Source organism: Pinus tabuliformis, chromosome 7, assembly GCF_031772625.1.
Source record: "Pinus tabuliformis cultivar Carrire ecotype Pingquan chromosome 7, CPIR1, whole genome shotgun sequence".
In the NCBI taxonomy this organism is placed as follows: domain Eukaryota; kingdom Viridiplantae; phylum Streptophyta; class Pinopsida; order Pinales; family Pinaceae; genus Pinus; species Pinus tabuliformis.
The window spans coordinates 1,575,723,701-1,575,867,879 of record NC_142293.1 but is presented as its reverse complement, the minus strand read 5'-3'; the positions used below and the strand labels follow the sequence as shown (position 1 = coordinate 1,575,867,879).

Genomic DNA, 144,179 nt, shown 5'->3' with positions numbered 1-144,179 from the left:
TATTCATCAAATAATATGTTTAGACCAAAAATATCAAATAATATGTTTAGACCAAAAATGAGAACGGATCAATGGAGAAGTATGAACTTAAGCCAAGATTTTCTGAAAAAATCATATAGAAATTTTAGGGTCGATAAGTTTCGAATCTCTATCGAGGTTCATTATAGGACATGGTGGAGATTTATTATATGATGGTGATAAACCTTGATAAAGGTTCGAAACGCGTCACCCTAAAATTATCCATGTGATTTCAAATTTTGACAAATCAGAAATCAGAAATATGAACTTATTTGTTCAGTAAAATTACATTACACATAAATCTTGTCGCATTAAGCAAGATATTTTAATTATCTACAGAGACAGGGACTAACTGCCTCGCAGCTATCCACCTTGTTCATTTTGGTTAAGATTACAAATCTGTGAAGGTTGTATTCGGCGAGCAGTGAACACTGTGGCCACTGGACCACGATTGTGATTATTAAATGCTGTTATATTTACTACTCACTTTCTTCACTGAAGCTTTCTCCCAAGTTTTCTTCACTAAAACCTTCTCCCAGTCGTTGGCGCAGCTGCTCGAATACTCCCACACTACATTGTAGTTTGGGACATCCAGACACATCAAGCTTCACCAACGATCTCAAGTGCTCAACTTTGGGCAGCACCTGTAAATTGGAACACCGACGCAGCTGAAGAATTTGGAAGCCCTTTATATCCCCAACTGAGTCTGGGAGCATTTGCAAAGCATGGCACCCTTCCAGGTCAAGACTTTGGAAAACCGTCAACTTCCCAACCGAGTCTGGCAGCGTCTGTAGAGCGCGACACTCGCCCAGGACAAGACTTCGAAGGCCCGCCAGATTCCCAACTGAGTCTGGGAGAATTTGCAGAGCACGACACCTACTAAACATGGCCATTGAATTTCAGCCCTTGACCATTACAGACAAACCATCCACATTTTTTCAAATATCAATGAAAACCATGGCACAGTAGAAAATCCAAAAATTCAAATTGCAGATCTGTTTTATATATTAATATGAATATGAAAATCTTGGAGCCCTAAATCAAACCCAGATACATGAACCATACACTGAAAGTGGCAAATATATTAAAAACAGGCAAGGTCATCATATATATTCCCATGATTGAAAATTAAAAATTTCTCAAATAGAAGTACTGTAAAAGCCACCAAGCTAAACTTTACCTTCTGAGCATCTTTGAAAAGTTTCCTGATAAACAAAATCAAAAGTGTATCAATTTCAGATCTCTCACATGTTTCTGCAGTTTCTTCTCAGAACCCTCACCTAATCATAGAGTACAAATTCCAGCAGCTGTGTGAGAATCCAGTTGCTCAAGACATGCATAGAATGAACAATGTCCAAAGTATTTTCAAAGAATGGCAGCGTCTGTGTTATAGTGATATACATGACGAAAGTTCCTATTCCTCCCTCATTCTCACGGCAAAAGTTCCTATTCCTCCTCCGATGTCCAACCCAATTCGAATTGTCTTCTTCTTCAGATTCAATACCTCGTCGACAGAGTAATCCATGGAGCCACCGCCATTTACCCACCTGGTTTTCTCCCGGCCTTGAAGATCGAAGCAGTCTTTGCAGTCATCGAAGCCCTTCTGGTATTTTCTCTGAATGAGGTAGGAGTAATTCTTGCAAGAATATACAGTCCAGACGACACTGTAAAATCAGGGGGGCTTTTCGCATGCTCTCAGGAAGTTGCAACTTCTTCCTTAAGCTCAGCCGTGAGCCCACAGATGTCAAGTGAAAGGTGAAACGTTTTTTCAAGGTTTTTAATATTTTAAAACATTTTTTATTTATTAAATCAGACAGCTAATCAAACGGTTGATTTTTGTTCAATCGTCTAACAAAAAATCTAACAGCTACGATTAGGATAGAAAGGCATTTGGGGGAGTTCACTTCAGAGGGAAACGCCTTACGGCGTAAATATGGATACAGGAAGTATACGAAGTTTTGCATACATACACAGAGCGCCCCTGTGACTCCGCAGCTTGATCGAATTCAACCACAACAGATAAAGCACGCAACTGATAACAAATTAAGAATACACTACACAGGAATCACAGAAGTAACACAGATTGCTCTGCAATATTTTCATTCATACACAAATTCCTCTCGCTCGATTGTCTTTTATTAAATCAAAACACAAATAAATACATTGTGGAGATCATTCCAGCTCCACGAGAGCAGGACCATAAGATCTAATTTAGCACAATCAAACTAACTCAGTATAAAATATGTTTTATATCCTGCTTTCTACAGTATAATGAAGACAGCGGTGACCTTCCTAAAGTAAAGCAAAAGAAAAATATTTACTGAAGCATCCTCTGAAAGTTAATGTTAATTACTTGAATCACCAAGTGAAAGACATCATGAGACCATTCCATAACGTAATGCCTTATCTCTATTAACATATGAGATACACACCTCGAACTAGATAATCCTTACTACAATGCCGCTCATAAGGCCAATTCATGCACTCCTACAGAAGTGCTTTCTCCGATGAGAGGCCAGCACTCTCTCCAATACCAAAAAGAGAGTGCTAAAAGGATCAATTAAATGATGAAATGCACAGCCACATGAGACCTGCATACTCTACATACCCCACACCATAACAATATAAATGCAGCGATGGTAAATTCTGGAATAAAACAAGATATTTCCGCAAACTATTCCTGCTACTTTATCTGACCAGGAAAATAAGTGTAGAATCACATATACATGGAAAGCACATTGCTTCTATGCAGATGTGATGTGTAAACAGTGATATACCATTTTCTGGATCTTATGCAAGAGATTTGCGATTCAAAAATGACTAGTTTTTTCTCACATATGAGATCCAAAATGCACACCTGATATCCCAATTGGCGTAGCAGAAACAGAACTGACTTAATGACAAGATGTTAAGAGGCCTGCACCTGATGTCCCAATTGACGTAGGAGAAACAGAACTGACTTAATGACAAGATGCTAAGAGGCCTGCACTTTGCAATCTACAATACAAAAAATATATTTGCAGTTGAATGATGGAATGCATCAACAAATGAGGCCTGCGTGCTGTAGATAGACCATGCCATAAAGATACATAAGCAGCAAGATTAAATTGTAGAAGGAACCACAAGATATTTCTAGATATTCTCTGTGACTTTATCTGACCAGGCCAACAAGTGCAGTTAAGTGACAACCACATTGCTTCTATGTGGATGTGATGTCAAAAAATTGTACAAACATTGTAGTCTATGTCAACTATCATTGATGCTAAAGAAAAGCATTTTTGAAGCTTGCAAGAAGATACTTATGCCATCCAAAGAACCCATAACTGATATAAAATCAGAACCACAAGAATACTTGGTAAAATATGTACATTGTGCTGAATAGCTTTCCTAGATTGGTCATAATCTTCTATTCATTGATGCTAAAAGAAAAGCCGTTCTGAAGTTTGCCGTAAAAGGCACTAATGATACAACTGTTTTGAAATCAGATTCACCAGAATACCAAGTAAAAGATGCACATTCTTCATTGAGAACCTTTCCTACTTTAGTCATCATCTTCTACAAAATCTGAATCACTGATCTCAACTTCATCTTCATCACTGCTCTCACTCAAGGCATACTGCACAGGAGCTCGAGTCGCTCTCTGTGGCCTGCTTCGCCCAACTGGCTTTGGAGCTTCGTTGACTTCTTCAGGACTATTGGACGAAGATCCAGCAGAGCCATTTGCACTAGGAGGACTTGTATCACTCTCCTACATCAGCTTTGACATTACTGATCCACTTTTCTTGTTGAAAGGAGATGGTCTCATTTTTCTCACTTTTTTCTCAGGGGATTTCTTGTAAGGTGATGGTTGTACAGCATCAACAGCGGCATCAACAGAAGTAGGCTTTAGCATTTCATCAATCAGCTTTTGTCCCTGGGTTGGCCTTTTGGGTCCTCTCTTTCTAGGTACAGGGGCAGTAGTTGTAGAATTAGACTTGTTAGGGTTTGTTTTCGAGGGTTTGGAGGCCTTAGCAACAGCACGCTTCTTTGACCCCTTCCTAGGAATGGCTTCCTCATAATCAGTGTCGTCATCTTCATCAATTCCAAAATCAGAATCACCATCACTGGCAATAGTGGCCTTCTTTGTTCTCCCATTGGCAGCCTTCCCTTTTGCACCAGCCTTCCTTGGTTGTTTCTCTCCCTCTTCATTTTCTTCTTCTTCTGGAATGGTTTCCATTGTACCATCTTCATCTGACATCTCAACGTAGACAGGGGCAGCCTTTTTTGCCCGTCTAGTGGTCTCTTTCTGGTTTGGTTTAAAATCTTCAGTTGGTGAATTTTGTTTGCTTCCCTGATCCTCAACAACTGCAAATTGAAAAAAATACAAGTACTCAGATTACAGAATGCAAATTTATATTAGAAGAGACTGAAGTGCCCAAATAACAAAAGTTTTATATTCATGCATTGTATTTTTTATAGGAGACTGTTTGGTTCTCCCACAATTTATGGACATCATTATACTCAATAGTCCCTTTGACCTACTTTGTGGTCATTAGTTGGACATAGATATAATTATCTTATCTTATCTCATCTCTTGAGTAAATATCAATTGCTGCAGAAAAAATATGATGAGGAACCTGATTGATCTGTTGATAAGCCATTGTTATAAGATGCCAACCGATCCTGCAGGCTGGTATCTAATTCATCGTCCTCATCGCTTTCCACTTCCTGAAAAGATCCAATTCACATCATCCATGTTAAACAACAACATAAATTGGATCCTACGGAAATAAATAGAAAGCAACTTAAACAAACCATTTGTTTTTTCGCAGCCCCTTTCTTGCCGCCTCCACGCTTGGGTTTCGCAATTTCTGCAGATAGATGCCAGGCATACGTCAAAGCTTTTACAACCACTGGGATGACATTTATAACAGTGAATTTCAATCGCAGTTGATTAAAAACAGCATTACCATTCTGTGCATTAGCTGTAGTAAGAGAGGCAGTCGATGCCTGATTGTTGGTGGTTGATTGAGAATCAGTTTTTTCAGCAGTTACAGTTTTTTTGGTATTTTTTCTCTGGTTTTTGCCTACTTGTCTGAAGATTCTGGTAGCATCATTTCCCATGTTGCTCAATTCATATTCATCATCCTTGGGCTCCTGTAGTTCTTGAGCCTACAAAAATTACAGACAAGTGAGAAACCAAATATACCAAAAGCCATAAGAGTGGATGAAGCAACTCGTTTATCAGACAGGATGAATCACACAAATCTCGATCTACCAAAGGTGTCAAAAGATGAGGAACATACATCCAACTCCTTTGTAAAGGCATCCAAGTCTTTCCACCATAGAGATTTGGGTGTTGCCTTTTTAAGCTCCTCAACGTCATCCTCAAGCTTGTCTCGTTTAGCACATAATTGCTGCACCTTTTCTAAAGTCAATGTTCCTATTGCCAAGGATAGAAGATACTCATAATCTCCAGCACGAACACCCTTTACTGTCTCAATGTTGTCTTCAGGAGACTCTTCAGCATCTTCTATTGCCCCAACAATAGCTGCCTCAACAGGTTTTCCCTTCTTGGGGAATGGGGTGAAGCCTTCGTTCTTCAATTCAAGCAGCAACTCTGCACGTTTCTTGTTGCTCACTATGATTTCTCCATTTACAACCCCCAGTATGAATCTAACTTTATTGTCCAATTTCAGCAAATCAAGCTGAAGGTTGTCCAATTGGACTTTCTAGATTCACAATTTCAATTCAATGTTAAAAGCGTTCATTCCAAAATTTTGTTGTTCATTATATGAAACAAAAACACAATTTGTTGGGCTTTCAAAATTTCAATCCATGGCATCTTTTGACGAGGCATTGCCAAAACAAGTTCTTGGAGACAAAGTAAGACAAAGAGGGCAGGCACAGAAATGGCAGAAAACAAATGTGTTGGTAATGCTAAGCCAGAAAGAAGGCTCTGGCTAAAGAGGATAGCACAGAAAAACCCTACCTTTCTCTTTTCATAGAATTACAGTCGGATATGATAGAAGTCCTCCAGAACTGCAAGTTTATGAGGTAATCCCATTTAGAACCGTTCTTCAACTCATGCATTTAAATACAAGATTGAAGCCTACCAGAAAACCAAATAATGATGAATTTAAGGAATGTACCTTGCTCAGGGGTCTCATATTTATGAATGATTCCCTTTGAGTCAAAAAGATGCATGTTACTTGTATTGACTGTAGTAGTCAGTTTGAATTTCTTTAAAAGACCCTCTTGAAGTGCAATCTTCATATTCTCTTCAGAAAGTGACACCTCAAAATGGACCCTGGTATCAGTATTGTATTCCTTGTAGTCCTGGAAGACAAATATTTTCATTAAAAATCATTTCACGATATTTAAAAATTCTTAGGTGTAACCTATTTGTATGAATGACAGCAACCCACCCTTATGAATGGATCTTTAATCTTATCATTCCCAGTCATCAACGCTTCCAAAAATTCCTTGTAATCCTGAGTCCACTTGCGAACGGGCAACTCTGTAATTCTCAGTGTGGTCTCATTAATTTCCTCTATGATGCCACTAATCGTGTAACTCACACAATTATCCTTTACAGCTGTTTGTTCAATTGTACCCTGAACACACCCAAGATTAAGAGTGAAAACAACGGTTGAATCAAATTTGTAAAATATTCTGCAAATCTCTATATTGAATAATGGACAGAATATTACCTTAAAACCCTTGTACCAAGGTGTCATTGGCTGCAAGGGTTCATCATTAAGCATGCGCTTTATATTTGCGGCAATATCCCTTAGGTTGTAGTTAGGTACAAAGGAACTCCAACCAGTTCCAATTCCTTCACTTCCATTCACAAGGACCATCAGAATAATTGGCACATATCTAAGCCACATACAGAAAACCAATGAAAACCCATGCTTGCAATAAAACATATATATAACACAAATTCCTGGTGTACAAGACTCCCCAGGGTTATACGAAATTTCTGAATCCCACAATTCGCCATCCTTCTGTACCTGCCTATCAACTTATACACAATTTTGAATACAACAATTTATCACTCTTCTATACCGAACTACTTACCACGTTGGCTCAATTTTCTGGCCATCTTCATTCAAGTAATCCAAGAGTACATCATCGTCTTTTGGGAACAAGAAGCGTGTTATTGGTGACAGGCATGTGAAAACATATCGAGCGCTTGCATGGTCTTTTCCACCGTCATAAACGACCCACATAGGCAGGAGGTTTCATTTAGATGTAAGAATAAATAGCAGTGGTAAAGATCATTAAGATTCAAAAGCAACTACCTCCCTGAATTTCTCACCTGGGCTCTGGTACCAAATTGTCCAAGCGGGGCAAGAAGGTTAATGTTGTTACTTCCAACAAAATCTTGTGCCATTCCAATAATTGTGCTAGCAAGACTCTGCTCACCGTGATGGTAAGCAGAATGCTCTGAGACATAACCCGAGAATTGAGCCACCTGTTTAAGGAAACAACATTATTATTGTAAATTCCAAGAGTCCGATAAGCACTGCCGATAAGGGAGTAAATAATTTCATGGTAAGATGAGACAACCTTTGCTTGCGTAACAAAATTTCTCTTGAAAGAACAAAACAATATTTTTCTTTGCCCTGGTTTCAAACCATCAACCATGGATGGGATGGATCTTTGCAAATCAGCCATGGAAAATAGGATCAGTTCCTTGTTTACAAAGTCGTTGTACTTGATAAGCTTGTCAGTCTGGTCCAAACATGTCCCCGGCTGCCATTAGATTCATTAATGTTAGAATTGTGAGCAAATTAGCAGTCTTCCATTCAACAACATTTACTCATTATGGAAACTAATTTCATTACCTCAAAAATGTCTTAGCCAGTTCTTTCTGGCCTCTATTTTCTTCTTGCTGACGGCTAATTCAATTGCATCTCCATCGTCATCGTTAATCCACATGAAGTCTTTTTTATGTTTTTGCAAATTTTTAAAATATTCTTTCCCCTCTTTAGAAGTACTTGTACCGAGACCCTGCATAATTTCAGGAATGAATGGCAAAACAAAAAATAGCTGACCCTAGTAAAAATAGAGCTCGGACTACAAAATATACAAAGAAAAAATAATATAGCATTACTTTATAGTACTTTATGGTCCATCCTGATGCTGATCCACCCAGAGATTCTCTCCATGATTCATACTCAGGCATGGTATAGAAAGACAATACCCGTCCATCTTTATGGGTTGCCTGGATCAAAAAAGCAAATAGCACAAGCACAGCTTCATACTCGATGGGAAATAAAAATATATGCATCTTCATAATGTTAAGGAGTTGAAGATTTAATGAGAACATGTACCTTGACAATAGGAGTGATGAATTCAACAAGAAATGAAGGAATCTTGAGTAGAGATGGCCAGAAAGAATGTATGAAGTTGATCAACAATCCTTTTATGTGTGAACCATCATGATCCTACAACAAGCAAAGGATAAACTAATTTTCAATCATCATATCTTCCAAACTTACATAGAAACTACAGTTATCAATATACTAAAAACTACAATTATCGATATACAACATTTACCTGATCTGTCATAATCATAAGATGTCCATATCTCAGAGATTTGACACTGTCATATTTCTTTCCATGTTGCAGGCCAAGGATTTGCTTGATATGTTGAATCTCAGCATTTTCCATGATCTGTTTATGGCTGGCTTCCCTTACATTCAGCAACTTACCTCTGAGAGGAAACACGCCATAATGGTTTCGACCAACAACAGCCAACCCTGCCATCTGAAGCACAAAGAAAGCCAAAAAACAAGCTCAGATTGGCAATGACTTTGAAAACCTACAACAACACTAACCCCATTGTATATCAGTTTACTTTGTTATGATGCAAATGCATTTACCGCAAGGGCCTTGGCTGAATCTCCCTCAGTTAAAATCAGAGTACATTTATTAGAATTCTGGCTCCCTGCATCATTTGCATCATCAAGCTTGGTGATACCAGTTAACCTTTGTCTCTTGGTTCCATCAGTTTTCTTAAGATCCTTGCTTTGTTTGAAGTCTGCCCATGATAATGTGTTCTCGACAACTCCACATTTAGCAACTGCAAGCACCAAATCAAGCATTACCCTTGGGCACTAGATATGACAGGACTGACCTTTGATTAAAAAATTCACTTAAACACAAACAGATGAATAAACTTTGATAGATAATAAGTACCTTTCTTCAAAAACTCTTGAGAGAGTTCACACTTTGAACCAAAGCTGTTCTGACGAGTTGTCCAATTCGAATTGTCTTCTTCTTCAGATTCAATACCTTGTCGACAGAGTAATTCATGGAGCCACCGCCATTTACCCACCTGGTTTTCTCCCGGCCTTGAAGATCGAAGCAGTCTTTGCAGTCATCGAAGCCCTTCTGGTATTTTCTCTGAATGAGGCAGGAGTAATTCTTGCAAGAATATGCAGTCCAGACGACACTGTAAAATCAGGGGGCTTTTCGCATGCTGTCAGGAAGTTGCAACTTCTTCCTGAAGCTCAACCGTGACCCCACAGATGTCAAGTGAAAGGTGAAATGTTTTTTCAAAGGTTTTTAATATTTTAAAACATTTTTTTATTTATTAAATCAGAGAGGTAATCAGACGGTTGATTTTTGTTCAATCATCTAACAAAAGATCTAACGGTTATGATTAGGACAGAAAGGCATTTGGGGGAGTTCACTTCAGAGGGAAACGCCTTACGGCGTAACAATCTTGTATTGGTGCATACTTTAATGAGTACGTAGGCTCCTACCTTCAAAAGGCTGCAACCTTCTCTCATTTTCCATATCCTACTGGAAGGGAGCTACAACACTTGTTCTGAAGACTACTATTCTTAGCTCTTTATGGATCACTTTCCAGAATGTTTCAAACTGGATCCACTTTCAACTATTATGAAATCAATTACTCAAATATTGAACCAACTGAATCATCAAATCAATTGTTGCAACTAGAGAAAACTAGAACAGATCATGCCAATGCATAGCCACTCATCAATATACCAAGCCAAACAGTGTTACCCATTACAAAAACCAATTGTTGCCGCTGCAAACCCTGATCAAGAATACATTAGATTGTATATGATATTGTTCTTAATCATACCTGCTTATGTAATGCTTCTCCTGAAGAATACTTGTATATAGATCTCAAAAATATTGATACCTAAATCAGAATCATTGATACACTAAAACAATCATTATACCACATACTAAACCCATCACAGAGCACAGAACGAAATACATATCATTATACAGTAGCATCACCACTTAGTTAACATTTCATTCCATAATCAGTTCAACCCAACCAATATTGTCAAACACATATCATTATGAGAGAGACATCATTGACAGACAACAACAAGAATTTATGAACTGATCGACCATCATTAACAGTCCATGCTTCAAAACCCTAAGAGTTTTACACGAATTTTATAAAGAACACCCACGTATGTACGTGATTTTAATATTTCACACCTGCGTACAAATCCTAAAATTTTACAGAATATATATGCAACCCCCCTAAAGTAGATTCGCGTATGTACACGACCTTTCTGAAGAAAACCTACATACAGATCTAAAATTACTAAATCATTCCCTCACTGTAACCACAAAACATATTTCGCAACCCTTACTATCACATGTTCATGTCATAATATCATTACCATCACATATTTATCATTGTTAGTCATAATCATAAAGGATCAAGAAAGCATGTTTATTAGTCACTACAATGCTTTCAGATCTATCAAATTTGAACCTCCTTCATTCTCCTTGGTGCACACTTGTTTTAGATCAAACCATTCATTAATAACCCATAACTTGCACACCTAACACTTTGATCTCAATCTGCTTATATAAATTAGGCCTTAGCCAATACCTTAGGAAATCCCATAGTATTGTCGATGGTATTCGTTGACGGGATCAAATATCCATTGTCATGCTCATTACTATGGGCCAATACCATGGTAAAGACCCCTGGTATTAAGAATACTATGGTGTGGAAACTGTACGTGACTTTGCTTCACCATACCCGCGTATGTATGTGGTGTTTTTTCACACCGCATATATTTCCCTACACTTTAACTTTATCATTCCTCTATCTCTAAACTGATATTCCAATCTATTTGTCACATCTGTACTAGCTTGTATACTCATCCTGCTACCATCATGTTGACATTTTTATCAAGTAGGTTTCCATCAAGGACAACACATTAGTCATAATGCCAACAATCTCCCCCTTTGGACTTGATGGCAACCACTTTGGTGTTTGGTTACCACCACCTGTAAATACATGTAAACACATTTGTAGACATGCCAAGCTTCTTTCCCAAGTCACCAAACATTCTCCAAACACCAAGCTTCTCTCCCCCTTTGACATCAAGGGCAAAGGGTTGACCAATGTTGAATGAAGACTTTATTCTCCTTTTGGAGAGATGAGCACTATAGATCTGATGTTGTTGAATATGAGCACTGACCATGCTCCCCCTGAGCATATGTTGAAACTTATAGAAGATATACAAATAAGTACATGATGTTATGACTCAACCAAATATGGATTTTCCTATCATCAAGGACTCATGCTGACATCAATCACCCAACATAGTGGGGTTACATATTTGACTCAATATTACATCAAGTTCCCAAAACAATGGGATTACATACATAATTGACTTGACTCCAATAGTCCAAACATGACTAAATATTAAAATTTTACATCATGAGTCTTTATATGACCTTTACATCAAGAGACAAATATGACATTTATAATCAAAACCAAAGACCTCAATAGAGAGGTAGCAAGACCATGATAGTCATCAACAACCATCATTCACCATATAATAATTTGTACTATGAGCATCTGATAGAAGCAATATGATCATCATTATGCAACAAGGAATGCTCAAGAAGTCATAATGACAGCAATGCACTATTAGAAATATAGCAAATGCTCCCCCTAAACCTGTGTCATATGTTCACTATCAGGATTGATCATATTCACAGTAAAGTCATCAAAGAAACTTCATCAATCAGTAAGACCATCAAAGCAGCAATGTCATATAGCAACCATCATAAGCCAATATTACTTCTAAGTTTCATTTGAGCAACAACAGATTGTAACCAGTCAACATCAGAAGTAGAGGGCCATAGAACCACTAACTAAAATATACTAGAACTTCTCCTCGAGTTTTTCCCATAGTTTCTTCTTCATAGAGAAACATACACTACTTTCTAGAACCAAAATCATGTATATATGCGATTGTCTCTCATGTAATCCACATACAGAAAGTAAGTTGTAGTAATTTCAGTCTCACCTCCCCCTGAACATGAAAGCTTTGTCGGAATAATTAACAAAGTGATGAGCTAGAGACCACTCCTAGTTTATGTCTGAGATATTCAAAGGAAACACATGGAAGTGGCTTTGTAAATATATCCACAACTTGTTCCTTTGAGGGAACATATTCCAGTTTGACCTTTTGTTCAAGCACTTGTTCTCTCAGAAAGTAATATTTGATTCGAATATGCTTTTTTTTTAGTGCATGATAGGATTTTTAGAAATAATTATGGCACTAGTATTATCACACATAATAGGTATACGTTGAGGACAGGTGACTTGAATGTCTTTCAATGTTTGCATCTGTTGGGCCGAGGAAAAGGTATGTTTTCTCCTCGTAAATAGCCTAATTAAGCATTTGCCTTCACATGTTTATCTTTGTTTTATGGATAAAAATAGAGGAAACAACAGCAGAAGCTAGGTAAAATTGATTAGTAGCAAAGATAAATATGGGCACGGAAAACTGACTTTCACTATCTTTATATGCAGGGATGCAGATTGGATGATTAATGTTCAATCAACAGAACAACAGCAGCCAGTAAAAGAAAGAAGACAACATCCTGAGCATGGAAGACAGCAGAAGACCAGGGGGACCAATGTTATTTTATGATGAAATTAGATCGAGTGTTGTGAAATCCTAAGGATTCTCTTCTATTTATTTACTTTCCAAATGTTATATAAAGTCATAAGGCGAACTGAACAACTAGTTTAGAAATTCGTAGATTGTAACTATTATTTGTGGACATATAATACTTTCATCTCAGTGATGTTGTAACTTTGTTATTGATTTTAGTGAAGATGACTGCGTTTAATTCATAATCGTATTCTGAATACCTAATAGCGGGGACTTCTGGAGACTTTAGGCCCAGCCAATAGAAGATCTACTGCTTCAATTGCGTTATAATAATTTTTGTTTATTCTTCAATGTTTATTATTGTTAGTTTGCAAAGCTAGTATCATTCTGATTACTGTGAGGATTGATCATTCTTATTTGCGTTTCCTGTTCAATCAAGATTCTAGATTTAGTTGTGTGATTATATATGTGTGATGCTCTTTATTGAATTGGTTATGTTAATTCCATATTGTTGTTCATTATAAGGTAATGCTATCATAGATTTCAATTATAGAGTGATTTCTTTCCATGATATGTTTATATGGTTATTTGTTGTTCAATAATCATAGCTTTCCTTCATGTTAAATGAGTTAGTTTCAATACCAGTTAGATTGTCAAGTGTGATTCTTTCTATTTGCATTATGATTCAGTTTCTTGCAAAATAGATTAAGTAGCTTTGAGGTGTGTTATGAATTCCTTTCAGAAGTGTTTGGATTGAATTTAGAGAAATGTACATTAGCAATTGCAATGATTCCAACATAAATTGACCTCTGAATTCACTACATATATAGTTCTAACAATCTTGAAATAAAAAGACTTGCCCTGGGTTGATAATTAATATAGGTATTAAGATTGCTTGTAATAAGACATCTTAGTGCACCAACATTTTGGCGCTATTGCCGGGGAGAGTGTTTTAAATTGATTTCATTTTATCTTGTTGTAAGAGAATTGGGTTTTAAAAATGAGAGGTAAGAACCTACATGACCAGCAAGTAAAGTGTTTGCTCATCAGCCCGCTTTTCAGAAAAATAATAGAGGTTAAATAGGAATAGTTTTTTTATGAATTACTAGGAATAAAAAGATAAGAAAATACCAAAACCCCCCACCTAAATCCACGAAACCCAAGGGATCGGTGAGCCTTTGGAGAACAATTGTTATAGATGAAATCATAAGAAAATAAAAGTCTCAAGCATCAGTAGGATTCTGGACTGTCTCTGGAAAAATCCCTACTGTAATCCCTTAGGCAACAGGCTCACCATCTGCAGCCTACACTGAGATTCATAGCCAAATTGGAGGATCTGAACAGAGTTTTCAAGTTACAGAAAATTTACATTATGATCCTCTACAAGAGGGAAAATCATGCAACTTAAGAGAAGGAGAGGGAGAAACCAGTGGAATTGTTAAGGCAGGACCTCAGCTGTTTGAACAAGGATCTCCTATGATCCTAGATCTAAGAAGTGTTGCAAAACCAACTCGGATTGTGAATCCTCCACTTACTCAAATAGCACCCCTAAAATCCCTGAAGGATATTGGCACATTTTTTACCAAACGACGAATCTACCACCTCAAGGTCAGACCTCGACATTGAAATACCCCATAGTCGACCAAGTGGCCAATGCCCCAATGAAAGTTGTTCCCTTGCAAAGCATCCCAACTTTTCATGGGATGATCATAGAGGAACTGGATGCCTTATTATTCAACTTTGATGTCCTCTGTAGAGGATATGACTATACCACCGACCCTCAAAAACTAAAATTTCTCCCTTCTACTCTAAAAGGAGCAACTTTGAGGTGGTTCATGGGTCTAGGCAGACGTACTATTAACTCTTGGGATGACATGAAAACTTCTTTCCTCACAAGATACCAGGACTTTTGCAAGACTAGGGAATTAAAAGATGAAATATTTAAGATGGTTGCAAAGGATAATGAAACTCTAGAAGAATATGTCGAATGGTTTCACTATAATTTGCAGAGATCCCCTCACACCACTTTACCAAAAGAAGTCCTGAGAGCTATCTTAATTAAGGGAATGAAAGAAGAGTGGATAGAAACTCTAAATTTGATGGGGAAAGGAGATATTTCTCAAGAATATTATGACGAAATAGTTCGCTTGTGTATCAGGTGTTTGTGAGGGAGCACACACACAAGGTCAAGAAGATGAGATCCTATAACCAGAGGAAGAAAACCACACATTGGGGTCATAACAAGAATGGAAATCAGTAACCTCCTAGAAGACTTCAAGATGGACATCATGGGTACCCTCACAACGCAACTAGACTTCCTGCAGGCTAAACAGAAAGAAGCCTTAGTAGAATATAATTTGGTTGTTTTCTGCCCATACTGTCGGAAGAAGCACAACCAATAGGAATTTCCATTGGACATGGTCCAGACATGCACCATCTGCACCAAGGATCACACCATTGAACAATGTCCATCACTTCTAGGGATGAAAGAAGTTTTCAAAGAAGTAGAAGAAGAGACAAAGCCAATATACTTAATGAACCAACGTCGATAGTGGTAGGCCAAACATACAGGTATGTCACAAGACACATCCCCGTTCTTTACTTCTTCACCATTTAATCAGCAACAGAACCCCAAGGCAGCATGGCAAGGCCAGTCACCTTACTCGATTTGTAAATCCCAGCCATTCCCTATGACACCTTGGCCAACTCAGTCCTTTCTGGGTAATGGCTGGCCAAATTCTCCTTTTACTCCTGTTTGGCAAGGTAATCCATATCCATCCCAGTGGCCTGCCTCTACTTCTCAAAATCCAAATTGGTCTCTGAATTGGTAGTGACCTTTGGGGATATCCAATACACCTATGGGGATAAGTCCTCAACCTCAACCTACATTATCAACCCCATATCCATTACAAAAAAATCCTCAGCCCCTTTTGCGTCCTCAATTGCCAGCTCAACTGAATCTAAATCCCAATAATAGACTGGTTCAGCTGGTGCAAATTGTTGAAAGCTCAGACTATGAGATTGAACAAAAAGAATGTAATGAACTTAGATTGAGGTTGGGACATATCATCAGCCCTAAGGAAAACATAGACCAACCATCAATTGAGTTGGAAACCCCACCTGTACATATACCATCAACTATAATTGACACAAAAATAAAACAAGGAGAAGATACAGATCAACATAAAGATCTTGAGAAACTCATAGTCACTTCTCCCCCATTCCCCAAAAGGTTAACAATACCTAAACCAATTATTTATCTATATTTTGATCTTGTAATGGAACTAAAAAATCTTTGTATTAAAATTCCTCTCCTCCGGACCATCCAAGATATTCCTATTTATGCTAAAACGATTAAAGAGATATGTGTAAGGAATCCTATGAGGAAAGCAAAAACTTCACCCACCATTCATGTTGTAGGGACCTCATCTAATTCACTCTTGGGAGGGGGAACTCCAGTAGAGTATGAAGATCCTGGGAATCCCATGGTTACAGTTTAAATATATGGCCGCTCCTTTCCAAACACACTAGTTGATTTGGGTGCATCCATTAACATCTTAACAGCAAAAACCTGACAGACACTCAGTGTTACATCTCTGGAACCAACCACCACCCTATCAGAACTTGTTGATCGTTCAGTGGTAATGCCAGAGGTAACTTTACAGGATATTACATTTTCTGTTGATTCATGGGATTACCTAATAAATTTTCTTGTTATAAACCCGAAGAGTCGATTGGATGGGCACCCTATGATTTTGGGCAGACCTTGGCTGGCAACAGTCGATGCTTACATAGGCTGCTGAGAGGGAAACATGATCATTGCTAAAGGGGATGCTATAAAAAGTCTTGTTTTATATCCTCCTACCAAACCAAGTCTGCCCATTGTAAAAATATGTAAACAACCACCCGCATACCTGGAAGAAAGCATTCGTTCACCACTTACAGTAGAAAAGGCACTTGAATTCAAGAATCATACTGAAGATGATGTTTTCAACAAATTTATCAATTAGCCAGCTAATATGAACAATGTAAAAGTCAAATGTTAAAAGAAATTCTTGATAATGAAGCCTTGGAAGACCTGTTCAAAGATACTGATGATTAGCATATCTAGACAACTGTTGTTCATAACAGCAAGCCTGTTGAAATTGAACCAAACAAGGTTTTAAACATTAATGATAGCTTGGACAGTGACCAACAACAAAAACTCATTCAGGTCCTACAAAAATATAAAGGGTCTTTTGCTTGGGACTATCCTGACATGAAGGGCATAGACCCACAGTTATGTACGCATCATATCTACACCGAAAAGGATGCTCATCCTATCTGAAAGCCTCAGTGGAGATTGAATCCACATCTCAAGGACATTGTAAAAGAAGAGCTACAGAAGTTGTGGACATCAATTTCATTTATCCCATTTTGAATAGAAAATGGGTCTCTCCATTGGTAGTTGTCCCCAAGAAAAATCGTAAGTGGTGTATCTGTGTGGATTATTGGGAATTGAACAAGGCAACACAGAAAGATCTCTTTCATCTTCCATTTATTGATCAAGTCTTTGATACTCTGGCAGGGAAGCATTTATTTTCCTTTCTAGATGGCTTAAGTGGCTACAATCAGATTCAAATCGCCCCTGAAGAGAAAGACAAAATAACCTTCACCTATCTGTGGGGTACATTTGCTTACAGAGCATTACGATTTGACTTATCCAATGCCCCAGCTATGTTTCAAAGAGCTATGCTCAACATTTTTTCTGATCTGATAAATGAAGGACTTGAAGTTTACATGGATGACTTTGATCAAGTGCTATAAACATTAGAGAAGGTTTTGTAACGATGCATCACTACCAGGTTGTGTTTAAGCAATGTCAAGTGTCACATGATGATGACAAAAGGCGTAATCCTAGGACATTACATTTCTGCAGCAGGGATACAAGTAGATCCAACAAAGATATAGGTAATTCTTTTACTACCTACACTCTGTACTCAGATAGAGGTCCGTATCTTCCTTAGATATACAGGCTATTATCGCAGGTTTATCAAAAAAAATTCACAAATTGTTGTGCCTTTATATGCCTTAACTAGAAATGTTGACTTTAAATGGTTTAACAAATGTGACACAACTTTTACAGATTTAAAGAAACTAGTTTCGACGGCACCAGTATTACGTGGACCTAACTGGGAGCTGCCCTTTCACATATCCATGGATGCATCAGATGCAACAATAGGTGTTGTCCTCGACCAAGAGGAGGACAAAAAACCTTATGCTATATATTATATCAACAAAAATCTTACTGCTACTGAACTTAATTATACAGTAACAGAAAAGGAATTCTTAGCTGTCATTTATGCCATAAACAAATTTAGACATTATATAACTGGCTATCAAGTTTTTTTGTATACTGATCATTCTGCCATCAGGTACTTAGCTAACAAACCTATTACAAATGGTCGAGTGACTTGGTGGTTGTTGCTTTTGTAGGAGTTTGATATCACCATCAAAGATCATCTGGGGAAAGAAAACCCAGTCACTGATTTTATGTCTCGAGTTCCAAAGATAAATGATCTATTAGCAGTGGATGACCAATTTCCAAAAGAACATTTATTTGTCGTAGCAGTAAAAATGCCCTAGTATGTAGATGTAGCAAACTATCTGGTAATAGGAAATCTGCACAGGCACTTGACAATGAGGGAAAGGAAACAAATTGTCCAGCATAGTGCCCGGTTTTCTTGGATTGGTGGATACCTTTTTCACACAGGCTCTAATATGTGTATAAGCAGGTGATTCGTGAGGATCAGATTTATGACATCCTAAAGGCTTTCCATGATAAGCCCTGCAGATGACACTTCGCAGATCGTAGAACAGGGCATAAGGTACTACAGATGGGCTATTATTGGCCCACTATTTTTAAATATGCTAAGAAATATGCCCAGGCTTGTGATAGTTGCCAAAGGATGGGCTGACCTGGTCAATCTGATGAAATGCCACGTAGCCCCAACTAGTAATAGAACCCTTTGAACGATGGACATTAAATTTTGTTGGCCCATTTCATCAGCCATCAAACCAAAATGCCTACATACTGGTTCCTACAGATTATGTAATGAAGTGGGTAGAAACAGTAGATTTTCCAAGAGATACAGAAAAAGTTGTAATTAATTTCCTTTTTGGGCTATTTGTGAGGTATGGTTTACCTCGGGAGGTGATAATGGATGGAGGGAGGCAATTTGTAGGACACAAGATTACAGATACTCTAAGGAACCACCACATTACACATAGATTCACTTCCCCGTATCACCTGCAGGTGAACGGGCAGGTAGAAAGCACCAATAAGGTCATCGAAGCAATTCTGACCAAGACAGTCTCAACACATCAGCAAGACTGGGCTGCTAGACTGCTAGAGGTCTTGTGGGCCTATCGCATAACTTGGCGAAATACCACTAGATATTCTCCATACCAACTTGTATTTCGAAAAGAACCTATCTTTCCTATTGAATTTGAAATAAAGACTATACAAACATCTCAGGAAGTGGGATTAGATCTGGCATAAGCCCAAAACAAGTGACTTCAACAAATAAACGAATTGGACGAGGCTCAACTACTTTCTCTACAATGCACCACAATTATTCAGCAGCAAAGAGAAAAGTGGCATGACAGTCTTATTAAAAAGAAGATGTTTCAAAAAGGATATTGGGCACTTCTCTATGACTCCAGATTCCAAGACTTTCCGGGCAAGTTACAGACAAGGTGGCTTGGCCCTTATGAAATTCAAGAAGTACATAACAATGGTACTCTCACTTTGACTACCATTGACGGGTCTGGTCATTATTTCAAGGTGAACGGGCATCGGGTGCATCTTTATCACAAACCACTCACCAAGGAGTCTTTTTCTCAATAGGTACGTGATGACCCCACTATGCAAATTTTAGCTGCAGGGAGTAATGACCTGACAGCTTTTCTCTCGTGAAATTTCATCTTTCTTTAGTTGTAAATAATGTATATATTATTTTACGGTTAATTGCAATCTAGTTAGGCATCACCATGTAAATATGAGGATTTCTCTTGTCTTTGGGTGTGTTTAGTAAGTGTTGTTCAATTGATTAAATGATTGTTGTTCAATCAATTGAACAACACTTATTTTTGTGTGTATTGTTGTTCAATCAATTGAACAGCACTTATTTTTTTGTATTTTGTTGTTCAATCAATTGAACAACACTTATTTTTGTGTGTGTTGTTGTTCAATCGATTGAATGATTGTTGTTAAATCAATTGAAAAACACCTATTTTTGTGTGTGTTGTTGTTCAATCAATTTAATAGCACTTATTTTTGTGTGTGTTTTGTTGTTCATATCAATTGAACGGTTGTTTTTCAATCAACTGAACAACACTTTTTGTTTTCTACTGTTCAAGCATTTAAACAATTGTTATTCAATCAATTGAATAGCACTTTTTGTGCTTTGTTGTTCAATCATTTGAATGATTGTTGTTCAATCAATTGAACATCACTTTGCGTGTTTCGTTGTTCAATTGACAGAATGATTGTTGTTCAATCAATTGAACAACACGTTTTCGTGTGCTTTGTTGTTCAATCGACTGAACGATTGTTGTTCAATCAATTGAATAGCACGTTTCATGTGTTTTGTTGTTCAATCGATTGAACGATTGTTGTTCAATCAATTGAACAACACTTATTTGTTTGTGTATTTTTTGTTGTTCAATCGATTGAACAATTGTTGTTCAATCAATTGAACCACATGATGAACCCTAGAAATGGGTAATTATATGGGCTCATTTTGCCTCTTAATTCAACTTAATCCACCATTCTCATTAGTTTATTGCATGTTTTTTATTATATTTATGCTAATAGAGTGAATTGGGTTAGTCATTATGCCATGAAGTCTAATGTGTGCTCTATGCAAATTTTTGGGCAAATTTTTGGACAAATTCAAAGGATTAATGAGCATTTGGCAGCCAATATTCGAGGGAAACAAGGGAGAGGATTTGTAGGAGGGTGTCCCCTTCATTTATGAGCCCTTACCTCAAATTCTCCATTAAAAACTCAGAGCACAAGTAGCCACATTAGTGCATCCAAGGGGCAGTCGAGCAAGTAAAGAAGGACTGTTGTTTATCTGCAGTTTTGGGAAGCTGAGTTCCTTGATTTTAGGAGAGTTTTTGGAGGCTCGAGTTGTATAAATAGCAGGGCTTAGGTGCTCAGTTTTTTTTAGTGGGATTTTATCCATTCGTTAATAGAATTTTCACACTTTTGTGTAGCACATTGTTCAACTTATTTTCGAGTTCCCTTTTGAGAACAGTTTATGTAATGTGACTGATATTTTTGATAATGAAGATGAAACAGTTTTTGAGCCAACACTAATCTCTTTCAGAGGGTTGAAGCTCTTGGGTTAGGGCTCAACCTAAATTTCCCAGCACCTCTTACTTTGTACTTATATGTTTTTGTTTTCATTCATAAGTTAATTTCTGTTACATAGATTCATTTTACTTCATTAGATTAGGTTGCTTTAGACGGTTTGCATAGTTGTTTTGTGTTTCAGTTGCTTAAGTAGGTTACTACAGTGAAAAAATAAGATTCAAAAATGCCAACAACAGGCCCTGATCTCCTTTCTCCCTTCCTGGGACTATGATTTGAGGTCAAGGCACTACTACTGCCGCCAAAAACACAGTTTTGTTGTTCCATGCAATTGCTAGTGTGATGAGTTGATTTGGAAAGATTGATATGTTGATTCAGATTCAGTTGCCTAGATCATTTCTTTTTCTTTTCCAATATATCTCTTTGCATGCTTTTCTATTCACAAGTTACTATCCAGTATTTTCTGTTGTAGGTCAAAAACTAGGTCAAGCTAGAGAAAGTTTTGTTTTCATGGCATAGTTAGTTCTTTCTTGGATCAGTTTTTGTAAGTAGATGTGCAAATCTCTTATAGGACACCTCAGCTCACCACACATCCATAAAACAGCCAACACCATCTCACTTCTCATAGATTTCCTAAGTCACTCGCAACATTTCGCCAATCTGCCCTAATTTCTGTGTTCTTCTCCATCAGCTTCTTTCTTGCCATTTGAACAAATCCAACTATCCTGTTATTTCTTGATTTTCCATGACCAACTCCAGACACTTCAATGCCTTCATATAGCCTTCAGTTACCCTTTCCCATCATTTTTCCACCTTCAAACCTCCAAAAATAGCTCTCGGCCTCCTCTTGTAGATCCTCCTGTAGCCTCCTGTAGAATTTCCTGTGAGTGATTTTTCGAAGTCTGATAGCTATGGAAGTCTTCAGAAGGGTACTAGGGGAATCTTAGGACCTCTCCAAACCTTCCTCCACCTCTACAAAAACCAACTCCACCTTCCTTCACCACCAAACCTCTGCACAATCACCACCAGATAAATCACAAGCATAATAACTTCACATAAAAACACTCAAAAACACAAAAAGATGTTTTCTTCTCATTTCTCTTCAGAAGTATCTTGAATAAATGAAATTTACCTTTTTAGTAGTCAATGGCACTCATTCCATCAGTTTTCATCTCTTTTTCTGCAAAAGTAGGGTTAGTAGGTAAATTAGGGTTTGTTAGGGTTTGATAGGGTTTGCGTTACATTTCAGTTTTCCTTCTCTTTCTGCAAATAGAATAGCCTCTGTAGAGTTAGCTTTCTTTCATCACAGTTAAAAGCTTCTTCTGAGAATTCATAGAAGTTGGCTTAAGCTCCTAGTGAACTTGCGCTAGCTGACCAAGTGACAGCATGCAGTAAAAGCTAGTACTTGTGCATACAGCATCGTCGCTTCCAAGTTTGTTACGAACTACCGGGTTGATAAAAGTAAAGTAGGAAGCCTCAGGAGTTGCAGCATTATTGCTGCAATACTGGTGCTCACCACTTTTTGGCGCCGTTGCCGGGGAAGCGTCAGAGTACTTTGTGATTACTGTTTTTCTTCTATGTTCTACTGCAACATTCTGCTAAGTAGTTTATTTCAAAAAAAGTAGAGTAGTTGTTCCTTTCAGTTTCTGCATTTACTTTTAAATTCCTGCAGTTTCCATTTCAACAAAAGTATATTAGTCATTTCCCTGCTTTCATTTCAATTCTGCAATTTTCATTTCAGCAAAAGTAGATTAGTCATTTCCCTGCTTTCATTTCAATTCGGAAATTTCCATTCCAGCAAAAGTAGATTAGTCATTTCCCTGCTTTCATTTCAATTCCGCAATTTCCATTTTAGAAAAAGTAGATTAGTCATTTCCATGCTTTCATTTCAATTCCACAATTTCCATTTCAGCAAAAGTAGATTAGTCATTTCCTTGCTTTCATTTCAATTCTGCAATTTCCATTTGAGCAAAAGTAGATTAGTCATTTCCTTACTTTCATTTCAATTCTACAATTCCATTTTAGCAAGTTCATTTCAATTAGTTGCAATTTGTTTGTTCAATCAATTTCAGTTTTGCAGGTACAAGCAGAAAAAACAAAAATCACCAAAAAGATTTCCTTTCATGCCTCGTAGGAGTATAGATAATTCAAGAAAATGTTTGCCCAACACCCCCACTATTTCACACAGCCAACCTTCTCTCTTCTTTGATGGTTGCAATCAAGAAACACCCTTAGGTAACAACCAAACATATTTGAAAAACCTATAGGAAAAGAAGAAGAAGAAAACATTCCTTTAGAGCCAATGGCTGAAAACAAAAATGTTGGGAGCAGTACCTTTTCTTCCAATTCATCCATTAAAGGTGAAATTGGAGGCATGCTAGAAGACCTCAAGAGTGAGATGCTGCAAATTCTTGCCATGAAAATGGATGCCTTACATATCAAAAGGAAACAAGAGGAAGTAGAGAAGGCTTTGGCCATATTTTTTCCTAGATGCACTAGGAGACATCCTAGGAACAAATGTCCATTGAACTCTATAGAGGTTTGTTCAATCTATGAAGAAAATCATTTTACAGATAAGTGTCCTTCCTTGCTCAGACTTAAAGTTGTATACCAAATGACCGAAGGAGCCACTGAACAAATATATTTCATAAACCAAAGGAGGTCGCATGGACCTAGACCATATCAACAGGGGATGCAAGAGACATCTCAAGCATATTACAACCCCAACCAAGTCACTTCCATACCTTTTGGGACCCTCCTGCTCATCCTTCCTGGTCCACACCTCCTCCTTGGTCCTTCACATCTCCATATCATGCCCAACCAGCCAGCCATTCATTTCAACCCTATACTCAGCTGCAACCCTAGTGGAATACATCTCATCAGGGGTGGAGGCCCCAGTACAACTCTCCTCCCGCTCTTTTTCCTCCACCACCTGTTCAACCACAACCATTGCCTCCTGCTCCTCCAAGGCAACCCCAAATGCCTTCTTAACCGAACCTGAACCCAAATAATATACAAGCTTGGCAAGTATATAGTGGGGAACCACCATTTCCAAACCCACACATTGGAGTAGCTCAACCCAATTACAATGTTGAGGTACAACACTTCCAAACAACTCCTCTTGAGCTCAATGATATTCACCATAGATCAGGAAGAGTATTGCAAAAAAGAGATTATATTGATATCATTGAACGACCACATCCAGCAGAAGAAGATGTAAAATAGAAGATCAAAGAACCATGGGCTGCACTTCATGAAGAGAAGACATCAGAATCATAGATCGAGAGAGCTCCCTCATGGTTACCATCAAATCCTCCATATATTCAAGAGAAAAATCAGCAAAAAGAGGAATATGTGAAGGTCATGATAGAAGAAGACATGAAGAATGATCCAGATCAGAAAAAGTACCAAGGACATCACAACTATAGTCAAATATGGTTTCAGACATTCCTTAAGTTGCAGCAGTACTCTCTTCCTCAACTATGCTTGATCCCTTCAAAGTCAAATCATTTGGTCTCTGAAATCTGGATACCTGTCAAAGCATGCATTTCAAGCCTCCACATCATTTTGTCTATCATCTCGATGTGCACATGGCTCCATTGGAATTATTATTATACTTGAAAATGATTTTGTTTTTCAAGTAGGGTAGGGTAGAGAAAAAAAAGGAAAAAGAAAAAATGAAAAATAAGAGAAAAATAAAAATCTAAGGTGAAAACCTCCTCGGAGGCGCCTCAGATTGGCTCATTGATTGAAAACCTCCATGAGGCGGTCAATGGGTTGGAAAGAAGAGAAAAGAAAAAGAGAATAAGATCCCTGGGTGAAAACCTCCCTTGGAGGCGCCCAGGGCAGGAAATTAGGGTGAAAACCTCCTTGAGGCGCCCTAGTTGTTTTCAAAAAAAAAAAGAGAGAGAGAAAAAGAAAAAAAGAATTTCTAGTTGTATTGCAGGTTTACAGGAGAACTTCAGGAAGCAGCAGCAAGTGCCAAGAAAGCTTTGAAACCAATAATAGCACATATCCTACCTTCCCTCACCCTTCTCCATCATTCTTGACATTCTTTCCACCTCACTGTGCTTCTTTTCTAAAAACTGTGTTTTCTACAGGAGACTCCTGTAGAAATTACAGAGAGCTAGAAATGGATTTTAAAAGAAGTTTGGGGAACGTGGAAGCTTCATAAAGGGTTTATAAATCCTCTTGTTGTCTTCAAACCTCTCTTCCAATCATCTCCAAGCTTGCATCACACCCCAAGCTCATTTTTCTTACTGTCCAAAAACTGCAGGATGCTCTGATACAAAAATACATAGAGCAAAAATTTGTTTTTCCCTAACTTGAAATCCATGCATCCATTTAAAAAACTATTTCATGGGGAGTTGCATGGGGATGATGGCAACATGCCCAAGTAATTCCAGTAAATTCTAGTGCACGGTTTCCAAGAAATCGACCTCCATCACCTTCAGCCATTTTTTCATTTTCTCCATATCCATGCATCCATTTAAAAACATGTTTCATGGGGAGATGCATATGGGTGATAGTAACATGCCCAAGAATTCCATCCAATTCCAGTGCACGGTTCCAAGAAATCGACTTCCATCACCTTCATCCATTTTCAATTTTTCTTGAAATCTGTGCATCCATTAACCACAATTTTTCTATGGAAGGTGCATAATGATGATGGAAACATGTTCAAAAAATTTCAAGTCAATCCAGTCTACCATTTGGAAGATATGGACAAAACAAGTCACTGTCTCATTAAAATCTAACATCAGCAGCATGAAGGTGCAAATCTGAAGGCTGAAGCAGACTCTTGTAGCTTAGATCTAGCCAAAGGATACCTACACAAGAAAAATATCCACACATTAGAAAGCAGAAAGCATGCCACAAAGGAAATACAAGCATGCAGCAGTCAAAGGAGCCATAGCACCTCACAGCAAACGCATTCAGATCTCAGGTAAGTGACTAACCCACTCCTCTGTTTGCATTGGTATAATTAAAAAATTGCTTGAACGAATGAAATGGTTGGGATTAAACCAGAAAGGTGGCCAGTTAATTGGCCACCCTCATCTAGTTCAACTGCGCTCATCCGGAGTTCACTCTGCACATGTGTCCAGTCAACTCATGAGAATCTAAAAACTGGTAGTGGCAGATGTTTTTAACTCCAACACGAATGGTGAAAGTGATTGTGGGCAGGTAGCATAAAGTTTCATGATAGCACTGCAACCAATGATCTGAATGGGACCAACGTACACTTGACCTGCTCACCCTCCATCACCGAAAGTCTCCATAAACAGCCATAATAAATCCTCCTTTAAACACTCTCACCACCTTCGCTTTCATTTGTATCATTGTGTTCTCGACTGCAGCAAGATACCTACTACCTTCAGAGCCTCAACATAGTCGCTCTCTGCCATTTTCAGAACCCTTCTTCTTATCATATTCTATAGGAAATTATCGGGATCTACAGGAGCAGAAACAAGTCCTATAGGAGCCCTTTCTACAGGAGGGCCAGTGAGCAGTCTCGCAGAGAAAAAACCAAGGTTTTTCTGGCAAATTCGAGCTCGAAGAGGTAGGCTCTATGTAAACCCACTCTGCATATTCATATACACAAAGGGTGATGTGATTTCCAGCAAATATTGAGTTGAAAAGGAAGGAGAATTGAAATCAAAATTCTGCCTGTTTCTTTAAAAAAAATAAAAACACAATCTTTTTATCTGCTCTCTGTGCTGAAGTATTATTTCCTTCTCCACCGTGGTATTCACATATATGAATAGGAGTGGTGCAGCTATAGAGAAATTAAGCCTGTAAAAGAGGAAATTGCATTCAAAATTCTGCTTGTTTCTTAAAAAAAAACAGTTTTATCTGCTCTCTGTTTTGAGATATTGACTCCTTCACCACCTTCATACTCACATATACAAAGGAGTAATGCAATTTTAGAAAGGAGAAACAAGACAACAAGGAAGATAAGGCTAAAACAAAAAAGAAGAAGGAACCAAGAACAGAGAAGAACAAGACCACAACAAAGAAAAAGAAGAGGCTTGGAACAAAAAGGAAAAAGCCTAAGACAGTACAGAAAAGGCTACCATAGAGAAGGCAGAAACTAAGCAGGAAGAGGAACAAACTAAAACAAGGATAGAAGAAACAAAGCCAGTAGAGACAAGAAAGACCACAAATGAAGAAACAAAGGGAACCCCAAGCAGAAAATGAGGTATTAATCTTAAGAAGGTAGCTACAGAAAAGGGAAGCCCAATTAGCCTACATGGCTAGCTGGGCTATGGAGGAACTACAGTGTGGGCAACCATCTAAAACATATATAGTGTACCTCAAAGATCAATGGCTCCAATTTCAAATCAAGACTCTGGCCCAGAGAGGCACCATACCTTTTGAGGATTATGGCCAATTCAAGGATCTATGTGATCACAATTCAAGTGAGGACAAAGCGAAGCTGGCCGAGTTTTATCTACATAACATGGCCCTTTCTGATACGAACCTATGGGACCCTAATGCAAAGTTGGGTGAATTACAGTTGATGGCCATGGCATCCTGGAGGAGTCATAAGGACAAGAGAGTAGCAAAAATCTAGAAAATGATGGCAAAAGAGTAGAATGAACCTCTGATGATTAGAGCAGAACCATCAGACCCTATGGATCTCATTAGCACCCACTAACAACTTGCAGTTGATCCTCAAAGTTCCCCTACGTACATCAATGAGCAAGCTCAAGTTATTTCACATTTTGAAGACATGGAAAGAGTGTTTGTGGAAGATTGCATCCATGCCTGCATGAGAAGGTGGAACACACTACCCCACGGCCTACAGATCAGGGAGTACCACTCCCCAAATGGAATGAGAGAAGCACTAAGGAGAGTGCCCCTATATAAGCACTCTATGCAAAGTCTGAAGGTCCATTGGATTGGTCTGAAGCTGAGTCCTCCACTACTGCTAGGACTGCTAGAAGGCACAAAGGAAGAAGAAGAAAAAAAGTAGTGGGAAAAGTTGGATGCAAAAGCTGGAATCCATGATAGGGAAGAGGATCTCATATCTAAGCCATGGAATTTCAGGGAGGCCATCAAGGCCATCAAGGATGAGGAGATGGATTAGTTGCTCAAAGGATGAGCAACACCTTCAGTAGGGGGGTAATGATGAGCCCCAGAAATTGGTGATTATATGGGCTCATTTTGCCTCTTAATTTGACTTAATCCACCATTCTCAATAGTTTTTTGCATGTTTTTTATTATATTTATGCTAATAGAGTGAATTGGGTTAGTCATTATGCCATGAAGTCTAATGTGTGCTTTATGCAAATTTTTGGGAAAATTTTTGGACAAATTCAAAGGATTAATAAGCATTTGGCAGCCAATATTCGATGGAAACAAGGGAGAGGTTTTGTCGGAGGGTGTCCCCTTCATTTATGAACCCTTACCTCAAATTCTCCATCAGAAACTCGGAGCACAAGTAGCCACATTAGTGCATCCAAGGGGCAGCCGAGCAAGTAAAGAAGGATTGTTTTTATCTGCAGTTTTGGGAAGCTGAGCTCCTTGATTTTAGGAGAGTTGTTGGAGACTCGAGTTTTATAAATAGTAGGGTTTTGGTGCTCATTTTTTCTAGTTGGATTTTAGCTAGTCATTAGTAGAATTTTCGCATTTTTGTGCAGCACATTGTTCAGCTTATTTTCGAGTTCCTTTTTTAGAACAGTTTATGTAATGTGACTGCTATTTTTGATAATGAAGATGAAACAGTTTCTGAGCCAGCACTGATCTCTTTCAGAGGGCTTAAGCTCTTGGGTTAGGGCCCAACCCAAGATGCCCAGCACCTCTTACTTTGTACTTATATTTTTTTTCTTTCATTCATGAGTTAATTTCTGTTACATAGATTCATTTTACTTCATTAGATTAGGTTGCTTTAGATGGTTTGCATAGTTGTTTTGTGTTTCATTTGCTTAAGCAGGTTACTGCAGTGACAAAATAAGATTCAAAAAGGCCAACAGTAGGCCCTAATCTCCTTTCTACCTTCCTAGGACTATGATTTGAGGTCAAGGCACTACTGCTGCCACCAAAAACACAGTTTTGATCTTCCATGCAATTGCTAGTGTGATGAATTAAATTGGAAAGATTGATATGTTGATTCAGATTCATTTGCCTAGATCATTCCTTGTTCTTTTCCAATACATCTCTTTGCATGCTTTTCTGTTCATAGGTTACTATCCAACCATTTTTTTTTGTAGGTCAGAAACTAGGTCAAGCTAGAGAAAGTTTTGTTTTCATGGCATTGTTAGTTCTTTCTTGGATCAATATTTGTAAGTAGATGTGCAGATCTCTTGCAGGATACCTCAGCTCACCACACATTCATAAAGCAGCTAGCACTAGCTCACTTCTCATAGATTTCCCAAGTCATTCGCAACATTTCGTCAATCTACCCTAATTTCTGTGTTTTTCTCCATAAGCTTCTTTCTTGCCATTTGAACAAATCCAACCATCCTGTTCTTTCTTGATCTTCCTTGACCAGCTCCAAACACCTCAACACCTTCATCTAGCCTTCAATTACCCTTTCCCATCATTTTTCCACCTTCAAACCTCCAAAAAAGAGGATAAGGGGTCTCAGTACGAGCCAGCCTACAATAATCATAAGGATGTAACAGGTGACATTCCATTATGGCCACCACACCAAGGTAATGACCTTCTTGATAATTAAAACTGTCAAAAGGACAAGAGGTCTCATCACGAGCTAGCCTGATCACTTTGTTATATCCTGGTGAATGGCACTATGATTACCTGGTGACCATGCCAGCATAGTGGTTTCTTTATAGAAAATAAAAAGAGAAGATCATCTAACTACTAAAAGGAGGACTCTTGCTCATTTGTGGGGTTAAAAAGAAACCCTGTCGAGGCTATGGATGCTTGCTGGTAGCAGTGGCTCTACTTGTGGTATTGAAGTACTATGTGACACTGCCAAATGCTCTCTATTCTATTACCACCTATGGATTCATTTCTAAAGGAAAATTTCCATTTGAATAGCATTCCTAAAAATCCAACATGCATGGTAACTTATATCTTATATCCATTATATCATATTTTTCCAATCACTTTATTGCCAGTCATTAATATTTATCGTCGGTTGTATGTTTGCCACTTTGCCACCTAAGGTAAAAATCTATTGACATAATGGTATAAATCTTTGTTTTATTTTACGGGCATTTCAAATCTTTTGACGTGTATTGCTTTGATTGTCGTTGTCATATATTACACCACTTTTATTGATTGGTTGCCTACATTTATAATTTACTGACGCTTTCTCCTTTATTTCCCATGCTTGGAAGGTGTGGACACCCTTTTCTAATTGGAGGGGGGATGGTCTGCGTATGAACAGCATGTGTGACAATTTATGGATAGTTTTCAGATGATTATTAAACTAATTTCGGGTTAAAGGACTGCATGATGATTGTGTGTGTGTAATAATCATAAAACCATTTTTTATTGGAGGAAATAAGGCAACCATTATGGATAACATGTGAATTGATTATGATCCTATGCCAAATATTGTTGCCGAGACAAATAACTTAATTGTCTATTATATTAATTCTGAAAACAATGTCATTTTCTTATCAATAGCTTTAATGTTCTCTGTTGTTGTTCCAAACTATGAAAGTGTGAGAGAAGTGCATGCAATTGAATCAGCCACAGAAAAAAAAAGTAGCCATGGGAGGAAACACCATTCGAAATGAATCCACAATGCTCAGGGTATCAGACCAGGCTCATGTGATTCTTGAGCGCGCCAGCTGGCTACAATATTTGACCAGATTACAGGGATTTCATGAGGAGATGACACTTGAATTTCTGTAGAATTTACAGAATGGCCACACCATGGTGAAAGGAAGTAACATAATGGTCTCTGAAGCAGTCATAGCCGAAGTCACTGTACTTCTAACAAAAGGAACAAGATGGACAGACAAACATGTTCTTCTGCAGGAAGCAGTCACAGTATTTCAGGACCTGAACGAGCAATTGGTGCAAAAAGGAAAAGGGGTTGACCCTACAACTTTGAGACAACCATGGCAGGAATTGGCAGCCATTGTGTAGAGGTATATCACATGTGATGGACAACAAGACATGTTGAAACCTCGCCAACTTAAAATTTTAGCTATTTTGAAACGAAAAATTACAGTTAACTTGCCATTTTATTTAAATTTTTTATTGCGTGATGTTGCTCGTCGGGTCAGAAAGGCAAAGGACCCACATACAATCATCACCCATCATGGGCTAATCAAATTAATCATCATTCATGGACTAGTCTAGCAGCAGCTAACCTAGGATAACCTTGTGAATCCTACTTTGGCCCCACCTATAGAAAACCCAACAATTGAACAGCAAGGGCCAAGAGTGACAGGTCCAAAAAGGACATAGAAAAGGAAGAATCCCTCTTTGGCCTCAAGCCCAACAAAGTGAAGACGCTCTGCAAGGATAAAGTTGCAGCAACACACCCTAATTCAAATAGATGAGGTAGGGCCATCTCACATACCCCCTCCATGTCCACAAGATGACTCTATCCAAGACTATGAGGAAGAGGTTGCCTGAGTCCTGGAGAATATGGGAATATTTGGTGAAGGAAGAAATCTGGGAATTTTGAAGGGAAGAATTATTCCCCCAACCAGTTTGCCCCTGTTGGCAGTCTTGGTCATGATGAAACCCTACCATTTACTGATAATCTGGAGGAACATAGGGAATCTGTTCCTTCTATGGAAAAGCCTCTTGAAGCAAAAGTGAATGTTGAGGAAACCATTAGGGAAGGAAATCAAGAAGAAGCTATTGGTCCACTGGAACCCCCACCTAAGGAAAACCCTAGAAGTCCCCAGAGGACGAGGCCCATCTTGAAGAAGACCCTGAAAATGATAATTTCTCAGGAGACACCATTCCATTAGGGTCTCTTGAGAGGGAAGCTAATGAAGATAGAGACCTGGAAGGTGAAAATCTATCAGGAGACACGGTCCCATTAGAACCCCATCCTGATGTTGACATGATTCCACCTAAACATGAACCTGAAGTAAATACAGTTGTACCACCACCGGTCAAAAGCCTCACAACAAAGAAAACGTACAAGGACAGACTCAAGAAGATGCTTAAAAAGTATAGGAAGCAAAAGAAAACAATTAAGAAGCTAAGATAGTGGTTGAAGGAAGCTGTCGGGGTTAGGAAAGTGAAAGTAGAATTGGAGACCACGAGGACCCAAACTGAACATTTCTATGGGGAAGAAGTTGAAACCCAGACTGATGCCCTTTTGGTTTATTCAAAAGAAACCCAAACCGAGCCATGTATTTTAGAAGACAATGAAATGCATACAGAAGATCCTTGTGTATGCCCATAGGAAACCCAAACAGACTTCCCTACTATTGATGTTGTCGTTCAAACTAATACTAAAGAAAACACCCAAGCTAATTGTTGCATGATTCAAGAAGCTACCGACGCTATTTTTCAGACTGACCCAATGGAAACACAAGACGTTGAGGTCCAGACATAAGAGAATCCTGCCTACATTCCCTTGGTAAGGGAAGTGGTCATTAGGAAATTGTAGAATGAACTAGTCAAGACTCAGTAGGAATTGACTCGGCATAAAGAGGAAGTAGTGCCCCTGCGAGTACACCAAGAGTTACGAAAGAAATTTGAGGCACTCATGGTCATAGAGGATGAGACTTTTGCTAATTACAAGGATGAACAGAAGAAAGTCGAAAAAGCATAGGTCAAGTTGTAGAAAGCTAAAGAGCAATTGGAGACTGTTTTCTCTCTTTATTCAGATGCCTTGTCATGTTGAGCTCCTGCCACCAACTATGCATTGTTCCTACTAGAAAGATACCTCTTATTGAAGATCAAAGCCATTAAAGTTGGCAAGTCAATGGAAATTAAGACAACCCTAGACTTTGTCAAGTGTTTCAGAGAGCAGAATGAACAGGTACAACGCCTCTTGTGTGAATTGAACATGCATAATTTCGTTTTAGAAGATGACTTAAACAGAAATCCTGGCCCCTTCATAGGGGATATCCAATTCCAAGCTTTTATTTCTTTTTCCACTAACTAGATAAAATGGGCTAAAGCCCATAATACTTTTAGAAAGTGAGAATATGGCATAGACTTATGGGTTAGGGGAGAACCTACAAAACCCCTACACCTCTCTGTCCAGCACAAACAGTTCATGAAATGAACGGGTGTTGTGGGCCAATTAGGACTGCTGCACACAGACATCATACAGGCAGGGAAGGAGTACTTCCAGGAAATGAAAGAAGAATCTTTATCTGCAGCCAGACAGAGATAGGAAGCCTCCAGCAATAATATTAGGAACAAAGATCCATTTGAATTCAGGGATTTCAAAGCTACCTCCACTCGCTTACACAAATACAGCAACATGGTCTTGAGCATGGGCCCTAAGTGGATAGGGTGTCGATATAGAAGTCCAATTATCCTGTATCCTCTAGATGGGTACTGCAGTGATACTAACTTGTTAGACCAACAAGTGAACCAAGCTTTTGTAGTGCTCAAAAAGAAAAATGGTTTCAGGTTGTATAAGGAGGAAGTGTATCCTGCCTATTCCCTAACACAACTACACCTTAACCATCTGATTGCATGAGGACATGTAAGCAAGGGAGTATGTTTGGCAAAGGAAAAGATATGTTTTCTCCTCATAAATAACCTAATTAAGAATTTGTCTTCACATGTTTATCTTCGTTTTATGGATAAAAATAGAGGAAACAACAGCAGAAGCTGGGTAAAATTGATTAGTAACAAATTAGATAAATTTGGGCACGGAAAATTGACTTTCACTAAGTTTATATGTAGGGACGTGGATTAGACTATTGTTGTTCAATCGACAGAACAGCAACAATTGGTAAAGGAAAGAAGACATCGTCCTGATCATGGAAGACAACGGAAAACCAAGAGGACCAATGATATTTTATGATGAAATTAGATCAAGTGTTGCGAAATCCTCAGGATCCTCTGATCTTGAGGATTTGCTTCTATCTATTTACTTTTCCAAATGTTATATAAATTCGTAAGGCGAACTGAATAGCTAGTTTAGAAATTCGCAGATTGTAACTAGTCTTTTTGGACATATAATACTTTCATCTCGGTGATGTTGTAACTATGTTATTGATTTTAATGAAGAAGGTTGCCTTTAGTTCATAATCGTATTCTAAATATCTAACAGAGGGGACTTCTAGAGACTTTGGGCCCAGTCAATAGAAGATCTACTTCTTCAATTGTGTTATAATCATTTATGTTTATTCTTCAATGTTTATTATTGTTAGTTTGCAAAGTTAGTATCATTCTGATTACTGTAATGATTGATTATTCTGATTTGTGTTTCATGTTCAGTCAAGATTCTAGATTTAGTTGTTTGATTATATATGTGTGATGTTGTTTATCGAATTGGTTATGTTAATTCCATATTTTTGTTCATTCTAAGGTAATGCTATCATAGATTTCGAAGCTACAGTGATTTCTTTCCATGAGATGTTTATATGGTTTTTTTTGTTCAATTGTCATAGCTTTCCTTCATGTTAAATGAGTTAGTTTCAATGCCAATTAGATTGTCAAGTGTGATTCTTTCTATTTTCATTCTGATTCAGTTGTTTGCAGAATAGATTAAGTAGCTTTGAAGGTGTGTTATGAATTCCTTTCAGAAGTGTTTGGATTGAATTTAGAGAAATATAAATTAGCAATTGCAACGATTCCAACATAAATTGACCACTAAATTCACTGCATATATAGTGTTGACACTCTTGAAATAAAAAGACTTGCCCTGGGTTGATAATTAATATAGGTATTAAGATTGCTTGTAATAAGACATCTTAGTGCACCAACAACATCGTCCATAGAATTTGAGTGTAGCAAGATGCAGTAGCAACATATTCTGCCTCAGCAATAGATAAAGCAATGGAGCTTTGTTTTTTTTGGAACCATGATACTAAGCCAGGTCCCAAATGTAGGTTTTAACCCTGTACAGAAATTACCTACATACGAATTCTAAAACACATAAAATAAACGGTTATGAAACCAGCTCAAGAAAAGATAGAAAAGATAGATCAACGCCTTAGAATTCAGCCTCTTCGAGGGGGAAACCTCCTTTACATTACATAAATGAACAATTCTTGGATGATTCAAATGACAAAACCTCCTTTCTATATATAGGAGTCTAAGGAGTCACAATATAATCCAGCCGACCTAACAATAATAATATAAAGCCACAAAAATAATAATAGAGGGATTCTATGGGGCACAGAAATAACAATATGGGGGTAATAGGGGCATAACAATATAAATAAGGGGTATAACTATAATAGTAATGGGGTAATCACTAGTATTATAGGGACCCAACATGCCCCTCTCCTTCAAAAATGTGTTGTCCTCAACGCTTGAGTAATTCTGGATACTTCTGCATAAAATTTTCATCCTCCCATGTGGAATCTTCAGCGGATAAGTTCTTCCACTTGATAAGATACTCTGAAATTGATCGATTTCATAGCTATCAAGTTCTTGTTTCTGTGACTGCTTCCAGTTCCAATATAATTTTTCCTTCCTCGTCAAGTTCTGGCAATATTGTTTGAATTGGGAGCTTGTCGCCTATAACCTTCTTTAAACATGAAACATGGAAAACTGGGTGCAATCGGGAAGCTGCAGGAAGCTCCAATTTGTATGCCATAGTACCAATCTTTTGCAACACCTTGTGCGGACCATAATACTTTGGTGATAGTTTATTATCCTTCTTAGCTTGCTTTAGGGACATTTGCTTATATGGTTGTAGCCGTAGGAATACCCAATCACCTACATCAAAACGTCTTTCACTGCGATGTTGATCTGCCTATTGTTTCATTCTATTTTGTGCCAACACGAGGTTATCCTTTAAGAGTTGGAGGACTTGCTGTTGATGTTCGATGTGATGTTCCACTGCCTGAACCTTAGAATTTTCTCTTAAATATGATGTGATGGATGGTGGTTGATACCCATAAAGTGCCATAAATGGGGTCAATTTTGTTGTTGTGTGGAAGGAAGTGTTATACCACCATTCAGCTAGAGGCAACCATTTGACCCATTGTTTCTTTTTATTAGATATAAAGCAACGAAGATATCCTTCCAAACATTTGTTTACTATCTCAGTTTGCCCATCAGATTGAGGATGATAAGATGAGCTATGAGCTAACTGAGTACCAAGACAAGAAAATAATTTTGTCCAAAAATTTCCAGTGAAAATGGGATCTCTGTCACTTACAATAATCTTTGGGTTTCCATGTAGCTTTTGAACTGTTTCCATAAATGCAGTAGAAACTGTACTGGCTTTAAATGGGTGTGATAATGCACAAAAGTGTGCATACTTGGTAATTCTATCAACTACCACCATGATGACACTCTTTCCCTCAGACTTGGGTAAACCTGTGATAAAATCCATTAAAACCTCCTCCCAACATTGGCTTGGAATGGATAAAGGTTGTAATAGACCCGGTGTCTTAATTGTTTCAACTTTATTTTGTTGGCAAACCAAACATTCCACCAAAAAAATTTGAATATCTGATTTAAGGCCATCCCAAAAAAAATTCCTTCTTAACCCTGTGGTAAGTTTTTAAAAATCCTGAGTGCCCTCCTAAGGGAGAAGTGTGCAATTCCATAAGAATCTTTTGTTTTAGATGGGAATTCTTACAGAGGTATAAGCGATCTTTGTACCATAACGAATCATTTTGCCAACTAAATGTATGAGAAGTACTGGAATCTTGTTGTAGCTTTCGAATAAGTGCCCACACTTCTTCGTCATTCTTCCATTCCTCCCTTGCTTCGCTTATCCAATCTGGTTGGATAATAGAAATGGCACACAACAATGCTTCCACATCCTCATCCTTTTTTGAGAGTGCATCTGCCACCACATTTTGCTTCCCTTTTTTGTAGATGATTTCAAAGTCATAACCCAACATCTTTATGACCCACTTTTGTTGCACTTCAGAGGATAATCTTTGTTCTAAAAAGTATTTAAGGCTATCATGATCCGTTTTTACCTTGAAGTGTCTTCCCATTAGGTAGGGTCACCATTTCTTAAGTGCATGGAGTATTGCCAACATTTCCTTCTCATAAATAGCTTTGCTTAAAAACTTTCCCTTGATTAGACGACTTTCAAAAGTAATGGGTCTTTCATCTTGCATTAGAACAGCACCAATTCCATTTCCTGAAGCATCACATTCCACAATAAAGGTTTTTGTGAAGTCCGGTGTAGCTAAGACCGGTGCTTGGCACATTGCCTCTTTAAGATGTTCAAAGGCCTTTGTTGCTTCCAGAGTCCATGAAAATGAATCTTTCTTCAATAATGTTGTTAGAGGTGTTGTTATTCTCCCATAATTCTTAACAAACTTGCGATAATACCCTGTCAACCCAAGAAATCCTCGCAGATGCTTTATGGATGTGGGGATTTTCCATTCCTTAATGGCATTAATTTTGCTAGGGTCTACCTTAACTCCTTCATGAGATACAATATGACCCAAATATTCCACCTCCTCGACTCCAAAGAAACATTTGGATCTTTTTGTATATAATTGTTTCTCCTCCAATAGTTGTAGCACCCTATCAACATGTTCAACATGATCCTTCCAAGACTTGTTGTAGATTAGTATATCATCAAAAAATACTAACACAAATTTTCTAAGGAATGGTTTGAAAATTGAATTCATCAAACCTTGAAATGTTGAAGGTGCATTGGTAAGGCCAAAAGGCATGACCAAAAATTCATAATGACCCTCATGAGTTCTAAATGTCGTTTTCGGAATGTCTTCAATCTTCATTCTGATTTGATGATATCCCGAACGAAGATCCAACTTGGTGAAGTAAATTAATCCATGCAATTCATCCAGTAATTCATCAATGACAGGAATGGGGAACTTATCTTTAATAGTGAGCTTGTTGAGCTCCCTATAATCCGGACACATGCGCCATGATCCATCCTTCTTGTGCACCAATACTACTGGAGCTGAGAAAGAACTTTGACTCGGTTGAATTATACCAGCCTATAGCAATTCTGCAACCATACGTTCAATTTCACTTTTTTGGACATAGGGATATCTATACGGCCTGATGTTTGGAGGAACACTTCCTGGAATCAGATGAATAGCACGATCACGATCATGCATAGGTGGGAGACCTTTGGGAGTCTCAAATACCTTGGAATGATTGTCCAGGACTTTTTGGAGATCTGGAGAAATAGATTATTCCAATGTGGAAACATCTAGCGAACATAATTGTGCAATTACACCTCTTTGCTCCTTTTTTAGAAGCTTAGTCATGCCATTAGAGCTAATTATCTTTCCTGGTTTCCTTGCAATACCCCTTAATTCAACTTCCTTTCCTTCCGTAGAAAATTTGATGAAAAGTTCTTGAAAATTAAAAGCTATTGTACCCAAGGATGTAGCCATTGGACTCCTAGTACAACATCGGCACCTCCCATTGGAATGGAAAGCATTGGGCTAGTCAATACATATTCTCCCATGGATAGCTTGATATTATGGCACTTTCTAGAGAAATTTATTGTTCCTCCATTTGCAATCATCCCTTGACACTTTGGTGCTGGATACAGGAAGCAATTCAATTCTTTTGCTACCCTACAATGAATAAAATTGTGGGTGCTTCTTGAATCAATCAACACTATTACATTTTTCTTCTTGATTTGTCCTTCTATCTTGATGGTTTGAGGAGTGGTAATTCCCACCAATGCATTACAAGATATGGTCGGATTTATTTGTTCTTCATCTAGGCTTTGTTCCTGGAATATATTCTCTTCTTTTGACCTTTCTTGCTCCTTTTCTTCTTCCTCTTCACAATCTATGTAGAATAATTTCTTCTCAGCACACTCATGACCTTTTGTGTATTTGCTATCACAATTGTAACAAAGCCCTTTTGCTCTTTTTTCTTCCAATTGTTGTGTTGTCAACCTTGTAGGTTGTGGAAGACTAGGGGCAACAACACTTCCATCTTTATAGTTGTGAGTGGTATGCTTCCTAGTTGCCATAATTTTGCTTTCCATTTTTCTTGCTAACCTGAATGCCTTCTCTAATGAATCAAGTTCCCAAAGGCGAACATCATGTTGGATATTATCCTTTAAAGACCCTATGAACACATCAATCCTATGCTCCTCTGGAATATCTTTTACCCTTATGTTCAATTTTTGGAACTCCTCAATGTGCTCCATTATTGAACCCTTTTGTTTGAGACTTATCAATTGGCTAAAAAAAGTGTTGCTTTTTGTATCCTCATAATGTGCTATCAATTCTTCCATAAAAATTGCCCAAGTGATAAATTATTTACGAGAACAAAGCCATTAATACCATACAAACTGATTTGGTTCCAAATATACAGTTGCCATACGTACCTTTTGTGCGTTTTGCACATTATTGAGATCGAAGAATTGCTCCATCTGTAATATCCATGTGGCGGGATCCTTGCCATCAAACTTCCTCATATCAATTTTTGGAATATGGTGATTCTTTGATCCAACATTAGTGTCTATGGAATCATGATTAACATTTCTTTTGTTCTCATCATGAGTTTCCTTTACTACCTTTTCACCATTAGTAAGTATTTCTTGTAGAAAATTTGTCAAATCTGTCTTCAAATCTGCCATGCCTGTCTTCAAATTTGTGTTCAAATCTATCTTCAAATTTTCCATCTTAGCTTCCATGCCATTCATCTTAGATTCCACACCATTTATCTTAGCTTCCATTCCATTTATCTTAGCATCTGTTAACTTTTGTGAGTGTGACATTTGTTGCACTTGTTCTTGTAATTTTGATATATCATGTAGCATTTTTTCCTCTTCTTCATGAGTCATGCTAGAGCTTTCAGGTTCCTTACTAGGTGTTTGCATTTTCTTTTTTCAGGGCGTCAGTTACCGATAATAATTCTCTACTATGCCCTTTGAATTCCTTCAAAATAAATTTTCAAACCAAGCTTAAGCAAAAATTTAAAAAAATCTACACACCTTTTTTCACTTTGTAGGAGCTCGATATTGCCTCTGATGTATCTCTGTACTTTCCAATCATCTAGTTCGGAATTTGTGACCTATAGTAGATCTCTGTGTCCTCTTTCCAATGCCACCAGTCTGATCCAAATTGGATTCTTCAAGAAAGAGTTATGCACAATCTCCCAAGATGACCTAATTATAGACCTTTCCAGAAGAGTGAAGTTGTATGAAGTGCCACGTGTACAATTTTCGATATTTGGTTCTGAAGAAGATATACAAGAAACTACCGTTTGTCCTCTTTCTGTACCTTCTTATGAAATTTCAATCTGATTCCCAGAGAGAAATTTATGACAATTTTCCCCTGGTCACCTGTTTTGAATGTAATTCAGGAGTCTGCAAAAAGACCAACTTCCTTAGATCATATCTCCGAAAATATCGCACGAAAAGCTCTGAAACTTGGACCCAAGGTTCAGCATGATTTCTTCTCAAAGGGGTTTTTTTGAGACTTTTGAAACATCACAGAAAAAAAAGTTATAGCGAAAATGCCACGATGACCTGTTTGGAGCAGCGAAACCCTAGAATCCAAAGCTCTGATACCAAATGTTATGAAACCAGCTCAAGAAAAGATAGAAAAGATAGAAAAGATAGATCAACGCCTTAGAATTCAGCCTCTTCGAGGGGGAAACCTCCTTTACATTACATAAATGAAAAATTCTTGGATGATTCAAATGACAAAACCTCCTTTCTATATATAGGAGTCTAAGGAGTCACAATATAATCCAGCTGACCTAACAATAATAATATAAAGCCACAAAAATAACAATAGAGGGATTCTATGGGGCACAGAAATAACAATATGGGGGTAATAGGGGCACAACAATATAAATAAGGTGTATAACTATAATAGTAATGGGGTAATCACTAGTATTATAGGGACCCAACATAAACAATGCGAAAGCATAACACATAAAACACATATACACAGAGATTTTCCCCTAGATCCCAAAATCGGGACTACCAACTTGATTTTTCATTATGTTCCTTTAAATGTTACAATACATATTTATACATGTCGAAGCATCCAATACCATGGACCGAAAACCATTGCGTCCAAAACCATGGACCGAAAACCATCGTGTCCAAAACCATGTGCGAAAATCATGCACAAAACCATAGGTAGGTCTGCCCAACCTAATATAGGGTCCAAAAAGAAAAATTTTATGGGGCGTTGCCCCGGACCCCATAGAGAGGGGTTACCTGCACCCCTCAAACCCCTTGTGACCCCCCCGCTACACAATCGATGCAACAAAGGGGGGGCTCTGCCCCCCTCTAACCCCCCGATTAACTACATGGGCTAGTCGTGGAAAGAATATAACACAACCCAACATTCTCCCACTTGTTTTTTTCTTTCCACAGGGGGCCACAAGAGAGCTTAGTCATTTATCCAGCCCTGCAATGCCCATTGTTTCTCTACACCAAGAGAACTTCTCAGAGCTCACAGATTTTTCAATGCATCTGTTGTATTCTTCAAAGTGTCCACCTTTACCAAAAACACCTTTTTGTATTCTATCATATCCTTCACAAAGTGATACTGAACATCAATGTGCATTGTCTTTGAATGATATGTAGGGTTCTTTGCCAAGAAAATTGCACTTTGGCTATCACAGTCTATCCTTATAGCTCCATGTACTAACCCCATACTTGAACACAATCTCTGCAACCAAACTACTTCTTTGCTTGCATGAGTGGCTACCATGTATTATGCCTCTGTAGTTGATAGTGCCATTACAAATTGTTTCTTACTCATCCAACTGACTACACCTCCAAATAGGTTAAACACATACCCACTTGTAGATCTTCTTTGATCCAGATCTCCAGCCAAGTCTCCATCAACAAAGCCACGAATATCCAACACTCTATCCATTCTTGATCTTCCTTGGTAGCACAAACCATAATCACTAGTGCCACGCAAATACCTAAAAACTCGCTTCACTGTTGTCCAGTGCTCCTTCCCTGGTTTTGACATAAACCTGCTCAATACTCCCATTGCATGTGCAATGTCTGGTCTAGTATAGACCATTGCATACATCAAGCTACCAACTGCACTTGCATATGGAACACGGGACATGTCATCTTCCTCTTCTTGTGTCTTGGGACACTGTTCAGTAGATAACTTCACACCTATAGGAATAGGAACCTTCACCAGTTTACTATCCTGCATATTAAACCTCTGCAGTATTTTCTCGACATACTTCCTCTAGTTTAACTAGAGCTTCCTCTTTTCCCGATCTCTTTTAATTTCCATGCCCAAAATATAGTTTGCAGCACCAATATCTTTCATGTCGAATTTGGAGGACAATTGGGTCTTCAAATCCTGGATAATTTCTTTGTCATTTCCAGCTAGCAACATATCATCCACATATAAGACCAAATAAATAACACGGTCACCAATTAATTTAAAATACACACAGTGATCTGCTTTGCTTCTAGTGAAGCCAAGTCCCTGTATAAATGTATCAAATTTCTGATACCACATCCTTGGTGACTATTTTAACCCATATAGAGACTTCTTTAACTTGCATACCATTTCTTTCTTACCCGTCACTGCAAAGCCTTCAGGTTGCTTCATGTAGATTTCCTCTTCGAGATCCCCGTGAAGAAATGTTATCTTCACATCCATCTGTTCTACCTCAAAATCAACACCAACAACAACAAATAAAAGTAATCTAACAGAAGCTACCTTAGCAATAGGAGAAAAAATGTCACCAAAATCAATACCTGGCACCTGCAAATAACCTTTTGCTACCAACCGAGCTTTGTATTTCTCCACCTTTCCTTCTACATTTGTCTTCTTCTTGAACATCCATTTGTTGCGAATGGGTTTCCTTCCAGTTGGCAACTCCACCAGATACCAAGCCTCATTTTTGTGCAAAGATGCCATTTCATCAACCATGGCCTCTTTCCAGAGTTTTCCATCCTCTGAATCTAGTGCTTCCTTCACAGTTCTAGGATCATCATCAGTAATAGATAAAGCAAAATTTGAACAAAAAGCAGATGGACTATACCTTTCTGTCTACCTTCTTTCTCGAACTGGTCTTCTCACACCTGGAGTTAGTGGCTATTCATCTTCTGATTCCTCCTCTGTTGTAGAGTCTGATTCTTCCTCCTTAAGCTCAAACTCTATCTTCTCAGGTTCCTTTGGTTGGACTTCATGTTTAATAACATCTTTCACCTCTTTGAAAACCACATATTAGTTGTACACAACCTTCCTTTTTACTGGGTTCCAAAGCATATAACCCTTTAAACCATCCTTATATCCAATAAAGATGCACTTTTCAGATTTACTCTCCAACTTGGTTCTTTTCTCCTTTGGAACATGTACATATGCATCACATCCAAATACCTTCAGATGTGAAAGAGAGGGTTTCTTACCAGTCCATACCTCTTGTGGATTCTTATCCTCCAACACTGATGAAGGTGATCTGTTGACCAGGTAACATGCTATCTCCACTGCCTCTGCCCAGAATTCCTATCGTAACCTGGCACCACTGAGCATGCTTCTTGCCCTTTCCATCAACGTCTTGTTCATTCTTTCTGCAACTCCATTTTTCTCAGGTGTGTATGGAGTAGTCTTCTGCTGTGTTATACCACACTTCTTACAGAATTCTTCAAATTCCTTACTGCAAAAATCTCCACCATTATCTGTCCTCAACACCTTTATCTTCTTCTCTGTCTAGTTTTCCACCAAAGCCTTAAATTCTTTAAACCTGTCAAAGACTTCAGATTTCTTCTGAAGGAAATATATCCATGTATTCCTTGAGAAGTCATCTATAAATGATACATAGTTCACAAACCTACCCAGTTATGGAAACATCAGAGGTCCAAACACATCACTGTGCACAAGTTCTAATATTTGTTTCGCCCTCTTACCACCAGAGGGGAAACTCACCTGATTCTGCTTCCCATATATACAATTTTCACAGAAATCAAAATCTAGAGAGCTATTACTCCTACCTTCTTCCATACCTTTACGATGAAGTATTTGAAGGCCCTCCTCTCTAGTATGTCCAAGCCTTTGATGTAATAGCATGGTCTTCTCTCCAAAGACCACTAAATTTTCTACTCCACTTTCAGGAACCACAGAACTATTGCACCCATCAACAAAAGTTCTACCTTGCAGCTTGTACAGAGTTCCAATCCAAAATCCCTGCATCAATACCAGTGCTCCCCGAACCATCTTGCATGTATCCTTCTCGAACACTGTTTTTACACCTGCATCATCTAGCTTGCTTACAAAAATCAGATTTCTGGCCAATGCAGGAATATGCAGAACACCTAGAAGTGTTCTAACCCTTCCACCTTGCAACTTCAACTTTACTTTTCCATGACCAATGATTCTAGCCTTCCTATCATCCCCTAAGAATACATCACCACCATCGTGTTTCTCATGCTCGCAAAACCACTCTCTATGGGGAGTGAAGTGAAAGGATGCACCTGAGTCAATCAACCATGCCTCATGATCTACATGTGTACTTGAAGAAGCCAAGTACACATCCCCACCTTCATCTGAGGTGGTTTTCGCCTCTGTAGAAGGAGCATCATCAGATCCCTTTCCTTTATCAGGAGCTTTAAATTTACAGTCCCTTTTGTAGTGTGATTCCTTTCCACATTTCCAGCACACCACCTTTACAGGTTTTCCTGGAGATTTAGATCTCCCTCTATATTTAGATCTCCCACTCGATGACTTATTTTTGTTTCTATTCTGGGACCAACCTCATACAGACAAGGCAGCACCATTATGGCTCTCCATATTTTTCTGTCTCATCTCCTCCATCAGCAAGGATGAGACTATTTCATCAAACTGCAAGGCAGTTGTATTGCTACCTATTGCAACAACTAGACTATCCCACAAATCTGGTAGAGAACACAACAAACTGATGTAATTATCTTCATCTGAAATTTTAATATCAACAAATAATAACTGACTTACCACAGTATTAAATGCATTCAGATGCTCTGTCACCGAGTGTCCATCTTTCATCCTCATGTTATACAGCTTTTTTCTGTTGGAACAGTTTATTCACCAAAGACTTAGATTGGTACAAAGTCCATAACTTGTCCCACAAAACCTTCGTCGCAGCTTCCCTTGATACATTTAGCAATACTAAATCTGATACACACAATCGCATTGTGCTCTTTGCCTTCTGATCCAACTTCTTCCATTCTTCATCGGACACTCCCATTGGTTTAGTACCCCGATCTACTGTGATCCACTTATCTTTTTCTACCAACATATCCTCCATCTTTAGTTTCCACAACTCAAAACTTTGACCATTAAATTTCTCGATCTCTATCTTTCCACTGCTCACCATCTTCTTTCACCACCAGAATCAATCTCGTAGATATCCCACTGAACAGGGTCTACCACAGGCCCGAGCAAAACCCCTCAGTAACAAAGGCGTCCCCTTGAAGCCAAAACAGCTCTGATACCAAATATAGGTTTTGACCCTATACAAAAATTACCTGCATATGAATTCTAAAACATAGAAAATAAACAATACGAAAGCATAACACATAAAACACATATACACATAGATTTTCCTTGGATCCCAAAATCAGGACTACCATCTTGATTTTCAGTATGTTCCTTTCTATGTTAGAATACATATTTATACATGTCGAAGCATCCAATACCATGGACCGAAAACCATCGTGTTCAAAACCATGGACCGAAAACCATCGCTTCCAAAACCATGTGCAAAAATCATGCACAAAACCATAGGTAGGTCCACCCAACCTAATATAGGGTCCAAAAAGCAAAATTTTCTAGGGCGCTACCCCAGACCCCATAGAGAGGGGTTACCTACACCCCTCAAACCCCCTGTGAACCCCCCTCTGCTACACAATTGGCACAACGAAAGGGGGGCTCCGGGCGGCCCCCCCCTTTTAACCCCCTTGTTAACTACATGGGCTAGTCGTGGAAAGAATATAACACAACCCAACACCAAATAAAATTCTCCTCGACTAGTACTCTTTGGATCATCAATATTACCTACCCAATCTGCATCTGTGTAAGTATGAAGTGAAAAGTATGCATCTTCAAGATACCATAGACCAAAATATTGAGTTCCTTGTAAATACTTTAATATTTTCTTAACTGGATGGAGATGAGTTTCTTTAGGATTTACTTGAAATCGTCCAACAATCCCAATTGCATCCATAATATTTGGTCTTTTTCCTGTAATATAGAGTGTTTGGTTGATTAAAGGAGAATCATGAGGTGAACTAAGATTACATCTTGTTACCATAGGTGTGCATACAGGCTTGCAGTCTTCCATTCCATATTTCTTCAAAATTTGTTTGAGGTACTTGGTTTGTGAGAGAAAGATACCATTTTTTGCTTGCTGAACTTGAAGACCAAGAAGGTATGTTAGTTCACCAAGTAAGTACATTTCAAATTCTTGTTGCATAACTGAAGAAAATCCTTGACTCATAGATTCTTCATTGCTTCTAAATATGATGTCATCAACATAAACAACAACTATCAAAAGTTTATCTTTTACATCTTTATCTATGGATTTTTATCTGCGTACCCCTTGGTGAAGCCTTGTTGTTGAAGATACCTATCAAATATGATAATACCATGCACATGGGGCTTGTTTTAGCCCATATAGAGCCTTCTTAAGTTTGCAAACAAGATTTTTATCATTTCTTAGAATGAACCCTTCAGGTTATTCAATATAAACTTCTCTTTCTATATCCCCATTTAGAAATTCATATTTAACATCCATTTGATATACTTTAAAGTTATGAAAGCTTAAAAATTCAAGGAACATTCTTATGGCTTCAAGTCTGGCTACGAGTGCAAATGTTTCTTCAAAGTCTACTCCTTATTTTTTAGCATCGCCTTTGCATACGAGCCTTACTTTGTTTCTAATTACCTCTCCATTTTCATTCAGTTTGTTTTTGAATACCCATTTTGTCCCAATAAAATTTTTATCATGAGGTCTTGGTACTAGTTCCCATGTATGGATCTTTTCTATTTGATCAAGATATGCATTCATTTCCTGAACCCAACATTCATCTTTTCTTTCTTGATTTACATGTTAAGGTTCAGTAGTGGATAGTAAGGCTCGATAACTAGAAGTTCCAACAAGAGTTCTTCTAGTTTGTACTCCATCTTCCTTTTCACCTAGAATTTGAGATTCTGGATGATTTTTCTAAACATACCTTGAATGAGTCTTTTATGATTCTTCTGTTATTTCAATTCCTTCTTCTGGTGCTTCATTAATTCCCTCTCCTACATCCTTTTGTCTTGTTGTAGGAAAAAGTTTGCCATCTGCTGGTGCTTCCCTTTGGTACCTATGGATGCTTCATCAATTACAACATCAATGCATTCAACAATCTTTTGAGTCATTTTATTATAGCATTTAAATCCTTTGCTTCTAGAGGATTATCGAGGGAGAATTCCTTCATCATCTCTAGATTCAAACTTTCCAAGTTTATCATGATTATTCTTTATGTAACATTTGCTTCCAAAACTTTTGAAATGTTTGACATATGGAGGCTTACCAAACCATAGTTCATAAGGATTTTTATCACTATTTACTAGAATATGATATTTGTTGAGGATATTTATGGTTGTATGTGTTACTTCTCCCCATAAGGTATGAGGTGTTTAAGACTCATCAAGCATGGCATGTGCCATTTGTTGGATTGTTCTATTCATTATTTTTGCCACTTTGTTTTGTTGAGGATGTTTAGCTATAGAAAATTTTCTCTTGATACCATGTTGTTCACAAAAGTCGAAGAACTCATCTGATATAAACTCTCCTCCTCTATTAGACCTAATACATTTGATTTGTAAGTCTAACTCATTTTCTACTAGATCTTTGGAGACCTTAAATTTATCAAATGCTTCATCTTTATGTTTCAATTATCCAATCCAACACATTCTAGTAAAATCATCAATGAATAATATGAAGTATTTCTCACCTCAAGGAGACTTCTTTCTCATAGGACCACATAAATCAGTATGGACAAGTTCAAGTGGCTTACTTGAAGTACCTTATTTAGCATTAAACTAAACTCTGGTTTGCTTACTGAATTGACATGATTTCCATATATTATTCTCTAGCAAAGAGATCTTAGGAAAGTCACGTACTGCTCCCATTCTGTTTGACTTGTGTAATCGAGTGAAGCTTAGATGTCCCAAACTTTTGTGCCAAAGCCATCTTTCTTCTGATTTTCTCAAGTAACAATGCTCTTGTCCACCTTCCAATACATAGACTGTATGAGATCCTTATTTGTATCGCCAATTTCTAGGAGTGCGCTTATTGCAAAGATCATTTGTTTACATCACATTTGTTCACATTCCACAATCAAAAAATTCCTTAGCAGATTCTATTGCTAATCAAGCCTTGGATTGGCATATAAATCATTCATCACATTAAAACATCAAAAATAATCGAAGTATCATCTGTATATATGATCATCATAAAACCGTCTGTATACAGATAAAGTTTTTGTGTCCAAAATAATATACAAAATCGGGACAAAATACCCTACAAAATCTGGGCTTATGCCCATCATCATGTCTAATCACAAAAAGATCTGATCATCTATCTAACGATCCTACTCAAGATGAGAAGCTAGAAAGAAAATGACAGCATTGGCCACCCGCTGAAATAGTCGCACCCAGTCCCGTGGTACTCCTACCACGTGCCGCTACATCTCCTCTGGTAAGTCCTCTATGGCCACCATGGGTACTTGGTGAGTAAAACTCACCAAGTTTCTCTAAACAGCATGGAGGACTCTCTTAGTCTCAATTGGAGCCCCTTTGGCATCTCTCCCATGACACCTATGTCAAGGAAGTCCATCAAGTCTCACTGGTCCCACATCAGAAACATGATCAATAATTTTGTAAGTATCTTGTCTCATCAAAAATATTTTTAATTAATCTATATTGAAAATCCAAAAAAATCTTTAAAATTAAAAATTAAAAAATCATTTATAGCTATGGCACCCCATGTTGCATCTGGTGGCAATACTAGATCCAGATCTCCTCGAAAATCCATTTCGACATAAGTGTAGTCTTCGACTGCAATGACATGTTGTTCCCACCAAAGGAAAAAATCGTCATCAAAAGTCATCCTAGGGACCTGACCGCCCCTAGTCGTTTCATCAAGTCATCCCACCTACCCATTTGTGGATCACTCGGGCTATTTATGATAGATAATAGCTTGGGACGAAGCCCAAGTACTCTCTGAAAAAAGAAGGAACATAAGATAGTTTTGTATCCAAAATTTTTCATCTGACCCTTCTGAATGGAAGTGAGTTTTTTCTTCATGTTGGTTACTAGAGGTGTACACCAATCAAAGACTATATTGAGGCAATCCACTGCAAGGTTCATGGAAACACGTGAAACCTGATGTAGAGCAGCAGAACCATTTAACCTGGCTATGGTAAATAGTATGATCCTCAATGATAACCTCTCTACATACTTGATTAGAATCTGACTTCCAACCTTTTCGGGGTTGCCAAGATAGTATATACGGATGTAGTCTTCTACACTAAGACTACCTCTCGTCCTCCTAGTTGAGTGCAATCTCTCCCCCCTTCGGGAAAGACCTGTAATGAAATAAATGTCTTCTATCTCGATCCTTAGGGGCATCTGATTAATCATGAATGCATCTTCTTCTACACTCTAGTAGTTAATTAGCAGCTCAAGCAATCGAGTATTCACCTTCATGTTTGGAATTTTGAAGAATTTTAACAAATCGCATCCTCTCAAGGCATCTAATTCATTTTGCTCCTCTGTCACTTGGTTATCAATGGCGTTGTGCTCTCTTTCATGCCAAGTAGTTGTCATCCTGCAAAAAAAAATATGTTTCATATCATTAAATCCATGTTTAAAATTTTAAACTTGTTGGGTCTAAAATGCAGATTCAAATTAGAGTTCCATTTATTATCAACCTGGGAAAGTAAAACTTCGAGGAACATCCACTGTATGTGGACTTAGAGACAAACTAAGCTAAGCTAGGTGAAGAAATGCCAAAGCTCCCTTATAGGAGGTCTTTCATTGGGATCTCCAACACCTATTTAGTCATTTAACAAAATGAAATCTAAAGACATTGTCACAAGTGTAAAAAATATTAAAGCTCCCTTACAGGAGACTATTCATTAATATTTCTAATCATCTTAATTTTACAAACAAACATAAAATGAAAGCTTACCAAAACAAAAGTGTACTTGCTAGATAATGGGGGCCCTTCCAAGGATCACAAGCACATCAAAAGAGAAGTCAAATGTAGAAAATCAAAGAAACTCCATTTTATTTATCATCAATTGCAAATTGCAATTACAAGTTATACATTCCAAGAGGTTCTAAAATCTCCATTACAATGATTCTAAATTCTAACTTCTCATTACAAATTTATAAGATCCTAAGGTTCTAAATTCTAACTTCTCAATTCTAAATTCTAAATTCCAAATTACAAATGAAGGAAATAACACTCCTATTTATATAAAAGTTATGATAACAAACTCATAAATGTGGATCCACTATTCCCTCTTCAGATTCACATATCTCTCAACCAATGGTGACACATAACCCTATCCTCCATGATCTTCTCCATGAGGTCCATGATCTTATCCATGAGGTCCATGATCTCCTCAAATTCGAATTTGAACATATAGTGCCACACAAGGGTGCCTTAGAAGCTTCCTTTGTACCTACACATGTCAAAAAACTCATTCTAAATGTTAGGTATAAGTATACAGATATTATTTTCTAAAGTTTAACCACAAATTCTCTTAAAAATACTAAGAATTAATAATATTTTGGAAAACACAATGGTAACCCATTTAATGATGAAAGTGAAGCTGATGTGATGACATGGTGGTGGAATAGAGTGGTGAGCGCCAGTATTGCAACAAGAATGATGCAACTCCTGAGTTGCCAACTTTACTTTTATCAACCCGGTAGTTCGTAACAAACTTGGAAGCGTCGGTGCTATATGCACAAGTACTAGTTCTCATTGCAAGTTGTCACTTGGTCAGCCGGCGCAAGATCACTACGAGCTCAAGCCAACTTCTATAGATTTCAGAAGAAGCTCTATGTGTGATGAAAGTAAATAAAGATTACTCTACAGATGCTTGTCTAACTGGAGAAATGAGAAAGACTGGAATGTAAAGCAAAACCTAGTAAACACTAATTAACAAGCTAATTCTACTTTTGCCAAAAACACTATGAAAACCATTAAAGAAATTCCATTACCTACTCAAGGAAGTAAACAAAATCTAACCATGCTATTTCTGGAAGTAAATAAGCAAAAAACATATTTTTGGATTTTTATGTGTTTTTATGTAAATTTAACATCCATCTAATTTATTTTGTGTGAGTGTGACAGTGAATAGGCGGCATTAGAGGGCGGTTTTGGAGCTTGGGAGGATGTAGGATGGTGTGAATGGGTCCTAGGAGGTCTTAGGTGGCCTTTTGGAGGCTTTTCCCACACTCAGCCTTCAAAAGAAAGCCTACAGAAAAAACTACAGGAGGACACAAGAAAAGTACAGGAGGAAAACAGAGAAACTACAGGAGGCCTACAAGAGGAGGCCGAGAGAAATTTTCGTTGTTTTGAGAGTGTGAGAATGGGTTGAAAAGGTGAATGAAGGTTGGAATGAGGTGTTAGGGCACCTAACGTCTACCATGAATCACTAGGAGAGAGAAAGATGATTGGGTTCGCTCAAGGAGAGAGGAAGAAGTTCTATGAAAAATGAAGGAAACTAGGGCAGAATTGAGGTGAGGTTTGGGAGACCTATAGGGCATGGATAAGATGGAGGGTGTGATTTCTGGTAAGCTAGCCTACTGCTGGAAGAGATCTGTTGCATAGAAACTGACATTCAACCAAAAAAATCAAGCAACCAATGAAATGAGTGCATCCTATGAAAAACAGAGTTTTGCATTAAAATGGCCTAAACTATGATGTATAGAAGGAATTACTGGGAAATGTTGTAAGAAAGGAAAGCATGCAAAAGGAATATTGCAAATCAGGAATTGAAAATGATAAAGAAGATCTAAAGAAAAGAAAAACTGGACTATCAACCTACTAGAGAGCTACAAACACTAGAAGTCCTAGAAATGAGAAAAATCTGTGTTTTTGGGGCAGCAAGAGAGTCTTTGCCTCAAATCATGGTCCCAGAGGGAGGAAGAGAGGCCAAGGCACTGTTGCTAGCCTTTTGAATCTTCTCTGATTACTGCTTAACCTACTACAGAAAGCACAAATGGAAGAAAGATACTAAATCATCAAAAGAAACCTATTCTTAACCATAAGAGAAATACATCTAACAACAAACTAATCTACAAACTAAAGTAAAGCATACAAATACAAGTAAATAGAGGCTTGGCTGCTTGGATTGAGCCCTAACCCAAGAGCTTTAGCCCTCTGAGACAAGTTAGTGCTAGCTCAAAAAGGATTTCATATTCATTGTCAAAAAATAGCAAGATTACATAAAATTGTCATAAAATAGTAAGCTCGAAATTTGAGCAGAGTTTAAACAAGAAAAAAAAGTCGACCCTAGTGAGGCCTTAGGCCTCTCTACTTGTACATCTGAATCTACCAATAGCTTCCTTAAAATCAGGGAGGCTTGGCTCCCAAAACTCGAGATAACTATCAATCATCTTCCACTTGCTCGATTGCCTTCTAGTGCATGATTCGGTTGCTTGTACTCCGAGTTGAATGAAGGGGAATTCGAAGTGAGGAGAAATAAATAAGGTGGATTCCCTCCTATAAGTCCTCTCCTCTATCTACTTCGAGTTATTGTTGCAGTTTGACCAATAGATCCTTGACTTTGACCTCAAAATCCATCAATAATCTGCATTTAATACATGTTAGACCACATGGCATAATAACTAACTCAACTCACCCTATAAGCATAAATATAATCAGAAAATCAAACAATAAGCTAAGAGAATGGTTTATTTGACTAGGTTAGGAGGTAAAATGAGCCCATATAATTACCTATTTATGAGGCTCATCATCACCCCCTACTAAAGGTGTTGCTCATCCTCTGAGAAACCTAGTCAATCTCTTGGCCTTTCATGGTCCTAGTGGCCTCCCTAGCATTCCAAGCTTCTGATATGGTCTACTCGTGTTCTCCATAAAATCCTGCCTTTCTGTCTATGTCCTTCCACTACTCCTTCTCTTCTTCTTCTGTTCTGCCTTCCAGCATGCCTAATATGAGTGGAGGACTCAGTTTGAGGTCAATCCAGTTGACCTTCAGCCTTTGCATGGAGCGCTTGTACATTGGCACTCTTTTCAATGCCTCCTTCGGCCTCATGAGGGAATGGTATTCTCTAATATGCAGGTTTTGGGGTAGTGTGTTCCATCTTCTCATGCATGCATGCACACAGTCATCCCCAAGTAGCTTAAGCGTATCTTCAAAGTGTGCAATGGCTTGTGCCTGATTGACTAGAAATTTAGGGGCAATCTGAGGGTCATTAGCAAGCAGGTTGTGTGTGTTGATGAATGCCATAGGATCTGATGGCTCAGCTCTTATCATCAATGGTTCATTCTGCTCTTTTATTAACAATATTTTCATTTCTGTTGCCCCCAATTCTTCATGGTTCATCCATGACGCCATGGCCATTAATTGTAGATCCCCTAGCTTGGCATTGGGGTCCCACACATTTAGGTCTATGAGGGCCATGTTGTATAGATAGAACTCTTCCATCTTTGCTTTGTCCTCAGAGGTGCTTTGGTCACACAAATCCATGAACTGCCTATAGTCTTGGAAAGGCATTACGCCTCTTTGTGCCAAAGTTTTTATTTGGAATTGAAGCCATTGATCATTCAGATAGAGGCCATAAGATTTGGCTGGTGTTCTGCATTGTAATGCTTCTATGGATAAGTTGGCCATGTATGCCAAATGAGTCTCTTTCTCCTGCAGTTGCCTCCTTAGTAATTCATTCTCATTCTCAAGGTGGCTTCATGTAATGGCTTCTATGTCTCTGAAAGCACTCAATTCCCTACCCATTTCCCTAAATTTGTCTTCCATGTGGCCGATATCCTCAACTCCTTTGGACTAGGCTATATGCATCCACCTATTCGTTCTCACTCTCTCTTTTTCCAATTTGAAAAACTATGGAATTGCAAATTTTTGTGGGATTATATTGCCTCCCTCAAGTATTCTGTAATAGGAGTCAAGATTAGGCTGGGGGTTAGGTTCTTGTAGCTCTTGTGCTTCCTCTTTCACCTTTGTCTATCCTCCTATCATTTCCTCAAGTTTTTGTGTCTCCTGTAGTTTGGACAGTGTCTCCTGTAGTTTGGACAGTGTCTCCTGTAGGACTGTTTTAGCCTTCTGTAGGTCTGGTTTGGGGTCCTGTAGAATTGTATTTCCCTTCCATGTAGAAGATCTTGTAGTCCTCCTTTCATAGGTTATGGGTGTCTTGGAAGGAGATTCTTTCACCTTGGCGGATGGTAAATCTTCAATATTAATGGGAGTCTTTGATGAGGGCTGAGGTTTGCCTGTTTTATTTCTGGTACTCTTCCTTGCCCTGAAATATATGGAGGTTTTTCTTTTCCTCTTCTGCTTCTGCTTGACTGGTGTACTGAGGGTAGTGAAGGCAGTTGTTGCTTCTCTTTCCAAAGTTTTAGGAGACTCTTCTCTTTGCTCTGCCCTCTCTACCTCCTTTTCTCCCTCTTCTGTCTCTTTTTCCTCCTCCTGCTCTGTCTCTTTTTCTACCTCATGTTCTGTTTCTTCAACTCTCCCCTCCTCTATTTATTTTATTTCCTCCTTCCTCTCTTGCTCTGCTATGTCACCACTGGCTTCATCTTCTCCTCCTTGTTGTTCTTCCTCCTCACTGACAGCAGGACTGACATCATAGGTCAATGCCTTGATGTCATCCTCAGCTTTCATATTTCTAAAAACTTCCCATGCTATAGAGATTGTAAGGGTATGGAGGGATTCTTCTACTAGGATCTTGATTAGGCCATGGTGAGCTAGTTGCTATAAATTTCCTTTGTGTACCTTGGTGCTGGAGTCAATGAGGGACTAAAGGAGAAAGTAAGGGATACTGAGCTTTTGATGTGCTGGAGTATCCATGCCATATCTCAATTCTTGGAGGATTCTAAAATGATATCCATAAACAATGATGTGCCTCCCCTCACAAGAAATGTATTTGATCACTTGGTAGCTAACCTCATCCCAAGGATATGGTACACTAGCCCTCCTAATTCCATTTTTTCCTTCAATAGGGGTTTCATTATCTTGGAAAAATTTCTTCTTGGCAGCCTGGCCAATTATTTTCTCATCTTTACTCCAAGGCAGCCCAAGAGGAAGGGTAGCGACCCTACTAATGAATTCAGGGGTTATTTCAATGGAGAGGCATCTAATGGTTATAGTAGCATGAGTTCTTGTGTGAGGGACCAGAGAGAGAGCAAATTCATGGGCAATTTCATCATCAAACCCTCTAAACTTCTCAAAGAAATTCATCCAGTTTGCCCTTGTAAATATTTCCACCACTTGAGGATGTGCATGGAGTCTAGTGGAGTTAGTGGGCTATTTTCTCATAAACCCCCCTGTCATACTGCCTATACTTCTTTTGAAAAACCAGATATGGAGGTGGAGACAAAGAATTTTGAGTGAAATAGAAAAACAGAGGGGACTGTGTTTTTTTTTTTAAACATAATTTTTTTATGTATTTCTACCCTCTTAAAGACTCATTTTATCTTCAATTTGAGACCAACTCTTTCACATTTTGATATTCAAAAAAGGGTATTCATGAACCCTACCTCTTCAAACTGAAATTTGTGCCAAAAATCACGTTTCCTCCCTTCAAAATGACTCACTGCCCCTCCTGTAGAAGCCTGATGTCCCTCTTGTAAATTTCCTGTAGGTGCTCCTATAGAAAATGTCGAGAGCAAAAATATGGGGGAAATCGATGGAGGATGGTGGATACGAGGCTGTGGGGGCATAAGAAGACTATTGTGTAGCTGAGTTACGAGGATAAACTAAAGAAAAGGTGGTGAGAATGCGCGAGAAGGAGTGATCATTACCTTTTATGTCTATTTTCGGTTATGAGTACTAAGTTGGCAAGGTGTACGTTGCCCAGATTAGGACCGTTGGTCCCCACCTACTTGGTCATCATGACCCTCGTAATCATCCCCTCATTACTGCATCGGAGTTAACTCTTCCTCCCACTACCTATCCTTCGCATCTTTTGCTTGAGTTTACTGTGCACACGTGTGGGTGATATCTTGGTTAAGTGGAGGTTAACTCTTCCTCCCACTACCTGTCCTTCGCATCTTTTTCTTGAGTTGATTGTGCGCATGTGTGGGTGATATCTCGGTTAAGTGGAGTCAACTAAATGAAGGTGGCCAAGTTAACTAGCCACCTTTCCCTCTTTCTATTTCAACCATCTCATTGCCTTCGTATGATTCCTAATTACACAAATGCAGATAGAGGAGTGACTTAGCTACTTACCTATAATCCAAGTGTATTTGTTGCCATCGACTGTGAGGTGTTGTGGCTTTCTCTGTTGCATGCCTTCATTTTCCTTCATGCATGTTGTCTCTGCTTGCTGATGTGTTGTTGTGTGTTTTTGCAGGTTCTTCTTTTGTTGGAGTTGAGCTGCATGTGCCTTTTCAACCTTTAGATGTGTTGTCCCTTGTTGTTGGTGTTGGACTTCTATGGGATCAGCTACTACAAGAATTCCTATAAATGCTCATGTAGCTGCTTCTCCCCTTGAAACTTCAGCTATTCCCCTATGCTTGGAGCTCAAGAATGATGCCATAGGTGGAAATGAATGATGGAGGGATATTCGGTAAGCTTCAAGTGAAGTTAATGGTGCCTTTTCCTTCTTTTTTTTTTTTTTTTTTCAAAACAAAAACATTGTTTTTCTGTGTTTTTTCTTGGAAAAGGAAAAAAAATAATAATAATAATGATGCTTGGAGTGGGATGCAGGCTTGAAAATGATGACAAGGAGGTTTGAAGATGGTAAGTGGGATTATGGGTTCTTCATGAAGCTTTTCTTGTCCCTCAAACTACCTCCTGTAAACACTTTTAGCTCTCTATAATTCCTACAGGAGCCTCCTGTAGAAAACACAGTTTTGGAAGAAGAGGTACAGTGGGGTGAAAGAGATTCCAAAACTGATGGAGGAACGTGTGGAGAAGATGAGATGGATGCTGGTATGAATTTCAGGGTCCCCTTGGCACCTTCTTCTGCTCCCTGTAGTCCTCCTGCAAACCTGCAATGCAATAAAAATTCATTTTTTCTTTCTCTTTTTTTCTTTTCTTTTTTTTTTTGAAAACAACTAGGGCGCCTCATAGAGTTTTTCACCTTAATTGTTTGCCCTGGGCCGCCTCAAAAGAGGTTTTCAACCCAATGATGGGACTCAAGAGGCTCATGGAGTTTTTCACTTGAGTCCTTATTTTTTCTCTTTTTTCTTCAGTGAGTGGGTGAAGTGGAAGCTAAGACATGCTCCACTAACATCACTGTTTTATTCAAATCTTCAATAAACTCATGCTTGGAGAGGGGTTTCTTGTAGACTTTCAACCGATGTCCATTGACAAGCATGGGGATGGCTTCATCATCAATGGTTCTGATCAGAATTGAACCATTGTCATTGCATTTTTCCACAGTGTAGGATCCTAGCCATCTTGTCCTCAGCTTGTCTTTGAAGTCCTTGTATCTTGAATCATAGAGTAGTGCCCAATCTCCCTCTTGGAATTGCTTCTCCCTGATATTTTTTTCATGCCATATCTTTCTCTGAAGTTGAACTACCTCTGTATGGAGAAGGTCTTGCAATTTTTATTCATCCAATCCATTGAGCTGGAGTAATCTCTCCTTCTGTGCATGGCTGACGTCTAGGTCCATTTGAGCTGCCATCCTTAGGGTATTGAATTCAAACTCTATTGACAGCAAAGCCTTCTTCCCACAGACCAATTCATAGGGTGTGAACCTGGTGGTAGTCTTCCATGTTGTGTTGTAGGCCCAAGTGGCCTCAACTAATCCGTCCACCCAGTATTTTCTGCTACTTCTCACTACCTTGGTTAGGATCCCTTCCAATGCTCTGTTAGTGACCTCCACTTACCCATTGGCTTGTGGATGGTAAGGAGTGGAAGTCATGTGCTTGATCTTATGATGTGTGAGCAGGTCTTCAATTAGGTTGGAAGTGAACTGACTGCCTTAGTCTATGACCAACTCTCTCGGATACCCGAACTTGTAGAATACGTTTTCCCTCAAAAACTTGGCTACTTTTTCCTCTGTCACTGCTTTGATTTCTTTTGTCTCCGCCCACTTTGTCAGGTAGTCGGTGCACACAATGATGTATTGCTTCTGCTTTGAAGGGGGGTTGATATGCCCCACAAAATCCATGCCCCACTTCTCAAATGGCTCAAAAGTCACTTGAGGTTGCATGGGCATTTCATCCTTTGGAGTGGGTTTCCCCATCCTCTGACACCAATCATAATGGCTCGTGTATCTCCTCACATCCTGATGAAGAGTGTGCCAATAGTAGCCTGCTTGCAATATCTTGAAGGCGGTTCTTTTGTTGCAAAATGACCTCCACAAGGCCCATCATGACAGGTCAGGAGGATGTCAAATACTTCCTCCTCCCTGACACATCTTCTCAAGATCTGATCTAGGCCAAGTTTGAAGAGATTTCCTCCAATCCGGGTGAAAGGGGCACTTTTCCTTACTATCTTGTTCTTCTCTTTTGAGGATAGGTGTGGTGGGAACTGTGTTGAAACCAAGTAGTTTGCTATATCAGCAAACCACGGAGAGAGTACTGATATAGCAAATAGGTGTTCATCTGGCATTTGGTCATCCACCATTCCTTCTTCACTTGCAGGAAAATTTACTCTAGACAAAAATTCAGCAACAACATTCTCTTTACCAGGCTTATCAATAATGGTCAGATCAAACTGCTGCAGTAAAAGCAACCATCTAATAATGTGAGCATTTACATCTAGTTTGTTCATTAAATATCTAATTGCAGCATGATCAATGTGTACAAAGGTTTGATAGCCTATGGTATAATGTCTGAATTTGTTTAAGGAATGCACGATAGCTAGGAGTTCCTTCTCGGTCACTGTATAGTTTAACTCTGCTTTTGAAAAGTTTTTGCTTATAAAGTATATGGCATAAGGTAACTTTTCATCAATTTGTCCTAAGGCTACTCCTATTGCTTTGTTCGAGGCATCTATGTGAATGTGAAAAGGTAGGGCCTAATTTGGGCCTCTGAGAATTGGGGCAGTCACTAGCTTGCTCTTCAAGGTATCTAGGGCTTCTTGACAGTTTTCCGACCATATGAACTCAACATCTTTTCCTAGGAGGCCAAACAAAGGAGAGGCTAACTTGCAGAAGTCTTTAATGCATCTCATGTAATATCCAGATAAGCCTAGGAAGCTTCTGACATCTCTCACCTTTTGAGGAGGTGGGACCCTTTGGATGATGGCAATTTTGTTGGGGTCCACCTGCAGTCCTTGTTGAGATATTGCATGACCTAGCACGGTCCCTTCAGTCATCAAAAATTCACATTTTTCTGGACTGAGGGATAGGTTCATCTCAATACACTTATCTAGAACTTTTCCTAGGTTAGATAAAGCTTCTTGAAAGTCAGAGCCATAAGGAGTAAAATCATCCATGTATATTTCTACTGCATCATGAACCAGTTCAGAAAATATACTCAATACCGCTCTTTGGAAAGTGGCTGGAGCATTGCACAAACCAAAATGAAGGACCTGGTATGCAAAGGTACCCCAAGGACAAGTGAAAGTGGTCTTATCTTGATCTTCCAGGCTGATTTGAATCTGATTGTACCCACTAAACCCATCTAGGAAGGAGAAAAACTTTTTCCCTGCCAAACTATCTGACACTTGATCTATGAAAGGTAAAGGAAAATGGTTCTTTTTAGTGGCTTTTTTCAATTCCCGATTGTCGGCACAGATTCTCCACTTACCATTTTTCTTTTGCACTAGCACCAAAGGAGAGACCCATTCACTGTCAGATATGGGATAGATTAATCCTGCATCAAGCAATTTCTGCAATTCTTCCTTAACAATATCTTTAAGTTTTGGGTTCATCCTCCTTTGAGGCTACCTAACTGGCTTGCAATCTTCCTTGATGTATATATGATGAGTACATACTGAAGGGTTCACTCCCTTAATCTCCTTATAACTCCAGGCAAAGGCATTTAGATGTTTTCTCAGTATGCTGCATAGCTCCTTCTCTTGGGAAGTAGATAGGGATGGATTGATTTTCAATGATATTTCTAAGATGAACTCTATATTTTTAACATGGAGAGAAGTGGGGTCGGCCACACAGAGATCAGTTGAGGGGTTTTTTTGGGTTTCTCTTACTATGTCTTCTAATGGTGATACACTGGGAGGTGGATTCTGAATCAAATTTTCAATCATATCATCCTCATCTTGCGGTTTCCCCCCATGGTGATTTCTAATGTACAAAGTGGTGCAGAATAAATTTCGTCCTCATCCTCCTCCTCCAACCAGAGAGGTAGATCATGTTCTAGCAAGGGTTGGGCAGGAGGATATAAGATTAACTGCTTAGACATGTGCCTGTTCTTTATGGTCATGTTCCCAGCTCAGTAGCTGATGTAGGCATCGGTTGTAGCCAACCAGGGTCTTCCCAGAATGAGAGGATACCCAGTGAGCTTTGCCTTTGGCTGGAGAACTAAGAAATCAGCAGGGTACTCCCAAGAATCAATGGAGACCATCACATCTTCCACAATCCCCTTAGGGGTCACTGTGGAGCGGTTTGCTAGCTGCAGCACTGTCATGGTCTTCCTCAAGGAGCCTTGGAGGTTAAGTTTGAGCATTGTGTCCTTTGTCATCACATTAATGGTATCTCCCTGATGAGCCCCAAAAATGGATAATTATTTGGGCTCATTCAACCTCCTAATTCAACTTAATCCACCATTCTCATTAGTTTATTGCATGTTTTTTATTATATTTATGCTAATAGAGTGAATTGGGTTAGTCATTATGCCAACAATTCTAATGGGTGCTTTTTGTAGCCTTTTTGGTCAATTTGGAGACAAAATTGAAGGTCTTAATGAGCACTTGGCAGCCAAATTCGTGGGAGAACAAGGGACAGGATTTGTAGGAAGGTGTCCCCTTCATTTATGGGCCCTTACCTCAAATTCTCCACCATCAGCTCGGAGTTCAAGGGCCACCAAATCAATTAACACAAGGGCAGCCAAGCGAGTCAAGTAGGATTGTTGTTAACTACAAGTTTTGGGCAGTCGAGTCCCTAATGTTTAGGAGGACTGTTGGGGTCCTCAATTTGTATAAATAAGAAGGCTTAGGGCCTCATTTCGGGGTTAGCTAGTAGTTGGCCAATGGTTAGTCATTTTGTATGCAGAAGTTAGCTAGTTTGTATTTCGATTTTTAGGCAATAGATTAGCTTCGCTTTCAGCTCATTTTCAAGTTCTCCTTGTGGACAGTTTTGATGTAACTCTTCTTTTCTTGCTCAATAAAGATGAATCCAGCTTTGCACCAGCTCTAAATCTCTCTTAGGAGGCTATAGATCTTGGGGTTGGACCCATCTCAAGCGCCCAATACCTCCTTTATTTACTTTCATGTGTCTTTGTTGCATTCTTAGAATAAAATTTGTTATTTAGATTTAAATGTTGTGTTGTTATTTAAGTTGCTCTTGATGATTAAAAAGGTTCTTCATGTTCATATTTACTTGATTGGTTAATCACAGGGAATATATTCAGAAAAAGGCTACCAAGTACTTTGGATCTCACCTCTCCCTCAGTGGAATCATGAGTTGGGACCAATGTGACTTTGCTGCCAACAAAAATACTGTCTGTTTGCTTCACCATGCAATTAGTAGTGTTGGATTTTTAGTTGTCGAACTTGATATCAGTTTTGATTGCTTGATTCAGTTTATGATTGCTTAGTTGCATATTTATTTCATGTATTTCATTTCGAATAAACTTTTGATCATTTCCTTTTGCTGTTAGGTCAGATTAGAGTGAAGTAACTAGGTCATAGGTTTTATAAGTGTTTGTTTGTTCAGTTTAAAAAAACGCTTGCAGAGTACCCGTTATCCTTCCTTACCTGCCCTTACTCCATCCAACCTACCTACTTCACCGTTCACTCAGAACCCTTACCTTACATTTGCCTCATTCGCTTACTTTGCCATGATTCTCATCTTCTTATGCAACATCGTTTCATCCCTCCTTGAACAAATCTCACCATCTGTGCCACTCCTTGATTCCATCCTCCAAGTATTGAACTCCCCTACACCCCTATTTCACCTCCATACTCGTTCCTCCACCTTTTTCCCTCCATCCATTCTCCAAAATCCTCTTTTCAGAACATCCTGTAGAAAATTACAAAACATCCTGTAGAAATCTCTGAACATCCTGTAGAACCCCTGCAGACTTCCTGTAGAAGCTCACAAATGAGGTTTCTTGATAGCCAAACTTTGTGAGACTCTTCGGAAGGGTGTTAGGGACTCCTTAGACCCTCTCTGAACTTTCTCAACCTTTTCAAAGCATTTCCCCTCCTTGATCCACCTCTGCACAGTAAAAAAATAGTTAGAAGCACATGCATGATAATTCCAACAACTTGAACAAAAATACAAAAATATGTTTTCTTCAGATAGAGGTAGTCTAGAAACATGTATTTTACCTTCATAGATGTAATGGCATCTCTTTCAGTAGTTTTCATGCTCTCCTTTATGTCAGTAGGACTAGCTGGTAGAATTAGGGTTTGCTAGGGTTTGCGTTTCTTTTTGGCTTTCAGTTTCTTTCCGCAAGTAGATTAGCTTCCTTTGAGTTAGCTTTCATCCATCAGTTAAAAAGCTTCTTCTAAGAGCTCATAGAGGTTGGCTTAAGCCCCTAGCGGACTTGTGCCAGCTGACCAAGTGACAGCTGCGGCAAGAGCTAGTACTTGTGCATACAGCACCGTCACTTCCAAGTTTGTTACGAACTACCAGGTTGATAAAATTAAAGAAGGGAGTTCCAGGAGTTGTAGCATTATTGCTACAATACTGGGGCCCACCATCTTTTTGGCGCCGTTGCCGGGGAAGCGTCAGAGTATTGGTGATTGCTGCTTTTCTTCTATTTTCCACTACAACCTTCTGCTAAGTAGTTTATTTCATTTCATTTCCGCAAAAGTAGAGTAGACATTTCCCGCTTTCATAGATTAGCATTTCAATTCCGCAATTTCAATTCTACAAGCGTAGATTAGCATTTCAATTCTGCAAACGTATACTAGCATTTCATTCCTGCAATTTCATTTGAGCAAAATAGATTAGTCCTTTCCTGCTTTCATTTCAATTCCGCATTTTCATTTTAGCAAGATAGTTAGTTGCAGTTCAATCTATTTCAGTTTTGCAGGTAGAAGTAGAAAAAAGCAAAAATCAACCAAAAAGATTTCATTTCATGCCTTGTAGGAGTAGAGATAAGTTAGAAAAATGATTGCACAACACCCCCACTGCTTCACACAGCCAACATTCTCTCTTCTTCGATGGCTGTGATTAAAGAACCCTTAGGTGGACAGCAAGAAGTATTTGAAGAACCTCAAGGGAAGAAGAAGAAGAAACCATTCCTCTGGAGCAAATGGCTACAAGCAGAAATGTTGGGAGCAGCACCTTGTCCAAAGACGAATTTGAAAATCAGATCGAAGATTTCAAGAGTGATATGAGGCAGTTTCTTGCCATGCAACTGGATACCTTGCGGATCCAAAAGAAGCAAGAAGAAGCCAAGAGGGCTTTGGCCATTTTTTGTCCTAGGTGCACTAGAAAGCATCCTAGGAACGAATGTCCATTGTACTCCATAGAAGTGTGTTTTGTATGTGAATAATACCATCCTACAGATCAGTGCCCTTCCTTACCCAGAATCAAAGCTGCATATCAGAGAGCCAAAGGAGCCACTGAATCACTCTATTATATGAACCAAAGGAGGCCACATGAACCTAGATCTTATCAGCAAGAACTGCAAGGGACATCCGAGACCTATTATGACCCCTATCAAGCCACTTTCATGCCTTCTTGGGGTCCCCCTGCTCATCCTTCCTGGTTCACACCTCCTCCTTGTTCCTTCATAGATCCCTATTATGCCCAACCAGCTGCTCATTCGTTTCACTCTTATGCTCAGCCACAACCTCAATGGAATGCACCTCATCAGGGGTGGAGGCCCCAATACAACACTCCTCCCACTTATTTTCCTCCACCACCTGCTCATCCACAACCATCGCCTCCTACTCCACCAAGGCAACCCCAAATTCCTACCCAACCACAACCCCATCCACATCCATCTCAAATCTACGACCCCACTCAGCTACCCATACCACCATTTCCAAACCTGTCCATTGGAGTAGCTCAACACAATTGCAATGCTGGGACACAACATGTCCAAATGACTCCTCTTGAGCTCAATGATCTTCACCATAGCTCAGGAAGAGTATTGCAAAAAAGAGACTATATTGAAAGCATTGAAGGACCACATCAGGCAAAAGAAGATTCAGAAGAGGAAATCAAAGAGCCATGGGCTTTACTTGATGAAGAGAAGACATCAGAAGCAGAGATAAAGAAAGATCCCTCATGGTTACCATCAAATATTCGATGTATTCAAGAGAAAGATCAGCAAAAAGAGGAAGATGAGAAAGTCATGTTAGAAGGTGACATGAAACATGATCCAGATCAGCAAAAGAACCAAGGATATCAGAGCTATATTGATATATGGTTTCAGAAGGTAACTAAGTTGCAGCAGTACTCTCTTCTTCAGCTATGTTTGATCCCTTCAAAGTCAAATCATTTGGTCTCTGAGATCCGGATAGCTGTCAAAGCATGCATTTCAAGCCTCCACATCAGTTTATCTCTAATCTTGATGTGCACATGGCTCCATTGGAATTATTCTTATACTTGAGAACGATTTTGTTTTTCAAGTAGGGTAGGGTAGAAAAAAAAAAGAAAAAAATGAAAAAAAGGAAAAAGAAAAAAATGAAAAAAAGAGGAAAATAGAAATCTAAGGTGAAAACCTCCTCAAAGGCGCCTTAGATTGGCTCATTGATTGAAAACCTCCATGAGGCAGTCAATGGGTTGGAAAAAAGAGAAAAGAGAATAAGATCTCTGGTTGAAAACCTTCCTTGGAGGCGCCCAGGGCAGGCAATTAGGGTGAAAACCTCCATGAGGCGCCCTAGTTGTTTTTCAAAAAAAAGAAAGAAAAAGAAAAATACAAATAAAACTAATTTCCATTGGATAATTGCAGGTTTCAAGAAGGACATTGCAGGTCAGGAGGATCACTCAAAACAAGGTCAAAGGAATTTGTGTACCTTCTACAGGAAGTTCTGTATTTCTACAGGAAACATCCTGTAGAACCTTTGGACGTGTTAACACCCAGGTTGTTCCCTATGACTCCCAAGGGAATACGGCCGGGGTAACCACTAACCAATCTTTGGATCACAGTTTCTAGCCAAACTGTAATCAGAGAGGGCTCTCTCTTTATGATTTGTCTCTGTTATGATGGTGTTTTAGGCTAGGTATTATGCTCAGGTTTTGGTTTATGTTTTGGTTGAAAGATTTCTTTCAGGGCTTAAGATGTAGTGTTTAGAGAGTAATATATCATTGGGCAATGAAGTCTGGAGTTGTGAAATGCTTTGAAGTGCAGAATTGGTGGTGTTCAAACTGCAGGGCCAATTTTGTATCTCAAACAAACAAATTTAACTTGATTGGTGAGGCATGTCAGTCAGCAGAAAGCAATTAAGAATTCTCTATTAAACTGGTGAGGTGAAAGTAAAACACGTTGCACAGGAGCAAACTTGAATTCCTGTGACAAAGGTCACTGTGAAAGATGTATTCTGAAAGTGCAGCAATTAAGAATTACACTTATCAAGATTACAGCTGAAGAAAACATTCATCAACAACACAGATTGAACTCAGGGTATTCCTTGAATAAATCCTGAAAGTTATTATTTTTCCTTGTTGCTAAATATTCGAAATTAGAAACATATATGGATTTTAACAAATCAAAAATACATAACAGAGAGAGTTACAGAGACTTATTGTATGGTGTGATACACAGGAATCCAGCAGTTTTCAACATACACCAAAACGCATTCAACACTTCAGAAATCCGAGAAATTCCATCACTTTCTTTATTAAACTTCTGAAAGGATTACAGCATAAGAACTTCTTCAGGAGAAATCAACAAAAACCTTGCAAACTCATGCGAAGGGGACTTTATAGGAATGCTTATACAAAATATCTCAGGCATTGAGTCATCTGAGAGAGAAATATCTTCATAACTTCGTACAGAAAGTAGAAAAGAAGTTATTACAACTTTGAATGCAGCATAAATGCTCTTTAAGTCTGTCAGAGGATAATTTGACCTTTGGAGGTCATTGAGTCGGTTGAACCGCTTTGCTTTAATGCTGGATAATGTGTCTTTACTTTTTGCTGCGCTGTATCTTCTCGGCTCTGCCAGCTGTGGTTTCCTATTCTTGCTTTGTTGGCCAAAATTTTTGCTGAGTTGGCTCAGCTTTAATCTTTGATGCATGCTGATTTTGTTAAACTGTGCTTTGCATAACAATTGATATTTTTAAAAACAAAATTTGGTGAATGGCTCACTGTTTATAAAATTTTCTGTATTGTATTTGTCCACCAGTCTTGTGTAGGGAGTTGATGCCTGAGAATTGCATCCATAGTCTCCTCTGCCTCTGTATACTTGTAAAAATTGGGTGCCACATCAAACAGGTGATTGATCTCATTCATTATAAAAAATAGATTTTCTACCTTGTTGTAGATAGTCTGTCCTGTGCTAGTGGGCTTCTCATGGATTTCGTTTGTGGAAAATGCATTCACTCTTTTGGCATACTGCTCATGAATGAGCAGTCTCCCTGCGCTGTTCAGTAAGCTAGGGAGTCCTCTGTTTTGCAGCACCAGGAATTTATCCATGAATCTTTTTACCTCGGTCTGCATGTCTTGGGTTCTTCTCTCCAATGTCTGCACCAAATTTCTCAATGTGAGAACCCTTTTGATCAACTGAATGGCCTCAGTTCTATTGGGAATTCCCATGTTTTCCAGCTGAGTACTTGTTCTATTGTTCAGCACATTGATCATCCTGGTGGCAACTTCAGGCATGTTTCCTAGAGCAGCCCTTGACTTGTGAATTTCAGCTTGTGCTTTTGGGATGAGCTCTACCTACTCATGGATTGTCTCTATATACTGCCATTGGTCAGTAATAGACTAGCCAATGTTGGACCATAGAATTGCCTTAAGCCCAGCTATAACTTTATCTAATTTGAGCTCATTTTCTAGCTCTTTTATCCTGTCTTTGAGGGCTTTCACCTCCCTGCCCTTCTCTGCCACCGCTTGCTTGGATTTGTCATATCTGTCATTCACCTTGGCCAATTTATCCCTGGTCTCATTTAGCTCTGCCATTTGAGCTTCCAGGGCTTGAATCTCATTTTTTAGCTTTTGCATATCCAAGCTAGGGGCCTGTTCTGTTGGTGGAGGTGTTGAAGTAGATGGTGCAGCTTGATCAGTTTGTTGGGGGGGGGGGGAACAGTAGTTGGGGCAGCTTCCTCAAGGTTTATGATTTGAGGAGGAGCCTGAGAGGTCTGCCCTTCTTCTCTTTGTTTTAAGGCTGCCTGTAGGGCTGTTTTTGCAGCCTCCGATTCTCCCAGCTTTTCCTGAGTTTGGATCAGCTGCTTATATAGAGATATCAACAAGGTTGTGGCCTGTTGATCATGTCTTTGCTGGGCAACATCATCTGTTTGAGGGTGAATTGTGGCTAGGAGTTTGATCTTTCTCCTCAAGGCTGCCATGTCTGCATCCCTCAATTTTAATATCTCTTGTATGCCCTTGATATCTTTGGGATCATGCCCCATCTCTATGATAATGTCCTCTAAGGACCTTATTCTGTTGTCCTTTGCTTGGGATGATGCTCTCTCCAACTCTAGCTGAGAGGCTGTATTGTTAAGGCTATTTTGTAGCTTGTAGTTGTCCAACGTTTGGTCTACCAAGGAAGCATAGACCATCTCACCCGTTTGCTTATGCAGTTCTATCTTATCCATTGGGTGGATATCCTTGGCAAGGACTTCCAGGTTAGTCCTCAAGTAGTCAGAGGCACATTGGGGTTGCACTGTTGTTGGCATAAAATGACTCGTGATCATCTTGCCTTCCTGCACATCATATGCAGACATGAGTCTTTGTTGATTGGTGGGAGCCATGTTCAACAGATGGTTATATAGTTGTATCTTGATGGGCTCATTTCTCCTCTTAATGTCGATGAACTGTTGCTTAATGCTGGGTCCACCTTCCCTTTGCTGATTTGAGGAACTCACCTCTCCCCCCATTGCTCTATCATGCTCCTGTTGAAAGGAGCTTGCTGATGCTTCCCTGCTGGGTATACCAAAGGACTGTCCTATTGGCATTTCTTCCTCTGAGAAGGGATTAATTCTCTGTCTTTTCTCCCCATGAGATGCTGATGTTGTAATGGGAGTCTCTCTGTCCCTTTTCCTACTTGTATCCTCCTTTTGTGGAGTTTCGAGGATTGATGCCTCAGCTGAAGTTTCTTGCCTTGGAGGCACAGTTTGTTCAGTGGATTTAGGGGCTTCCACTGTTTGCTCTTGCTGGACAGGTTGTTCCTGCCTTTGTTCTTCCCGTTGTTGATGTTCTTCTTGCTGCTGCCCTTCTCCCTGCTGCTCCATTTCCTCTTGTTGTTGCACTAGTGTTTCGATTTTTTCCTCGGTCATAGGAGGTGGCTGTTCCACCTACTTTTCTTTGCCTTTGCTGGTTGCCTGTGGAGTATTCATGGCAGCTTGCTGATGTGTTGTTGAAGCTGAGGAAGCTGCTCCAAGTTGTCTTTTGTATGAGAGGGGGACCTGTCCACAAGTTTCTAAGTCAGTTTCCTTTTGAATATTTCTGGCCTCTCTTTCTAGCAACTCTTCACTAGTGATTTCCTCTTCTAGGGTGCCCTCTTCCCAGCTTAATGCATTGGCATACTGCTCAATCTCAGGCTGCCTTATATGTGAATAGGTACCCAATTTGTATCTTATCCTTCTGAGGGAAACAAAATGATTGGGGTCATAGGGTATCCACTCAAAGCTAGTTTGCAGTTTGAGGGCCTCTAGGATACTGTTTGCCTCTTTCCATCCCTCCTCTTTTCTGTTATATAGGAAAGGGCCCAGCTGGCTCCTTACCTTCAACTGTGCCTTCTTGTTCTTACTTTGGAAGTGGAGGTAGTCGGCATTCCCAAATTGCCTGAAGTATTCAAGGGCAAAAAGCCTCATGGGGACATACCTTGGCAGCTTAAAAGGCTTCAACTCACAACCATATACTCTGATGACTGTGTGGTCTTGGTAAAGGTACCAATTACCAATGCTGTAGGTTTTGTTTAGATGGAGAATTCTCCTCATGTCATCAGTTAGCCTTGGAGGGGGAACACCACACAATAATGTCATAGCTGGATGTATGAATAAGTCTATAAACTCACAGTATGTGTATGGTGACACAGAGGTGCAATGAAAGACATAGGTCCAAAACACAACTGATCTTGGATTCCCCTGGGCATTAACTTGTTTCAGGGGAATGAAGAAACTGCCTGGTTGATTAAACAAGAATAGATGGTAAATGAATGAAGTATATCTGAACAGTCTTTCCCTCTGCAGATTCATCAGCTGGTCATGGATTCTATCTGCAATATATGTGGCATAATCATAATGTACAGCTGGAGGCTTTCCAGGAGAGAATATAGACAGCATTGCCATTATAATTTCGTCCACATCCTCCATTCCCTTGAACCCTAGGACATAGCTGATCAAATCCACTAGCATTCTGCCCAATTCATTCAAGTAATGATATCCAATAGGAGGAGTTCTGATGGTCTCAGAGCCTGATTGTACAAACAGCTGGTTGATTTTGATGACCTGGTCATTTGACAACTTATTCCCCTTCTTTATCAAGTTCTGCATGTAGAGGGGGGTCAATGGTTTTGCATTGTGGAAATGCAGCATCTCATTTATGCTCTCTGGGGTGATATGGAAAAGAATTGAGCCTGTAGGGCTGAGGACAGCTCTTTGGCATGGATCATAGCACTCCTGGCATCTGTGGATCAACTCTGGCATAGAATTTACCTGGGGGAGGTTGTAGATGGGCAAGTTTGAATCCCAAATCCATAGGATATCAGATCCACTAAGGTGTTGGGCTTTCAACTCATTTAGCATCTGAATATTGTATTTGGAGCCTAATGGAAACCAGTCCAACATTTGATAATCCATATCTCCCAGAGCTTTCCATTCCAACTCCCTATGAGGGGCATTGAGAGGCTTGATGTTCAGTGCAATTGGAGTTTCCATGGCCTATCAAGCTTCTGTCTTGCAGGTGAATTGGTTGAAGTAGGCAGAACAGTACTGAAGTAATTACTTGCAACAAATGTGAATTTCAGGAACCAGAGGGTGAAGAGGGCATACAGCAATTGAAATACTGTCTGAATTATGAATAAGACCAATATCTGGTCTCACTTTGTCTTCTGTGGCAGGTTTTTTAATCTGTTGACCAACTGTTTCACGATTGCGCGAGCAGTTCACAGTTTTTTATAAGAACTCGGGAAATCAAGGCTCAGCTGGTGGTTTTCGAGCTTACAGTGGTAAATGGGGGCTAGGCATCAAGTTTCACCAGTGAATTTTGAGAGTTTTACGTTGCTTAAGCTCTTTCGAGGGAAATCACAAACAGAGTAGGTATATGAAGGTTTTTAATGGAGAATACCTGGTTAAGAGCGAGCAATGGTCACGGATGACTGTGGAAATGGTGTGCCAGACGTCTCCAAGTTGGCTTCAACAAAGGTGGTGTAACTTGGACGTAACAATCATGCAGAGAAAGCAACAGTTCTGGTAGCAAAAGTACGGAAAAACGCAAAAATTGGCCTAAATATGGACTTTTGGCATTTTGGCGCGTTTTCTCGGATGACGTCAGCATGACGTCATAGGGTGGGGTCAAGCTCAGATGACGTCAGCATGACGTCATCGGGTGAGGTGGCGAGCTACTATTGGTTCATGGGGATGATGCGGTGGCAGACACGCTGGCACAGGGGCGGACAAGAGTGCTGATGCGATGGTAGGGTGGCGATGACGTGGGTCTGACGCGGGACCAGCGAACGGGCGGTGAGCGAGCCAGCGGTTACGGTTAAGGGCCATAGCGGTTACGGTCTCTCGGAGCGGTTAGGATACGGCCCTCGTTTTGTCAGAGGCCGCTCCGAGAGACCCGAGAGGGTGACGCGTGGCCGAGCCATGACGTATCCCTTCATCATTTTCTCGGGCGCTAAATGTCTGTCGTGGGGGCCGCTCCGATATCAATGAGGGTCGTCGGATCCCAGGGGTCTGATCCGACGATGGACGAAAGGACGATGTGATCGGTGGATACGGATGCGGGCGGGTGTAATTTAATATTTGTTTTTGAAATCAGCGCCCGGCGGAAAACCTTAGGGTATGGGTTTTTTGTAAGGTTTTTCGGTGTATTTGGAAAATCACATATATGCGCCAACTTTGGTTAAGCGGCGAAAGTGGGTTTTTTTTTTTGGATTTTTTCATAATTTCAAAGGGTTTTAGGGGTAAGAAGGGGTTCTTATAGGGTTTTTCTTTGCAAATGATGGTTTGATGAGTGGAGTGACTTGAAACAAGGGGGAGAGATGAGGTATAGGTTCATCAAAGTGACCAGATGTCATTTTGATTCCTTTTTAAGAGAACATATGGCTATAATGCCAAGGGGAGGGATATTTATACAAAATTTGGGGTTTATACACCATGGTGTTACTACTAGTAGGGGAAAGGTGATATAGGGGATTTACATAGTAAAGTTAGAGTTAATATGGATGAAAGAAGTGGATTAGGGGAGACAAAGTTAAGTTTATTTGAGAAACACTTAGCTTAGGGAGTAGATCAAAATGAAAAGATTTTTACACAAGAAATGTGGCTTTTGAAGGAACAAGAACCACCATGGAACCATAATCTTCTTCCATGAATCTCAGCTGATGAGGGAGTGTTAGTAATGAAATGGAAAGGGGAAGAAGGTAGGTTAGACATGCTTCCTGCTTGCTGCAACTTGATGAAGAAGAACACCTTCTCAATTGATTGACTTTGCTTTGGTAAACAAAGTTAACACACCTACAATGGTAAAGATAACCTTTCTGCAACCCCAACTACTTACCCAGCTACTTGCCTAGCATTTTTTATTTCTTCTTGGAGGGTGCACTTGGACTTGCAGACCCTTACCTGCCTTTTCTTTTCTTTGGCTTTTTCTCTTGTTTTTTCTATCTACTTCTACCCTTATTTCTTCCAAGGTCCCAGATTAAGCTGTTGGGAGCCTTTTCTTCTCTACCTGAACTATTTGTCTGCCAAGATTAAACAATTTGGACAGACTCCTTTCTCTATTCTACAACTGAAAAATTTAAAACATGACATGATCCAGATTAGACTGTTGGACCATCCATCAAAATTTAAGTCCTTACCAAGCTATAAGCACAGATTGGATTCTCTTGGAAATATGTGATCTTTGAATCATCAAAGCAGAGCATATTTGGACCTTTCATAGCCAATCATGAAATATGAAACCTATTGGTATAGGTAGCTAACAGTGGCTCCACATGGGGATGGTGTTTCATTTGAAAGACCAAGAACAGCAGGTCAGATTGCCTTGCTCCTTTATTGCTTTTGCCAATCTTGAAGCTTGCTGCTTTGAAGTGCCAAAATTGTGTGCTTCTCTTCTTGGTAGACCTCTGATTCTATTTACCTTTTGCTGGCAGTCAATAAACTTGAAAAAACTGCATTTTTACAATCTAAACAGAAAATAATATATACATCTGCATATATACAAGGGAACCTTAGGCTGTACTCATGGGTAATAGTCAAAATAATGCTTCAGCATCCTGCCATTCACAGGACCTTCATCCAAGTCAGTTTCATTGAGACTTTTTAGGAAGTAAGTGTTGTTACCTTGCACTGCTTGGACAGCAAATGGTCCTCTCCATAAGGAATCAAATTTTCCATGCTTTCCTTTGTCTTCTCTTCTTGCATCCCACTTGAGGACTTTGTCACCAATGTTGAAATCTTCTGCCTTAGTTCTCCTATCAAAGGCCTTCTTTAATTTTTCTTGTAGAACTTGAACTCTGCTGAAAACTTGATCTCTGGTTTGCTGGAGACATATGATTTGATTGATTCTTCTTTGCATATCATTTGGTTCAGCTTGGCTTTCTTGAAGAAGCTTCATAACAGGCACTCCTAGTGATGGGGGGAATTTGGCCTCTAATCCATAAACCAACTCATATGGGCTGGTCCCAATTGCTCTTTTGGTTGTTAGTCTATCTGCCCATAGGGCATTCACAAGCTTCTTATGCCAATTCTTTTTGTTCTCTTCTAATACTTTCTTTATGATATTTACCAGACTTTTATTTGATGACTCAGCAAGGCCATTTCCTTGGGGATAGTAGGCAGTGGAATGACCCAGAGTGATGTGAAATTTATGGCTGAAGTTCACCATTTTCTTGGATCTGAAAGCAGCAGCATTGTCTGTTATTATTTTGTCAGGACAACCAAATCTTGCCAATATGTTGTTCTCCAAGAACTGAATAATTATTGAATCATTTGCTTGTTTGCATGGGGCAACTCCAATCCACTTAGTGAAGTAGTCTGTGGCTGTTAAGATCCATCTGTGTTGGCCTGAAGATGAGGGATGAATTTCCCCAATGAAGTCTAATCCCCATTGTTGAAAAGGTCTCTCTGTTGCAATAGGCCTTAAAGGAAGTGGCAACAACTGTCTCTTTCCCTCAAACACTTGACATTTATGACATGAGGTGATGAATTTATTGACATCAGAGAACATGGTGGGCCAGTAGTATCCAGCCCTTAGTATCTTGTCCACAGTGGACTTCCAGTACAAGTGCCCACCACAGTCACCTACATGAAATTCTTTTATGACATTGTCAGTTTCATTTTCAATTAAACAGTGCAGCAATATACCTTCATGGTTTTTCCAAAGCAGATTGCCATCCATCACACAGAATCTTGAGGTTTTCATTTTTAAGAATCTACACTTAGTTCTGGACAGTCCTGGGGGAGCACACAGGTTTTGTAACACATAACAGATATCAGAATACCAGGGGGATTGTTCAAAGGCTACATTGATCTTTGGAGTCGCCAGCTCCGGTTCACTGTCCAGCTGGTTAATGTCTAAGGCTTGAAAATTTGTTTCTGTCATTAATTTGGCCAAGCCTTGCCCTTTTATTAGTTTTGTAGGTTTTATCTCAATGTCAAATTCCAAGATGTTGGCAATCCATTTTCCTCTTCTGCCCTCTAAATTTTCTTGGGTGAGAATGTCTTTGACAATAGGACTTGGCACATATGCTATAACATGGGAATAAAGGATATAAATCCTAAAGTCTTTAATTGATTTGACTAAAGCATAAGCTTGCTTTTCCATGATTTGATACTTTAAAGGCGCATCTCTAAGAGCTTTGCTAAAGAAAGCAATTGGCTTCTCATTTCCTTGGTCATCTTTTTGCAATAAAACAGCAGCAATTGTATGCTGGGAGGCAAAAGAGAAAATGATAAATTCTCTGTCAAACTGAGGATTGGTCAACACTGGGGTTTGGGTAAGGGCCAATTTTATACCTTCAAAGGCTTGATTGGCTTCAACAGTCCATTTAACTTTTGAATCCTTTTTTAGCATGTTATTTAATAATCTGATTAGTTCTGCTAAGTTTGGGATAAACCTTCTTAAGAAATTGATTTTTCCCAAGAATCCTTGCAATTCTTTGACATTTCTTGGGTGGGGCATTTGCAGGATAGCCTGTATCCTATCTGGGTCAATTCTAATGCCATCTTTAGAAATGATGTGGCCCAATAGCTTACCTTCCTCTAAACCAAATAGGGATTTCTTGGGATTCAAGGAAATTCCATATTTTCTGCATTTTAGGAAGATCTGTCTCAAATGTTTTATATGTTCTTGGTCTGATTTTGAGAAAGGTGTAAGGTCATCCAGGTAAATGACTAAAAATTCATGAATCTCTTTGGAAAAAGCAATATCCATTGCTCTTTGAAAAGTTGCCCCTGCATTTTTCAATCCAAAAGGCATCTTTACATATTTGAAAGTTCCCCATGGGGTTGTAAATGTTGTTTTGTCCTGATCATCAGGGTGAACTAAGATTTGGTTGAAACCTGAGAATCCATCAAGTAGAGAAATTCTGGAAGCCCCCACTACTCTCTGCAAAATGTGATCCATCTTGGGTAAGGGGTAATTGTCTTTGAGGGATACTTGGTTCAGATTCCTCAAATCCACACACAGCCTAATCTCACCAGTCTTCTTTCTTGTAGGGACTAAGTTGGAGATCCATTCAGAGAATCTGATTGGTGCTATGATGCCTGCCTTGAACATTTTTTGTACCTCTTGTTCCATTGCTGGGAGAAGCATAGGATTGATTCTCCTCAGTTTTTGTTTAAAGGGATTTTGATCAGGTTTGAGAGGGATAGTGTGCTGGATTACATAGGTGTCATAGGACTTTAGGTCCTCATAGCTCCATGCAAAAACATCCTGGAACTCTTTGAAGAGGTCAATGTATTTGGGCTTCTGGTCAGGAGGTAAGGAAGCAGATAATTTAATTATCTTGGGCTTCTCACTGGTACCTATGTTGCACTCTTCAATGGCTGCATTTAAGGGCTGCATTTTTGGTTTTCTAGGGATGTCATTTGAGTCAAAGATGTCTTCTAGTGGAGTTAGGCCCGTTGGAAGAAAATTGTCTTTCAGCTCTATGATTTCAGTTTCAGCATTGGCCACCTCTTCATAGTTAATTTGTTGAATTTGCTGAATGTTTTCCTTGTTGAAAATGGTTGGACTCAGCATTAGTTTTGCAGTTCTAGGTGATATTGGGTGAGCAATCTGTTGAAACTGTATTTGTGATGGACTTGCTCCATCAAGTATTTGTGATTGACTCGCTGTCTCAAGTATTTGTGATTGACTCGCTGTCTCAAGTATTTGTGATTGACTTGCTATATCAGTGTCAATATTTAGTCCTGCAAATTCTTGCTGCAGAGTTAAAAAATGGTTTATTTGCTTGTCATCCTCAAATACTTGCCAATTATTGACATTGTTTGGAATGGAGGGTTTGTGTTTTACCTCAGCTGTAAAACAATGATGGGGCTCAAAGGGAAACTTGCAGGTACTTGCAAAGGTGGCTAAACTATGAGCATGTAGATTGTGGGTTCTGGAAATTTTAGTAATTTGGAATTCAGAGAAAAAGTTTAGTACCTCAGCAACAACAGACCTATAAGTCCTTAGTCTTCTGTCATTGGTGACAAAGTTTCCCTTCACTTGTTGGATAACCAAATCTTAATCACCCATGATTGAAACCCTGGCAGCTTGTGTTGGGGGGAAAAGTATCTAATGCAGAATGCCTCTATCCCACTCTGAAGGTGATAGTACTCCAGCAACAACTGAATGCAAAGCTATTCAAAGTTTCTTCTTTATGAGATGAGAGAGGGAAGAAAAGGATGATCTACTAACCGTTATCTTGCGCTAATAGTCGACCCAGTCTTCACTCCTTGCCGCTTGCTCCTAGCTCCTTGTCCTTTCACCGGCCCAGCTACACACAGATCCTGTAAAAGCACAAGAAAAGGAAACTACAAGAAGCATACATCCATAATCGATTATAGGATTAGCATAAATCAAATATACAAGCATCTATTCATCATAAAGACACATGCATATAGAAGAACCTCAAATACTTTATTGATAATAGAAGTAAAGTTCTGAGAGAGTTACAACCACAATGGGCCCAATCCAGCAACACCTCCCAGCTGAAAGAAATCTCCTCTTCACCTCCTTCAAGCAACAACTGAATGCAGAATGCCTCTAATGCAGAATGCCTCTATCCCACTTTGAAGGTGATAGTACTCCAGCAACAACTGAATGCAAAGCTATTGAAAGTTTCTTCTTTATGAGATGAGATAGGGAAGAAAAGGATGATCTACTAACCGTTATCTTGCGCTAATATTCGACCCAGTCTTCACTCCTTGCCGCTTGCTCCTAGCTCCTTGTCCTTTCACCAGCCCAGCTACACACAGATCCTGTAAAAACACAAGAAAAGGAAACCACAAGAAGCATACATCCATAATCGATTATAGGATTAGCATAAATCAAATATACAAGCATCTATTCATCATAAAGACACATGCATATATAAGAACCTCAAATACTTTATTGATAATAGAAGTAAAGTTCTGAGAGAGTTACAACCACAATGGGCCCAATCCAGCAACACCTCCCAGCTGAAAGAAATCTCCTCTTCACCTCCTTCAAGCAAAACACCCAATAGCTCTATACACAAACCAACAGCACTTCCTTACTTGCACAAAATTCCAGCCTCCTTAGACCTCATGAGAGAGCTCTATATATAGGGTTTTGGAGAAAGGATGAGTCATCTTGAGACTGGCCTGAAGCTGACTTGTGTCCTCTCCCACTTTAGTTAATCTTCAGTTCTTGAGTCCACTTGGAGAATCTTGCTTCCACTTGGAGATCAAGACCCTCTTACTCATCACTAGGCGAATTCCTTGACCCAAGTGTCAGTTTGGAAGCTTCCTGGGCAGTTGACACCTTGCAAAATGACTGTGCCACTTGGCCAATCTCACCGAGCGCAGGTAGCCTTCATTAGTTTTGAACTTCAGCGCAGGTACAAGGAGGAGCAGTTGACATTCAGCGCAGATGCTCAGTGGAGCAGCTGACATGATCCAGAAATAGCCTGTTTTTGAGTGTTTTCAGGTGGAGAACTGATTTTCAGTGCTGTGGTTTGCAGACCTTGTTCCTCTAAGGGTAAGAACAACATGTTTAGGGACTTTGGATCCCTCAGATTATTGACATTTCATGCTCCATGCTGTTAGGCACAAAAATGTCTATAACAGTTTCCCCCTAAAGTATGAGGTTGTTTATCGGGTGAAATGCTTTATTAGGAGGATCCGAAGTTCATTCAATCGGCTGAGAGGTGCCCTGCAATAAAATACAATACAATACATTATTTTTCATTCTGCTTTCATGATCTAGCTGAGGCGGGCATTCCCATGCTCAGCTTTATAAATTCATTTTGGTACATATAACAGACGACTGTCTGATGATAGACTGATAATTCTCTGCTGAAATTATCATCCTTTGAGTAGGATGATCATCTGCTGTAATGATGTACATATCAAATGTCTTTATATCCTGAATATATATCGCAGCCCGGATGGATGAAACTAGATCCGGGGTCTTCAATCTCGTTCGATCTTCACTCTAAGTACAAGTCGATCCATGTGAGAATTGCGTTGAAGTCGAACATGGAAAGACATCGCTTGATTACCGGTCAATACTGTAAACCGTTAACAAGCGCGAGAGGAGTCACCAATAATGACAATGACCCTCAAGGTACTGCAGTACAATTCACATGGTGTGAATAAAGGACTTGGCGTCGAACACCACGCAAAATCTTCTGGTCAAAGGTCATTGATGTATACCTGTCGCCGGAAGTGAGAAACTTGCCATTGAGGCATGCAAGCTTCAAAGTACTGGGGGGGGTGTTCCTAGATCAACTTCTTGGATAATGAGCTGAAGTCGACAAGAAGCGATCCGTCAAAGGAGGGCCTTAATGAATCCCACATCAGTGACACGGAACGGAGCTAATGACTTTAGTGGAGGTGAAAACAAACTGTGAGATATGATTCAGGGTGGCGATCATGGGTGGATGAAGGATAATGTATGGTAGTGGATGGGACACGGTTGACTCTTTCTGAACACATCTCTTGAACATATAACGACACTGATGTGATGGATTGGTAGCATTACCCCAAATACGGATGGTTTGGCGAGGACCATGGTGATGAGACCGGTGAATGAAACAACCCAACCCGATGTGGTATGGAGGACAAAGTGTCATGTTCAAGAGCGACTTGCTACCATCAAAGCTTCGAGGTTCTCCCAATTTTTCCCCAGTCATTTCTGACCAGTACCTCTTTTTTTTTGTCAAGCTTGAGGAGGATAACATATGCTTGTTCTATAACCTGCCCTTCGGGCAAGCCCATCGCTATGTTTTAACGAGCCTAGCGATAGGGAGACTCGTTCTCGTCTAAAGACAAGTTTGTCGCTATTTAATCATTTTAACGAGTCTAGCGACAAAGACAACTCGGTCCTTTTCATTTTTAGAGAGTCTGGAAAGGTACAGAAAGTTAACTCCAAAATTCCTTTTTCGTCATCTAATCCCTTAAGTCCGAAAAAGTATAAAACAATACAAAAGGGATGAATTTTCGATAACTTTAACGAGCCGAATAAAACAAGCGCTCGACCTTTTTGTGCAATAATCCCTCAGGTCCAAAAAGATTAAAATCTAAAGGAGGGATAGCTCTTCCGGTCACTTTAACGAGCTGGAAGGCCAAAACTCGGCAAACTTTTCATATTTTACGAGTCAGGAGAAAAGAGCTCAAAGAAGACTCGTCTTTTGAGGAACGAGTGATAAACAGGGATAGCAGCAGATTCCAGGTACAGGTTAGAATTTTCCAATCACGGCAGTGTCACAAGGATGGCTAAGTGAAATCACTCTTCGCAGCTGTTCCTCAAAATGGGTAAACAATCATATGGGGGTGAACGATCGGCCAAATGGAATGGAGGTGGCAAGTGCAAAACACGACCAAAGCTTTTATGGCTAATAAATTTACGATCACAATGGTTATTTACCGGGATAGGTTCATTTTTTAATGAGCTTGAACTCTGGTGGAACCCTTGCTCATGCTTTTCTATTTTTTAACGAGCATAAATTCCGCGGTAAAACTGCTCAAACTTGCGTTTATTTTTTAACGAGCATGAACTTTATGCTAAAACTGCTCGATATACCAGTCATAAGATAAGAAATGTCTCTTGTGAGATAGCTATTTTTTATGGAGCTTTATCTCACGAAGCTATGCTCCTAATTTGGCAAATTTTGACCTTTGCCCCACATCTTTGCATGCCCCCAGGTATAAAATACAATTTCAAGGCTGCCCCTCCTCTCTCTCACCTTTGTTTTCCTTTGGGTGTTCACAGCTACTTGTCGTCCTGCTAGTCTAATGTTAACGATACTTGTCTTCTCGTTATTTTAACGGGTCTTATGCGGTACTTGTCTTCCCGTCGGCCCAGTTTTAACAGATCTTTTGCAAGATCGCAAGAGAACAGCTACTTGCGACAAGAGAAGAACACTACTCAAAGACAAAACATTGATGTTATTGAGGGAGGCTTGCCTCTTTCTGGTTACCCAAAGAATGGTTTTATTTGCTGCCGCAAATGAAACTCTTTCTTCGGCGATGTCTATCATTAGGTTACTCAAAGATGGTTACTACTTGTTGCAGCAAAGGAATCCCTTTCTTTGGAGGCTGCCCCTACTTATCCTCTAAAACATTAGTTTTAATGGGTGAGGCTTGCCTTTTACCCAAAGATGGTTACCATTTGCTGCCGCAATAGAATCTCTTTCCTTAGTAGCCTACCTTTTTAGACAAAGTTGAATGACCTTTGTCAGACAAGTAACCTTATCAAAAGAATCCTATTCTAGAACAACCCCTCTTCCATCCACGGACGAGGTACGGACTAGTCATATTCTTTCGCGGAAATTCTACTTTATACCCAAGGTTTCCTCTGCCCAAAGCAGACCAGGATGCATGCCCCCTGGGTTCCAGTTCTATCTTTCTGAATCACTCGCATTCATCGGGAAGGAGGACTGGAGGTGGAGACATTTCTTGGGTGAATAGACCATTGAGGATTGGTATTTGACTATTTGTGATGCGTGATCCCGGAAATGAAAGTTGGTCTACGAGCTTGACCACCCTTCCTTCGTGTGGAAAACACATTACTCTAAAGAGTGAGGAGACTATAGCTCCCATGCAATATATATAGTCACGTCCAAGGAGTAGGTTATAATCCAAGGGTCCTTGAACGACCATCACGTTCAAATTAACGGTCTTCCCTTTCAATGTAACAGGCACATTGGGGAGGATCCCTAATGGTCGACTGGTTCCTTTATCAAAACCCGAGAGATTTCTTATCTCAGGCAAAAGCGCCGGGGAACCCAGTGCTTTCCAAGCAACAGAGGAAAGGATACTCACAGATGCCCCTTCATCAATGATAGTTCCAGTCATCACCATTCTATAAATTTGGACTATGATTCTGAATGGTATACTGGCTGGTAACCAGGGTCTGCCCAGTTGGTTCCAATCAAAGGAAACAACCAGGTTTCTTGGTGGTGGGACCGAATACACGGCCGGATATGATCCTGACGATGTTCCTTCCTGCGATAAAGGAATGGGCGCATTGCCCTGACGCTCATCAGAATCTGTGTTGATGAAAAGAATCTGGATGGTGTCATCCTTATTCTCTTCCGTGAGGGTGTCATTTGAAGATGAATCTTCAGTGACGGTGTCATTTGAGGATGAAACCTCTGAAGGAAGAACCGGGTCAACTGCCGTATTGACCTTTAGACTTTCGTCTGGTCTGGATTCAGTAGGTTCATTTTCAATGACTGACGCTTCAGCTGACCACTTGAGCGGGTCAGTTGTATTTTCAACCAACGAAGGACTTGGCACGAGTTTTTTGTATCCAGGAGGAAGTATTACCGGAGAAACCGGACGATCTTCCAAAACTCTCTTCGCTTCGTCTAAGAAGGGACAACGGTGGATGGCGTGACCGCCTTCACACAGTCTGCAGGGGGATCTTGCTCCCCCTCTTTGCCTTGAACCTTCACTTTCGCTGGTTGACGGTAAGCAATCAACATGGCTATCAGAGGTTGATGCTCCCGAATTGTGCAAACGAGGTGACCAGTCCCTTAGTATCCGGGGAATACAGGGACAATCTCTATGGAAGTGGTCTCCTCTACATATGACACATGGCGATTTAGGCCCGGTCTGTGCTGTGTGTGGGTTTTTGTCAGATGTCTTTTGCTTGCCCCCAGTCGCCTTAGGCTCCTTCTTCTTCTTTTCTTTCTTCTTCTTTTCCTTCTTCTCCGTGGGAGCTTGGCTTTTGCCGGCTCCACCTTTTGAAGATGAAGGATTGGAGGAAGGGTTAGAGGAAGTAGAAGGCTGGTGGGAGGCTCTAGACTCATCTAACTGTTGACTCGACTGCTCAGGAACCATGGTGTTCTGAACTACACTAGTTGAGAATAGCCAAACAGGCAGGCCAATCGTCAGTCCTGGAAGCGACAATGTGGCCATGTGGGGCGCACCAACTTCTCCCCAAGAGGAGAATGGACTAGGACTTCCATCATGTGGAGTTCCTTGGTTGGGGCGTTCCATGTTCTCAACTTAAAGATCAACGCGGGAATAGGAGGTGATTATGTTCCGTTTAAAATAAATTTTATAACGACGCTTAGACACAACTTGCTTTTTCACTTTTTAAGAGTCGAGAAAAAGCTAAAGATGACTCTAGTCTCCTTCGATGTTTTAACGAGCCCGAAGTGACAAATGCTTGGATGGACTTTTTCAGTTATAGAGTTTGAAAAAGGCCAAAAGAAACTGCTCTGGAGTTCTAGGCAGAGGGTGTGCCAAACCTTTCGCAAAACCACAGAATACGTTTTACGGTACGAGTGGTCGATCTTCGTGAATGCTGTGTTCACTGCATTGCGATCAGTAGGGCGGCCGACACGGTTTCCTATGGATAAAGGCTTTGATCCTATAGGGGTCTCCCAATATATACGCGACGGTACGTGGGAGCACAAGTCCGTATTGATACTTATCGCTTCACCGTGGAGGAATCACCCAACCACTCAACGTTAAGATATCACGTTTAACGACGCCAGAACACGTCTCTAGCTTAGACCTCTAGATGTTTGCGTTATGTTTCAATGCATTGTTATGTAAATTCAATTTATTTTAAGGTTGATCTTGTTTAGCAGTTTGCCTTTATGGATCACCACGAGATGTATAGAAACACTCCTGAATGCAATCTAAGATGATAAGCAAGCTTTTCAATCTTTCAACTTTGAAAACCTTAACTACTGAGGGAGAAGGAAGATAACGCCTTTTCACACAGATCATAGAGCACACACTAATGCACTTTCCTAAATCAACATGCAAACTGTCATAATGTACATGCACAATGCAAGTATTTCTTTTCTCTTTCTTAATGTTGATGAAATACAAAAAGAAAGTTGTTGTATAACTTTGAATTCAATTTCAAGCGAAAGCAAACAAGTTCGTCCAAAATCGAAAGACACCTTACGATTTACTTGTTTCGACACTTAGAAATATATAAATTCAAACCATATGACGAAAGCGACAAACACAATCAGCTATGAACAGCAAATAAACTAACTCTTAAGATCAGAACGACACTTAATCACAGGTCTAGATCTAAGAGGTCAATGCAAGACTGGTTCACTTTCGTTATGGGAAACTGTAAATGACACAAGAAATACAAAAGAACAAATACAGTTTCTTTATACAACTGAGGGGGAATAATGACAAAGGGAGATGGTTTCAGATAGGCCCACTGACTGGTAACAAACAGCAAAAACAATAGTGAAAACAAATCAAGACCCAGCAGGAAACCCCAGTAACTCAAGCCAAGACTGGTCCAGCGCAGTTGTAACACTGCCTGTTTGACCTTCAGTGCAGGTAGCCCCTTCGGGAACTGCGCTGAAATGCAGACTACCTTTGTACAGCCTGCAATGAAGAACGAGACTTTCGTCCGTCTTGGTTTCCGGGTCACAGATTGCTCAAAAATTCACAGTTTTTGCTCAAATCAGAAGCTATCAGTCAAGGACACACTAAGGGATGTAAAGGAGGATGAAAAGCTATCACTAAGAGCTTATTAGAGTCCTTGTGGATCAGCTCTTCAAATCATAAACTTGCCCAGAAACTGAGCTAGAGTAGCTGCCCTCTACTTTGTGTTTGATAGATTCAAACACAGTTCGATTCGGTACTCTCCTTGTTTATGAAATGAATAGCAAGAAACACAACAAACCAACAAGATACGCTCCCCAGCGGAGTCGCCAATTTGTTGGGGGGAAAAGTATCTAATGCAGAATGCCTCTATCCCACTCTGAAGGTGATAGTACTCCAGCAACAACTGAATGCAAAGCTATTCAAAGTTTCTTCTTTATGAGATGAGAGAGGGAAGAAAAGGATGATCTACTAACCGTTATCTTGCGCTAATAGTCGACCCAGTCTTCACTCCTTGCTGCTTGCTCCTAGCTCCTTGTCCTTTCACTGGCCCAGCTACACACAGATCCTGTAAAAACACAAGAAAAGGAAACTACAAGAAGCATACATCCATAATCGATTATAGGATTAGCATAAATCAAATATACAAGCATCTATTCATCATAAAGACACATGCATATAGAAGAACCTCAAATATTTTATTGATAATAGAAGTAAAGTTCTGAGAGAGTTACAACCACAATGGGCCCAATCCAGCAACACCTCCCAGCTGAAAGAAATCTCCTCTTCACCTCCTTCAAGCAAAACACCCAATAGCTCTATACACAAACCAACAGCACTTCCTTACTTGCACAAAATTCCAGCCTCCTTAGACCTCATGAGAGAGCTCTATATATAGGGTTTTGGAGAAAGGATGAGTCATCTTGAGACTGGCCTGAAGCTGACTTGTGTCCTCTCCCACTTTAGTTAATCTTCAGTTCTTGAGTCCACTTGGAGAATCTTGCTTCCACTTGGAGATCAAGACCCTCTTACTCATCACTAGGCGAATTCCTTGACCCAAGTGTCAGTTTGGAAGCTTCCTGGGCAGTTGACACCTTGCAGAATGACTGTGCCACTTGGCCAATCTCGCCCAGCGCAGGTAGCCTTCATTAGTTTTGAACTTCAGCGCAGGTACAAGGAGGAGCAGTTGACATTCAGCGCAGATGCTCAGTGGAGCAGCTGACATGATCCAGAAATAGCCTGTTTTTGAGTGTTTTCAGGTGGAGAACTGATTTTCAGTGCTGTGGTTTGCAGACCTTGTTCCTCTAAGGGTAAGAACAACATGTTTAGGGACTTTGGATCCCTCAGATTATTGACATTTCATGCTCCATGCTGTTAGGCACAAAAATGTCTATAACAGCTTGTAAGAACTTTACTAACTTGAGGCCTAGTAAAAGAGCTTCATATTCTGCCATGTTGTTAGTACATCTGAAATTCAATCTATAGGCTCGGCCTTCTGCATGACTATTTTCGTTATTGTGTACCCAAACTTCAGCTCCTGCCCCTAATTTGTTGACTGAGCCATCAAATTCAAGGAACCATAGAATATCCTGTTGGGAAGGAGATTTGATGATATGTTCATGGGCTGGCAATGTGAGTAGTAGTTGTGGTTTTTTCTCTAGCTTGTCTTCTAGGACAGTTTCATCATTTGATTGGGTATGCTTGAGATTTAGAACAGCAGCAGTATCTAGTGTTTGATTGACTGTTGTTTCATGGGTGGTGATACTTTCATTTGAGTCTTTCTCTTGTATGAATATCTTGGTTTCAACCTCACCTTTTGAGGGAGTTGTGGTGTCATTGAAGAGAATGTATGAGTCTATGTCTGAATGGACAGCATATATAGGAAAGTTTTGAGGCTTTTCTTCACTGTTGACCATGTATTTCATTAGTGTTTCTCTGTACAGTCTTTTTGGTTGCCCAAAAACAGAGATGGTGGCATATGACATGTCTAATTGTAGGGAACCTTGGAGTTTAGCTCCCCATGATCTTGATAACAGCATCCCATACTTAGGTGGGATATCAACAACTACCACATCCATTAGGATTGTCTTGTTTGGGTATTGAACCAGAGACACACATAAGTCTTTTATGAGACCTAAACACTTGACTTGGCTGGAGTCAAAGGAAAACAGTCCTTGTATGGTCTTGTTATGTCTAGATTCAATCTTTCCATGACTGCTTTTGGCATGAGATTGTGAGAGGCACCTAAGTCAAACATTGCATTATGTAATATTTTATCATGAATATGTAAACTGACATAGAAAGGCAGTACCCCTGTGACTACCATTTTTCCATCCACTTCTGGGCCAAACAGGAGTTCTGGGGTATCATCCAGCACATTGACATCATCTTTGTTGCTAGTGAGTTGAAGGGACTTTTTGATCTGTAATTTATAGATGTCATGTTTGGCTAGTTCTGAGAGAGGAATTGCTATCTTTAATTTGCCAATTTCTGTTTCTAGATCAAAAGGTTTTTCAGATTGGGTCTTGGGGTTATAGGTGATAGTCCTTTCCTTGTTCATTAAATCTTATTCTTGATTTTTATCTTGACTTTGGGACTTGCCTCTTTTACTCATCTCTTGAGGGGTAATAGTTGAATTGGGTTGAGAAGGTTGAGTGGTCATAGGCTATGTTTTAAGGACAGTGGTTCAGTGATCTCCTCAACAATCATTTCTTCTGTATGTAAATTCATTTTGTCATTAGGTTCTGTGACTATAACTCTTTCAGGCTGTTGATTATCCTTTTTCTTTTCAGGCTGGTTAACATTCACAATTCTGCTCCTCAGCTTGTATTGTTTATGGACTTCATAAACAGCGGTGTCATAGCCTTGTTTGAAGTCAAAGGATTCAGCTGATTTAGTTTGGAACAGTTTTATTTCATCATCCTCATGATCTTCTTGTGTTAAGAAAACTTGACTTTCACCATCTAGACCCATTAAATTAATCTCAGGATCTTCATTGGGCTCTGCTAATGTGGAAGTTTCTGCATAATTTTCTTGGAAAGGGGGTCTTATGTCTTGGTCAGCACTGGTCTTGCCAACATTTGGGTTTTGAGTTCTCCTAAAATTTGGATTCCTAGGAGGGTTGTTTTGTAGTGCTTCCCATGATGACTTTCTTTCAACCGATTCCACTCTATCACCTAATCTTTTCATTCCATTGAGTATTGCATCCAGCTTCTGATCAAAGGCAGAGGGTTCTTCTCTGAAAGCAGTCCTCTTTTCCAACCTTGCCCTGTTTCTTTTGGCAATCAGGTTGGCTTCTACTGTGACAGCAACCTTTTGGGCCTCTGCAAGGGATTGAGCATCTCTTTCCTTCAATTGATAGGCCATGTCAGGGTCAAAACCATCAGGGAATTTGTACAAAGCTAAATCAGGAGGAGGTCTCAAATTTTGTGGAATTGCATTATATACATTGTTAAATCTTGCACAATACTCCAAAACAGTCTCTTGGGGACCTCTTTTGATAGTGTCATATTCCCCAAGTATGTGCAGAGGATCTTTCTTCTTCTCCCATCTACTAGTAAAGGCTTGATACAGTTCATCAGGAGTAGTGATGGAGTTTGCATTCAGGGATCTAAACCAAGTTCTAACATCCCCAGTTAGGTTTTGAACAAACATCCTCATTCTGACACTGTCATCATCTATTTCATAGGTCTCAAAATGGTCTTGCATCCTCTTAGCATGCTGGACAGCTGTCAGAGGGCCATTGGAGTCAAAATATGAGATTTTGGTTTGGTAATCTTGGGGTAGAGCTGCAGCATTAGCTGGTATCTGCAAAGGTGCATATCTGTTAGCCATATTTACAGGGTTTAGAGGATTAACAGGGGCAGCTGGGATTATAGGAACAATGGGTAGCACAGGGGTAACGAGTAGGGGTGACCCTAGAGTGTTGGTCAAGGGGATATGTGCAGTGGATGAAGATGTGAGAGGAGGAGTCTGGGATGTGGATGGTGAACTAGGGGAATTAGGGGTAGACTGGAAAAGAACCTTGCATGGGGTAGAGATAAGGCTAGGATGATCTGAATCCGAGCTTAAATCAGCAGGTTGCTCCTGCTTTTGCTGCCTCCTAATGTTTCTTGGGATGGTATTTGGATTATCAACAATGACAGGTGGATTAGGGTCAGGATTGGCCCTAGTATGCCGTGGATTTTTCTTGGGAGCCAGCTTCTAACTGTTTTTTAGAATTTTGTAGGAAATTTTTATATCTGCAAGGACTGGATGAAGATTTTGGAATGGTTATATATTTTCAGAGCTAAGATGAAGATTCCCTAAACAAGCTCCTCCCTAAAGCTGTTAATGTGATACAGAAACAGATTAAAGGCCTCTTGACTGATTTCAGGCTTGATAGTAGCTATGGAAGATATATAGTAATTGAAAAATCTCAAGCACTCCCCAGTGGAGTCGCCAATTATGTTAACACCCAGGTTGTTCCCTATGACTCCCAAGGGAATACGGCCGGGGTAACCACTAACCAATCTTTGGATCACAGTTTCTAGCCAAACTGTAATCAGAGAGGGCTCTCTCTTTATGATTTGTCTCTGTTATGATGGTGTTTTAGGCTAGGTATTATGCTCAGGTTTTGGTTTATGTTTTGGTTGAAGGATTTCTTTCAGGGCTTAAGATGTAGTGTTTAGAGAGTAATATATCATTGGGCAATGGAGTCTGGAGTTGTGAAATGCTTTGAAGTGCAGAATTGGTGGTGTTCAAACTGCAGGGCCAATTGTGTATCTCAGACAAACAAATTTAACTTGAATGGTGAGGCATGTCAGTCAACAGAAAGCAATTAAGAATTCTCTATTAAACTGGTGAGGTGAAAGTAAAACACGTTGCACAGGAGCAAACTTGAATTCCTGTGACAAAGGTCACTGTGAAAGATGTATTCTGAAAGTGCAGCAATTAAGAATTACACTTATCAAGATTACAGCTGAAGAAAACATTCATTAACAACACAGATTGAACTCAGGGTATTCCTTGAATAAATCCTGAAAGATATTCTTTTTCCTTGTTGCTAAATATTCGAAATTAGAAACATATATGGATTTTAAAAAATCAAAAATACATAACAGAGAGAGTTACAGAGACTTATTGTATGGTGTGATACATAGGAATCCAGCAGTTTTCAACATACACCAAAACGCATTCAACACTTCAGAAATCCGAGAAATTCCATCACTTTCTTTATTAAACTTCTGAAAGGATTACAGCATAAGAACTTCTTCAGGAGAAATCAACAACAACCTTGCAAACTCATGCGAAGGGGACTTTATAGGAATGCTTATACAAAATATCTCAGGCATTGAGTCATCTGAGAGAGAAATATCTTCATAACTTCGTACAGAAAGTAGAAAAGAAGTTATTACAACTTTGAATGCAGCATAAATACTCTTTAAGTCTGTCAGAGGATAATTTGACCTTTGGAGGTCATTGAGTCGGTTGAACCGCTTTGCTTTAATGCTGGATAATGTGTCTTTACTTTTTGCTGCGCTGTATCTTCTCGGCTCTGCCAGCTGTGGTTTCCTATTCTTGCTTTGTTGGCCAAAATTTTTGCTGAGTTGACTCAGCTTTAATCTTTGATGTATGCTGATTTTGTTGAACTGTGCTTTGCATAACAATTGATATTTTTAAAAACAAAATTTGGTGAATGGCTCACTGTTTATAAAATTTTCTGTATTGTATTTGTCCACCAGTCTTGTGTAGGGAGTTGATGCCTGAGAATTGCATCCATAGTCTCCTCTGCCTCTGTATACTTGTAAAAATTGGGTGCCACATCAAACAGGTGATTGATCTCATTCATTATAAAAAACAGATTTTCTACCTTGTTGTAGATAGTCTGTCCTGTAGCTGGCCCTGTTTCTTCGGAGCTGCTGGGCTTCTCATGGATTTCGTTTGTGGCAAATGCATTCACTCTTTTGGCATACTGCTCATGAATGAGCAGTCTCCCTGCGCTGTTCAGTAAGCTAGGGAGTCCTCTGTTTTGCAGCACCAGGAATTTATCCATGAATCTTTTTACCTCGGTCTGCATGTCTTGGGTTCTTCTCTCCAATGTCTGCACCAAATTTCTCAATGTGAGAACCCTTTTGATCAACTGAATGGCCTCAGTTCTATTGGGAATTCCCATGTTTGCCAGCTGAGTACTTGTTCTATTGTTCAGCACATTGATCATCCTGGTGGCAACTTCAGGCATGTTGCCTAGAGCAGCCCTTGACTTGTGAATTTCAGCTTGTGCTTTTGGGATGAGCTCTACTTGCTCATGGATTATCTCTATATACTGCCATTGGTCAGTAATAGACTAGCCAATGTTGGACCATAGAATTGCCTTAAGCCCAGCTATAACTTTATCTAATTTGAGCTCATTTTCTAGCTCTTTTATCCTGTCTTTGAGGGCTTTCACCTCCCTGCCCTTCTCTGCCACCGCTTTCTTGGATTTGTCATATCTGTCATTCACCTTGGCCAATTTATCCCTGGTCTCATTTAGCTCTACCATTTGAGCTTCCAGGGCTTGAATCTCATTTTTTAGCTTTTGCATATCCAAGCTAGGGGCCTGTTCTGTTGGTGGAGGTGCTGAAGTAGATGGTGCAACTTGATCAGTTTGTTGGGGGGGGGGGAACAGTAGTTGGGGCAGCTTCCTCAAGGTTTATGATTTGAGGAGGAGCCTGAGAGGTCTGCCCTTCTTCTCTTTGTTTTAAGGCTGCCTGTAGTGCTGTTTTTGCAGCCTCCGATTCTCCCAGCTTTTCCTGAGTTTGGATCAGCTGCTTATATAGAGATATCAACAAGGTTGTGGCCTGTTGATCATGTCTTTGCTGGGCAACATCATCTGTTTGAGGGTGAATTGTGGTTGGGAGTTTGATCTTTCTCCTCAAGGCTGCCATGTCTGCATCCCTCAATTTTAATATCTCTTGTATGCCCTTGATATCTTTGGGATCATGCCCCATCTCTATGATAATGTCCTCTAAGGACCTTATTCTGTTGTCCTTTGCCTGGGATGATGCTCTCTCCAACTCTAGCTGAGAGGCTGTATTGTTAAGGCTATTTTGTAGCCTGTAGTTGTCCAACGTTTGGTCTGCCAAGGAAGCATAGACCATCTCACCCGTTTGCTTATTCAGTTCTATCTTATCCATTGGGTGGATATCCTTGGCAAGGACTTCCAGGTTAGTCCTCAAGTAGTCAGAGGCAGATTGGGGCTGCACTGCTGTTGGCATAAAATGACTCATGATCATTTTGCCTTCCTGCACATCATATGCAGACATGAGTCTTTGTTGATTGGTGGGAGCCATGTTCAACAGATGGTTATATAGTTGTATCTTGATGGGCTCATTTCTCCTCTTAATGTCGATGAACTGCTGCTTAATGCTGGGTCCACCTTCCCTTTGCTGATTTGAGGAACTCACCTCTCCCCCCATTGCTCTATCCTGCTCCTGTTGAAAGGAGCTTGCTGATGCTTCCCTGCTGGGTATACCAAAGGACTGTCCTATTGGCATTTCTTCCTCTGAGAAGGGATTAATTCTCTGTCTTTTCTCCCCATGAGATGCTGATGTTGTAATGGGAGTCTCTCTGTCCCTTTTCCTGCTTGTATCCTCCTTTTGTGGAGTTTGGAGGATTGATGCCTCAGCTGAAGTTTCTTGCCTTGGAGGCACAGTTTTTTCAGTGGATTTAGGGGCTTCCACTGTTTGCTCTTGCTGGACAGGCTGTTCCTGCCTTTGTTCTTCCCGTTGTTGTTGTTCTTCTTGCTGCTGCCCTTCTCCCTGCTGCTCCATTTCCTCTTGTTGCTGCACTAGTGTTTCCATTTGTTCCTCGGTCATAGGAGGTGGTTGTTCCACCTGCTTTTCTTTGCCTTTGCTGGTTGCCTGTGGAGTATTCATGGCAGCTTGCTGATGTGTTGTTGAAGCTGAGGAAGTTGCTCCAAGTTGTCTTTTGTATGAGAGGGGGACCTGTCCACAAGTTTCTAAGTCAGTTTCCTTTTTAATATTTCTGGCCTCTCTTTCTAGCAGCTCTTCACTAGTGATTTCCTCTTCTAGGGTGCCCTCTTCCCAGCTTAATGCATTGGCATACTGCTCAATCTCAGGCTGCCTTATATGTGAATAGGTACCCAATTTGTATCTTATCCTTCTGAGGGAAACAAAATGATTGGGGTCATAGGGTATCCACTCAAAGCTATTTTGCAGTTTGAGGGCCTCTAGGATACTGTTTGCCTCTTTCCATCCCTCCTCTTTTCTGTTATATAGGAAAGGGCCCAGCTGGCTCCTTACCTTCAACTGTGCCTTCTTGTTCTTACTTTGGAAGTGGAGGTAGTCAGCATTCCCAAATTGCCTGAAGTATTCAAGGGCAAAAAGCCTCATGGGGACATACCTTGGCAGCTTAAAAGGCTTCAACTCACAACCATATACTCTGATGACTGTGTGGTTTTGGTAAAGGTACCAATTACCAATGCTGTAGGTTTTGTTTAGATGGAGAATTCTCCTCATGTCATCAGTTAGCCTTGGAGGGGGAACACCACACAATAATGTCATAGCTGGATGTATGAATAAGTCTATAAACTCACAGTATGTGTATGGTGACACAGAGGTGCAATGAAAGACAGAGGTCCAAAACACAACTGATCTTGGATTCCCCTGGGCATTAACTTGTTTCAGGGGAATGAAGAAACTGCCTGGTTGATTAAACAAGAATAGATGGTAAATGAATGAAGTATATCTGAACAGTCTTTCCCTCTGCAGATTCATCAGCTGGTCATGGATTCTATCTGCAATATATGTGGCATAATCATAATGTACAGCTGGAGGCTTTCCAGGAGAGAATATAGACAGCATTGCCATTATAATTTCATCCACATCCTCAATTCCCTTGAACCCTAGGACATAGCTGATCAAATCCACTAGCATTCTGCCCAATTCATTCAAGTAATGATATCCAATAGGAGGAGTTCTGATGGTCTCAGAGCCTGATTGTACAAACAGCTGGTTGATTTTGATGACCTGGTCATTTGACAACTTATTCCCCTTCTTTATCAAGTTCTGCATGTAGAGGGGGGTCAATGGTTTTGCATTGTGGAAATGCAGCATCTCATTTATGCTCTCTGGGGTGATATGGAAAAGAATTGAGCCTGTAGGGCTGAGGACAGCTCTTTGGCATGGATCATAGCACTCCTGGCATCTGTGGATCAACTCTGGCATAGAATTTACTTGGGGGAGGTTGTAGATGGGCAAGTTTGAATCCCAAATCCCTAGGATATCAGCTCCACTAAGGTGCTGGGCTTTCAACTCATTTAGCATCTGAATATTGTATTTGGAGCCTAATGGAAACCAGTCCAACATTTGATAATCCATATCTCCCAGAGCTTTCCATTCCAACTCCCTATGAGGGGCATTGAGAGGCTTGATGTTCAGTGCAATTGGAGTTTCCATGGTCTATCAAGCTTCTGTCTTGCAGGTGAACTGGTTGAAGTAGGCAGAACAGTACTGAAGTAATTACTTGCAACAAATGTGAATTTCAGGGACTAGAGGGTGAAGAGGGCATACAGTAATTGAAATACTGTCTGAATTATGAATAAGACCAATATCTGGTCTCACTTTGTCTTCTGTGGCAGGTTTTTTAATGGGTTGACCAATTGTTTCACGATTGTGCAAGCAGTTCACAGTTTTTTATAAGAACTCGGGAAATCAAGGCTCAGCTGGTGGTTTTCGAGCTTACAGTGGTAAATGGGGGCTAGGCATCAAGTTTCACCGGTGAATTTTGAGAGTTTTACGTTGCTTAAGCTCTTTCGAGGGAAATCACAAACAGAGTAGGTATATGAAGGTTTTTAATGGAGAATACCTGGTTAAGAGCGAGCAATGGTCACGGATGACTGTGGAAATGGTGCGCCGGACGTCTCCAAGTTGGCTTCAACAAAGGTGGTGTAACTTGGACGTAACAATCATGCAGAGAAAGCAACAGTTCTGGTAGCAAAAGTACGGAAAAACGCAAAAATTGGCCTAAATATGGACTTTTGGCATTTTGGCGCGTTTTCTCGGATGACGTCAGCATGACGTCATAGGGTGGGGTCAAGCTCAGATGACGTCAGCATGACATCATCGGGTGAGGTGGCGAGCTACTATTGGTTCATGGGGATGATGCGGTGGCAGACACGCTGGCACAGGGGCGGACAAGAGTGTTGATGCGATGGCAGGGTGGCGATGACGTGGGTCTGACGCGGGACCAGCGAACCGGGCGGTGAGTGAGCCAGCGGTTACGGTTAAGGGCCATAGCGGTTACGGTCTCTCGGAGCGGTTAGGATACGGCCCTGGTTTTGTCAGAGGCCGCTCCGAGAGACCCGAGAGGGTGACGCGTGGCCGAGCCATGACGTATCCCTTCGTCATTTTCTCGGGCGCTAAATGTCTATCGTGGGGGCCGCTCCGATATCAATGAGGGCCGTCGGATCCTAGGGGTCTGATCCGACGATGGACGGAAGGACGATGTGATCGGTGGATACGGATGCGGGCGGGTGTAATTTAATATTTGTTTTTGAAATCAGTGCCCGGCGGAAAACCTTAGGGTATGGGTTTTTTGTAAGGTTTTTCGGTGTATTTGGAAAATCACATATATGCGCCAACTTTGGTTAAGCGGCGAAAGTGGGTTTTTTTTTTTGGATTTTTTCATAATTTCAAAGGGTTTTAGGGGTAAGAAGGGGTTTTTATAGGGTTTTCCTTTGCAAATGATGGTTTGATGAGTGGAGTGACTTGAAACAAGGGGGAGAGATGAGGTATAGGTTCATCAAAGTGACCAGATGTCATTTTGATTCCTTTTTTAGAGAACATATGGCTATAATGCCAAGGGGAGGGATATTTATACAAAATTTGGGGTTTATACACCATGGTGTTACTACTAGTAGGGGAAAGGTGATATAGGGGATTTACATAGTAAATTTAGAGTTAATATGGATGAAAGAAGTGGATTAGGGGAGACAAAGCTAAGTTTATTTGAGAAACACTTAGCTTAGGGAGTAGATCAAAATGAAAAGATTTTTACACAAGAAATGTGGCTTTTGAAGGAACAAGAACCACCATGGAACCATAATATTCTTCCATGAATCTCAGCTGATGAGGGAGTGTTAGTAATGAAATGGAAAGGGGAAGAAGGGAGGTTAGACATGCTTCCTACTTGCTGCAACTTGATGAAGAAGAACACCTTCTCAATTGATTGAATTTGCTTTGGTAAACAAAGTTAACACACCTACAATGGTAAAGATAACCTTTCTGCAACCCCAACTACTTACCCAGCTACTTGCCTAGCATTTTTTATTTCTTCTTGGAGGGTGCACTTGGACTTGCAGACCCTTACCTGCCTTTTCTTTTCTTTGGCTTTTTCTCTTGTTTTTTCTATCTACTTCTACCCTTATTTCTTCCAAGGTCCCAGATTAAGCTGTTGGGAGCCTTTTCTTCTCTACCTGAACTATTTGTCTACCAAGATTAAACAGTTTGGACAGACTCCTTTCTCTATTCTACAACTGAAAAATTTAAAACATGACATGATCCAGATTAGACTGTTGGACCATCCATCAAAATTTAAGTCCTTACCAAGCTATAATCACAGATTGGATTCTCTTGGAAATATGTGATCTTTGAATCATCAAAGCAGAGCATATTTGGACCTTTCATAGCCAATCATGAAATATGAAACCTATTGGTATAGGTAGCTAACAGGACGAACCAAATTCAATTTTAAAAGGGAATCTGATGGTGGGAATCTGTTGGTTAGGCCTGCAAGCACCTCTGTGTCCATACCTCGCCTTTCTCCATCATTTTTTCCACCTTAATTTGCTTCTTTTATGAAAACTGTGTTTTCTACAGGAACTTCCTGTAGAAATGACAAGAAGCTAAAAATGGATTGCAAAAAGGTGGTTTGGCGAACACGATAGCTTCCGCAAGGGTTCAAGAGTCCTCCTGCACTTTTCAAACTCCTCCTCCATCATCTCCATGCCTGCATCACAGCCCAAGTTCATTTTTCATACCATGCAACAAAACTGCAAAATGCCTTGAAGCAAAAATACCTAGAACAGAATTTGTTTCTTCCATAACTTGAAAACCATGCATCCATTTGAAAAACCATTTTATGGGGAATTGTACAGGGGTGATGGCAACATGCCTGAGCAGTTTCAGCCAATTCTGGTGCACGGTTTCCAAGAAATCAGCCTCCATCACCATCAGCCATTTTTGCATTTTCTCCATATCCATGCATCCGTTTTAAAACCTGTTTCATGGGGAGATGCACATAGGTGATAGTAGCCTACCCAAGCAGTTTCAGCCAATTCCGATGCATGGTTTCCGAGAAATTGATCTCTGAAATCTTCAGCCATTTTCCATTTTTCTCGAAATATGTGCATCCATTGATCACGATTTTTCTATGGGAGGTGCATAATGATGATAGGAACGTGCTCAGCAAGTTTTAGATCAATCCGGTTTACCGTTTGGGAGAAATGGCGAAAAAAAGTTCTGGTCCTGTGAAAATTCAGCAGCAGCAGCTTGAAGGTGCAGATCTGAACGTGGAAATGAACTCCTGCAGCTTGGATCCGGCCAGAGGACACCTGCACAAGGAAAAAACAACCATAAATCATCAGCCAAGCCCTCATGCAACCAAAGAAACTAGTGCATGCAGCAATGACTAGCCTCAGCACCTCACAGCAGCCATTTGACTTCAGGTACGTGACTGAAACTCGTTCTTCTATTGCACAAATCTAATTTAAAAACTGCATGAATGAATGGAATGGTGGAATTGAGCCACGAATATAGTAGGATTGAGCTGATAGTTCCTTGTCCAATTCTCTATCAATCAGCCAGGAATCATGCAACGTATGTGTTAGACAACTCACGTGAAATTTGAAAAAACACAGACAGTTGTGGATATTTTAAACTCCAGTGCAACTAAGGGTAAGGGATTACAGGCAGATGGCACTGTAGGGGACCAACAGTTTGCATGAGCAGTGCACGTCTCTGCCACCTCACCACAAATCACGCAGTAATTAAAGGAATGCTCGGCTGAAGACTCACGTTAACTGCTGATTCATTTACACTTGCAAACCTCTTCGGCTGAATCCTCTGCCTTTGAATTCTGTTAAACTGACGTCCTTCGCCAAGTTTTTCAGCTTGTTCAAAATTCTCCCGCATACCAAGATCATTCAAAGGCGCAGAGACATCCTACAGAAGTCGGGCACTCTACAGGCGTTTCTACAGGAAGTTGTGCCACAGGAAACCCAGCATACAAAGAAGCTTGGATTGTTCACGTCGAGGGTGGCAATTCTCAGTGAGTGTAAAGCATGAGTATGAACAACCATGGGATAATGTCAAAGCCCATTTGACAACTTGTGATCCAAATACCAAGCATACAGTGTCAAATTCTGAGATTCCCCAAGAAGTTGTAGAAACAAAGAAGTTATATTCACTTGTGATGTTACTTTTCGGGAGATCCCTATGAAATGGGCATCATGTTGGGATACTTACCTTCTTATGACAGATGATCAAATCCATTGGTTCTCTATCATCAACTCATTGATGATTGTTTTATTTCTCTCCAAATGGTTGCAATGATCATGATGCAAACATTGTACCAGGATATCTCAAAATACAACCAATTAGAAACACAGGATGAGGCTCAAGAGGAAACAGGATGGAAGTCGGTCCATGGAGATGTGGTCAGGGCCCCAACCAATGCAAGCTTACTTTGTGTCTATGTGGGAACTGGAGTTCAGTTTTTTTCCATGACACCAGTGACAATGATATTTGCAGTCCTTGGTTTCCTTTCTCCTTCGAACCGTGGAGGTTTAATGACAACTATGCTGCTATTATGGGTGTTTATGGGTTTGTTTGCAGGGTATGCATCATCACGTCTATATAAGATGTTCAAGGGCACAGAATGGAGGAGGAACACGCTGAAGACAACATTCTTGTTTCCAGGCATTGCCTTTTGCATTTTCTTTATTCTCAATGCACTGCTATGGGGAAAAAATTCATCTGGTGCAGTTCCTTTTGGGACTATGTTTGCCTTGGTCCTTTTATGGTTTGGAATTTCTGTGCCATTGGTCTTTGTGGGCAGTTACTTTGGCTACAAGAAACCTGCAATTGAGGATCCAATGAAGACCAATAAAATCCCCAGGCAGATTCCAGAGCAAGCTTGGTATATGCAGCCCATTTTCTCAATACCAATTGGAGGCATTTTGCCTTTTGGAGCTGTATTCATTGAACTGTTATTCATATTAACTTCAATATGGCTGCATCAGTTCTACTATATATTTGGGTTCCTGTTCATTGTCTTTGTGATCCTCAATGTTACATGTGCAGAGATCACCATTGTCCTGTGCTACTTCCAACTGTGCAGTGAAGATTACAACTAGTGGTGGAGATCTTATTTGACTGCAGGCTCCTCAGCATTTTACTTGTTTCTCTATGCCACATTCTATTTCTTCACCAAGATGGAGATGACAAAGCTTGTTTCTGGAATTTTATATTTTGGCTACATGCCCATCATGTCATACTCATTTTTTGCTCTGACCGGTACAATAGGTTTCTATGCATGCCTTTGGTTTGTGCGGACAAAATACTCATCAATGAAGATTGACTGAGGGTCAGCATGAAGCTACCATTTTTCAGAGGGACCGTTTAAGTTTTGGTTTAGGGGAATGGTGCTTGCTCCTTTATGTTGTTTTAGAGGTTTTTGGGTAACATTACAGGAGACACCAATGTCAATGTGCTGCTGTGGGAGTTAATTCTGAAGATGTTGTAGGAACACAATGCCGAAAGGGGGCCTCCCAACACAAGAAGAAGGATCCCTACCAAGTTTCCAGGCATCCTCACATCCATCCCCTCCATGAACATTCATTTTTTTCAGGGTTCGGACACAATCTAGTCATGGTTCAACCTTCTATAGGAAGCTACAGGACTTTCTACAGGAAGTTCTGTATTTCTACCAGAAACATCCTGTAGAGCCTTTGGGCAGGCCAGAATCAATTATGAAGAGGGATTTGAAGCTTGAAGTCTATTGAGGAGGCATGCAACCACTCTTTTCTTCCATCCTCCACTGGTTTCATCTCCTTTCATATGATTGAATGAGCAGGCAGTGGGAAGAAGCAGAGAGAAAAGCATGGTTTCATGACCGAGAAGAGGAAATCACTTCAGAAGCTTGGGATGACAGGGAGGCCACCAGGGCCATCAAAGATGAGGAGATAGATTGGTTGCTCAGAGGATGAGCAACACTTTCAGTAGGGGGGTGATGATGAGCCCCAAAAATGGATAATTATTTGGGCTCATTCAACCTCCTAATTCGACTTAATCCACCATTCTCATTAGTTTATTGCATGTTTTTTATTATATTTATGCTAATAGAGTGAATTGGGTTAGTCATTATGCCAACAAGTCTAATGGGTTCTTTTTGTAGCCTTTTTGGTCAATTTGGAGACAAAATTGAAGGTCTTAATGAGCACTTGGCAGCCAAATTCGTGGGAGAACAAGGGACAGGATTTGTAGGAAGGTGTCCCCTTCATTTATGGGCCCTTACCTCAAATTCTCCACCATCAGCTCGGAGTTCAAGGGCCACCAAATCAATTAACACAAGGGCAGCCAAGCAAGTCAAGTAGGACTGTTGTTAACTACAAGTTTTGGGCAGCCGAGTCCCTAAAGTTTAGGAGGACTGTTGGGGTCCTCAATTTGTATAAATAAGAAGGCTTAGGGCCTCATTTTGGGGTTAGCTAGTAGTTGGCCAATGGTTAGTCATTTTGTAGGCAGAAGTTAGCTAGTTTGTATTTTGATTTTTAGGCAATAGATTAGCTTCGCTTTCAGCTCATTTTCAAGTTCTCCTTGTGGACAGTTTTGATGTAACTCTTCTTTTCTTGCCCAATAAAGATGAATCCAGCTTTGCACCAGCTCTAAATCTCTCTTAGGAGGCTATAGCTCTTGGGGTTGGGCCCATGTCAAGTGCCCAATACCTCCTTTGTTTACTTTCATGTGTCTTTGTTGCATTCTTAGAATAAAATCTGCTATTTAGATTTAAATGTTGTGTTGTTATTTAAGTTGCTCTTGATGATTAAAAAGGTTCTTCATGTTCAGATTTACTTGATTGGTTAATCACAGGGAATATATACAGAAAAAGGCTACCAAGTACTTTGGATCTCACCTCTCCCTCAGTGGAATCATGAGCTGGGACCAATATGACTTTGCTGCCAACAAAAATATTGTCTTTTTGCTTCACCATGCAATTAGTAGTGTTGGATTTTTAGTTGTCGAACTTGATATCAGTTTTGATTGCTTGATTCAGTTTATGATTGCTTAGTTGCATAGTTATTTCACGTATTTCATTTCGAATAAACTTATGTTCATTTCCTTTTGCTGTTAGGTCAGATTAGAGTGAAGTAACTAGGTCATAGGTTTTATAAGTGTCTGTTTGTTCAGTTTAAAAAAACGCTTGCAGAGTACATGTTATCCTTCCTTACCTGCCCATACTCCATCCAACCTACCTGCTTCACCCTTCACTCAGAACCCTTACCGTACATTTGCCTCATTCGCTTACTTTGCCATGATTCTCATCTTCTTATGCAACATCGTTTCATCCCTCCTTGAACAAATCTCACCATCTGTGCCACTCCTCGATTCCATCCTCCAAGTATTGAACTCCCCTACACCCCTATTTCAACTCCATACTCGTTCCTCCACCTTTTTCCCTCCATCCATTCTCCAAAATCCTCTTTTCAGAACATCCTGTAGAAAATTACAGAACATCCTATAGAAATCTCTGAACATCCTGTAGAACCCCTGCAGACTTCCTGTAGAAGCTCACAAATGAGGTTTCTTGATAGCCAAACTTTGTGAGACTCTTCGGAAGGGTGTTAGGGACTCCTTAGACCCTCTCTGAACCTTCTCAACCTTTTCCAAGCATTTCCCCTCCTTGATCCACCTCTGCACAGTAAAAAAATAGTTAGAAGCACATGCATGATAATTCCAACAACTTGAAAAAAAATACAAAAATATGTTTTCTTCAGATAGAGGTAGTCTAGAAACATGTATTTTACCTTCATAGAAGTAATGGCATCTCTTTCAGTAGTTTGCATGCTCTCCTTTGCGTCAGTAGGACTAGCTGGTAGAATTAGGGTTTGCTAGGGTTTGCGTTTCTTTTTGGCTTTCAGTTTCTTTCCGCAAGTAGATTAGCTTCCTTTGAGTTAGCTTTCATCCATCAGTTAAAAAGCTTCTTCTAAGAGCTCATAGAGGTTGGCTTAAGCCCCTAGCGGACTTGTGCCAGCTGACCAAGTGACAGCTGCGGCAAGAGCTAGTACTTGTGCATACAGCACCGTCGCTTCCAAGTTTGTTACGAACTACCGGGTTGATAAAATTAAAGAAGGAAGTTCCAGGAGTTGTAGCATTATTGCTACAATACTGGGGCCCACCACTCCCAGATCAATCAAGGTATGTGGGACCATTGTGCCATTGATGTGGACATCAACTACTGGGCTTCCATGGTCCAGATATTTTGGATAGATTATCTGCCCCAACATCAGGTCGAACAGTTGTCCTATGACATTGATGGTTGGGGCATCTCTCTTACGCCTTCCTGGATGCCTAAAGAACTTATTTTTTATCAACCTATTGTAGATAGGCATATCTTTTATGGCTTGGAGAAGTGGTATCCTCACACATAAATGTTTCAATTCTCCCAGGAGTTCAGTCTCTTCTGGGGTAGGCTAGATTGTCATGGATAGTCTCTCAGGAAAGGGTGGATTTGCTTTAGGTTCGCTTTCCTCTTTATCTTCCTCAACCTCCCTGGGTGGAGGCTGGCTATCTGGGAGAACTTTCCTGGATCGCAAGTTAATTTCTTGAATCTCCACAACATAAGTTGGGCATAATGGTTCCCCACTATACACTTGTTGAGCCTGTCTGTTGTTCAGGTTTGGATTTGACTGAGAAGGCATTTGGGGTTTCCTTGGTGGAGCAGAAGGTAACGGTTGTGGTTGGGCAAGTGGTGGATGTGGAAGAGTGGAAAGAGAGTTGTATTGGGGCCTCCACCCCTGATGAGATGCATTCCACTGAGGTTGCGGCTGAACATAGGATTGAAATGAATGGGTGGCTGGTTGGGCATGGTATTGAGATGTGAAGGACCAAGGAGGAGGCATGGACCAGGAAGGATGAGAAGGGGGCCCCCAAGAAGGTATGGAGGTGACTTTTTTGGGGTTGTAGTATGCCTGAGATGTCTTGTGCATCCCCTACTGGTATGGTCTAAGTCCATGCGGCCTCCTTTGGTTTATGTAATAGATTTGTTCAGTGACTCCTTCGTCCCCTTGATATACAACTTTAAGTCCAGGAAAGGAAGGGCACTTATCTGTAGAATGATCTTCTTCACAGACTGAACAAACCTATATAGAGTTCAATGGGCATTCATTCCTAGGATGCCTCCTGGTGCATCTAGGGCAAAAAATGGCCAAATCCCTCTCTACTTTCTCTTATTTTGTTTTGATATGTAAGGTATCCATTTGCATGGCAAGAGTTTGCAGCATCTCACTCTTGAAATCTTCCAGCATGTTTCCAATTTCACCTTTAATGGATCAATTGGAAGAAGAGGTACTGGCTATGGATTGACTCCCCCTATCTTTCTTTATTTCTGACTACTCTAGAATGGTTTCTAAAAACAGTCTTTATGTCATCATAGGATAGTTGGTAGATGTCTCCCACGACCAGTAGATGGAGGGTTTCTAAAACGTCTTCCCCAATTCCCCTGAGTAGGACCAACTTCAGAGGTTCAGGGTCAAGTGTACACCTGGCCCTTTTGTAACTGAGTTGGAACCTCTCTTCATAGTCTTCCAGGGACCCATCACTTCCTATGGTCATTCAGAAGATTTCTTCTTTAGTATATTTTAACTTACAATAGTCTCAATACTTGTTGTTAAAGGCCTGCTGCATCTGAGCCTATGTTGTGATGCTATTTCCAGGTAATCCCATGAACCAGCACAGTGATGCGTCCTTGAGAGTAGAAGGGAACAGTTTCAACTTTTTCTCGTCTTCTACATAGTCATAAGTTTGAAAAATTACAACAAACTAGAACAAGAAGGTGTCAGGATCTTCTGTAGTCAGACCATGGAAGTGAGGTAGGGCTGAAGGACTTATATTCTTCATTTTTGTGTCCCCATTGGTCTCCCGAATGGGGAAGGTACCCTCTATTCTCTCTCCATTTCCCCTAGCATTTCTGTTTTCAACCATTGGATCCAGAGGAATGTTTTCTTCTTCTTCTTCCTCTATAGGTTCTTCAAATATGTATGGATGTTCACCTAAGGGTTATTCTTGATTGCAGCCAACGAAGAAGAGAAAAGGTTGGCTATGTGAAGCAGTGGGGGTGTTGGGCAAAAATTTTCCTAAGTTATCTCTACTCCTACGAGGCATGAAGGGAAATATTTTTTGTTGGTTTTTTGTTTCTTTTTCCCCACACTGAAAGTACCTGCAAAAATTGAAATTGTGATTGAACAAAACAAATTGCAACTAGCTGAAATGAACTTGTTGAATGGAAATTTGCAGAATTGAAAAGGAAAGCAAGGAAACACAGAACTGAAAGAAAATAAATGACTAGTCTACTTTTGCCGAAATAAACTATTAGCATAATGTTGTAATAGGAAATAGAAGAAAGTAGTAATCACAGAATACTCTGACGCTTCCCCGGCAACGGCACCAAAAAGTGGTGAGCGCCAGTATTGCAGCAAGAATGTTGCAACTCCTAGGCTGCCAACTTTACTTTTATCAACCCGGTAGTTCGTAACAAACTTGGAAGCATCGGTGCTATACGCACAAGTACTAGTTCTCACTACAGGTTGTCACTTGGCCAGCCAGCACGAGATCACTAGGAGCTCAAGCCAACTTCTATAGATTTCAGAAGAAGCTCTATGTGTGATGAAAAGAAAGAAAGATTACTCTACATATGCTAGTCTAACTGCAGAAAGGAGAAAGACTGGAATGTAAAGCAAAACCTAGTAAACCCTAATTAACAAGCTAATTCTACTTTTGCCAAAAACATTATGAAAACCATTAAAGAAATTCCATTACCTACTCAAAGAAGTAAACAACATCTAACCATGCTATTTCTGGAAGTAAATACGAAAAAAACATATTTTTGGATTTTTATGTGTTTTTATGTGAATTTAACATGCATCTAATTTATTGTGTGTGAGTGTGGCAGCGAACACATGGCGTTAGAGGGTAGTTTTGGAGCTTGGGAGGATGTAGGATGATGTGGATGGGTCCTAAGAGGTCTTAGGTGGCCTTTTGGAGGATTTTCCCACACTCGGCCTTCAAAAGAAAGCCTACAGGAAAAACTATAGGAGGACACAGGAAAACTACAGGAGGAAAACAGGGAAACTACAGGAGGCCTACAAGAGGAGGCTGAGAGCAATTTTCACTATTTTTAGAGTGTGAGAGTGGGTGGAAAAGGTGGATGAAGGTTGGAATGAGGTGTTAGGGTGCCTAAGGTCTACCATGAATCACCAGGAGAGAGAAAGATGATTGGGTTTGCTCAAGGAGAGAGGAAGAAGTTCTATGAAAAATGAAGGAAACTAGGGCAGAATTGAGGTGAGGTTTGGGAGACCTATAGGGCATGGATCAGATGGAGGGTGTGATTTCTAGTAAGCTGGCCTATTGCTGGAAGAGATCTGTTGCATAGAAACTGGCAGTCAACCAAGAAAATCAAGGAACCAATGAAATGAGTGCATCCTAGGAAAAACAGAGTTTTGCATTAAAATGGCCTAAACTATGATGTATAGAAGGAAATGTTGGGAAATGTTGTAAGAAATGAAAGCATACAAAAGGAATATTATAAAATCAGGAAGTGAACATGATAAAGAAGATCTAAAGCAAAGGAAAATTGGACTATCAACCTACTAGAGAGCTGCAAACACTAGAAGTCCTACGAATGAGGAAAATATGTGTTTTTAGGGCAGCAAGAGAGTCTTTGCCTCAAATCATGGTCCCAGAGGGAGGAAGAGAGACCAAGGCACTTTTGCTAGCCTTTTGAATCTTCTCTGATTACTGCTTAACCTGCTACAGAAAGCACAAATGGAAGCAAGCTACTAAATCATCAAAAGCAACCTATTCTTAACCATAAGAGAAATACATATAACAGCAAATTAATTTACAAACTGAAGTAAAGCATACAAATACAAGTAAAGAGAGGCTTGGCTACGTGGATTGGGCCCTAACCCAAGAGTTTCAGCCCTCTGAGGTAACTTAGTGCTAACTCAAAAAGGATTCCATCTTCATTATCAAAAAATAGCAAGATTACATAAAATTGTCATAAAATAGTAAGCTCGAAATTTGAGCAGAGTTTACACAAGCAAAAAAAGGTCAACCCTATTGAGGCCCTAGGCCTCTCCACTTATACATCTGAAGCTACCAACAACTTCCTTAAAATCAGGGAGGCTTGGCTCCCAAAACTTGATATAACTATCAACCATCTTCCACTTGCTCGGTTGCCTTCTAGTGCATGATTCAGCTTCTTGTACTCTGAGCTAAATGAAGGGGAATTCAAAGTGAGGAGCAATAAATGAGGGGGATTCCCTCCTATAATTTATCTCCTTTGTCTACTTCGAGTTATTGCTATAGTTTGACCACTAGATCCTTGACTTTGACCTCAAAATCCATCAATAATCTGCATTAAATACATGTTAGACCACATGGCATAATAACTAACTCAACTCACCCTATAAGCATAAATATAATCAGAAAATCATACAATAAGCTAAGAGAATGGTTGATTTGACTAGGTTAGGAGGTAAAATGATCCCATATAATTACCCATTTATTAGGCTCATCATATAGGTGAGCAAATGTGTGAATGGAGTGAAAGTGAATGTATTTTAAGGATAATTCTTAGGCCTAACATACCCCAAACTGAAGGTATTGCATGTCCTCATGATAGAGGGAAAATTTCCCCTAGGGCTTTTTGGGTTGAAACCCTAGTAGACTGAAAGTTATCTATTCAAAGAAACATGCATTCATACAGCCATTATGCTATTATAAGCAAATTCTATGATAGGGGTATGTACCTTCGGTCCTACGTTTGAGAAGGCCCTTAGGGTCCAAACCCTTCTTGGAGTTCCCTTCTTCTCTTTTGTCCTACAAAACAACCAATTCAAGGAACACAACAGTACATGGACAAAAACTTATAAAGAAACCATCTTCATGTTATAAAGAAAGGTAGTTAGTTATGAAATCCAAACAACCATTTACATATGAATTCTAAACATGAATATCATTAACATAAAGAAGATTCATTTCGGGAACCAAGACATGTGTTTCTTTTATTATAGACAAATAAAGTACATAAAAAGGAATATTTTCACCTGAGTCACCTTCAGCAGGCTCCAAGCAAAGCGTCCTTCCGGATCTGTTCCAGCCTCAAGCCTTTAACAAACTCCTTCCATGACTCTCTCCATGATGTCATAAATGGTGGATGAACATCAACACACAAGGAAACAAAGGTTTCCTGTACAAAATGGGGGAAGTGCAGAAGGCACAAGGGACTTCAGACCTGGTCAAGGGAAAAATCCCAGCATAATAACCTTTCTCTCTCTTCTCTCCTCCCTTAGGCCTTCCCTTTGAGGTCTTTTTATACCACTCCCAAAGTAGTTTTTTAGTTAGGAGTTGGTTGGGAACAGTTGGGCCACAGGCACTAATAGGTGATCAGCAAGTAAAACCCACGATCTCCACCCGAAAATAACGAGTTTTATATTTTTTTAAGTTTTTTAATACATACACGCAGGTTGGCTATACACATACCCACATATACACGCGCTTAACTCAGGGCAATGTCGCGTATAAGGGATAAAACACTGTTTTTTAAATTTTAGGACCAGGTCTGGAAGGAGGGGTTGCCCTAGGCCATGAGTACAGCATCACAAACCATAAGAGTGATATTTGGAGCTATAACACCTCATGCAATCTATTACACTACTTTTTGATACTTGAGCTTTGACTTAACTTTGCATGATATCATTTACTTAACTTTTGCAAAGTGTTTTTGATGAATTGCAACTTGGTTGGTTCTTGTGTTTCAACCATATTTTGTTTGTTGCATTCAATTTTAATGTATGAACTTCGCATAGTGATAATTTGATTTTTATTGGAAAGTATTTTGTAGGAATGCATCATGGTTGATTCTTGCGTAACAACCATGATTGTGTTGCGTCCAATTAGATTTTAAGTACTTTTTACAAATCCATTTATATGCTCATGTAATAGTGAATATATTTTGAAGGTATGTGGGTTTTAGAATGTGAGATATGAATATGGAAAAATATGAATGTAAATGTATCCCTCCCCCAAACTGATTGTGTTGCATCCAATTAGATTTTAAGTACTTTTTACAAAGCCATTTATATGCTTATGTAATAGTGAATATATTTGAAGGTATGTGGGTTTTAGAATGTGATATATGAAAGTGACAAAGTATGAATGTAAATGTATCCCTCCCTCAAACTGATGGTTTTGGCAATTTTATGAAATGAGGAAAGGAATTTTTTCCAAAAATTATCATTCTAGCTTTCAAGGAATTAAATGGTTAAAAGTTAGAAAATATCATACCTAAACTTACCCTTTCAAAAATGGATGAGAGTTGTGCATGTGTGGCTGCAAAATTCTGATCATAGTCTTCTTTATTTGGTTGTGAAAATGGTGGATGAAGTCGAAAAAATGAATCTTTTATTGTTGTTGCATCTGCTGCTAGATATTCTGTTGAATGTTTGGAATCTGCTACTGCATGCGGCGGAAAATGTATAAGGCTTGGAAGGTATACAAAATTTAGAATTTACACTTCCCCCCCATCCTTGTTTATTGACTTGTCCTCAAGTCATTTATATCAAAAACTGAAAAGTAATAAAATTAAATATGTTTCTTCTGCTACAAAATGTGTGGTCTTCAAGTCTTCACTGCTCATTGGCACAATTCTTGTCATGTGAATAATTGTTTCGGTGTCGAACATAACAAGAAATTGTTATCTTAGTGGCCATTGGTGGATGCCACTAATCAACATGAGAGCTCCCATATTTTTTTATCGGCACGATAGCTTGCCTTTAAGTCATGCAAGCTTCAAGGTGTTTTTAGAATATTTAGACTCAAGGACTATGGACTCAATGGTGTATGGAAGCAAGGTTTTATTTGCAAGGGTAGGAAAAAGAAAACTGACAATGAATATGTGAAGTGGAACAAAAATCTTGTAAATGAGCTTTGTTGCTTTTATTGGTGGGTTAGGATTGAAGAAAATGTAATGTATTGTATGTGGATAATGACTCTTGCTGGGAAAAAGTGAATTATGGCATGCACAATCTCAAAAATAGCAAATATGCTCATTAATTCTGGAATTTCTGCTAAAATAGTTGAGTTTGACCAGCGTTGACCAGCTAACTGTAGACTTCAAATTCAAGATTGGATAGATATTTCACCATCCTTGGACATTTAGGAACAACCCCTGGATCTTCAAATTTGCTAATCTGTCATGCAACATGTCAAACCTTTAAGCTATTACAGGAAGTTGCACGAACCTGTAATTTTTTGGAAATTTCGTTTATGATCATGGACTTGTTCTTTATAATTTCTCATGAAATTAGACTTTTGAAGACCAATCGCCAACACAATTTAATCCCCTTAATGATCAGTTGATCACCCAAAACCTGCAAAAAAAACCTTGACATAAAGAACATAAGTGTGTTCAAGAAGAAATGGCCATTCCCTTCCTGATTCTTACACAAAACTTGTATTCCAAAATTAAACAGATTAAGGAAAATCAAAAGCATAATTTTATGCCAATTCCTGATGTTGATAACAGTCCATTTTTAATAAATACCCATGAAAAATAATTTACTTCCTATTTGTGTCAGATGGCTCATGGAATGTGCATGGCAAAAAGCTTGGCATTAGAGATTTGTTGTGTCCTACTGATTAGTTCGTCGCATAAAATCCTACAACAAGAAAATTTATAATTTTAATGTCGAATCTACGCTATCTGAGGTCTGTTTTGAAGTTTAATCTACATTGAGTATACAGAATCCAAGATTCCATTTTTAAGGTGGTAAAAGGTGTAGCTACAAGTGATACACGTTTTTCTTTCTCTATTTTCATATTAGAATTTTTTTTTTTTTTTGAAAATGTTGAGCTTCCTTACTTATGCAGGGAAGTGAAGGAATGCCAATTAATGAAACAGGTTGTTGCTCACATGATTTACTGGTAAACAGGTTATTACAAATATTCTTGACAAGTAAAATTTATCACTACCTATGCTGAAAGTTCATTGTGAAGTGAACAATTCCAGGTTAAATTGAATGCGTTGAGAAAATTCATGGTGTATATTCTTGTAGTAGGAAGTATTATACTAAACAGGCCAATAAGTCAATCAAATAGAGCCGCACAAATTAACCCTCCACTTGAAGGAATGCCCACAATCGTCTATGAACGCTACACTTATTTTCCTTGTCGAAGAGCAGCAATTACCATCTCGAAACCATGCAGAGCTTCATTTAATCCTATGAAAATTCATGAGAACACGGATAAAATCGTCAAATGGTGATTGTCCTGCAACAAATCTGGGGTTATTGCTGGAAAGAACAATGCAAATCATAACGCAGTTCCCTCGCAAATCACTTACCTCGGTTGATTTTCCAGAATAGTGTTCTAGGGAGATCACTTACCTCGCATTCTTTTCTGGAGATACCCCTTTGCTGTGTCAACCTCATAGCATTGTTCATCACATTTTTTACTCCCTTCACAACTTCCTTCCTCACACTACAGTTTGTCATTTTAAATGAAATCGTGGTATGAATCAATGGACGAAGGGATGGAATGAAAGTTCTTTCACATAATAGTGAAACACACGTCCTAATCACGAAACATGTGAGGCTTCTTCTGTTATTATTCATGGAGCGTGCCATCATGAGGGCATAAGAGAGTAGAATTTATCATGTATGCATCAACGGCAGAGTTTAATGGAAGTATGAATTCCAATCCAGATCCGAGTTGGGAGAGACTAGAATTCCTATCCGTACCAGTCGAGATTGGATCTGGCTCCCCATTCCAACTCCTGAGGTTGGGACCTGACTGGTCAGGGAACACACCGATATCTACATGCAATCATTGAGAATTAGCAAATCGCTCAAATCGAGCCACAAAATCTGCATGCAAAATCGCTCAAATGGATTCAAGCCAGATTGCTATTTTGGCACGTTAGGTTTGACCAATGACTCTTATGAAGGATTTAGCCATTTCTTTCCATATGATACAAGTTTTTTTTTTAGTCCATCTAATCCAACTAGTGGTTCAAATGGCCTTTGTAGCGGTTTAACACTCATTTCTATATGTCGGTTCAGCACATGTTTGTTGATTGTAGTAACCACTAGTGTTGTTGCGAGGTTTCAAATCGCAAGCATGTAGTAGCACAGTATGGTTATAACACACATGGTTGCCTCATCGATTCAATCTGCAGTAGGAATCTTCCAAGTAGATTTGCTGAGTTCATGATACCTTGAATGTGCAGTTCCCTCATAAGTCAATCTGGGTGTTTCCAACAAAATATAAATGCAACAAAACATAAATGCATCGAAGCATTACAAATTAGTTCAACACACTCAGTCATTCCATAAATTAAAATCCAACCTCTCTGAGTTACATAAATTTCAAACCAACCCCACTGAAGGAATAGGTAAATAATATACGACACTGCCACTCATGCTCATGCTTCGAATACCTTCTTTTCTTCTTGTTGCTGCAGCTATACCTGAGACCCCATATACCCACAAATTAGAATAAGTATAAAATTATGCAGCGACAGATTGGTTTCTTTTCATTGGAAGACATGAGCTAGTGAGCCTAAAATTTGAAGGCTTTTTCAGGACAAGTCTAAACAAGAATTTTATGCAAATATTGTTATGGTTGCAAGGGTCAATGTTGTTGGAGTCATTACAAGAAATATTGTAGCTTCCATAATGAGTTCCATGCAGTTATATGCTAGTATTATTGTTGCTGGCACTAGTTGTTCTATGAGTGTCATATATGTCAGAAGTATTATTGAGTTTGGGTGCTTTTCTTATAAAGACTTGATTCTAAATGTTTTTAGAACTTTTTACAAACAACATTTATTTGCTACTTGTTTGCTTCAATTTCTTTATAACTGTTTTCAGTTTTAACTTGAAATTGTTGGACAGAGGATATAATAATCGTGTAAAACCTCCCTTGTCATGAAATAGTCAGTTTTAAAAGGATTAAGAGCAAATATTTGTTTGAAATTAGATCAAGCTGAATGGATTTTTATTGCAGATTTCTTCCTTAAAGACTGACATTGAATTATTTATATACAGATTTGGCTTGTTTGAAGAAATGATCCCAACACATCAAAGTAGAATATAATGAATATTTTGATATAATGAATATTTTGTACATCATGGAGCACAAGTTGTGTTCTGTTAGGAGTAAATAAACATATGCAAATATTTTTAACATATTGATCAAATCACTAAACTACAGATTTAATTTTTAAATTTGGAATTGAAAATAAACGAATTTAAAAATAAAAAAATTATTTTGATTTCTTATAATGTTGTAGTTTTAATGATTTGTGCAAATTCCAAGCAAGATATTTTTATTGATTTGTGCAAAATAAATCAATAGATTTTCTGATCTTTCCTGATCACTTGAAGCACACGAAGAGAGCATACTAACCTATTGATTTGTTTTTTAATTATTTTTGCACGTTAGCATGGATGAAATTTAAATTTATTCATGAGAAATGATAATGTTTTTTTTTTAAGAAAAACAAGACTAAAAGTCTAGCGAAATCTCATTTTATTTTTCTAATATATTCTACCTTAACTTGCTTGAAAGATTTTTTTGTTTCCAAGGTAAAAGAATGCTTCGAGTGAAGCCACCTACGGACTAAGAATTTGAAAATGATGACATCAAGATTTAAAATTTTTACCTGATTATTTGCAAGGATGTGAGTAACCTGTTTTATTCTTGGATTTGGTGCAAGGTTATTTTGAAACCAATCTTCAATATTGTTCTTTCTCTCCAAGAAGTACTTGTTTAACATATTCAAATTTCTCATTCGTAGATGAATTAATAAGAAATGGGGGGTTTGATAAAAAACTGAATTTAAAATCAAATTAAGTATGAAAACTCAAAAAGCTCAAACTTGAACACCTTTATGAAGATCATGTTGTCACCAGGTTTCACAAGTTATTCCATAAAAAGAAATTGCAATAAAAATAACTTCCTAAGTCTATCTCTAAATGATCCTCCCTGGAAACGGTGCCAAAATGTTGGGTCTAAAATGCGGATGCAAATTAGAGTTCCATTTATTATCAACCCGAGAAAGTAAAACTTCGAGGAACATCCACCGTATGTGGACTTAGAGACAAACTAAACTAAGCTAGGTGAAGAAATGCCAAAGCTCCCTTACAGGAGGTCTTTCATTGGGATCTCCAACACCTATTTAGCCAATTAACAGAACGAAATCTAAATACATTGTGACAAGTGTAAAAAAATATTAAAGCTCCCTTACAAGAGATTATTCATTAATATTTCTAATCATCTTAATTTTACAAACAAACATAAAATGAAAGCTTTCCAAAGAAAAGTGTACTTGCTAGACAATGGGGGCCCTTCCAAGGATTCGCAAGCACATCAAAAGAGAGGTCAAATGTAGAAGATCAAAGAAACTCCATTCTATTTATCATCAATTTCGAATTGCAATTACAAGTTCTAAATTCCAAGAGGTTTTAAAATCTCCATTACAATGATTCTAAATTCTAGCTTCTCATTACAAACTTATAAGATCCTAAGGTTCTAAATTATAACTTCTCAATTCTAAATTCTAAATTCCAAGTTACAAATGAAGGAGATAACACTCCTATATATACAAAAGTTATGATAACAAACTCATAAATTTGGATCCACTATTCCCTCTTCAGATTCACATATCTCTCAACCAATGGTGACACATAACCCTATCCTCCATGATCTTCTCCATGAGGTCCATGATCTCCTCAAATTCGAATTTGAACATAGAGTGCCACATAAGGGTGCCTTAGAAACTTCCTTTGTACCTACACATGTCAAGAAACTCATTCTAATTGTTAGGTATAAGTATATGGATATTATTTTCTAAATTTTAACCACAAATTCTCTTTAAAATACTAAGAATTAATAATATTTTGGAAAACACATTGGTAACCCATTTAATGATGAAATTGAAGCTGATGTGGTGACATGGTGGTGGAATAGAGGTGAGAAAATGTGTGAATGGAGTGAAAGTGGATGTATTTTAAGGATAATTCTTTGGCCCAACAAAACTCGCACGCACGCCGGTTCGTTTTTTACATAGTCACGTATAAGGCTTTCATATATGCGGTTTACCTGTATCCAAAGCGCATGTACGCAGAATAAAAAAATTTAAAAATAGATTCTTACGATCAAATTTATGAAAAAACATCTAAAAAGCATCAAAAAATATAACAATTATGATTAAATGGTTACCTGGAAGATTTGAAGCAATTTGAACGGTTGAATTTGACGGAGGAAGCTTGCTTGAGTTTTTCTCCACAACTCCTTGCTCAAAACACAAATGAGAAAATTGTGAGTCCAAAAGTCCTTATATAGGTTGAAAAATGAAAATTATTTTTTCTAAAGTTGGTTTTTATTTTATGGACTTTTTTACCTTTTGGCTTGGAGTGTTGGGAATGGGTTGTTTTTACAGGATCTTTTGCAGACTTTTTTGAGAAATGGCTTTGATCCCATGACTGCAGACCTGTCATGGCAGGTATCACTTTCTTACTGGCATATAGGTTAGGGAATATCACTTTCCGCTGCATTTTGCATACTAGCCTCCATACTGTGATATTTTTTGCCATAGGGTCGACCCCATCATGTCTTGATTCACAAACCATTTTCACTCGCCGACTTAGAAAATCATGATATGATGGTAGATCCAACCTTTACATGGGCATCTTAGTTAGATCATCGTTGACATATGTTTCTAATGCTACTATATTGAGTAGGCTCGGGAGTCCTCTTTAGTCCCGCCATGACTTGTGCTTTGGAGACTCATTTTCCTTATGCTTCGTTATTTTCTGGCTTTACACTCTAGAGGCTCCTTTGTGTTGGCTTGTACTGCTGCATTGTATGTTGACCATTCGCACCTTTTGGCCTTGAGTCGGCTTCACTTGGACTCATGTTTAAGCCACCTTTTGACCATATCTTCTATGAAATCAACCTTGCAATCACTTAGACTCTGCAACTTGACATCCCCTTTTACCCGTGGAAAGAACATTCCTTTGAGTATCATTGACCAGTTTCGCCACCTTGTATTGAGCATAGGAATGTTCCCCTCCCAAGAACTAGAGCATCTACTTTTTTGACACTCGTTCTTTCTAGTGTACTATAGCATTCTTTTATTCTTTTTCAGGCTTAATAAATATGAAAAAGACAAAAAAAATTATATATCCCGAAAAGAGTGGGAACAGGATATTCTTTCCATATTTGATGGAAGCTAGAGTCAGTCGTCTCACCCTTGAATAAAGCACTGAAAAAATGAGTCTTTCCTCGATTGGGATGAGCTTTAGTTTGACTTAGGAGAGCCTTAACCTTGTTATTGAGTCATTACTCCTCCAATTGGTTATCTCTTCCAATCATATGGAGAGTTTTCTTATGCCTCCTGCATGACAAACTTATACAAAGTTATCATATGCTGCCATGTAGTCATAGTTGAGTCATGCTTTTGTTCAAGAGAAGTAAACCTGAGTCGGCCCCTTTGCGGTGTCCCTTGACTTATTTTTTAGTCATCAATCCCTAGTTGTCACAGTCATGTTCATTATCACATCAACTATTTGGTCCTTTGCTCGTGCTGGTTTGAGAAGGTCTCCATCGACTTCTTATTGGTGGGTCTTGCTCTTATCGACTACGACAAATTTCTCTAAGAGTAGATCTAGAGTTGCACCCTGGCCCTATTTTCATTATTGATAGGTCACCTTATGCTCAACATTGATCAGTATCATGGGTATTTGACTGAGTGGTTTCCCTAGTGTTCGACATCAGATTTTATTATCACACATTGGGATTCATGCAGTACCTTGGTTTCCATTTGACCCTATTGGTGGATTCGTCGCCTTTGTGTTAGCTTTCATTATTGGTTGGTTCAGAGGTTTTCTATCGTGTGTTAGCTACAACTTGTGTACACCAGAAATGTGCTTTGGTTGAGTTACTATATCTTTATTCATCCAATTCCTTCCACATTATTGGCCTACGGGTTACACTCACGCTAGATTGATGAAGGATGCCTTAATGCCTTCCTTCTAGTGGATCTTTTCCCATCGACTTCAACTCATTGCTATGGGAACGAGATCTAGAGTCCATTTGGCAGTATCTTAGGGTTTGCAGTCATTAGTGGCAGACTCCTTCGCTATCGATAGTGGGAAAACATCATTGTCTCCTGATTGATAGATTCTTCCAAGTGTTCGACTACAACTCATTTATTCGCACTTGCTAGATTATACTGGGTACCTTGGCTCTCATCATCATTATCGGTGAGTAGTCTCACATTTGTTAACAATATATATCAATGACGGTAATCAAACGATTTCTCACATGGTCAACTTCAGATCATTTATTACCACTGTGTAGACATGTACCATGACAGTCGGTGAAGACCTCGGGTTTGCATCAACATTTCTTGGTTCACTTGTCAGTTGCTCATGTTTTTGCTAGTTGACACCATCCACCTTATATGTTGCAATTATTTACAGCGACATCCTATATGTTGGCACCCGAGTTGCAGTGTAGTACCATTTATTCCACCATTTGACTTCGTACTTTTTGGGATCAACTTTATGACTTAAGTGATCAGCTTCATACTTCAGCATCATTGATTAGTCCTTTATATGTGATATACAGACATGTACTTACTTAGATATGATTAGATGATCCATTATGTATTTTTAGTTCCTTTATACTTGTATGCATATTGGATCCACTTTTGTACTTGACATGCAAACATGCTTTATTATCTCTGATCATGGGTATGTCCGTCTCAGACAGTAGTTTCTTTTTATCTCTTTCACTGGCTTGGCAGGCTGAATTTTGGTGAACTCCTCCTTGGTCTCGGCATGATTCCTTCTATACACTTAATACATTTCGGCCATCATGTACCCCTTCTGACCTCATATATTAGGGGGCATTTGTTATAACACCATTTACCACTCTTGGTAGATCTGATGCTTTGGTTTTGGCCTAGGGCAACCCTTCCTTTCCAAACTTGGTCCAAAATCTAAAAAACAGTGTTTTATTTCCTATACGCTACTTTTCCCTGTGTTAAAAGCGTGTACACGCGGGTCAGTATATACCCAACCCGTGTATATGTGTTAAAACACTTAAAAATAATAAATATCCTTAATTTTGAGCGGAGTTTACGGGTTTTACCTGTTGCTCACCTACTATAGCCCGTGGCCCAATTGTTTCCAAAAAAACAAAAAACAAAAACAAAAACAAAAACAAAACAAAACAAAACAAAAAAAACAAAAAAACAAAAAACAAAAACAAAAACAGCAACAAAAACAAAACAAACAAAATCAAACAAAATCAAACAAACAAGAGCCAAAAACAAAAGCCAAAAACAAAAACAAAAACAAAAACAAAAGCAACAAAAAAACAAAAAACAAAAAAAAAAACAAAAACACAAAAACACAAAAAACAAAAAACACTAATTTGGAGAAGTATAAATAAATCTCCATGGGAAGGCCTAAGGGGAGAAGAGATGAGATATTGATATTATAGTTGATTCATCCCTGAATGAGACTGACAAAATCCCTGTGGCTTCTGCACTCCCCAAGCCTCTTGTTTCCTCTTTTGAGAAATCTTTCATCCCTCTTGTGATATCCTTATGTATGTTGATGGAGGAATATTGTTGAGGCCGGCACAAGACGGATCTGGAGGAAGGTTCTGCTTGGAGCTGGAGGAAGACTTAGGTTATAGTTTTCCACCTTTCTTGTAGCTTACATCAATAAATAAATGTTGTTTTGTTCCTAATATTTATCGTGTTTATGCATTGATCCATGTTTTGATTTGTTTATAAATCTTATATTAATGCACAATTGTTCATTTTCTTATATGATCTAACGTATATATGATAAATATGATTTGTGTTACTATTGTTGTATATGATTTGCTTTGATAACTTACAGGTTTCAAAGGCATTAGAAGAAGCAGAGGGTTTGAACCCTGCGGGATCTACCCAAACGTAGGACCTCTGAGTAAGGTCACTTCTTCCCAGTTTAGTAGTATAAGCATTTAAATTGTTTGTCTGTGAATTTCTTGTTGTTGTTTACCCTCCACTTCTTCCCAGTTTAGTAGTATAAGCATTTAAATTGTTTGTCTGTGTATTTATTGTTGTTGTTTACCCTCCACTCTATTGGGGTTTTCAACCCAAGACCCATAGAGATTACCTAAAGTTCTTGTTCCCTTTATTATGATCTTACCAATATCTAGATTTCATACCACACAATTCTTTGATCTGAAAACAACCTCATTCCCTTGGTCACATAGTTGACTAACATGCAACAAGTTATGTCTTAATCCATCGACAAACAAAACATTTCCATCTTTAACCTTATCCTTTAGCAAAACAGTTCCTTTCCCTTTGATAGTAGTAGTTGAGTTATTTCCAAAGGTTACGTTCTTTTATTTCTTTATTTCATTAAAGGACATAAACTTATTTGTATCACCTATCATATTCTTTGAGCATCCATTGTTAATATACCACGGATTTTCTTGATCTCCTACATACAAAGCTAAACCACAATTTTCAAATTCTATGGTTTTCTTTTTCCATACCTTGGATGTTGTTTCCTTTTTTTCATTCTGAAGATTTGGTCTCATTCTGCTTCTGCATTCTGTTTCACTATGCCCAAATTTATTGTGCAAGGAACATTTTGTTATCTTAGAGAGGTAAGAAAGTACTGTAATATTATTTCTTTAATCCAATCACATTCTTTTGTTTTCTTTCTTCTCTAGTCATGATAGTTTTATAAGTGACACATTGAGAAGCCTTATGACCATAATTATGACAAGTGAAGCATTGACCATTGAAGTAGAAATTCCTGTGAGTATAGTACCTTTTTGTGTAATTTCCCTTTTGATTATGGTATGGATGATTTACCGAAGAGACATTTGATCCTTTATTCCTTTCCTGAGAGCTGGAATTTTTTTCATTACCTCCCTTTACTTGCATTGAGATAGCTTCTTGTACCTATTTCAGAATATTTTACAGTCTTTGATGATTCTCCATTTTATGCAAGACCTGATTTTATTAGAGGAGAGCATTGTACTTTGATGATTTCTTCTAGGGTCTCGGATCCTTTAGCAAATATAAGATTTAGACCTTTTATTTTCTCAAGTTCCTTTATTAGACTTATTATTCCTAGTTCTTAATTTTCATTATGCCTCTCCTTTTCTAGAAGTTGTTTCTTCAATTCTTCTTTTGCTAATTTAGCTTCTTCCAGAAGAATTTTAAGATGAGTTATTTCTTCAATGAGAATTTCCTTTTCTTCTATAACATCAATAAAAACATCATTAGACTCGTCAATACATTTCTCTTCAAATTCCATAGGTAATTTATATTCTTGATGAGACTCACCCTCTTCACCATTTGAAATACCATCACTATCTTTGTGTGTGTAGAAACTTTTCTTCTTTTCAAACCTTCCTCTAAAATTTACTTTTGCATTAATTTTCCCTTTCTCTTGGTTTTCTTTATAAGTGCATTCAGCAGCATAAGGGCCAACTCTTCCACAAGCAAAACATTTGAAAGGAATCTTACCTCTAAATTTGTCAGTTCTTACATGGAGTTTCTTTACAAAGTTTACCTCTTCTTCATCTGATACATAACTTGATTCCTTAAGCTCCTCGTTTTCTTTTCCTTTAGAAGTAGCTTTGAATGTTGCTTCTTTAATATATGAAGGACCCCCTTTTCTCATTTCATAAGTTGTTGAGATCCCATGAAGCTGGTCAATAGTAAGGTTCTTCAAATCTTGCATTTCCTCAATGGCAGAGACTTTCAAATCGTCTTTTGGGGTTAGATTATCTTAGGATTTCTCAACGAGCATTGATTATTTTATTTCATCACCAAGGTTTCTCATTGAATTAACTATCTCATCTACCCTAAGAAAGAAACTTGCAATACTTTCATCACTATGAATTCTAAGGGTTTCATATTGAATTCGAAAGGTTTGAAGTTTGGCACTCTTTACCTTAGTGTCACCTTCATAACTCTAGATGATCTTGTCCCATATAGGCTTTGCGGTATTCAGTTGCATGACCTTTACAAATTTTGATTCTTCCAAGCTTCCTGACAGAGCATTGACAACCTTTGCATTGGTCTCATATTTTTTATGTTCTGCTTCATTTGTGGGAATGGAGGATGGATATTGATAGCCTCTTTCAATGATTTCCCATGCATCAGCTCCAAGTGACTAAAGATAATATCTTATTTTGACTTTCCAGAAAACCAAGTTAGTTCTATTAAAAAATGGTACCCTGATAGATGCTACTCCATTTTGATTTCTCATCTTGATGAATCTTCCTTCAAGCAATCAAGCTTCTTCTAAAGGACCTGCACCAATACCAATTGTTAGGAAAATTACTAAGAAGGGGGGGGTGGTGAGGGAGGATGGGGCGAATCAATATTTTAAAACTTACTTCAACTTTACTTTTCTTATTCAAATTTCTATATGCAACTGTGAACCAACTATGATGAAAGCAAACTGTGTATATCCAGTCATATAATTCATCATTTCTTGATATTTAACCAGTGAATCATTACTTCAATAAAACATGTATTAATCATAAAATATGAGCATTAGAGAGCATATATATCAGCAACACATAAGAAACACATCAACACACATGGACACCAAGATTTTAGGTGGAAACCCAATGTGGGAGAAAACCATCGTTTTTGTTGTCTCTATCTTCTTTTAAAAATAAAATAATATTATTACAATCTTGTACTGGTGCAGACTTTAACCAATATGCAGGCTCCTACCTATAGAAGGCTACAACCTTCTCTCATTTTCCATATCTTACAGGTAGGGAGCTACAACCCCCTTTCTAAAGATTGTTATTCTCATCTCTTTATGGACCACTTTTCAGAATGTTTCAAACTAGATCCACTTTCAACTATTCTAAAACCAATTACCCAAACACTCAACAAATGAAATCATCAAATCATTTGTTGCAACTAGATCAAACTAGAACAAATCGTGCCAATGCATAGCCATTCATCAATATACCAATCCAAACATTGTTACCCATCACAAAAACCAACTGCTACCACTGCAAACCCTGATCAATCATACATTAGATTGTATATGCTATTGTTATTAATCATATATGTGTATGTACGTGCTTCTCCTGAAGAATATCCGCATATAGATCTCAAAAATATTGATACATGAATCAAAATCATTGACACATTGAAACAATCATTACACCACATACTAAACCCATCATAGATCATAGAACCAAATACAAATCATTATATAGTAGCATCACCACTTAGTTAACATTTCATTCCATAATCAGTTCAACCCAACCAGTATTTTCAAATAGATATCATTACGAGAGAGACATCATTGACAGACACAACAAACATATTTTAAGTGATCAACCATAATTAATAGTTCATGCTTCAAAACCCTAGGATTTGTACACGACTTTTATAAAGAACACCCACGAATGTACACGCTTTTAATATTTCACACTTGCGTACAGATCCTATACTTTTACAAAATATATACGCAACCCCCATGAATAAGATCTGTGTGTGTACATGACCATTCTGAAGAAACCCTACGTACATATATGCAATTACTGAATCATTCCTTCGTTGCAACCACAAAACATATTTCAAAACCCTTATTGTCACATGTTCATGTCATAATATCATTACCATCAGAGATTTATCATTGTTAGTCATAATCATAAAGGATCAAGAAACCATGTTTATTAGTCACTACAATTATTTCATATCTATCAAATTTGAACCTCATTCAAGCTCCTTGGTGCACACCTGTTTCAGATTAAACCATTCATTAATAACCCATAACTTTCACACCTAACACTTTGATCTCCATCTCCTTATATAGCCTAGCCCTTAGCCAATACCTTAGGCCAATCTTGTAGTAATGCCTACGATATTCTTTGATGGGATCAAATATCCCTTGTTGCACTCTTTACTATGGGCCAATACCATGGTAAAGACCCCTGGTATTGAGAATACAATGATCCAGAAATTGTACGCAACTTTGCTTCACCCGCCGTATTTACGCAGTATTTTTTCAAAAAACCCATGTATATTTCCCTGCACTTTACCTTTATCATCCCTTTTTCTCTGAACTAATATTCCTTTTTCCAATCTCTTTGTCGCATCTATACTAGCCTGTATACTCATCCTACTACCATCATGTTGACATTTTTATCAAGTAGGTTGTCATTAAGGACAACACATTATCCATAATTCCAACAACTATCGGAAATGGTTCCTCATTTGCAAATGGATAACAACTTATCTTTGGATATTGCCTTCTAAGCTCTAGATCACTTGTGAACAATACCCCACGCAAAATATTTTTGGAATTTTTATATCTAAAATGAAGATTCACTGAATTTATTGCTACACCTATTCCTCTGTTATAAATCCCTATAGATCCATATTTTAGAGAGGGCTTAATACAACAAGGTCATATTGATTGATATCCCAATCACCCTGCAACAATGAGTTCGTATACATAAAGAAGACCAGCAATATAAATGCAACCTGCTAGGATTTGAAGGCTAGATAGTTGATGCATTTTGCAGACCTGGATAATTGCACAGTACCGTTGTCACATTTCTCTTGGATCAAAAGGAGCAAGATAGAGATGTATAATATCATGGAGACCAGCAAACGAGCATATTGGTACCCAATTTGGAGTCAAAATCATTCAACAATTCCATCATTACTTCAATTGAAGAGAGTTTCTGAATTTATGGCATTTGCATATCAGTTGGGACTATTTAGGATTCAACATCTTTCTCGATATTATTTTTTGTACATTCCTCTACATTATCCTCTTTTGTCTTTGGGAATTTGGAGTTTGTTATGGATTCAATTTCATCAACCTTGATATCAGTTTTTGTGTAAGTTTGGATATTATCTAGGACAACACATTGAGGTTCTTGAACTTTACAATCACTATATATTATATGATTTATAAATTGAATGGCATAATGTTGAAATAATGACACACGACAGGGCTTCTCAACTCCAAATTGTTTTGTGACACTTGTGGATCACTACCATACTTTAAGGAAGCAATTGCCATTGTATGGGCATTTTTTTCTTTTACACCTAGTAAAATTCCCTTGCTCAATAAAAGTCTACATGACCTCTCTCTTGAGCTGCTCAATAACTTATTTGAGTAACTACAACTATCTTCATATTTTAATCCTTGATGCACAACCATCAATAACAAACTTTGTCCCTAAACCAAAAGTTTTCCCTTCAAATTTTGGTTACAACTTGCAACATAGATTTAAATGCTTAGTGAGGTGGCTTATAATTCATTGTATCTAAACTGTGTTTTAGATTTAATAACTTTTAAATCATCCCATGTGACATTTAATGTTGCATTACAGGGTGGTTATTGGTCGTCGTAAAGCAGATGCATTGCTAGGTTCACTTTTGAATGTGACTTATGTAATTATTCTCTATCATAAAGAAGTTTTTTCAAACTTCCACTTTTGGTAAACAAATATATATCACTTCATATCTAAATTGAGTCACTCAGAGAAGATGCCATCATGACCCTACTTATAATTACAATCTATTATATGTCCTCACACTCACATTATAAACACTTTAATTACAACAATGATATTTCCAGACAGAGTTGAAATATGATGATTATCAATTTTAGAGCATTTATCTCTACTTAAGACAAAATCAATGATGTCCTCCATTCACCCTTTGAGCATTAAGTTATGAAATTCACATCACATTAAGTTTCCAACCAATATTTCAAATGTTAAGGCTAGGAATTTGCAAGCAAAATGCAAAAATTGCTTATTTTGACCTATAACATTCAAAAAAAATATCAGTGCCCCTTTTAAATCAAAGTCACACAATCACCACTCAGTATACCTTTTCATTTACACTTTTTTCTTAATTGGATGCCCTTTTAGGATCGTAAAAGCTTAAAGGCTCTTATTCAAAAGTCTTCTCCAAACCCCTATAGATATATTCGATTACTACAACCTTCAAAACTATTAGTTTAGGTTATGGATTATGTACATATTGTTTCATGCATATAAATTAGTTGAATCGAATTTATGGTCTAGTGTAGATGAAAATAGGTTAGAAAAGTAATGGAAGAGTGACATTGACACTACAAACTTGCACAAAATTTAAATTATAAGCAAGGGTTACTGCCAATTCAAAACTGTGGTCACAGACAGGACTGACTAACTCCTTGGCTCGACATCTAACCAAAATTTGTACTATGCAAAGTGGTATTTAAGTAGAATTCATCAACATTGAATTAGATAAGACATGAAACTTATACACTGAAATAGATCCTTGTGCATAAACAACAATTCCAAATACAGGCCTTAGCAAAATACCTCCATAAAATTTCTTATGCCTCAAAGAAGTCATCATATATAGTTTGATATAAATACATCCATTTTTAGGCATTATTTAATGCAATAATAAGACTAAATTACATTAGATTTGCTATAGTAAAATGCTAATGTTGTAACAATTTCAATAAAAAAATTTAGGTTATGTACCAAAAAGGGAAACAGACATGACCCACTGCGCACATGAGAAATTAGATGAGTTTTGGCGGAGATAAGTTCCTTATAAAATAGATCCTATAGTTTCAAAAGGAAACAAATAATTGCACAATGAATGTGACAACTGAAAATCTCAAAAGGTAACAAAGACAGAAAATTTAAAGGTAAGAATCAACAACTCACCCAATCAAACCAATGGACCATGCTGTTGGGTTGTGTTATATTCTTTCCACGACTAACCTACGTAGTTAAATGGGGGGTTAGAGGGGGGCGGTAGCCCCCCTTCGTTGCCCGATTGCGCAGTGGGGGCGGCAGCCCCCCCTGTCCGGGGGGTTTGAGGGGGGCGGTAGCCCCCCTCTACGGGGTTCGGGGCAGCGCCCCGGGAAAATTTTTTTTTGGACCCTATATTAGGTTGGGCGAACCTACCTATGGTTTTGTGCATGATTTTTGCACATGGTATTGGACGCGATGGTTTTTCGGTCCATGGTATTGGATGCTTCGGCATGTATAAATATGTATTGTAACATTGAAAGGAACATAATGAAAAATCAAGCTGGTAGTCCCGGTTTTGGGATCCAGGGAAAAATCTCTGTGCATATGTGTTTTATGGGTTATGCTCTCGCATTGTTTATTTTCTTTGTTTAAGAATTCGTATGCAGGTAATTTCTTTACAGGGTTAAAACCTACAGTACAAAGAGGCCATTTAGATCACCAATATCCACAATCTCATCAATCGCTTTTTGGACAAACATTCCACTAGAAACAAGGATGTATAGGAAAGGTGATGTTATTGCACCACCAATATTGAGAACCAATTTTCCTGCTTTGGAAATAGTGTAGGTCTCCACTTGCATGGCATAGTCCATGTACTGAACAGCAGGAAAGTGTGTATATGTGTATTCCTGCAGAAGCTCTACTCTCTTGTCACGATTGGCTCCTCTCTTGATCCTTCAACAAAACATTCAACTTCCGGAGTTAGATTAAATACAAAGAAATGGTTGTATTCAAGAAGAAAATAGAGTTATCTTGCTTTCTATCCTCTATATGGTAGGCACCTGTGACCATTCCCTGCAACACGAATACCTTTCTTCTTCATCCACTCTAAAAATTCATATGGTAATAAACCTTAAAGGGCACAAAGTAGAATCATTTATACTCTATTTGAGATATTTATGAAGAAAAACTAATAATGGGACAATATGATTAGTCTTCTTTTCATACCTACATTACATTCCCCAAAAGAGTTCACTTGCATCATTAATCAAACAATTTTGATTTGATTACTCTATCATGTGCATCCTTGAAGTATCTTGAAACATCATTAATAGCCCCTCCAAATCGTGGACCAATGGTAACGAGGCATGTTTCATGGAAATGGACTAGAATTTAGAGCAAATGTATGTATCCATACCACTCTTTGAAAGGATCCTTTTGAAATTTTGTGTCCACTGTCAGTAAGTACTAACCACTGAACATGTATATTTGATTGGAATCAAAATAAGAATAATATGACTAGTCTTCTTTTTATACCCACATTACATTCCCCAAAAACATTCACTTGCACCATTAATCAAACAATTTTGATATGATTACCATATCATGTGCATCCTTGAAGTATCTTGCAGCATCATCAATAGCCCCTCCAAATCGTGGACCACTGGTAAGGAGGCTTGTTTCACAACAATGGACCAAAATTTATAACAAATGTATGTATACATACCACTCTTAGAAAGGATCCTTCAAATCTAGGAAAGTATGGGATGAAAAATACGCTTCTAATTGATACTTGACATGTGACCATGCTTAGAAATAAATATAGAAATGTGATTTGCCTCATTCCCTATCGATATCATGTGTAGGCTTTTCATTGGCAATTGGAGACTTTTCTCTTACCTTATCTGGTATGTTTGGAATCAATGCAAGATATTATTAAATATGTAAAGGATAACATATTTGGCCTGGAGAAGGGATACAATTGGAAATGGTTACAATTTGAAGGAGGTCAAGTTACTCCTTTGTTTGCAACACCTTGTCCACCACATTTCCTTGAAATTACAAATAATTGGAAAATGTTTCTGAATGATGTGAGTGAAAATTCAAATTCTCGGTTTCCCTTGTTTAATATTCAATGCCCTAGGATTAGTAATATTGGGCAACAAATTCCCATCACAAAAACTAGCATCTCATTTTCACAGTTAGTTTCACCTACTGCTAACTTAGGAAATTTTTAAGTTTATCATAGAAACTCATCTTGGGAGCCCCTAGGATTCAATGATCATATAAAAAATGAAAACAACATGAATTATATGAGATAATTGACTAGACAAAGTGATGGAAATATAAACTATATGAGGGAACTGAATCTTCTAAAAATTGATTTATAGAACATGGCCTCTAAGAAGGACAAATTAGAAAATAAGCTACAAGAAAAGGATGATGTTCTACAGAAAGTGGTAGATGACTTGGAAAAAGTAAATGAATATAAGAGAATAGCAGAGGACAAAAATAGTGATTTGTCAAGGGAATTTGTAGAAAGGGATAGGGCTTTGAAGCAGGTGAAACTGGAGAAGATCTTGGGAATGAAACAGAAAGAGAAGATTATTTGTTCTTTGCAGCAAACCATGCAAGCTCTGCAAGAAAAGTTAGGAAGCTTTGAGCAAAAATAGAGGGAGTTTCAAACATTGGTCAAGTGGTAAGTTGATAAAGAAACAACTCAAATTCATTCAACTTCAACCGATGTTCTTCGATTGAAATAAAGAGAATATCTCATGGTTGGAGCACAAAAACAGATTGAAGAGTTGAGGCAACAACAAAAGTTAAAACATCAGTTAAATCCTAATCAGTTTATGTCGGTAACTAATTCGGATGTTGAATAGTCAGTAGAGGAACATTATCAACAAAGCAATAATGAGGGTACTAGTTCTCATATGAATGGAGATAAGAGGATACATGCCATAAGTCATCTACTTCTTACAAGTGATATTGAGGTTTTGCATTGTTCTATTGTATGGAGTAATGGATAACTGCAGTGGATCATTGTATGTGGTGTGTGCAATAATGAAACTAAAAAAGGTTATTATATTTTATGTCGTGTAAAAATTAAAACCATATTCAAAGTTCAACAATGTTTTATCTAACCTTCCAAATTCTATAACATAACTCAAAGAAGTTTAATATTACTGAAAATTTGTTGTAATTTATGTGTAAAGTTTTCAACATAAAAACATAGAGAGAGTTAGAAGAGGTGGAACCTTTCAACTTTTAAGGAAATTTCGTATGTGTTCTTTGTAATTGATGCATACCTAAAAACAAATGAAAACAAAGATTCCACACCTTTTACATGTTTTTTTCTTTTAATATTCCAGGGAAAAAAAACATGATTTCTATTCATAGTTGAATTGATTATTACATTCCTTAGGCTTTCATATTACCTGACACATACCATACAGTCCTTTAGGACTCCCAACAAAGGCCTCTACATATTTTGACATTATATTTTTCCTCTAGCAATAAACGCAACTAAAACAAAAATAAAAACACTCTTTTGTAATTTTTTGTCCAATTTAGTTGGCATCATACACATACAAAAAACATGTTAAAAACTAAAGATTCTTTACAGTAACATAAAATATCAATATTAGCTTCTTCATCCCTCACTCAGTACATCAAAAGATTTGTTGGGATGCTACAGAGAGAAAACCATATAAATCTTCCTCCAATATCTAGTTTTAATTTGTTTTCCTTCCTTTGAGTGTCTCTCAACCTCAGTGTTATGTTCTCTAGAAATGTGGGTCTTTGAACTCGTAAGATCTACATTACAACCTTAAACGTAACAACGTGTAGATTACATGTGGGGTTTTCTTACCTTAGTATCCAAGGGATCAGGGAAATGTTATAGGTGTTGCTCTTACTTAACCCCCTCCAAATATATCTTCAAAATAAGTACTCTTGTCAAGCTTCAAACCTATATGAGATTCTCCAAAGCATGCATAAACTATCATTACTAATACAAAAAATATTTTTCTCGTGTTTTTAATATACTTGTCCTATGCATGACCAGTCCTAGCCTTGAATTTATAATCTTTGGAACACCTTTGTTGCCCTTGATGTTCCTTGGTTCCACAACAATGCTTATAGCCATTAAGCTCCACATCCCCCGTCTTTTGAGAGGACACATCCTCCATATTTTGAGAGGAGTTTTCTCTTTCTGTCTCATTTGTTCTAGGTACTACTTGGCTTCTCGATTCCAAGAAATCAACATTATTGTCCTCCATATCACTGCACTCCATGGACCCAATCTTGATTTTATAGAGAACTGGCTCAACCATGAGAGAACAATCCCCAAAACCAATCTTCTTGAAGATGACCCATACCCAAAAGTGGATCCAGACCCATAGGTAGGAGAATACATATACCCATTATAGACTGAACCATCATCCATCAGTGTATCCCCACCAACTCCTCTTTCATTTTCCCACGGAACCCTCTTTTCAATGCCAGTTCATCTATTAGGAAATAACATTATATTCTCCCAGTCCCATGGGGAAAAGACACCTTCATGTCCCATTCCATGAGTACATTGTTCCCTGAAATGTTTGTTTTTAGTGTCCAAGTGAATCCATTACCATAAATGGTAAGGACGTCTCTACACCTTCCTCAGCCCTCAAAACTAAACTTAATGCCTAAAATTCTTTACCATCATTACCATCTATACTGATTTGGTCGATTCCATGGATTCAGGAGTGAAAAAGAGTGTTTTTGATCCACTTGTAGATGAAGTACTTATATACACAACAACATGTACATATGATCAAGGAAAAAACCCTTAACAATGGTTGTTTCTCCATACTTGTTGAAATATTTGGTGAAATTCATTGTGATTCATTAAAAATATACCCACTAAAATTCTCCAATCATGCTATTAAAGCCCTTTCTTAATATATTCATAAGTCACTCCAGAGAAGGAACACACCATGGATGTGCATTTCCAAGAGGATTAAAACACAAAAGTTTGCATCCATCTAAATCCTAGCTTATTCCAAAAGACCCCGGACTAATCACTCTCTTGAAACCACACTCTCGAATATGAATGTGAAATGTAATATATACTCTGCAAACTTAATGTAGGAAACACCTCTTTCTAGTCATCTCCACACATCTACAAAAACATATATTCAACACAAACCCTTAACAATGATAGGTTCATGGTGATTTCCACATAAAAATATACAAACTTAATGCAAGAAACGCTTCTTTCTAGTCGTCTATACACATCTAGAAAACAAATATTCAACACAAACCCTTAACAACGGTGGGCTTATAGGAGTCGGAGTAGTGTTCTTCGCAGTTTCATTATCTCTATAAAGGTGAAGGGTTGGGTCCATAGCATCAATGAGTGGCACAAACATCACACTCGCATAGATGATAGACTGTTCCATAGGTTATGAGTACCTCACACAATGATCAAGATGGTATCATGAACAATCACCATGAGCATCCACAACCCTAATAATGCTCAGTCTTCTCATTTGATGCAATCCTTTATCAAAACAAAAACAGGAATGGCCAAACCCTAGCACAGCTGAAACTTAGGATAAACACCTAGAAGATGGAGAAGACGACACCTGGCAGACGATGAATCTCTACAATGTTGTTTTTTTTTTAATTATAAATTATTATAAATTAAAATTTATTGTTGAGTAATATATCTTAGTCTTGATTAGTGTAAAGAAGAAAAAAACTAATATACTTCATAGTGAAACAAACTTTGGCCAATTCTCAAAACATCATGGGATGTAAGAGTCTATCACCTTTACAACACTAAGAGAGTTAAATATGAAAAACATTCTCTTAGATTGTCCCAATTATACCCACATTAAATCTAAATTTCAAAAATATTTGTCACACTACCAATCTTCTTGATCTTTTCTTAATTATTTTTTAACATGAAAATAAAATGCTAAAAAACACCCAATAATCTCTACATTTATAAGGTCCAATAAACAACTTTTGCTTTGTTAGACGTTAATCATCATCATTATATTCTTATCTAATTATAATTAATGTCAAATACCATAAATATTTTGGGTGTGTGTGTGTGTGTTTTCATAAATATTTTAATAAAAACAAAATAACAAGTAATATTCTTAACTAACATTTTTCTTAATGTGTGCTTTTAAGAATGTGTATATAGAAAAATATTACCCCTCTCAAATAAATGGATATAAAGTTTATCTTCAATAATTACTTTGCTTGTAGATAGAAAATTGTTGTGTTAACCATTAATCTATATATTAAAATATATATTAATATTGTGTTTTATGTTTTTTGTTTGTTAGGTTATGTGAGTCCTGAGATGATTAGCACACCTAACCTATGGCTTGAGTAGTTGCGAACCAGGGGCCTCTGAGTCATCAAATCACTCGGGGGTCGCACTCGGCTTAGGCCACACTAGCCCTTAGCATGGCTAGATTTTTTCCCATGGAGTTTTGAACAATGACCTTTTCACCATGGAGTTCCTTAACATGACACCTTGTCACCACCTGCTCTATGCCCATGGGAAATTTTGTGTTTTATGTTGTTTAATGTAATGGTTTTAATTTATGTATGGGATGACTTTTTTTTTAGATAACTAAGAATATTGTATTAATATAAATTTGTGTTTATGGACTAGCAAAATTCCATGTTTACATCAAAAATTCCCTTCTTGTTGAGTTCTTCTAATAAGACCCAAGGCTCAAAAATTCCATGTTTACATTAAAATTTCTCTTTTGGATGAGTTCTTCTAGCAAGATCGGAGGTCTGATTTTTGTGTCATGCGTCAACAAAATTACAACATAAGTCTCATTCCTAGTTGTAAATGATATATATATATAATGTCCAAATTTTGACAATTTTTGACTTGCATAAGATTACTTGTAAGGGGGGAGAGGATAGAGGGATAACAAAGAAAAGTAGGAACATACTAAGGTTCAATATTTAGAATAGATAAATAAGGAAGAGGAGAGATAACAAATCTTACAGAAAAAGATGATTATTAGTCACCATGCTAGCATGAAAGCTTCAAGTCTTCAATTTGGCTCCTACATGCACTAATTTCATCCTTCATTCTTTGAAGATGCTACTTATGGCTTACTAAAATGTCCATGGTAGTGGACCATTTTGTTTGAAATTATGCATGTTGTATATAAAGGAGGATCATATCATTCTATAGATCAGATATTTGTTCTAAATGACAGTGATGGATTCTATTATCACCTATCTACGAGTGATCTATGATTTTCACTCATTAATCCTCAAGGATCACTTCACATAAAGAAGAGCTTGTTACTTGATGGCAGTTTAGATGTGACCACACTAGAGACAACTAGAGGGATAGGCCTATGAAGAAAATTCAACTTGAATTGATTCCTCATTTGAAACAACTAGGAGGATGGGTTGGAGACAAAATCCGCAATCTATATAGAATCTTGAGTCCACCCTATTCATTGAGTATGGGACCAAATAGGGTGCAAAGCATGGGTCTGACAAGAAAGTTAGATCAAATGTGGGTAGTAAAAAATTCGATGGGAAATCCCCATAGGGGGTGCCCATCCAAAACACCACAAGCCCATAATGATGGTACGAAAACATAATAGAAGGAAGCAGGTTGCCTCCACCTGACAGCATACATGGCCACCCCACCATCGTGCAAGATGAAGAAAAATTAGCACCTTAATGTTTTGAGAAACAACAACGCATACTTGGAGCGTTGGGAATCTTGGGAAGGTACAAATGCATAAAAGTTTGCACATTTGAGGATGAATTATGATAATCATGAAAGGAAATAGGCAGTGGAAAGAAAATTATGGAGGGAAGTGGAAATAAAGAGACTACTTGGTGAATAGGGAGCACTTCAAAACACTTATAGCTAGCCAACCATGGTGGGGGTGAATAGGGTTGGCATCTTTGGTTTAATAGAGCTAATTCATAAAGAAAATAAGGCTAGAAGGTTTGAATGTAATTGTGTATCTCAATGGCTCTAAGCCACTCTCACCATTGTGTGTCTCCCTCATAGTGTGACCAACTTACTCAGGTTTAGTTTCTTTTTTCTTATGCCTTACAATTCTACCTCAACATTGCATTTTATATCTTCTAGTTCTTTGTCTTCCAGGGTTCTTTTGGCATCCAGATTCTCTACTAGGTTATGTTTATCTGGGTAGCTTCATTCTGCCTTGATCTCTCTCAAGCCTCCTCAGAAGCTTTTCTTTTCCTTTGTCCACCTTTAGTGCTCTCATTGGTTCCCCCTCCTAAGCTATCAACTTCCCCTCTCAACTAGGCCCTTCCTTCGTCGCCCTACTCCTTTGTTTTGGCCCCCCTCTCATTTTCCAAGCCCTCCTCTGCTACTCCCCCCTTGTTCTCTAATTTTTTGGTTATACTGATACTAGCATGGTTAGGTGTTGACTTATTGGGCCTACTCATCATGGTAGAAGGGGGCAACTTGGTCCTCCCCCTCCCCTAATTTTGTCCCCCATCTCTTTGGGGAACTCATGCATAGTATTTAGCCATGGTAGCCATGGAAAAATATGAGGATATCAACCTTGAAGCTATCCGAAGAGAAATATATAATGTGAAGGAGCAAGTCAAACAATCTTGAAGGTACATTCCTGAAAAAAAACGTGGACTAGGAAACTAAAGACTAGATCCTGGACGTACGAAGCTCCACTAGAGATAGAGATTATGCTTATATGTAGACTATCAACCTATATTGGCACATAAAAACTCTAATGGAAGAGTACTCATAGACATGGATGACACTCAACAAGAAATAATCATTTGTATGGCTGAGTTAATGGAGATAATGGACAACATCAACAGGAAAATTACTCTCCTAGCTAAGAGAATCACAGGCATGGATCCCTCCACATCAGACATAAATGGAGAACCACAGCCACCAAGTAAAGAGATCAAATTGACATAATGAAAGGCTACATGGCATATGCTCATGCCAATAGTATAATTTCCAACAATGTAACTATGTGTTTTAGTTCATACAATGCATTCTTTTCAAATCTTTTTACTTTTTTTGTTTTGTCAATTCATTAGATCATGAACAATATAAACAATCTTAAAGTTTTGTGCATATGCTACTAGTCAGGTTTCCTTAGTGGCAGACTAGTAGAGTAAATCGCTTCTATAAATTCACATTTTTAGCAATAATACAAATTCTTTGATTTCACAAAAAAAACAAATTCGATGTGAAATTATCCTCTTCCTCCCAATCAACTGATAAGAATATGAGAAAAAAGGTGATCGTGTGAGCATATTTGACATCACGTAAATGATTTGTGTGCTTGATATCATAACAAATTATGGACTGAAGTAATTCTGATGTGGAAGGTATATTTCCTAATGTGAAGGGTGAGGGAGGAGTGCGTAAATTTTATACGAAGTCAAATACATATATTTTTGAATTTTGTCATCTATCCACATATGTGGCATGGGTGCCATATGCCTTAGATAGACTATCTCTATATGAAAAAATCAAGGGATTGGGGAATAGAGTCCCCACTCATTTATTCTTAGGGTGTGTTCCTAATTTCTTATATCTAGGTTTGTGACCTGATTTAAAATGTTAGATCATTGTGCTAAGATCCTCCTCAGATTAGAAACAAAATTCTTTCATTGTGATTAAGGATTCATAAATTTTGTAAGTGAAAAATGAGTTTTTATGTTGAGCCTCAAAACTACTCTTTCCCTAGCAACTCTTCCCATCCCTTTTCTTTGTTTTTCCATGAAGAAAATGCATCCTTATCATCAATGACCAGTATGTATTGCCTTAAGGATGACATTTAGTGATTTACATGTTATGCTTTTATGTTTTTCTGTTTGAATAAGTTTTTGTCTTTTAGCTACGAAGCGCAGCCTATTTTGCAGCTAATCGGTTGTTCCGCAGCCACTTCCATGCTTTAACAGGTTCTAGGTGTCAGAAGGAGAAACTAACTACATGGGAAAATTGGAAATCATCATGACATGGATCGTGTCCTCTTCACCTAGCCCAGGTCGACAAGGAAGATGGTACAAGACTCCAATCAATGGAGAAGTCAAACGAAGAGACCGAAGGCAACAGGCTCTGTTTCGTGGATAATCAACACATTTCACAGTGATGGGAAGCGTTATCCGAAACAACTTCCTAAACCCACGGACTCCAACAGCCATTTGTGCAACCGAATCCAACAGCCACCATCTTGGATTTATGTCTCCAGCAACCAAGGAAGAAAATTCTGTGTGCCTGTCTTCTACGTGTTTTTGGTTGTAGCTTATTTTTCTCCACAAACAGTTGCATAATTTTCATATAAATACCTGTGTAAAGAACTCGGAAGGAGTTTGAATTTCCTCATGTATTAAGCACAGACTTACCACTTTGTAATTTTGAAACTTATTTCCCTATTTTTAATATGAAGACCATGTGTTTTATGGATATCTGAAAGAGTTTCTTGGAGATTGATTGATCACTCATAACCACGTCAGTTGCGGAGGTCCCCTGCGTTGAATGAGGTTTTATTTCATTTTGTTTTGTCTCTTATAGTTAAATTGTAAATTCATCATTTCCTCTCACAGTGTTCATAATAATTTTCATACTAACCTTGTTTATAATACAATTTTTGTCATTTCCTCACTAATGCAGAATAGCTTTTTTTTGTGCAAAATAGCTTTTTTTTGTTTAATTTCTTTCTAGTTTTTATCAGTAGTTAGAAGTTGAAATTCAGTAATGTAATGTAGTTTGTTTCATTTACTGTTTCACTAGTCTTTAAGTTTTCAATTAGACTGATCAGTGCCATTACTGTTCTTTCCATTTTATTACTAGTCTATCGACTCATGGTGTTAATGAATGTTTCTGAAGAGCCCTTCTAGTTGATAACTCATCTTAAACTAAGAGGTTGAAAGCTTCATTCATGCAATAAATCTTTTCTGCATTTTTACATTTATCTTCTCTTAGAATAATGAAGTATAGAATTCCTCAAAATGTCATCACATGGAGGTTTTTCTCCCAAAATTGAGAGGCAGAGTAACTAAGTATTTCATTTAGTCTTGTTTCCATAATAGAATAGACATTAGTTGCAATTTCACTTTCAGTTTTATAATTCATTTAGTTTTGTTTCCATAATATATTAGACATTAGTTGAAATTTCACTTTCAGTTTTAGTATTTCATTTAGATTTGTTTATGTAATTGATTAGACAATAGTTGCAATTTTACTTTTTAGTTTTTAGTTCATGATTTGGAAATAATGATAAGAGCATAAATAGAAACTTTGTTTTCATTTCTTGATCAAACTTTTCTTCCAAATCTTACTTAAGCTCTTTCAATCCTCATTTCCTTAGGTTCATAGCAGTGTTTACATAATTTAGATTTGAGATTTTTGTTAGTTATATTGTAAATCGTTAAGGATTAGAGGACTAAAAAACCCCAAAACAACATAAAACACAAAAACAATGAAGTAAGAAGGGTTATCTAGCACAAATAGTGCACTGCACTTCATCAGTTTACGCTACTCGGATTGATAATTTATTTAGAAAAATTTAGGACACTAAATTGATCAAACATTTTGGCGGCATTGTTGGGGAAGTGTAACTAGGTAGCCTTATCTCTTACATTCAAAAACAATGACATGCATAGAGAAGGAGACTCTAGAGGTAGATTTATAGCTAGGGGGAGAAGTTCAATTCCTATAACTCCACCTACTCTACCAAGAACAAGAAAAGACACACCTCCATCCCAAACTCATACTCCTGGAATTCCAAGGGCAGAAATCCAATCAACAGAATCTCCTACCTCATGTACCAAGGCAGTGTTAGGAGAGGAAAAATTTGAATCTCTAACAGTAGGAAGAGCCTTTTTCACCTCCACGGGAGAGCACATTGTAATTTAAGAATTAGGAACACCTGGTGAGGAAGAAGAAGTAGAACCTCTCTCCCATATTCCATTAATAGAAGAACCAGAGGAAGTAACCTTGCAGGTTGAACCCTATACTGACTCTGAAGAAACTATAATGGTAGAAGAAGAAAAAGATGTAGAATTCTCACTATTTGGAGGAGGGGGTAGAGGGAGAGGTAGAGGAAATGATGGAGGAGGTAGAGGAAACAATGGAGATAGAGGAAATAATGGAAGACGCAGAGGAAATAGGGAAATAGATAATTCTTCTGGATTCCCTATAGTGGATGAGGAAACAAATGCCACAATGAAAAACATCTCACCCTCTGTCCTCCCTAACTTCCATGGGTTGAGAATTGAGGATCTTGAAACATTTTTATTTGAGTTTGAAGTCTTATGCAGAACCTATGATTATCTAGAGGACTCTAAAAAACTCAATTGTTTCCTTCACCACTAAAAGGAGCTTCTTTGAAATGGTTTATGGGGTTAGTGACTCAGTCCATTAGAACTTGGAATGACATGAAAAAAACATTTTTAGATAGGTACTTGGATTATTGCATGCCTACAAATCACAAAGATGAGGTGTTCAAAATGATGCAAAGAGAGGCTGAAAACTTAGAAGATTTGATTGAGAGGTTCAACTATAATTTGAAAAGAGAAAAAATGAATGATTTAGATGAAGAAACCTTGCAATCTCTTTTATTAAAGGCCATTAGAGATGAGTGGATAGATATCCTTAACATGATGGGGAAGGGAGATATTTCTCAACTCCCATTGAATGATATAGGAGAATTGTGTGCTCATCTCTTAAGAGGGAAATCTAAAACAAGGAAAGGGCCAAGAGATCCTTCTCTTGTTAGATTAAACAAATCTGCAACAGGATCTATAAGTAGGGCAGAAATTGGCAATATGCTTGATGAGTTTAAAACTGATATTTTAGGGAGCCTTAGTGAGCAACTAGACACCCTTAAAATTCAAAACAAGCAGAAAACAGAGGTTGATGCTTTAGCCATTTTTTGTCCAAAATGCAGAAAAAAAACAAGCTCGAAGGGAATTCCCTTTAGATTTAAAAATTGTAGAAACTTGTATGATTTGTTCAGAAAGTCATGAGACCAAGGGTTGTCCCTCAATCCCAGGTCTTAAGGTTGTCTTTCAAGAGGAAACAGTCCCAAATTCTGCTGAATCTCTTTGTTTTGTTGCTAGCAGACCTTGGTAGGGGCCACAAAATCAGGGATTTAACAATCAAATGTATCTTCAGCCCCCACCAAACTGGAATCCTTGGCAGCAACCTTGGCCTCAACTTCAATCTCAGTTTCAATCCCAACCGTGGGCACAAGGAGTACAAAATCCCTATGGGAGATTTTCTCAGTATTATTAATATCCTCCATCTTATCATAATTATCCTCCCCCACACATTCAGCAACAAAATCAGCAGCCACAACTTCAAAATCAGAACCTTTAACTTTCATTACCATTTCCACAACAAAGTCAAAATCCTTAACTCTTGCTGCCATTTCAGCAGAAACCAAATCAGCTACCTGCCCAACCATTACCAAACCCCAACAATAAAAACCCTCAGAATGCTTACATGGTAGAAGGACAACAATTTCCAAATTACATGATTACTCCTCTAGATCTCAATGATGTTCAACAAAGATCTAGAAGGATATTAGAAAAGGAAAGACCTTCTATAGTTATTCAAGAACAAGACACTTCTGAGGAAGATTGTCTAAAAGTCAATAAAAGATTTAAGGAAACATTTCTCCAAAACCAAAACATTGAAAAAGGAAAACAAAAAGAACCAGCGAACAAAACTCCTATCATTGAGCAACCAGCATCTACTTCTACACCTCCTTTTCCTGAAAGACTACAAATTGATAGAGGGGTATAAAAATAGATCTTGTTGCCCAACCATGATTTCCTAGATGAATTGAAGAATGTTTGTATCAAAATTTATTTACTACAAGCCATTAGAGAAATTCCAATTCTAGACAAAACAATAAAGGAGTTGAGCATAAAAATACCAGGAAGAAAAGCAAAAGAAACAAAAAGAATTCACCTGGTTGGAAAAATAGTAGACATAATGATGGGAAGAATTTCCATACAAAAATATGTGGATCTACGGAGTCAAATTGTCAAGACACATATAAATGGAATTGAAATTCCAAATACATTAATCGACTTAGGGGCAGAAATAAACATCTTTAGTAGACAGACTATGGAGCAGCTTAAACTTCCTAATCTTCTTTACACACCTACTCTACTGCAACCTGCAGATAGATCAGTAATCAAACTAGATGGTGTATTAGAAGATGTTTCAGTATCCTTAGATTCTTGGGAATATCCTGTTGATTTCATGATCTTAACTCCCAAGAATAATCTAGGAGGACACCCACTTATACTAGGAAGACCTTGGCTGGCCATAGCTGATGCTTTTAATAGTTGTAGATCTACTGACATGTATATTTTTTATGGTAATTCAACAAACAAATTTACTCTGCATCCTCCAGCAAAAGCAATCACAGAAATAGATGACAAGGAATGGATAGATGATGAAGATGATATTCAGCCTCTCTTTACTATTTCAGAAATTAGTGAATATAGTCAAATTTTGAATACAATGGAGAATTTTGAAATATCTTCAGAATATGATCATGCACAATTTCAAGAAATCTAATGTTGAATACTTGTCATCTAGGAAAATGTCTCTCTATTCTATGGAATAGTTTGGTAGCTCTACAATTGAAATTTTTCCAGGTATGACATTGAACATAAACAAAAACTTGGAGAAACTACAACAAGAAGAGCTAACCAAAACATTATGTTGCATTTGCATGGGAATACACCGACATGAAAGGCATTGATCCTAAGGCTTGTATCCATCATATCTATATTGAGGAAAATAGTAGACCTATCAGACAACCTCAGAGAAGGATGAATCCAAATCTTAGGGAGATTGTAAAAGAAGAGCTCCAAAAATTACTGAATGTAAACTTCATTTATCCAATATCAGATAGCCAATGGGTTTCTCCTTTGGTAATTGTGCCTAAAAAGAATGGTAAATGGAGGGTGTGCATTGATTACCGAGAATTAAATAAAGCAACCCATAAAGATCATTTTCCTTCACTCTTTATAGATCAAGTATTAGATATATTAGCAGGTAAGAAGTATTTCTCATTCTTGGATGGTTTTAGTGGTTATAATCAAATTCAGGTAGCACCTGAGGATCAAGATAAAACCACATTTACTTGTCCATGGGGAACTTTTTCCTACCAAGTACTTCCTTTTGGATTATTTAATGCACCTGCAACATTCCAAAGAGCAATACTAGGAATTTTTTCTAATCTTATACATGATTGTGTAGAGATATATATGGATGATTTTACAATCTATGGAAACACATTTGAGGAAGCTTTGGAAAATTTGGAAAAAGTTCTTAAAAGATGTAAAGAAACAAACCTTTCACTACCATGAAAAATGTTTTATGATGTTTACAGAAAGTATTGTTTTAGGACATCATATTTCAGGAGATGGGATTAAAGTTGACAAATCTAAAGTTGAATTCATATCTAAGTTATCAATTCCAAATTGCCAAAAGGATGTTAGAAGTTTTCTAGGATTTACAGGATATTATAGAAGATTTATAGAAAACTTCACTAAAATAGCATCTCCACTCTTCAAATTTCTTACAAAAGATTGTGAATTCAGTTGGAATCCTGATTGCCAACTAGCATTTGAAACCTTGAAAGCAAAAATTTCTGAAGCACCTATTTTAAGAGGTCCAAATTGGAAACTCCCTTTCGATATTTCTACAAATGCTTCAAATACAGCTCTGGGAGCTGTATTGGGACAAAAAGGTTTGATTCCTTATGACATTTACTATACAATTAAGAATTTAACTCCCACTGAATTGAAGTATACTGTGACTAAAAAGGAATTTTTAGTTGTTGTTCATGCAATTAACAAGTTCAGACATTATATAACAGGCTATGAAACCTTTGTTCATATAGATCACTCTACAATTAGATATTTGATGAATAAACCTATTACTAATGGCAGAGTTACAATATGGCTTTTACTTTTGCAAGAATTCAACATTACTGTGCTAGATAGACATGGAAAACAAAACAAAGTTGTTGATTTCTTGTCCAGGATTCAGAATATCAAAGAAGATTCTCCGGTTGAAGATAAGTTTCGTAATGAATATATTTTTGCAGTAACTACTCAAACTCCTTGGTTTGCAGATGTTGCTAATTACTTGGTTACAGGGAAGTTACATTCACATTTGTTTCGTAGAGAGAAAAGAAATATTATTCAAAAAAGTGCAAGATATTCATGGATCACTAATGAATTGTATAAAACACAGCCAAATCTTATGATCAGAAGGTGTGTCAGGGAAGATGAAATGCCTGAGATTCTCAAATCATATCATGATGATCCGTGTGGTGGAAACTTTGCTGATAAGAGGATAGCCTATAAAATCCTTTCTTTACGATATTATTGGACATCCATCTTCAAAGATGCTAAATAATATGTCAGGAGGTGTGACAGCTGCCAAAGGGTAGGGAAAACTGCTCCCTCAAATGAAATTCCATTACAAACTCAGGTACTTATTGAACCCTTTGAAAAGTGGGCTTTAGATTTTATTGGACCAATTAATCCTCCATCTAAGCAGAAAAAGTATATATTGGTATGCACTGATTATGTCACTAAATGGGTAGAAGCCAAAGCATTACCTTTTGCTAACGAAAAATCTATAGTTAATTTTCTTTTTTAGGACATCTTTACTCGTTTTGGTGTTCCAAGATAAATTATGATAGATCAGGAATCTCAATTTACATCCAACATGGTGGAAAGGCTTGTGGAGGAATACAATATCAAGCATAGGAAATCTACTCCCTATCATCCACAAGCAAATGGTCAAGTGGAGTCTACAAATAAAGTGATGAATCCTCACCAAGACTGTGCATCTACATAGAAGAGATTGGGCAGAAAGGCTTCCTGAAGCCTTATGGGCCTATAGAACTACATGGAGGAACACAATAGAACATACACCCTATTAGTGTCAGTCTCTGAAACCTTCCTCCAGTGATCAAACATGCTCTTACAAAGTGATTTTAAGGTGTCAAGGTCAAATTTTGTCATTTCAGTGAGTCTTCAAGCAAAATTTGGTCACTAGGTATTAGGTCTAGGGTTTGTTTTCACTCCTTTCAAAGTTTTCTGAATGTCGGTCCATGTCACCATTCAGCTGAGTGTACCATCATTTAGAGGTTTGTTCCAATGGGTCATTTTACACATCATTCATGCTTCAGTTGTGCCTGGGTAAGGCTCATTTCTCTCTCCTAGGTTTTTGAAGGTAATTTCTCTTGGATGGTCAAATCATCAACAAAACTTGTATCCTGATGTTCATACACCTTCCCCTATCCTTAATGTACCTTATTAAACACTTCCCATCACTAATATCCCTCAAATTCCTCATTTTTGCACAAACCCTAGTTTCTTGCTACAATTTGACAATTTTCTAGGCTAGGTCTGTGTTTTGTCCATTTGGACCCCTTCCCCTCACTCAATATTTGAAATTCCACTTTCCTCTACTTCCTAACATCTCTCCCTACTTCCCAAAATTTTCTCAAGAATTTAGAAGCCCCTTATCCCCTTCATTTCGACAAATCCCCTGTTCCACACATCAGGATAGGTTTTACTCCAATGATTTTTCTGAGCAAGAAAAGATAAATTTTGGAAAACTGAGAGAGGTTTTTGTCCAGAATAGGCCAAGGAAGAAAAACCTTCTTCACGTTTTACATAGGTGTCATGGTTTTAGAGAAATGTCAAAAATACAGTTGCCTCAGGAGAATTGATGCACCTATGAAATGACCTTGGGAATATCAAGATTTCTCCTAGCTTGGTTGGCCAAATGACTTTCTTGATGAGTCAAATGATAACTAGACACAAATAGCTTTCCAATGAGATATCATGAGCTCAATTTTGAGTTTAGTAAGACCTCAGTTGACTGCAACAGCACTATGCCTTTAGGCAGCCTCATTTTGCACATTTTGACCAGTGTTGGGAGATTTGACTTTTGACAGGGAAAATGAACTCCAAATTGAAAAATTCAAGTTTTGTTGGAAAGGAGACTCAATAATATTTCCAACGAGCTATCCCGCGCCCAGTTTTGACATCGGGAAGGCCTCCAAAAGTGTCCTGCAAAAAGCATTACGCACCTGTCAGCTGGTGTGGCGCACCTAGTGCAGGTTTTACACTGCAATTTGAACAGGCGCGGTGCACCTGTTGAGCACGGTGCACCTGGGAAGTGGTGCGGTACACCTACCTGCTTAGCCCAAATTTCACTCAAATCATTTTTCCAAGCTCCAAATTTGTGCAATCTTCATTCAACAAGTAAGTGAAGCATTCCATAGTGCCATTGCAAAAGTTTTGATCATCATTCATGGTGTGTAAATAGGTGAAAAGGAAAACCCTAGTTTGTTGCACAGTCACATTCAAAAAACTATCTAGGGTTTCAAAGTTGTCATTGTTTCTGTTTTCTCCCCTTGCATCAGTTACATTCCCCTTCACTACATTTCACTCATCTCATTTACCCCTTCCCTCTTTCATTCACATTCATTTATTCCCCTATCCCAAAAACTAAAATCCCTAATACCTAATCCCACTACTCCCAAACCCTAATTGGCATCTCTAAACCCTAATAACTAATTCCTACTATCCCCAACCTCTACAATCCCTACTGACATCCCTAAACTATGTTCATACATACAGTTCCACACTCCCTTCCCCATACACTTTGCTCATTCCATTCCTCCATACTATTATCCACAAACCATTCATATATAATCACATTTTTCAAAACCAAGGGAAAACAATGGAAAGAGACAGTGAATATGACTATGATAAGCAGTAAAGAAAAGGCAAAGAGAAGATGCACGAGGATGATATAGATGACAAACAAGAAATAAAACAAACAGTTGGAGGATAAGCAAAGCCTAATGGAGCTAGAAATGTTGAAACTGAAGAAGCAAAATGACGAAGAGGACCATGTCACTTTGACTTCCATTGAACAAGAGATAGAGAATGACAAGGATTCTTGATTGGAGAATATGAACATGCACTTGGAGAGGCTGCTAGACAAGGCTAACAAGGAGAAGGACATGTTGTGGCACATGGCTTTTCATTATTTGGCAAGAAACATAGTTTACAAAGCAAGAATAAGGACCTTGAAGGCCAAGTTGAGGAAAACTTTGAGGAGGAAGAAAGAGCAATACAAGCTCAATATTTTGGCTAAGGCTTCCTTAGCCCAACATAGCACTTGATGCAGGTCACTCAACCCAAATTTAAAGAAATTTGGCACACTTTTTGTCAATTTTAAATTTTTGGAGCAAAACACAGGTTTTTCTGCCTAGTGCGTCGCGCCACCTGGCGCAGGCTTTTTCTAGGGACATCCTTTGGAGGAAAACTCAACATTTTTGGATTCCTCAAGAAAAAATATGAATGCCCACAAATGGCCATGAAATTTTGTCAAGTTTTGAGCTTCCAAAAGGGTCAAAAACACCTCAAAAATGCCCTTTCTGCCCCTTTTTGGCCACACAGGAAATAGTGTTGGGAGAACTCATTTTTTGGAGGGGAAAATGGACACAAAATTCAGAAATTCCACCTGTTATGGAAAGTAGACAGATATACCTTTCCAAAAATCCCACTTGGAGAAAATTTGGTGCATGGGAAGGCCTCCAAAATCAGCTACAAAAGGGCGCAATGCACAGGGACAGAGGCGCGGCGCATAGGATGGAAAACTGACTTTTTTGCCAAAAAACTCTATTTTTTTCACCTAATTTTTTCTCAATTTAACTTTTCTCTCTCTCCCATAGTCAAACTCATGATGTAATTTGATGTAACTTGATGGACTTTGATGTAAATATGCTAAATTTTCACTCATGGAGGTAGATACATCATGAAAAGGTAGTTTGAAACTGAATGAATCAGTTTCCTAGGTTTTAGAGGCAAGTTGTTCCACTGCCTACTTTTCAGTTCTTAGTTTAGATCTTGTTGAAATAGCTCCTAAACTCATGAATTCGACCCCTAAATCCTAGCATGAGTTTTTTGTTGCCTATATCTAGTATGTTTTCAATCATTTGTAAAGGTTGGACTCTTGTGAATGCTTTGAGCATTATTGTACATTCATTTCTGCAGTTTGGCAAAGGAATAGACCAGGGTTTGCAGCACTTTGTGGGATTCTTGTGGCAACTTGATTTGGTATTATTTTTCCTTCTATAATTGCAAGTTTGCATGTGTTTATGTATGCCATCATCTCTCTTTGTTCATCTTAACTAAATGAAACAAGGATAAAGGTAGAATTCATTGATGTTGCAGTGCTCTACCTAGGGTTTGTTTAGTTATTTATTTTTTTAGCTATTTGAAGAGGATCCCTGAGACTTTCATTCCCTCTCCAACTT

At 38.6% G+C, this 144,179-nt stretch overlaps 2 pseudogenes across 1 annotated transcript; one reads left to right on the top strand and one right to left on the bottom strand.

The window, feature by feature from the left end:
• Positions 1 to 3,342: 3,342 nt before the first annotated feature.
• LOC149254089 (DNA topoisomerase 2-like) lies at positions 3,343 to 9,388 on the bottom strand (annotated as a pseudogene). Its single transcript, XR_016265483.1, has 18 exons — positions 9,208 to 9,388; positions 8,892 to 9,091; positions 8,566 to 8,775; positions 8,340 to 8,453; positions 8,120 to 8,230; positions 7,860 to 8,016; positions 7,573 to 7,766; positions 7,327 to 7,477; positions 7,069 to 7,219; positions 6,711 to 6,879; positions 6,426 to 6,614; positions 6,150 to 6,336; positions 5,990 to 6,039; positions 5,304 to 5,729; positions 4,968 to 5,169; positions 4,813 to 4,868; positions 4,635 to 4,725; positions 3,343 to 4,362 (listed from the first exon to the last, which is right to left on the bottom strand). The product of XR_016265483.1 is annotated as a DNA topoisomerase 2-like (transcript).
• Positions 9,389 to 26,154: 16,766 nt separating this feature from the next.
• Positions 26,155 to 98,540, top strand: LOC149254088 (transmembrane 9 superfamily member 7 pseudogene; annotated as a pseudogene).
• Positions 98,541 to 144,179: the final 45,639 nt, after the last annotated feature.